Raw genomic sequence first — 111,139 nt, forward strand, 5'->3', positions numbered from 1 at the left:
ATAATGGTCAAGGAAAGATGACACTGACCAACCACAATTCCAAAGGGCACGTCATGAAATGTGCTATCCATTTTCAGAGAGAGAAGTGATATGCAGATTGAGACATATTTTCTTCTCTTAATTTTTTTCTTTGTTTTCTTCCTTCTTCCTTCCTTCCTTCCTTCCTTCCTTTCTTTCTTTCTTTCTTTCTTTCTTTCTTTCTTTCTTTCTTTCTTTCTTTCTTTCTTTCTTTCTCCTTCCTTCCTTCCTTTCTTTTTTTCTTTCTTCCCTCCTTCCCTCTTTTTTCTTTTTTCTTTCTTTTTCTTTTTTTCTTCTTCCCTCCTTCCCTTTCTTTCTTTTCTTCCCTCCTTCTTTTTTGTCCTTCCTTCCTTCCTCCCTTCCTTCCTTCCTTCCTTCCTTTCCTTCTTTCTTTCTAAACGTAGCTAATGAGGAATTTGTTTTGCATTGCTATACATATTTGTAACAGGTTCTATTTTTAACTTCTCAATGGGTGGTGAGGAGGAAAGAGAAAGGGAGAGAACTTAGTACCAAAAACAAAAGATAATTGATTTTTTTAAAAGAAAGAAAAAAAAAGGTGATGAGGACCTGGACTATAGGGGTGGCTTTGTGAATGCTTAGCACACAGTAGGCACTTGATAAATGTTTATTGGATTGAATTGAATGGAGAAAAGGATAGAGATGTTGCTGCCACTCTTTCTGTGATTCTGGACTCTCAGATTTCCCTTTCTGATTCTAAGCTGCACTCCTTCCATCTCTGTCGCTTCCTCCTCTCCCGGTCCATTAAACCCTGTTCTGGCCTAGTTTTCCTCCCATCACAGCCTCGCCCTGTTTCTCTTCCTATAATGCCAAACCCCATCCCTGGGTTACCTCTGCAATCTTCCTTCTTTTGCTCGTATTTGAATTCTGCTGAGCTCCAATGGAAGAAGTCATACATCTGTGCCAATCAGGACCACTAAAGTTTTGTGTTCTACATCCAAAGAGCTATGTGACTGGGCATACCCTTTGACCTAGCCATACCACTAATAGGCCTGTATCCCAAAGAGATCAAAGAAAAGGGGAAAGGACCTGTTTGTACTAAAATGTTTATAGCAGCTCTTTTTGTGGTGGCAAAGAATTGGAAATCCAGGGGATGCCCATCAACTGGGGAATGGCTGATCTAGCTGGGAGGTTCTCCAAGACCACTTCTTGTTTCCCTCTGGCCTCTCCCTAGCCAAGCCAAGGTGGGAAGGGGTTTCCTCCCCAGGTCCCAGCCCTTTCATCAGGGAGTCTCTTTCCCCAGGGGATCCTTTTTCTCTCCTAGACCTAGTCATCAGAACTTAAAACAGGGGCTGTTCTGCAGGGAAGGAGGTGGAATCTTCACATTTGTCTGTGAAGATTTGTAATTCTCCTTACAATGAGGTGGGGTTTTTTTCTGTGTTCAGTTTGGAGCACTACAATTTATTTTATATTACTTAACATTCTTTCTTTATTTTGGAGGCAATTTGGGTTAAGTGACTTGCCCAGGGTCACACAGCTAGTAAGTATCTGAGGCTGGATTTGAACTCAAGTCCTCCTGCCTATTCACTGTGCCAACTAGCTGCCCCCTTAACATTCACTTTTAAATTTTGAGCTCCAAGTTGTCTCCCCCCCTCCAGCTCCTGCCCCATCCATTGAGAAGGCAAGCAGTATGATACTCATTATATAGCTTTCCGTAAGTTTTCAATCAATCGATAAGCAAATGTTTATTAAGTACTTGTCACTTGCCAAGAGCAGGTTGGTAGGGAGGTGGATAGAGCACTGGGCCTGGAGTCAGGAAGACTCATCTTCCTGGATTCAAATCCAGCCTCAGATACTTACTTGCTGTTTGACCCTGGGTAAGTCACTTAACCCAGATTGCCTTAAAAAAAAAAAAGAATGTTAAGTAATATGAAATAAACTGGAGTGTAAAAATGAGCTGAAGAAGGAAAAGGCAAACCATTCTAGTGTCTTTGCCAAGAAAATCCTAAAAGGGGTCACAAAAAGTCAGCCATGACTAAAAATGACTGTATAACAACAAAAGCTTGAACCAAAAAACCCCCAAACCCCAACATATGCCAAGCCCTGTGCTAAGTCCTAGGTACACAAAATCAAAAATGAATCTGTCCCTGCCCTCAAGAAACTCGTATTTGAACTGGGGGGACAGCAACCTAGTGAAGCAGGTATTATCATTACCCCCATTTTATAGATGGGAAAACTGAGTCTCAGAGAGACTAAATAAGTCACAAAGCTAAGAAGTATCTGAGGCAGAATCTGAACCCAGATCTTCCTGACTCTGAAGTCTAATTCTCTCTCAACTATGATAAGTTGCTTTCGATCTGGGAGTCATGCTGGAGCTGGACTCAACTGATGTAACTCAGAGTTGGCTCACATAACTCAGGGCTCTTTATGGTTCCAAATATCTGATTGCCAGCCCACTGGAACCTCGCAACTGCAGGCATTGCTAATTCCCACTTTAACATGTGGGGAGCGTGAGACCCAGGCAAGGAATCAGAGGATCATCAAAATCCTATGATTTTTGAACTGGAGGGAGTCTTAGGGATGAGAAGGCCAGGTGATTCAGAGCTGGAGAGGACTCTGGACATCTAGACCAGCTCCCTTTATCTGACAGAGGCCCAGATTAGGTAAGTGACCTGCCTAAGGTCACACAGCTGGTGGTCAGTAGGCGTGGCTGGCCAGAACAGGTCAGAAGGCAGCTGGCCTTTGATTTCTGACTGTCACACCCTGCATCCAGCATGCATTCTAAGGCCTTCCCTCCTTTGTGTCAAGACTCAGCTCAAATGCTACCACCTCCATGAAGCCTTCCCTGATTCCCCCAAGCTGAAAGTGATCTCTTCCCTCCTTCCTCAAAATTCCCCAGCCAGTTTGGCCGGCCTCTCTCTTTTGGTGCCATCACAATAACTTCGGATCCTTGTTATTTGGCGGACCGTTCAGTGCCTCTAAAGGCTGCATGAGGGCAGGGATGATCTCGATGTTATGAGCTGATAAATTCAGTTCAGGTCGCTGAATTGAACTGTTGGATCCTCTGTCTGAACCATCTCTCTGAGCCCAGTTTTTACTGGACGGAGCCAGTACTTCGTTCTCCGGCTTGAATCAGAGATGGACAGGTCAGGGATGCACCCACATAGGTTTCCAAACTGTCTCTCCTGCCTCTGAGCCCTGGCTTCTTCCCCAGCACCAGGTGGTGGATCATTTAGCCCCAACCTTGTTTGTTTTTGTCTCTACTCTCTCCTCTGGGGCCCTGGTGCTGCTGGTTCTACACATGGTGTGTGGCCCAGGGGCCTGGGAGACCATAAGGCACCGAGCTGGGAGGGTGCATGGCAGGGTGGGAGCCCAGCTTTACTAAATTACGCATTGTTGTGATATTTAAGGCCCTTTAAATCTCCCTCCTCCCCATCCCCCATCATTTACTGCTCTGCTGAGTAATTAGATGTAGCGATTGGAATATCTCAGTGATTAGCCTGCCCTTCTCCTGGGAGAGCTGGGGAAGCAGCTGCTTCCCCTGCTCAGATCCCCCCCCATCCTTTTGCCTGCAGCTGCCAGGGCTCCCCTGCTCCCTCCTTCCTGGAGAGAACTGCCAACCTTCTCTGGCCAAATCTCTCAGATGGAAGGCCTAATCCCCTCTGGCAGAAGCTGAGACGAGGAGAGAGCGCCCTGGGCTGGGAGTCAGGAGGGCTCTTGGCTCACTGTGGGATCCTGAAATCTCTCTGGGCCTCAACTGGTCCTTCTTTAAAACCAGGAGCCTGGGAGAAAAGCTGGGAAACATTTACCTCCCTGTCTTTTCTCATAGGTGGGGGGTGATGGGTACAAAATATTGAATTTGCTATCAGGTATGCATAATATTAGTTTTCCTGAACTCCTTCGCTGCCCCCCTTTCAAAAAAATTCTTTGTTAGAAAGGATGCTGGGGTGGGGGGGAGATGTGTTCAGAAGTGATGATTATGGGAAAACAACAGTTAATAAAAATGATTTTAAAAACATGGGAACAAAAAAACAGGCAAGACCATTGCTGTTGTTTAGTTGATAAGACATATTCCACTCTTCATGACCCCATTTGGGGTTTTCTTGACAAAGATCCTGGAATGGTTTGCCATTTCCTTCTCCAGGACATTTTACAGATAAGGAAACTGAGGCAAACAGGGTTAAGTGACTTGCCCAGGGTCACCAAGCTAGTAAGTATCTAAGGTCAGATTTGAGCTGGGTTCCTCCTGACTTCAGGGCCAGCAATCTATCCACTTCTACACCTAGATGACCGCCAAAGGACCTCCCAGCTTTGATGGGCCATGGTAATATGAAAGCTTTTCTGGTTTATTAGCCTCAGTAGTACATAAGCTGGGAGCTTGGTCTAGGACTGAATCGTACTTTAGCACCAAATTTCATAGATACTTAGGATTCTAGTTGGAAGCTATTTTTGTTGTTTCAAATTAGATTTTTTTCAGTTAACAAAAAATTATTTTCCCTCCTACCTTCCCTCCACCCCACCATTGGGTAGATGGGGAAACCCTTATAACTAAAATACACGGTTAAACAAAACAAATTCCTTCATTGGCAATGTCCAAAAATAGGTGTTTCATTCTGGAAGAAGAAAGACCCTAGATATGGGCATTATCCATAATAGACCCACAAAGGGCTGGAATGATGACTGAATGAGAGGCCGATTGGCTCCACCAAGAGACACTCTCAAGATTGGAAGAAATCTGGAGCTTCCCAGGTGACCGGGGTGCCCAGGCTCTAGATTCTGTGGCCTGTGAAGGAGCCAGTCTGAATGGGTCACATCGAAGGTATGACCTTGAAGGGGGTGAGGTCTAGAGAGGACAGGGATTAAGAATTAGGGTCAGGGTTTCCAGGGCTACAACAAAAGTGATGGAGATTGTGAGAAGGTAGGGAAGGGACAGGAGGAAGACTAGGGAAGAGAAGAGACAGTAATGACTTTGGGTAATCCTTTCTGTCCCCATCTGTAAAGTCATTTTGTAGTCTTTATTTTGATTCTGACATTATTCCCTGCTCTGCTGTTGCAGTGCTCTCTCTGTCTTCCAGCTGGACTGGACAGCTAGCTTAACAGTTCCCCAGACACAGTATCCTATTTCCTTCCTTGGATCTTTGCACAGGTGTTCTCCATGTAAGGAGTGCATGTGTGTCTCCTCTCTGCCCTTTAGAATCAGGGGGCTGCTTCTTACAGGAGTCCTTTCCTGATCTTCTACCTTGTTAAAGTTCTCTCTGTCTCCCCACTAAAATTGCTTTGTGTAAAGTGGTTCATCCTTCTCTGTGATTCCCCTCAACAGAAAGGGAGCTCCTTGAAGGCTATTTCCTTTTGGTCTATTTCCTTCCCCTTCCCTTTCCCCTTCCCCTTCCTGCACCCAGAGGTGATGACATGGCTTGATCAGGGCTGTGTAGCCAGAAAACATCCAAGGAAGGTCTTGGGGCTTAAAACTCTGTCTCCCTGACTCCCAGGCCACAGACTGGATAGGAAGTATACAGTAAATCCTTGATGAATGGAATTGAACTAAAGAGGTCGGATTAGGTGACTTCTCAAGTCCCTCCTAGATCTCATCTCCCGTGTTCTAAGATTCTTGCCAGCTTGGAAATTCTGCCTTCTTGGTTAAGAAGCAGAGCATCATGGCGCAAAGCCGGCTGGAGAAAGAGCTGGGGAGAATCAAGTTTGAATCTTCCCTTAGCATTTACTGGCGTTACCAAGGGTAAGTCACTGAACCAAGGCAAATCCATCAATCCATCAACATTTATTAAGTACCTACTATGTGTCAGGCACTGTGCTAAGAACAAGAAGGCAACCTATAAATCATTCCAGACCCTGCCCTCTTGGAACTTAAACTCTAGCTGGAGGAGACTGACATAGCCCATAGGATAGAGTTAGGAAGACCTGAGTTCAAATCCAGCCTCAGCCATTTGCTAGCTGTGTGACCCTGGACAAGTCACTTACCTAATATTTGCCTCAGTTTTTTCTTGTGTAAAATGGAGATAAAAGCACCTGTCTCCCAGGATTGTTGTGAGGATCAGATGAGACAATATTTGTAAAACACTTTGCAAATCATAAAGTGCTATATAAATGCAAGTTGTTACCATTATTGTTATGTATGCATATAAATATATACAGAATTTACACAGAAGGGATGTGAGATGATTTGCATGAGGGAGGGGAAGGTGCTAGCTCCTGGGGATCGGGAAAGGCTGCATGTAGAGGCTGGCATCTTAACTGATCCTTTTAGGAAATTAGGGATTCTTCTAAATGGAGGTGAGGAGGCAGGGTGGCATTCCAAGAGTCTAGATAGAGTACAGGGAGAGGAATAGTTCATAAAGCCAGTGTGGCTGTACTGGTATGTCCAGGAAGGTGTCCTGCTGCATGAGGGCCAGGTGGTAAAGAGCTTTAAAGGCTTAACAAAGGAGTTAACGGGAAATCAGGAAAGTTGGATCCTCACTTGGTCAGTCAGTAAGTTGGTCAAAAACCATGTAAGGGCTCAACTTCTGACCTCCCTGGCTTCCTTTAAGCCCCAATGAAAATCCCACCTTCTTCACTACAGGAAGCCTTCCTCAACCCCTCTTTATTCCAGTTCTTTCTTTCTCTTAATTATTTTCTATTCATCTTGTCTATGGCTTGGTTCGAACATATTTGTTTGCATGTTCTGTCCCCCATTAGATTGTAGGCTCCTCGAGGGCAGAGACTGTGCTTCTTGTGCAAGGCTTAGCACAGTGCCTGGCACATAGTAGATACTTAATAAATGTCTACCGATGGATATCAATTGATTCATTACTGTGTTCGGGGCGCTGATAAGGGGTAGGGTTCCGAAGAAAAGCAAGAGACAGTCCCTGCTTTCAAGGAGCTCATAGTCTAATGGTCAGACTTGCCAAAGGACGGTGGATGGGAGAGGGGAGAGACCAGAAGTGGGAGGACCATTTGCAACAATCCAGCCAAGAGGTGGTTCTGAATTAGGGTGGAGAGAAGGGGAAGCGCTGGAGAGGTGTCACTGAGGCAGGAACAACGAGATTTGACCATGGATTCCCATAAGGGGATCAGTCCATCAATAAGCAATTGTTAAGTGCTGACTATGCCAGGCATTTTGCTCAGTGCTGGAAATACAAATATGGCCAAAAACATGGGCAGTCACTCCCTGCCCTCAAGAACCTTACATTCTAATGAGGAAGACAGCACATAAAAGAAATCTGAAAAAATGAGGGATGGCCAATTCAAGGGCATGTAGTGCAGCCCGATGAGAAATGAAGAGTTGGTAGGAATGGAGCTTCTGGGAGGAGCCAATCAGAGGGAAGAGCTGAAGGAGACTTGGAGAATGACACCGAGGTTGCTCATTTGGGTGACGGTGGTGTCCTTGACAAGATGAGGACGTTGGAAGAAGGATGAATTGGGGTTGGGGAAGATGAGTTCATTCTAGTCATTAAAACTGGTAGGAAGGGCACCTACCAAGGCCTTCAGGGCACCAGCCCTGGAGGATCTGAGTTCAAATGTGTGCTCAGACACTAGCTATGTGACCCTGGGCAGGTCACTTATCCCTGATTGCCTCCCAAATAAATAAATTTGACGGGAAGAATGGGTACAGGAGGAGTGACACATATGGGAGATATATTTAGCTAAGTCATCTCAGCCCTCTGGCATTGCTGGGCCCCACTGTCCTTTCCTCCCTGTGGAGACCTCAGGATACTTCCCTCTGGGCCGGCATCTCTGCTGGGCAGGTTGCTCATCTGGGGTTACTGGGTCTGCACATCCTCAAACGTCAGCTCTCATCTTCTAGGAGTTATTTTCCCTCCAGTCCACGGTCTGCTGTCTTCTCTGGTGTCAGGGGTCACACTTCACACTCGTGTAATCAGCTTCCTTCCTTGATCGACTGACTGCCTGCCTCTCCGCATCCCCGTCTGACTGGGGAGTTCGTCTTTACTCCCTGCTGGATGCTCCTCAGCTGTGCCTGGAACTCTCCTGAGCTAACTCTCCAACTTGGGCGAGAGGAGAGGGAAACCCCCTCCTCCCCAGCTGCTGCCCTCTGCTAGAGGCAGAGAGCTGCTCTGAGTTGGGACTCTCTGACTCTGGAACTGAAACAACCTGATGGCAGGCTTATATTCATCCCCTCATGCATGCATGCATGCATTCCCTCATAAATACATTCCTTCCTTCCCTCTTACATTCATTCATTCCCTCCCTCCTACATTCATGTATTTCTTTCTTTATCTTTTTATTATTTCCTTATTTTTTACATTTTAAACAAGTTTTATTGTTTATTGCCCTTTTGGGGGTTTTATTACAGCATTTTTCACAGTGAAGACATTTTCAGATATATTGCCCTCTCCAGTTGGACCTACCCTTTTATAAAAGGAAATATAATTAAACAAACCTTACCAACAATATAATCACGCATTGTATGCAGTATTCTGTACCTATGTTTGCCTAATTTTTAAAAGTGTAAATTAATTTTTTTAATGAACAAAAATGATTTTCCAGATCTCTGTTGGAAATGAAAGGAAAAAACAAGACCCTTATAACAAACATGCATAGAAAAACTAAATAAATTCCCATACTGGCCATGCCCGAAAGTAGATGTCTCAATTTGAACCCTGAATCCATCAAGTCTCTGTTAGGAGGTGGCTACCGACTTAACCATTTGAAGACCTCTGGGGCTTTGGATAACTTTCAACCAGTCAATTCCAATCTTTCTTTTCAATTCAATCAGAGAAACATTTTCACTCTTCCAAGGGAACACAGGAAGTCAGGAAGACCTGAGTTCAAATTCACCCTCAGACACTTCTTAACTGTGTGACCCTGGGCAAGTCTTTAACCTTGGATTGCCTGACAAAATGGATCCACTGGAGAAGGAAATGGTGAACCACTCTAGTACCTTTGCCATGAAAACCCCACATGAGGTCAGGAAAAGTCAGACGCGACTAAAATGACTGAACAATGACAACAAGGAGACACAAGATGCTATTCGACTGTTAGCTCCTTGAGGGCAGGGAATTTTTTTTTGCCTTTGTAACCCTAGTGCTTAGTGCAGTGCCTGGCACAGAACAGATGCTTAATAAATACTTGCTAATTTGACTTCCTTAATCTATTAGTACCTAATTATCTCTTCCATCTGTCCTTCACTTTCTGGTTTTTGCCTTTTTTTTTTTAACTGGGGATCAGGGGTACAGTAAAGAAATCAATTAGTCAAAAGCCAGCTATACCCTATTACAAGTAAAGTAGAAGGCAAGGGCCTTGAGCTGGGAAGACAGTAAGAGGGGGTGACATAGGATATTTAAGGAGAAAAGGTTGGGAGTTCGGGAGTGGGATAGAGTGGTAGTGTGATCTGAAAGCAAGACGTGTGATCAACCAATTTGGTAGGGCAGGAAGACAAGTCATAGGATTGAGGGGCCAGCTTCCATCACAATCACACCCATCTCCCTCTCCCACCCCCATCAGTCTAACCCCTCTACTTCTGAGTTGGGGGTTGGCCCCTTAGGGCAGTTATAACCTAAAAGCTAGCTACTACCCAAAGCAGTAGCCGGGATGGTGCCATTAGGAACATTCTTCTTGCAACCCTTGACCCCAGATCACTTTGTGGCTGGGACAAGAGACCCTTAGAAGTTGGCTCTGTGCTTGAGGGCAGTGACTAGTGAAAAATGGCCCTACCTCTGCCCACCCCCACCCCCCTTTAAATTTGGGTGGGACAGAATGTTCACACAGGATGGGTCACAGATATTGTTAAACGATCTTCTCCCTGCCCACCTTCAAACTTCCCTGTTATGGTCAGGGGCAACACCGTGCTTCTACTCACCTCGGTTTTCATGACCCCAGGGTCACCTTTCCCTCCTCACTCTCTCTCACCCCATACCCACATTAGTCACCAAATATTGTTGATTCTACCTCCAAATCTCCCACATCCCATCCCCTTCTGTCTACCTGTACATCCACTGCCCTAGGTCAGGCCCATCTTACTTAGACTCTGGACCAGGGATGGCAAACCTACCTGGACTATTCCAATAGCCACTTAATGATTTAGTCTCCCTGCCTCAAGTCTTTCCTCTTTCTAATCCACCCTCTATTCAGAGGCCAAAGTGATTTTTTCTTCAGCATGGATCTGACCACATCACTCTCCTACTCAGTAAATACAATGGCTCCCTATTCACTCTAGGATCAAAAACAGGGTGTCCCCAAAATCTTAGTTCAGTCTTAAGCTTTAATAACTTGAGAAGTATAAATGTTACAAATTTATAAAAAACATAATTTGAGAGTTTAACTATTTACATTTCTTTTTTATTTATTTAGTTTTGTGGACTTTGAATAATACATTTTTATTTTTTAATTTTAACAAGATGGAGCACCCAGCAAATATGTATTGCATGTGAGACAGTTTCTGGATGACGCCTTCTTGGACCATGGATCAGTAGAGGAGGTCCTCTTGCTTGGCCACCTTGGTCACCTGATCTGTCACCATTAGATTTTTTTCTTGTGGGGTCACATCAAATTTGTCATGTATGTACCAAACCTCATTCTTTGGATAATGCTAATGCTAAGATTACAAATGGAATGCTTTTGGTCACTGAGAAATAGATGATGAAAGTCTTTACAAAATTCGAAATCGACTGGAGCACAAGACAGTGGTTATGTTGAATCTTAATAAGAAACACCAATATTTTAAAAATTATAATAATTAACCTTTCAAATGGTATTTTTATAAGTGTAGCATTTATATTTCTCAAGTTATTAAAGCTTAAAACTACCCTAGGAGTTTTTGAAACCCCCTATATAATTGTATCATGATCCCTATCTTTTTAAATGCTTTTTTTTAGTGTAAGTTTCATAAGGCACACAATTATATAGTTGTTCATCCACATGGTATTTAAATAAGTAAATATCCAAATATTGAAGGTTCATGCTCCAGAATGTTTTGCTGGTAGAGGTGCTTCATCAAAAGGGCATATGAGGTAAGAATAATTTTGGGAGTAAAACAAAGGGAAAGATATAAAGATAGGAGGTTATGATCCTGTAAGGATGGCACTTCTAACCCCATCTCAATTAATGCAGATCACAGAAGGTCTGGACATTTCCCTTGAATAAATCAGTCAAAGGTGTAAATTAGGTATGAATGACCAGTTAATCAACTGGAAGGACCAAAGGCCTTTTGGGTCATTGGATGAAGGGCAAATGACAACACAAGGGAGGTGTCCTGTGACTGGTTGAGAGGATCAAGTCTTGAATCTTGGACTATATATAAAAAACAGCAAACATGTTTGGAGTCAAGTCAGTCAACAGGCACAGGCCTCCCATTTGAGAGCTGAGGATGCCAGGCCCTGAGAGGGAATCACTCTTGAAAAGCAGGAGAGAGTGGCTCTCTTCCTCTTTTCCTTCCTCCCTACTAACCATGTTCCCAGAGAGTTGAAACTAGTAGGAGACAAGGAATTTAGCTGGGAACAAAGAGAGGCATGCTGAAAGCAACAGAAGATCTGAGAAAAGGCAATATAGTACCAGAGATAGAACTGATCTTAAAAATTTAGAAAGGTCGAAAGACCCAGAGGTCCCATTGGCATCAATAGCAACATTTTCAGAGCGGCAAGTGCTGGTTGACATCTGTGTGGGGCATTGAGAGACCTGCTAGAAAACTAGAATTAGGAAAGACGGTTTTGGGACTCTACAAGAGCACCCACCCTTGGAGCCTAGCAGAGATATATACCTAAGGGAAACTTTATTAGGACTCCACAAAGGGAGAAAAGGATTTCCAGGCTATGAGTTACTCCTTTGCTACGGAGATTTTCTAAAATTTCCTACAAAAATGCCATTCTTTTGTATTTTAAGTTTGAGCTCACTCTCCCCAGGGATCCTGTACATTCAAGGAGAGAATGTGCCCCTATTTTTGTTTCTGTAATAACTCTCCGTGTTAAACAAGTACCCTTTCTAAAAGCTAATACAATCTGGCTGATAATCAATGGGAATCATACCAATGGGGGCTCGTAAGCAACAATATTAGAAAAACCCTAGGACTCTGAGTATAGCTGCCCTTTGGGGACTCAGCCTGCTAGTATTATTGTGAGTTGAAGAAGTAGCCTCAGAAAGGGTAGAGAAGCTACAATTAGATAAAAGAATTTCAGGGTTCTTGGTTTTACAAGTGGAATACTTATGGGTGACAGTGTCAAGGGTATGACCATCCCTGTGTGTAACTGAGGTGAAGAAGAAAAAGTAGGTCATAGGAGCTGTGTATATTGTTTAAGGGAACATCAATACATATGCTGAGGTCTCCTAGCATAAGGGGATCTTCAGCCTCATCTGTAAAATGGGAATAAATAACAAGACCCAACTGTTTCACAGAGTCATGGTGAGGCTACTGTACAATCAGGTATATAAAGTACTTTGCAAACCTTAAAGCGCCATGTGCTTTGTCATTATTTTGAAGGCATCTTCCTGCTCCGACTGCTTTTTCTGTGTTCTGAGATCTCTTTATGCTATGGTTTGCTATAAGCCTCTGTCCAGTTTTAATAATAAAGGGACCTGCTTATCACCATTGCTCAGTCCCTACTTTAGGTGGTGCTTTCTTACATACAGGGATAAAGATGAACAGGAATATACTTGAAGTACACCTGTCGTGACCATACAAACACAACATATGGACTGATGGACTTGAATGTTTGCATAATGCTCAGATACAAGTTTACATGCAGACATACGTGTGTAGACACAACAAACAAATGCAGACATATATGTACCCAGAAACACATATGGACAGATAGTCATGTGCATGACCATATAACTACATGTAAGCAGGCACAACACACAAACAAAAACATGCCTATATACCCTCCCACATGTGAACAAACACATACACACACGCTCCTCTGTTCTGCACAAAAATCCAACCTCCTATCCCAACAACCAAAGGGTTTCCAGGACCCCCAGTTCTGGGACAGGGACTTGTATCCAGAGGCAGTGGTATAGAGTGTGTCCACTGGGAGGCAGAGTCTTCCCAAGAACAAGCAGCCAGGGCTGGAGTCTCCAAGTCCTCCTTCCTTCCTTCCTCCCTCCCTCCACCCCTCCCTCCCTCCTTCCTTCCTTCTTTCCTTCCTTCCTTCCTTCCTTCCTTCCTTCCTTCCTTCCTTCCTTCCTTCCTTCCTTCCTTCCTTCCTTCCTTCCTTCCTTTCTTCCTTCCCTTCTTTCCATTCTGGACAGATGCCTCTCACTCCTCCCCTCCATGTTCTCTCTCCAAGGCCCAAATGGGGATGGGATTAACAACAGAAGTCCAGCCTCTTTAGGGCTGGGGACTGGGCCAATTGCACTCTCAAAGTTTTGGACCTCCATCCCACCTTTTTCTTTTTCACTGTTCAGATATAGCTGGCAATCCTGCCTTCTCTTGGAAGACTTCATGGATTGACCAGAAAGGATGGGGAGGCACCCCCTCCCTACTAACTGCCTATCATACCCAAACACTAAATTCTAGTAGTCCCTGCCTTTATCCTAACCCTCTCTCCACCCGAAACACACCTTTTAGTGTTCACTTCCCCTCACAGGAAGGCAGATTTCTGCTTAATATAAGAAAGAGCAGTTGTTTCTGACTTTGTGACCCCATCTGGCGTTTTCTGGGTAAAGAGACTGGAGTGGTTTGATATTTACTTCTCCAGTTCATTTTACAGATGAGGAAACTGAGGCAAACAGGGTTAAGTGACTTGCCCAGGGTCACACAGCTAGTAAGTGTCTGAGGTTGGATTTGAACTCAGGTCATCCTGACTCCAGGCCCAATGCTCTATCCAATGCACCACCTAGTGGCCTGAAAAAGAGCTTACTAACAATCATACATTGCATAATAGATCTGGAGCTGGAAGAAACCTTAGAAGCCCATCTAGTCCAATACTTGACAAATCAAAGGTGTTCATTAATGAAACCGGGTTTCATTGAAACTTGGATTGTCTGGAGAAATAGGCATGCTAATGAGTTTCATGGCACTGGATGTCCAAATAAAGAATATTCTAGGCTCTAAACCGCCTTTGAGACCTTAAGCATTCTACGTTTTATGTTCTCAGGTCTCTCCCAGCTCCAACATGTAAAGTTCTCTGCTCTGAGGTCTTTCCTAGCCCTGATATTCCATGTTCTAAGGGCCCTCCCAGCTCTGACATTCTATGTTCTAAGGGCCCTCCCACCTCTGACATTTGGTGTTCTAAGGGCCCTCCCAGTTTTCACATCCCATGTTCTAGGGACCCTCCTAGCTCTGGCGTTCTGTGTTCTAAGCTCTCCACCAGTTCTAATTTTCTGTGTTCTGATGGCCCTTTCAATGCCAGGGCTCTTGGGGTCCTCCCTAAGCCCACTGCCTTCCTGACACCAGAGTGAAGTAGTTGGCAATAGCTTAGGACATTTGGGACATGGGATGTTTTTCCCCTCTAAGAAGGGACCATCACTGGGACTAAGCCTAGGTCTCTGGGCTCTAGTACTTCCTCCTGAGTAACTAGGTCCTGTTGGGATAGAGTTGTTCAGACAAGAAACCAAATAAGGTACAGGCTCCTGTAAAGTGTGTATGTATGTGTGGTATGTTGGTGGTTTGGGGGCAGGTAATTAGTGGGAAGCATTAAGAAACTTAGAACAGGGTTCCCAAGCCTCTTTCCTCTCCTTCCTCCTTTCTCTCAAGAAGAGATCTGTCCTAAAGTCATTTCCAGGTCTACCACACTTGTGATCACAATGTGATCTCTTATGATCCTGACAGCTGCTTGAGGAGGTCACTAGTATGAGTGTTACTAACTGCCTTTAAAAAAAATTCAATTAATTAATTTTTAGTTTTCAACATTTGCTTTTGTAAGATTTTGAGTTCTAAATTCCCACCCCCCCACTCCCTCCTTCCCAAGATGGCATGCAATCTGATATAGGTTATACATGTACACATGTATATTAAACGTATTTCCACATTAGTCATCCAACTGCCTTTTTCAAAGGAAGAAAATAAGCCTCAGAGAAGAGAGAGATGTTCCAGGAGCTCTCACAGCTAGGAATTGGTGGCTGGTTCCCCAAAGTCGCTTCCTGTCTGTTGTCTTCACAGGGGCTCAGGCATGAAGTCTCTGCTTCAGGGGAGGGAGGGATGGGAAGGTAGGAGTGTTGGTGAAAGAAGGCCCATAAGGGATGACACATCTGAGTGCTCTACCCTGGCTCCCTGACCCCCACTCCTTTCTTAAGCCCTTTTCTTCAGTCCTCTATTTGGCCTGAGGGCCACTGGCCTGATTTGGGGAGCCTTGGGGAAGCCTGGCAATTTCTATTCCAAAATCTACTCTGCTGCCCAGGAGCTGTGCCAGGCCAGCTCTGGGGTAGGGGGCACAATCTGAGCTGAGGCTGGCTACGTGGTTGAGTAAGGGGATTTGGAGGAGCAGGGGGATGCACAGGCCCTGGGGCATGGGAAGAGCTAACAGGCCAACACCTAAAGAGTGCCAGGCAGGGGGCTTGAGTTCATTCCAGAGGGGGCAGGAATCGGGGCTTGCCCAATACTCTGCTTTTGGCAAAGGGGTCTGAGGGGTGGCTAATTAGCCACATTTTGTTTCTGGCCGAGGAAGCCCAGCTGGGAGAGTTTGGAGAGAAATGCTAGGGATGACGGTAGAGATTGACACTTGGCACTTCAATGGATCGTGGAAAGCCAGAGCCAGGAGCACATAAGATCATCTAGCTCAGGGTTTCTTAACCTTTCTTGTGTCATGAACCCTTTTGGCAGTCTGAGGGAACCTCTGGACTCCTCAGGCAGGCAGTCTGGGGGAGCCTCTAGCCCCTCATGAGTAGTCAATCTGGGGGAGCCTTTGGACTCCTCTGGTGGTCAGTCTGGGGGAGCTTCTGGACCCCTCAGGTAGGCAGTCTTGGGGAGCCTCTAGGGCCTCATGAGTAGTCAGTCTGAGGGAGCCTCTGGACCCCTTCAGTGGTTGGTCTGGGGGAGCCTTTGGCCCCCTCTGGTGGTCAGTCTGGGAGATCTTCTGGACCCCTCTGGTAGTCAGTCTTGGGGAGCTTCTGGACCCCTCAGGTAGGCAGTCCGAGGGGACCTCTGGACCCCTTGGGTGGGCAGTCTGGGTGGCCTCTAGCCTCCCATGAGCAGTCAGTCTGAGGGAGCTTCTGGATCTCTCCGGTGATCAGTCTGGGGGAGCCTTTGGACTCCTCTGGCAGGCAGTCTAGGTAAGCCTATGGTCCCCTTTGTCAGGCTGGTAAAAGCCTACAGACGTCTTCTCAGAATATTGTTAAATCCACAAAATAAAATACATAGAACTATAAAAGAAACTCATTCTATTGAAGTAAAAGTGTCATTTTTTCCCCCATTCAATATCACAGGTTCCTTAAAATCTATCCATGGACCTCCAAGGGGTCCATGGATCAATCCCAGGTTAATAATACCCGATCTTGTCACTTAAACTCCTCACTGGCACAGGAAGCTCTATAAAAGGCTATTTCCTTATTTTACACATAGCACCCCCTTTGGGAGGTACTCCCAGTTAGCCCTTGGGGGGTGAGTCTCCCAGTCACGCAGGCAATGTGTGTCAGCGGCAGGACTGGCACAGCTGTCTCATTCATTCTCTGTTTGCCCCTTGTGAACACACCCAAGTCACATTTCTAGAGCCAGTGCTCATGGGCATGAAAGCCAGATGTCAGGGTTCTTTGCCCTTCCTTGGGACTGACTGAGGCTATCAGCTGTTGCAGAAATCCTCAAGTTGCTCATCTTCTCTCTCTCCCTCCCCCTCACTAATAAACCTAGACTTTGCTCTTCCATAACCCCCACTTTACCTAAAGATAGCAGGGCGGGCTGCATATGGCCTAGTCCAAAGGTGACTTGACTACTCAGGGAAAGTGGAACCTCAGCAGGGAGAGGCAGGTGCCCCAACACTGGAGGACAAGATTGAGCACTGTGGGATGGGAGGGGACAGGGTGTGGGGAACACATCGGTGCAAGCAGAGGAAAGAGTCCTCCCCTAGCATCATGAGAGCAGCTAGTTCTGCCATGACTTTGTAACCAGATTTTGAGCTGGGGTCTTTTTATTCTAAAACCCAGTTTCCTCATCAGTAAAATGAAGGGAAAATAAAATAAAGTGAGGGAGGGGATTGGATTAGGCCAGAGGTTTTTAACATTTTTTTTGTGTGTGTGCTGTATCCCCTTGGCAGTATGGTGAAGAGTAGGGACCCCTTCCCAGAATAAGGTTTTAAATGCACAAAACAAAATACATAGGATTACAAAGGAAACCAATTGTATTGAAGTATAGTTATCCAATTATTTCTTTAAAGTTCCCAGAGCCCAGGGTTAGGAATCTCTGGATTAGATTTTCTCAAAGGCCAGTTCCAACTCTGCTTTATGAAGGCTGGTTACAAGAACTGAAGCTGTTGAGCCTGGAGACAAGATTTAGGAGAGATGTAATCACTGCATTCACTTATTGGAAGGGCAAAGCCGAAGAAGAATGTGACTTGTTTTGCTTGGCCTGCAAGGGCAGACATGCTGCAGGGGCAAGGATTTCAGAAAGGCAGATGGAGGTGTTTGGCAGGAAACGCTTTTTCAACAGCTGTCTGGGTGTGGAATGGGCTGCCTCGGGAGGTGCCGGGTGTCCCCTCGCTTGAGGTCTTCAGACAAAGATTGGACCACAACATCTAAACTGATTCCAGGCAGAAGGAGGTGGAGTCAAGATGGCTGAGTAGCAGGGGGAGGTAGAGCCAACTCTTGCCTGAAGTTCTTCCAAACAGGTCTAGAAAACACACCAGATTGAACCCTGATGGCGAAATCCAAGAAAAAGTCCCAGGGAGTCCTTTTCCCACCCAGCTCAGCATAGGGAGTGTGAGAGGTCTGTGGATCCTGGAGATGGGGTCAGGCCAGGAGCCCAGGGCTGGGAATAGCACTCCAGTGTCTGGGGAGCTGTGAACCAGAGCAAGAGGAGGTCCAGAACTGTACCGGGGCATTTCATGCAGGGTGCAGAACAGGTGCCAACTGGAGGCTTTGCCTCCTACTACCCAGTTCAGGCTCACAAATCCAGGCCAGACTGAGCAGGGGACTTATGACCCACTTGTGCCTGGGGGTAGAATTCGGGGATAGGGAGTATCCTTGGGTTCTGGGCTGTTTTTCAAACCAGAAGTCAATTCAGAACCTGAGCAGGGTCTCGGTTCTAGTTTGTAATCCAATCTGAAGCCTGCAGAATAATAACCAGGGCAGAAATCCTAGACCAAAAGAGAACCTGCAGTTCTGTCACTGTGAACCAGCAGAACTTCCCAGTTAGCTGATACAGGTTGAACTCAGACCCAAACAAAAGTCAGGAACATGCAGAGCTCAGATCAGGGGGAACAGCAGTTAGACTTTTCCCTGAATCAGACCACTTTGAAAGCAATAAACCTTTAAGGTCCCCCGACAAAGGTGTTGCTCAGAATAACTCGAGAATCCTAGAATAACCCAACACTCAATATCCCAAGAAAGCAGCAACAGAACCAGCCCATACCTTCCTTCCAGAAGTGCACAGAGCCCAGCCCTAATATCAAGTCCAAAGTCAAGAAGTGGGCTGAAAGAATGAGCAAACAAACAAACAAAAGGAATCTCACCATAAAGAACTATTAGGGTGACAGGGATGCTCAAGACACATACCCAGAATAAGAGAATGACTTCAAAATATTTACAAACAAAACCTCAAAGAAAAACAAGCTTAAGCACAAATTCAAACAGAATTTCTAGAAGAGATCAACCAAGAATTAAAAAATGTTTTTATAAATGTGATGAGAAAATATTGGACATGCTTGAGGAAAAATTAGAAAAGAAATAAGAGCTACAGAAGAAAGAACTGGAAAGTGAATTAACAGGTTGGCACAAGAGATACAAACCCTTGGCCAAGCAACAAACTACCTGAAAATAAGAATGGACCGAATAGAAGTTAATGATTCTGAGACAACAAGAAATATTAAAACAAAGTGAAGAGAATGAAAAAGTAGAGGAAATCTTATAGCAAAAAATGACTCATGTGGGAAATAGATTTAGGAGCAAGAATTTAAGAATCAATGGACTACCTGAATGCCATGACTAAAAAAAAGCCTTAACCTCATATTTCAAAAATCTTAAAAGAAAGCTGCCTTGATCTCTTAAGAAACCAGAGGGCAAAATAGAAACAGAAAGAATCCACCAGGCACCTCCTCAAAGAAACCCCAAAATGAAAACTCCTAGGAACATGATAGACAAAAATCAGATTTTCTAGGTCAAAGAAGAAATACTGCAAGCAACCAGAAAGCAGAGTCAAGCTCTAAGGAGCTACTAATCATGTGTCATGATCACACATGTTTCAGCAGCCAGTATTATAAAGGGGTGGAGAGCTTAGAAGATAATATCCCAGAAAGCAAAGGACACTGGCTTATATGAGAGAATAATTTAAGCAGCTAAGCCAAATACAATGCTACAGGGGCAACCAGGGTTAAGTGACTTGCCCAAGGTCACACAGCTAATAAGTATATCAAGTGTTTGAGGCTGCATTTGAACTCAGGTCCTCCTGACTCCAGGGCTGGTGCTCTACTCACTGCACCACCTAGCTGCCCCCAAAATGGATCTTTAATGAAACAGAGGACCTCCAAGCATTCCTGATAAGAAGACCAGAGCTATAAAGAAAATCTGAAGTTCAAACACAGGAGTCAAGAGAAACATAAAGAAAGGAAACATGAATAAACAATGATAAAGGACCAAATAAAGATAAACTGTTTACATTCTAAGGGGAGATGATACATGTATGCCCTCTGATCCCTATCATCCAAGTTCATATATGGAGTCTGCTTAGACAAGGCCTGAGAGTTGTTCTTGAAGATCTTGAGGGAAGAATGGAAAGAGAGGAAAAGAGGATTACATTATGGGGGAAGAGAAAGGAAGGTTAGGGAAAATTATCCCACATAATGAGGGTGTACAACTAGACATCTATACAATCAAGGAGAAGGGGGTGGGAGGGAGTAGTGACATTTGAACCTCACTCTCATCTGAATGAACTAGTCAAGGACTGAATACACATACACACACAAAGTTAGGTACAGAAATACATTTTATTCAACAGGGAAATAGGAGGTAAAGGAAAGAAGGGAGAGGGGCAGTTAGGTGGCATGGTGAGTAGAGCACCGGCCCTGGAGTCAGGAGGACCTGAGTTCAAATCTGACCTCAGACACTTGACACTTACTGTGTGACCTTGGGCAAGTCACTTAACACACTTACTAGCTGTGTGACCTTGGGCAAGTCACTTAACACACTTACTAGCTGTGTGACGTTGGGCAAGTCACTTAACACACTTACTAGCTGTGTGCGGCCTTGGGAAAATCACTTAACCCCAATTGCCCTGCCTTCCGCCCTCAAAAAAAAAGATAAGGAAAGAAGGGAGAATTAGAAGTAGGGTTAATTAACATGACAAAATTATGATAAAGACAGAAAAAGAAAGTATTAGGATGCTGATCAGTGTAATGATCAACCATGATTCCAGAGGACTAATTATGAAGTATACCACCACTTCCTGACAGAAAGGTGAAGCACTCAGAGTATAGAATGAGATGTATAATTATTTTTATAAAGCTAATGGAAAATTTTGTTTTGCTGGGCTATACATGTTTGTTATACACAGGGCTTGTTCTTCTTTTGTTCTCAACTGGGGACTGGGGTTGGGTTGCAAAGTATAGAAGGTAGATTTTTGCTGATTGAAAAAAATAAAATATAATTACATTTTTTTTTCAGGTAAACAGGGAGGGAAGTCACCACCCCCATCATCAAAGAGCCTTGGTGCTCAGAGGGTGTGGGTTCTCCAGGAAAGTTATTTTTGAAGTGCTCAAAGTGAGCAAAACCTGCATTTGCTGCTGCTCTACTCTGAAATTACTTCATATTTATTTTGTACAGTGTTCCGAGTTAAATCAAAGCTAAAAACCATTCTTGGATTTTGGGACACCTGTTTTTAAATTTAGAGATGGGTATATTCTCCAATAGAACATTACCTCCCTGAGGGCAGGGGCTGGCTTGCTGGCTTCCTTCCTTTCTTTTGTCTTTGTATTCCCAAGGACTAGTACAATGCCTGGCAGAGAACAGTGGTTTAATAAATGCTTGTTGATTGATTGATCTTAAGTCTGCCCTGGTTGTACATGTAAGGAAAGATAGGAGGGGAGAAGTATATCTGGGGAGGTATTTTGTTTTTTTAAACGGGGGATCTGACAGCCTATCTTCGATAACTTGGAATCATTGAATTTTTTTTAAATTATAATTTATTTATTTAATATTTTTAGTTTTTAGCATTGATTTCCACAAGAGTTTGAATTACTAATTTTCTCCCCATTTCTACCCCCCCCCCACTCCAAGATGGCATATATTCTGATTGCCCTGTTCCCCAGTCAGCCCTCCCTTCTGTCACCCCACTGATCCCCATCCTCTTTTCCCTTACTTTCTTGTAGGGCAAGATAAATTTCTATGCCCCATTGCCTGTATATCTTATTTCCTAATTGCATGTAAAAAATTTTTAATATCTGCTTTTAAAATTTTGAGTTCCAAATTCTCTCCCCTCTGCCCTCCCCACCCACCCTCCCTAAGAAGGCAAGCAATTCAACATAGGCCACATGTGCATCATTATGCAAAACCCTTCTACAATACTCATGTTGTGAAAGACTAACTATATTTTGTTCCTTCCCAGTCTATCCCCCTTTATTCAATTTTCTCCCTTGACCCTGTCCCTTTTTGAAAGTGTTTGCTTTTGATTACCTCCTCCCCCTATCTGCCCTCCCTTCTATCATCCCCCCTTTTTATCGCCTTCCTCCTTCTTTCCTGTGGGGTAAGATACCCAACTGAGTGTGTATGTTATTCCCTCCTCTGGTCAAATCTGATGAGAGCAAGATTCACTAATTCCCCCTCACCTGCCCCCTTTTCCCTTCCTACAGAACTGCTTTTTCTTGCCACTTTTATGTAAGATAATTTACCCCATTCTATCTCTCCCTTTCTCCCTCTCTCAATATATTCCTCTCATCCCTTAATTTGATCTGATTTTTTTTAGCTGTCATGCCTTCATATTCAACTCACCCTTTGCCCTCTGTCTATATATATATATATATATATGTATATATATATATAGATATAGATATATATATATAGATATATATTCCCTTCAGCTACCCTAATACTGAGGTCTCATGAATTATACACATCATCTTTCCATGCAGGACTGTAAACAAAACAGTTCAACTTTAGTAAGTCCCTTATGATTTCTCTTTCTTGTTTACCTTTTCATGCTTCTCTTGATTCTTGTGTTTGAAAGTCAAATTTTCTATTCAGCTCTGGTCTTTTCACTAAGAAAGCTTGAAAGTCCTCTATTTTATTGAAAATCCATATTTTGCCTTGGAGCATTATATTCAGTTTTGCTGGGTTTTAATCTTGGTTTTAATCCTAGCTCCTTTGACCTCCAGAATATTATATTCCAAGCCCTTTGATCCCTTAATGTAGAAGCTGCTAGATCTTGTATTATCCTGATTGTGTTTCCACAATACTCAAATTGTTTCTTTCTGGCTTCTGGCAGTATTTTCTCCTTGATCTGGGAGCTCTGGAATTTGGTGACAATAATCCTAGGAGTTTTCTTTTTCAGATTTTTTTCAGGAGGCCATCGGTGGATTCTTTCAATTTCTATTTTACCCTCTGGCTCTAGAATATCAGGGCAGTTTTCCTTGATAATTTCTTGAAAGATGATATCTAGGCTCTTTTTTTGATCATGGCTTTCAGGTAGTCCAATAATTTTTAAATTATCTCTCCTGGATCTATTCTCCAGGTCAGTGGTTTTTCCGATGAAATATTTCACAGTCTTCTATTTTTTCATTCCTTTGGTTCTGTTTTATAATACCTTGATTTCTCATGAAGTCACTAGCTTCTACTTGCTCCAACCTAATTTTTAAGGTAGTATTTTCTTCAGTGGTCTTTTGGACCTCCTTTTCCATTTGGGTAATTCTGCCTTTCAAGGTATTCTTCTCCTCATTGGCTTTTTGGAGCTCTTTTGCCATTTGAGTGAGTCTATTTTTTAAGGTGTTATTTTCTTTGGCATTTTTTTGGGTCTCCTTTAACAAGTCATTGACTTGTTTTTCATGGTTTTCCTGCATCTCTCTCATTTCTCTTCCTAATTTTTCCTCTACTTCTCCAAGTTTCTTTTCCAAATCCTTTTTGAGCTCTTCCATGGCCTAAGACCAGTTCATGTTTTTCTTGGAGGCTTTTGATGTAGGCTCTTTGACTTTGTTGACTTCTTCTGGCTGTATATTTTGGTCTTCTTTGTCACCAAAGAAAGATTCCAAAGTCTGAGTCCAAATCTGAGTCCGTTTTCACTGTCTGTTCATGTTCTTAGCCAACTTACTCGACCCTTGAGCTTTTCATCAGGGTATGACTGCTTGTAGAGAATACTTTGTCCCAAGCCTGAGGGGCTGCACTGTCGTTTTCAGAGCTATTTCTACACAGCAAGCTCTGCCTCACCAGCACTCTTCCTCCCCCAAGAACCGCCAACCTGGACCGAGACTCAGATCCAAGCAGGCTCTGCACTCCTGCTCTGATCCACCACTTAATTCCTCCCACCTGGTGGGCCTGGGGCTGGAAGCAACTGCAGCTGTAGTTCTGGAAGCAGCCTCGGAGCTGTACAACCTCCACTGCCCCCGGGGCGGTAGCCTCCTGTAAAATCCTTTCACTCCATCCCTGGAGTTTTTCCCACTAACTTTCTCTGTTGTCTTTGGTGTTTGTGGATTGAGAAGTCTGGTAACTGCCACAGCTCACTGATTCAGGGTGCTACGGCCTGTTCCGCCTGGCTCCCGGTCTGGTTGGTCCGAGTGCAGCCTGTGCTGGGCTCTGCTCTGCTCCCAACACAGTGTGATAGACCTTACCCAGCGACCATCCAGTCTGTCCTGGGATGGAGCCCTGCTTCCCTCTGCTATTTGGTGGGTTCTGCAGTTCTAGAATTTGTTTAGAGCCATTTTTTATAGGTGTTTGGAGGGTCCTGTGGGAGAGCTTTAGGCAAGTCCCTGCTTTCCAGTCACCATCTTTGCTCCGCCCCCCCCATGAATTTTTTTAAACAAAGTATTTTTATCTTTTGTTTTCATTTCACTTTCATTTTAAAATATGAATGAATGTTAATGCACATATTAAATGCTTGTTGTAGTTCAGTCCTGAGTCTTTGTGACCCCATTGGGGGTTTTCTTGGTGAAGATACTGGAGTGATTTTCCATTTCCTTCTTCAACTTATTTTACAGATGAGGAAACTGAGGCAAACAGGGTTAAGTGACTTGCCCACAGTGATACAGCTAGTTCACGTCTGGGGTTGAATTTGAACTCAGGCCTTTATAACAAATTTCCTTTCATTTTAGACCTCTTCCTCTTTAGTTCTATGACACTGCATCACCTGGCCAGCTCTTCCATTACTGGCTGTACCTTCTCCCATACCCCCAACTAAGTGAAGGCAGTGGAGGAGTTATCTCTTCTTTGAGATTCACTATATCCAAATTTGGGCAGCTAGGTGGTACAGGTGGATAAAGCACTGGACTTGGAGCCAGGAAGATCCGAGTTCAAATATGACATTCAGACATTTACTAGCCGTGTGATCCTGAGGATGTCACTTAATATCTATTTGCCTTAATCCCTTATCTGTAAAATGGGGACACACTGGAGAAGGAAATGGCAAACTGCTTCAGTGTCCTTGGCAAAAAAACTTCATGGAATTTTTGGCCATGGTGTAACTTAGAATTGAACACATCTGAACAATGACGACATTCAAATTTATTACTCAATTCAGATTCCAGTAGCCATTATCTACCAACTCCCAGGATATCCTCCTTTCTTTCTCCTTTGTATAAACATGCAAAACAAATTCCTGCACTAGCCATGTCTAAAGAAAGAAAGAATTAAAGAAAATTACATATGCTTTAATCTGCATTCTGAGTGTATCACCTCTCTCAGGAGGAAGGCAGAATGTTTCATTATGGGACCTGGTTGGTCATTGTGTTGATCAAAGTTTCTGAGTCTTTCACAGTTGGTTATCCTTACAATATTGCTGTTACTGGGTAGAATGTTCTCCTGGTTCTGCTCACTTCACTTTGCATCAAGACATACCTTCCAAGACAAACCTTCCTAGGTTTCTCTGACACCTTTCTCTTCATTTTTTATATCACAGTTCCATGTGTTCCATGACATTCATATGTCACAACTTGTTCCTCAATTGATGGGTATCACTTCAATTTCCAGTTCTTTGCCACCACAAAAGGAATATGTTTGTAAATTGGGTCCTCCTTTCTTTGATCTGTCTTGTTCCTTTCTTGATGAGTTCAGTGCCTCTCCACCCCAACTTCCGCCTTTTTATTCGATTTCAACATACTTGAAGTCTCTTCAGATACGGTAACTTCCTAGTTCTTCAATCTGCTCAAGTCTCAGGCCTACCTCTTGCTACACACTGGGATGGATTGTCCCACTCTTGATCTTACTTCTAAGTATTCCATCTTCATGTTTAAGGACTCTTAAAAGTCCTTTATCTGATCTGATTATAATATATTTTTCTTATCATTCCATCTCTCCTCTGCCTGTTCTTCCTCTAGCAGCTTGTTGATGAGCTGATCTTGTGAACTTTGGAAGGCCTGAAGAGTTGGTGTCCCCATTGGTTTCTGTAGCGGGGTCCACTGAAGACTGAGGCAATGCTCCTAGAACTGCAGCAGTTGACAGCATCTGCATGGGGGGTGCTGAGAGATATCTGAGGAAAGGTGCCCCCCCCCCCCCAGGACTGTAAGAACAGTGATCCTTGGAGCTCTGCAGAGAACTACATTTAAGGGAAGCTTCCTGAGGACTCCCACAATGTCTGGTAACCGTGGGCTGAGAGATCACCCTTTGGCTACAGGCACACTCTAAATTTGAGCTCATTTTCCCCCAGAGGCTTGGAGTGCAAGGGAGGATTATAGACCCATGTGGGAGGAATCTTTCTGTAACAACCATCCTTGCCATGACAGCTGAATAAATAACCTTTCTGAAAGCTAATTAAGTCTGGTTTATAATCAGTGGGGAGTCTGCTGGAGAGATCTCCTACAAGTCTCAGCCCCTCAGGGTTACCTTTACAACCCTGAGGGGAGAAGTAGTCAGCTGTCCCCCTAGGGAACCTGTCTGCCAAGGAAAGTAGCAGTGGGGAAGTAGCCCTGGAGGGTGTGCTGCATCACCCCCGGAAGCTTTTGTTTTAATCACTACCGACACAGCTACCTCAGGCACCCCTCACCTCTCACCTGGACTATTGCAATAACTTTCTTCTTCTTCCTTCCTCGATTCCCCGCCTACTTTAATCCATCCGCCAAAATGATTTTCCTAGAGTGCAGGTCTGACGGTGGGCAGAAAACGGCTGGAGTGAAAGAAATATTGTCCTAGAGCCTAGGATTGAGAGGCTTACTTAGCTCTTCACGGGGATAGTTTCTTCCTCAGTCATCCCTTGTAACAAGGGACGAGAGAGAAAAACAGTTCAGCAAAACTCATCATCACATCGGCCGAGTCTGAGTGCATCTCATGCTGCATACCCATAGTCTCTCACTTCTGCAAAGAAAGCAGGGCCTGTATCCTGTTCTCCTCTTTCCTAGGAGATTAGCATTTCAAAAGTAGTCAAGAATCAGAACTCTGAATTCAAAGGTGGGAAGGCTCTTGCCTCTTGGACTCTGAGTTCACAAGCCCACCAGAGATAATCTAGGTCCCCTTCTCTCTCTTTAGATTCAATAAGCATTTAGAAAAAAAGACAAAAGAAAGTCTCTGTTTTTAGGGCTCTAACATTCCAGTGAAGGAGCTAATAATACCCGACATCCATGGTGCTTTAAGGTTTGCAAAGGTCTATTATGTCCTTATCTCTCATCTCATCTGATCTCAACAACCCTGGGAGGTATATACTCTCATGACCCCTGTTTTTCACCTGAGGATAGAGAACTCCAGGGACTTTCCTAGGGTCACACAGAGCCAGTAAATGCCTAAGGATTCAAGGCTCCTTAAACACTAGGTAAAAGTCAAGCATCATCAGCGTCTCCAGTAGAGATCGGGGGCTGTCTTGGCACCCCCAGGGCCTAGAAGAGAGCGGTGGCCTAAGGCACGTTTGTGGACTCGAAGGACTCTCTTCCTGACTCCAGTTTACTGTAACTTTGTCGGACGTTTGCCCGGTATTATTCTTCCATTTTACAGACTGGGGAAACCGAGGCACAAGTGTGCGAATCAATTTTTCTAAAAACCCGACAAAATTAAAAACACCCATATTCTAATACAGGTCGAAGAAAAAGAGGCCCGGGGAAGGGAAGTAACTTTTCCAAGGTGTCACAGCAGGGACTCAAATCCAGGGCCTCCGATTGGATTACCCTCCCCTCCCCCACGTCTCCCGCGCGCCTTGTCCGAGGTCACACGGCCAGCCAGGGGCAGGCACGCGCCCGCTACAGTCCCTTCGTGGCCGGACCTCAGTCTCCCCATCTGTAAAATGGGGAGAGCGCGGGTCGCTCCAGGAGGCGCCCCACTACTCTCACCCCGCCTCCCACCCTCCTCATGCGTAGCGGGCGGAAGTCGCCGTAGTGCGTTCATCCTTGCGGGGCTCGGGTGGGCACGCACTTCCCGAAGCCCTCCCCACAGGTTCCCCCCTCTCTCCCCGCTCCCCCCCCTCCACCCCCGTGCGCGGCGGCTGCTCGAGAGTCCTCCAAATTCCCACAATCCCGAGAGGCCACGCCCCGGGAGCTCTGGCCTGCGCGCTACCCCTTCCCCTCCTCGCTGAGGCGCAACCAAACGCGCCCACCCGCCTGCCTCCCTCCGCGGCCGGCCCCTCCCTTCTCCTCTCCTGCCCTCCCCTCGCCGATCCCCTCCCTCCTCCTCCCGCGCGCCGCCGCCGCCGCCGCTGCCGCTACCGCGGCCGCCGGCGCCCCGCCCCACTGGTCACCTCCCGCCGAAGTCCCGCCCCCCGCCCGGCTGCTGGGGGGGCGCCGCCGGCTTCCCATTGGCCGCAGCGCCTGCCCGTTCGCGACGAGGTTGTTTTCAGCGCCGCGGGGTTAGGTTGTCCGGCCCTGGTCGCTCGGTCTCGGCGGCGGCGGCGGTTGGCCTGAGGGAGGGGGGAGGAGGACGGTGGCCGGTGAGGGAACGGCGCCCGGGGTGGGGGGGGAGGGAGGGGACCTCGGCTGGCCTGAGGCGGCGGCTGCGGCGGCAGCAGCGGCGGCGGCGGCGCTCGGCCTGAGGCGACGGCGGCGGAGGCCGTGGGGTTCCCGGCTGAGGCGGGCGCAGGGTCCCTCCTCCCGGGCTCGGGCTGAGGCAGCCGCGGCGGCGGCGGCGGCGGCGGCGGGGGGGGCCCGGCCAGGCCAGGCCCCGGCTCAGGCCCAGGCCCCGGGCTCGGTGAGGCGGGGGGCGCCGCCGGCGGCGGGGGCGGCCCCGCGGGCCTCGGGACGATGACTCTGGAGTCCATGATGGCGTGTTGCCTCAGCGACGAGGTGAAGGAATCCAAGCGGATCAACGCCGAGATCGAGAAGCAGCTGCGGCGGGACAAGCGGGACGCCCGGCGGGAGCTCAAGCTGCTCCTCCTCGGTGAGCCCCACCCGGCCCCTCCCTGCCTCAGTTTCCCCACCCGAGCGGCAAGGCCTTAGCCCGCCCCCTTCAGCCATCGATCTCCCGCTATTGGGAGAGGAAGCCTGGCCGGGGCCTTGGCTCCGTTTTGGCCCTGGCGGTCCAGCCCCGGCCGCTCCGAGGTCCCCCAGCCCCCGTCCCTTAGCTCCGTCGGTCCCGCGAACGCCCCGAGGGTCCTGGTGGGAGTCCCCGGTCTGGGAGCCCCCGGGCCGGAGCGGCCTGGGCCCCCCGGCCCAGAGCTCCCCTCTCGTGCCCCGCGTCATCCTGGGGCTCTCCCCCTCCCTTGTCACACCTGTTGCAGGTACCTAGGTTTTGCCACCTGCCCATGACTTGTTGTCAGTGAAAATAAGGGCCAGTTGAAGGACTTAACCCCCTCCCCCAAGATGCGTGGAGGTCATTTGCAAAGCAGCACCCCGCACCCCCCACCCCTTCCCCAAATTCTGAGAGTATTTTGTGGCGGGTCAACCGGGCGGGCGGGGGCCGAATCGGGAGATTCCATCTTTGAAGGCAGAGTCCCACCCCTCCAAAAAATCTGGCCCCTGTGGCTAAGGGGAGGACAGCAAAGTGGATGTGGCCGGAGCTTTGGGGTTAAATGTACCCAGGCTGGATTGGCTTTGATTTTCAGCAAGCTGATTTTGTGAGCTGAGCACCGGTGATACGCTTCAAGAGGTTATCAGGGGCACATTTGCCTCTATGGGTGGTGGAGATAGGGACACTTCGGTCCTAGCAGTAGGCCTTGAAATCAAAGAGTATCTGTGTTGAAAGAGACCTTTAGAGCAAGGAATGTCCGAGCTGGAGGGGACTTTAGAAGTCATCCAATCCAACCCCCTCATTTTACCAAGGAGGAAAATGAGAGCCTCCCCTGTCCCTGGTGCTAGATGGGAGCCTTGGGCAAATACCTTCCCTAGGTTTCCAGCCCTCCCTCTCCCCCCCCCCCCCATCCCCCATCGGTAGACTTGGTAAATTCTTGTTCTCCAGTGTGAAGGGGAACAGGCTATGTTTAGGAGGAGAGGAACAAACTTGAATGTTTGAGGATACTTCTGAGACGTACAGATTTCTTTGGGGTTTCTGACCTGGAAGGAAACTCATAATAGCTTGCAGTGTTTGCAAGGGCTGACAAAAGGTTTTATGTTGTTAGTCACAGAGAGGTGGTAGTTTCTGATCCTTGGGAAAGTGAGATGCTTTGAATTGCTGCTATCAGAATACTGCTGTGTATTGGCACCAAAGTAAGGTTCCTATGAGACTGAGGAAGTGTGGGATGTGTGGTTTTGTGTGAATTTACTGGTGTCTCTTGCATGTGCTTTTGGCTTAAAATGGAAGTCAGGTTCAAGGATGCAGGTCAGCCACTCATTCCTGCAGCCTTGGTGGTTAGCTAATGATTGGTCTGTATTTGAACTGAAGAAGAGCCTCATAGAAAAGCTGGAGGGCTTCAGGAAGTGGAGACGGCCATGGTATCTTGAGGGATCTTTTGGAGTTGAGTGTAGCCAACAGTGCCACTTCCTGGGAGTAGGGGCCAGCGTTTCAATTTTCTTGGGACTTCTACCCCTCCTAGGCAAACAGTGAGGCATTTAGAGCCCATTAAAAAAGCTAATGGCAGCATCTTAGGAATTGGGGTTTCAGACCTGGTGCCTTAATATTATTGCTACCTTAATCGCTCCCTCGTTTCCAGTAGTACGGTTTCCTCATTTCCTCTCCTGAGCCGAGTGGTGGATCTGCGTGGCAGAGCTGCTACTCTTTGTCCTCCAGGTGGTTGCATTAGTGGTTAATGGAAGTTGTTTTGCTGTGCATTTTCAGGTGTCTATCCTTGAGAGGAAAAGGATTATGGAAATGCATTAGGTTAGTTGTAGAATTTATGGTAACCTGTTTTGAGAACAAAGTTGAATAGATTAATGCAACTTAAAGCCATAGACTCCCTTCCCTTAGAGGCAGCCGGGCTGGGGAAAGGGAGTGAACAGCAGAACATTGGATTTAGAATCAGAAGAAGATCCTTAGTGCCATCACTAATTGTGTGATTTAGGGTTAGTGCTTAGCTTCTTTGGGCCTCACTTTCCTCTTCAGTGGAATAAGAGGACTTATACTAACATGTGTGGGCGCTGCGATAAGTACTTTACAGATATCATCTCATTTGACCCTCACAACAACCTGGGAGATAAGTGCTATTATTATCCTGATTTTACAGATGAGGAAACTGAGGCAGAGAGAGGTTTAAGGGACTTGCCTAAGGTCATACAACTAGTTAGTGTCTGAGGCTGGATTTGATCTCAGATCTTTCTGAACCTTGGCCACGACTCTTATCTACTATGTCACCATCTGCCTAAGACACAGTGTGGTCTAGATGTTCAAATGAGATAATATATGTAAAGTGCCATAGGGCAGATAAAGACTGTGTCTGTGATTTTGTTGGTATAGGCAATTCCCAGGTGAGGAAACTTCCTCTATCAGTGGAAATTGGACCCTTCTCTAACTTAAAGAGTTGTCTAGAGCTCTGAGAAATTCAGTGATGTCCAGGGACATACAGCCAATCTGGGTCAGAAGCAAGACTTGAACCTAGCTCTTCCTGGATTCAAGGCTGCCTCCCTCCGCTGTGCCATGATACCTGTGTATAAATGAGCTTTAATTCTTTACTGTGAAGCTATTTATGGTTTGAGGGTCCGCATGTACATAGTGTTTGCTTTATAGCTTACAAAGTATTTTTTTCATCAACTCTCTGAGACAGGTAATACAAACTCAGTTCTGTCATTTTTCAGTTGTCTCCAAGTTGTTATGATCCCATTTGGAGTTTTCTTGGCAAAGATACTGGAATGGTTTTGCTATTTCCTTTTCCAGCTCATATTATACATGAGCAACTGAGGCAAACAGGGGTAAGTGAGGAGTCTACTTGAACCCAGTGCCAGTGCTCTGTTCACTGCACTGTTTATCTGCTCTGGTGATATAAATGCTATTTCTATTTTTTTTTTAATGAGAAATCTGAAGCTCATAGGTAGGGACTCATAGGGTAGTCGTCAGAACTGGGACTTTAATTCGGTATTCTGAATCTGTCCAGTCCTTTTACCATACCCTGCTGCCTGAAATGGCCAATGAAAGATTAAAACCCCTCAATGTCATCATTACTGATTCACTATTTTATAACTTATTATCTTTTTATGTACCGGATCATTATGAACTCACCGCTGGTATTCAGTAGGTAAGGAATGCTGTTTCTAGGTTTCCACTAGTGTCTAGGAATTCTGGGTTCAAGTGACCCTTTGATCATTAAATGAAGTATTGTAGTTAGTCTTCTTCCAGGTTTCCTGTCCGGCTTTCCGGGTTCCTCCTGAATACTTAAAAAAAGCATGAAATTCAGTATGGGGTGCGATTGGCCTAATAGGAAGGGTGTGGATCATAGTGATTTTTGGGAGCATAGTGGGGCTACAGCCTTCTGCAAAACAAGCCATACTCTTCTTTTTCCTCCTCCTTCTGAGTGATTTACTGAAGTGGTCTTCTGTCAGTGTAGTCACAGTAAGTGCTACAGAAGTATACGGAAGTTATTTTCTGACTGGCCGGCTTTGGCTTTAGGCAGATCATTCTTTCCTTGATCATTTTCCCCATTGGTAGTTGGAGTAGTTGGAAAACAGACCCTCCATAAATAGTGTTTTTTCTTGGATGCATTCTAGGGCTCATAGGCTAATTAGTTGAAATGACTCCTTTTTTTCTCTACATGGTCATTTAAAATATACTTGTGACCCTTAGAGTTTGAAGTTCCTAGCCAGAGCAATCAGTATTTACCAGAGTCAGTGTGTGTATTATAGCAGGGCATTTAAAATGTTGCTTTGGGTTTTTAATTGGAAACTCAGAGTCCAGTGGCCCAGCCCCAAAATTAATTTCCGTGAATCATCCAAGCACTTTGGAGCTCTGGGCCTGTTCTTTGCGTTTGCTTTTCTTGCTTTGGGGCGGTTTTTGTGGTGAACACGTGAGGAAGTGTGTGCCGCTAGATATTTAGCCGCAGGAGGTTTCATTTTCTGATTTTTGTGGTGTAGCCCTTCCCTGTAAGAGACCAGAATCATTAGCAGCACTGAAAAGACTTTTAATTACTGTTTCTAGTGCTGAGAATTTGGAGTAGTGAAATAAATAAGTTCTCTTGGTGGTGGGGCCTTTTGGTATCTTTTATACTTTATACAGTAAGGTTTGTTTTGAACTGAATTTCACATGCATTAGATGTGCATAAAAATCAGAGAGTTTTGGCTCTGTCGGGGTGACAAATTCAGTTCAATTTGGACAGAAAGTTCAGTTCAGTCAAGTATTCATTAGGCCCCTACTGTATTCCAGGCAACATGTTAGCTGCTGAGGATACAAAGCTTGGGGAGGGAATGGGATATAGAGGAAACTTTCTGTTATCAAACAGCTTGCATTTTCTTTGGGGCCAGGAAAAACGCTTAGAGAGAAAATGAAATACAAAATATATTTAAAGTAATTTTCCTGGGAGAGAGCACTAGCCACCGGGTTGAATCAGGATAGGGTTCCAGTAGAAGAGGACACCTAACTTGAGCTTTAAAGGAAGCTGGGGATTCTAAGAGTTGATGATGAATAGGGAATAGATTTCAGGAATGGGAGCTCCTCATGTGCAAAGGTACGCAGGTAGGAATATGGGGAAGAACAAGAAAGCCAATTTGATTGGAATATGGAGGATGAGGATATATATTAAGCCTCCAAAGCTAAACTGGAACTAGGTGGTGAAAGACCTTACAAAGGCCAGATAGAAAAATTTCTGTTTGATCTTAAAGGCAAAAAGAGGAGCCATTGGAGTTTCTTGAGCGGAGGCTGAAGGAGCACTTGTGTGGGAGTATGTTATAGTGAGGACTGCTTTCTGTATCCTCTCCCATCTGGTCCAACCCATGTGTCTGGATTGGACAAGATGGCCACTGAGCTTCCCTCCCAGTTCTCAAATTTTGTGACATAGTTGGACCTGGGCTTTAGGAATATTGTTGAGAATGGATTGGAGAAGGAAAATATTGGAGTCAGAGAAATCAGTGGCTGTTATAATACTCTAGGTGGGAAGTGATGAGGGTTTGAACTAGACAGGTAGCTATGTGAATGGAGAGATGGATGCATGAAGTTGTAGGTATTATGAAAGCAGACTTGACGACTGACATGCGCAAGGTTTGAGGGGGTTTGGCACCTGGCTGCAGTACCTTCAATAGACATCCTAAAACTGCTAGCCTTAATGTTAGTGCCGCTCTTGAAGACGTTGGTAAACATTCACGTTTTGTTTGTGAGCCTTCACCTAAGTGTTCCTTTTCCGGATTTGGGGGTCTTCTTCCTTCTTTATGAATTATCTCTAGAGTTGGATGGTCTTTCAGTACTTATTCTATTAAGCTGTCCATAATGACCAACCTCCATTGCAAAGTTGTTAGCTTGCCATCACACATCCTCTCTCCTAGATCCAGCAGTTCCTAAATATTTATTAAATTTGAACCCCATCCAAGTTTCTTTAATTCCCAAACATTTATGGCCCTTAAAAATATTTATTTATTTATTTTTGAGGCAGTTGGGGTTAAGTGAGTTGCCCAGAATCACACAGCTAGTAAGTGTCAAGCCTTGTCTGAGGTTGAATTTGAACTCAGGTCCTCCTGACTCCAGGTCCAGTGCTCTATCCACTGAACCACCTGGCTGCCCCTCCCCAAACATTTATGGAGCACCTTTGGTGTACTGGAAAGTGCTTTGCACTAGGAGTTAAGACCTGGGTTTTAGTTAAGTCATCAAATATTTCTTAAGTGACTACTATGTGCCACTAAATTCAGGGTATACAAAAGAAGGCAAAAACTTCACAGTTGCCCTCAAAGGGCTCACAATTGAACAGGAAAATACAACATGCAAACAACTACTTACAAATGGGATTTATGCAAGATAAATTGAAGGTGATCTCAAAGGAAAGGCACTGGCATTAATGGGCACTGGGAAAGGCATCTTGCATAAAATGGGATTTTGATTGAGACTTGAAAGCTGCCCCAGAAGCCAAGAGGCAGAGATGAGGAGGGAGAGCATTCCAGGTGTGGTGAACAGCCAGGGAAAATGCCTGCAGTCTAGAGATGTAGGGTCCTGTGTGAGGAAAAGCCAGGAGGCCGGAGTCACTGGATCATTGGACACAGAGAAGGGGAAGGAGGAAGAATCCTGGCAAGGTGGGAGTGGGCAGGTTACAAAGGGCTGTAAGAACTGAACAGAGGGTTTTATGTTTGATCTTGGAGGTAATGGAAGTCACTGGCATTTATTTGAGCAGGGGATCTTTTGGTCAGACAGTGCTTCAGGAAGCTCACTTGAGCAGTGACTGAAGTGGAGGAAGACAGGAGGCTTTAGTCTTTCTCTGCTGTTTATTAGCCATGTGTCCCTAGACAAATCATCCAGTCTCTTTGAACCTCAGTTTCCTCACCTGTAAAATGGGGATCATAACCCTTCTCCACAAGTGTGATTATTAAATGAGATAATCTGTATGAGGCATTTTATAAATGTGAAGGGTTATTATTGCTAAATACAATGCACACAATAGACTAAAACAAACCCCATTCACCAGTTCTCACACTGTGTGCCAACATAGTGACTGTTCATTATAATAGTAGTTTGGGGAGCTGTTTACAGTGCTTTTGACTGAATCAGACTTAGAGCTGAAAGGAACCTCAGAACATAGAATTGACTGTCATGGTTAGAAGCTAATCTTCCAAGGCCAGTAGAGTTCCTTCACTTTTTTTTGGCGATTATTGGTAATAATAGTTAAGATTTCTGTAGTCAGTAAGCATTTATTAAGCACCTACTATGTGCCAAACAGTGTGCCTTAGTGCTTTGGATACAAAGGTGAAAGGCAGTCCCTGCTCTCAAAGAGCTCACAGTCTCCTGAGAGAGACAGTGCAGCCAAGCTATATACAGAATACATTGGAAATGATCAACTAGAATTAAAGGAGATTGGGAAAGGCTTCTTGTAGAAGGTGGGATTTTACTTGAGATTTCAAAGAAACCAGGGAAGTGGAGATGAGGAGGGGTATTTCATGTATGGGAACCGCTGGAGTTTGAGGTTTTTGACTAGCAAGGGTCATGTCTTGAGCTTTTGGGAGATCCCTTTGGCAGCAGAGTGAGAAAGGGAAAGAAGGAGAAAGGAAACAAGTCTTATTAAGCTGCCACTATGTGCTAAACTCTTTACAAATATTACCTCATTTGATCTTCACAACAACCCTGGGAGATAGGTGCTCTTATTATCCCCATTATATAGTTGGGGAACCTGAGGCAGAGGTTAAATGACTTACCCAGGGTTGTGCAGTAGCTGCTTAGTGTCTGAGGCGGGATTCCAGTTCAGGCCTTCCTGACCCTAGGCCTAGCACTCCATCTACTATGCTACCTAGCTGCCTCTGAGTGCAGGATAGATTGTAATTGGAATGTGTCAGGCAGACCCAACTGGCAGCTAGTGCACTAGTGTATGAGGTGCCAGGGTAGTGGCAGTATCTGAGGAGAGAGGGGGTGGGTGAGTCTGTATGTATGTGTGTTTTCAAGGAATTTAAAAATATTATATAGATAAATAAATGCAGAGTAGTTTGAGGAAGAGAACTTACCCTGGGAGTTTCAGGAATGGCTTAGTGTAGAAGGCCTCAGCTGAGTGTTGAAGAAAGCTAAATATTCTAGAGCAAGGTAGGGAGGCGGTGGGCCAAGTTTGGAGAATGGTTGGTGGGCCAGAGTTTATCTGGGGTTATAAGTATGAAAGCTAGTAATGTGAAAGTGTCTGATACATGTCAGACAATATGCTAAGTGATTTACAAATATTATCTCGGGTAGATATCAGCAGGTAGATGCTATTATGATCCCTATTATGCAGATGAGGAAACTGAGGCAAACAGCTTAAGTGACTTGCCTAGGGTCACACAGCTAATAGGTATCTGAACTCACATTTGAACTCAGGTCTTTCTGACTCCCACCCCAGCCCTTTACCCACTGCACACCTAGAAATGTAGATAGAGGAATGTAGATTGGATATGGTAAGACATTATGAATATGAAGGATTCAGAAAAGCATAGGAAGGCTAATATGAACTGGGTAGCCATGCACCATGGCTATACTATAAAGGGGAAAACAGTGGAGCAAAACTGAAAACTGTGTCATTTATTGTCATTTGTGAAAATGTACTTCCTCATTGCAGAGGTGTATGGAATATTGCACATGGCATCAGCCATGGTCTGTTAGGTAGTCTCGCTGGTCTGCTTTTCATCTCTTTGGGCATTGATGGAGAAGGAGTGTACTAGCCATATGTGAACCCTTTAGAGATGAATGTGTCAGAACACAGACAACACGACATTTTCTTAAAAGGTAGATTAGAACTAGACTCTGCTGTATTTTATCACAGACACAATGAAGAGTGACGGGATCACGGATTCATAGACCTGATGTTGAAAGGGACCTTATATGTCATCTAATTCTCTCTCCCTCCCTCCCCCCCCCTTCCCACCATCCTCTCCCCCCCCCCCCCTTCTCTCTCTCTCCCTTCCTTCTCCCTCTCACTCTCTCTCTCTATTTGCTCAAGGCCATACAGGTAGTGAATATCAGAGGCATAATTTGAATTCAGTACCAGTGCTCTTTCCACTATATACATGATACCTCCCCCAGTTAGACCTGTGTTTTAAGAAGATTTCTTTGGCAGCCGTGTAGAAGATGAATTCAAAAGGAGCAAAGACTCAAGGCAGGAAGACCAATTAAAAGGCTAATACAACAGCTGTAAAGCCAGTTTGGGAACCCAGGTTTTTTAATACTCAGGCCAAGGCTTTTTCTGCTCTACGCCACTGCCACATTGAGTGCTGTAGTGAATATCACGATGCTTTGGTCGGCTTGTTCAGAGTTTTCGGCTTCCCTCTTTTGACGTGGGATCTGATAGTATTATTGATTGATGTATTGGGCAGGCAGGTGACACAGTAGATGGAGTTCCAGGCCTGGAGTCAGGGAGATGTGAATTCAGATTCCATCTTGTTGATAAAATGAGCTGGAGAAGGAAGAGGCAAACTGCTGCAGCATCTTTGCCAAGAGAGCCCCAAATGGGGTCACAGAGAGTCGGACTGACCGACAACAGCAAAACATCCCAACTGTCATAGACCCTTAAGATTGTTAAACTAGGACAAGTCCCAAGAACAGGCTATCTGGAGACCGTAGCAGAAACTGTAACAAGTGTTGAAAAGGAGACTATAGGGCAGTGTAGAACTTACTGAACTTCTGAATTTATTAGAAATACAGGGAGGAGAGACCTGAAACTCCATGCCTTGGCAGACTCTGACACTGCCCTAGGTGTTAAGATTTATAGAGGTCAGAGGTACATTCCTTATCATTGGTCCTTTACCCTTGACTTTCACTTGGCCTGTAGGGCAGGGAGTTCCTAACTTGGTTCTTTCTTATAACTTATCAGTATTATCACTGGGACTCTTGTTAGACAGGATTTATCTTCCCTGAACCTGCTTAGAGGGTGGTTGGAAATTGCTTAGTGACTGGCAGATTTGTGTTCTTGGAAATGCTCAGGAGGATAGTCCCAAATGAGAGTATGCAGAAGGTTCCCAAAAGGCAACAGTCTTGTAGAAGAGTGTACCTGTAATGCCTGAATATTATTATGTTCTGTTAGCCTGGAAAGCAGGCCTAGCTTTTGGCCCTTCTTTGATGGTTGTGGTGTTGAAACATTCCATTTCTTAGAAGTGTTAGATTCTGGGCTTTGCTTGTAAGGGCTGATATCTTTGAGAACATTCTACCAACTAGGTTAGTCCGTATTAATTCTTGCCGGAATTGTCTTATTAAAGCTTAGTCCTCATCACATCCTTCCCTGCTTAGCCATCTTTGAAGGACTTCCATTTGCTTACAGGAGAAAGTCCAAACTCTTGAACCTAATGCTCAAGGTCTTCCAGTCTGGTTTCAGCCTGTTTTTCAAGCCTTATCTTCTGTTACATCCTCTCAAATATTCAGTGTTTCCGCCTAACTGCCTTTCTATAGCTAGCCCCCTTATGCAAATCCCATAGAGTTCCACCTCTGCCTTTGGTTGTCCTTCCTTCCTCCCACCTCCAATTTAGTAGGCTCCCAATTTGGGGGAGGGAGAGTTATAAGAAAGAACTTCCAAACAAACAGTTGGAGCTGAACAACAGTGCAGTGGGCCACGTTGTGTGGTAGTGAGCTCCCCATCACTGGAGAAGTTCAAGTAGGGAAGTTTTAGGGCTCTGAAGAAGGGATTCCTGCTTCAGGTTGGAATTAGACCAGATGACCTTTGAAGTCCCTGCCAGTTTTGAGATTGTTAGTCATATTTCTTACCTTTGTATCTTTAAGGATTCAATGAATGGTGGTCTGAGAAGGGGAATATGTAACAAATGGGAATCATAAAACGTAGTAATTCATTTTTATTTAATTCACCAATTATTTGTTGTTCACTAATTGTACGACCCAGTATTAGTTTTAGTAAGGGACACAGAAATGAAGGCCCCTGCCCCATGAAGTTGTACAAGGCTAGTAAAACACGCCTTACAGTTCAGTGTCCTTTAGACTTTCCTCTGCCTCCACCCTTCCTGCTCCTCCCATTTTCTCTTGTAACAGGCTAGGAAGGTGTTTACCAGGAGCTCCAGGCTTTGACTTAATTCCTCCTTGTTAACTCTCCTTGATTTTCACTCAGTGGTGGAGATTCAGAGAATTTCTCACTTTGTTCAGAAGTTCTGTGTGTTTTCACTGGTAGAAATAAGTTAATTTCTTAAAAGTTAGTAAGAGGAAGAATATGGGAAACAGATTAGACTTTTGCCTGTCCCAGCTGTTGGATTTCATTAGTAGTATAATCTACTCCTCTTCCTTAAATATTTAATGAGCGAGTGCACAGAGAATATATGACACTGTACTGAGCTGGTTTAGGTGATATGGATCCCAGCTCTCAGTGCAGTTATTCTTGTAAGGGGGGGCAGTGCACCGATGAAGGCAGTTTGTGTAGCGGGCAGAGTCATGTTTTTATAGTCACAATAGCTTGGTTCAAATCCTCGCTTGGCCACTTTTTGCATGTTTAACCTTGTTTAACCATGTTTAACAAAAGGCAAGTTCCTTTTGTCTTCTCTGAAATGAAGAGAATCATAATTGTACTACCTGCATAACAGGATTGTTGTGAGGATCATTTTTGAATGAGAATATTTAGAAAAGAAGGAGTCTTAGACCTTTTTAATGTCATACTAGAGATCACCTAGTACAACCTACTCATTAAAAAATTACTATCTTCTGTTTTTATATCCCCATTTCTAAGTCTATCTCCCTCCTTGTAATAGTAATTAAGGTGGGACTTTTGCTGTTGGCCTTTGTTTGAATTGGGCAGATAAAGTGGGATGTTTTTGTATTTCTCAGCACTGAGACCATGGGGAGCCATTGATTTGTATCTGATGTGATATTGGGGGTGGGGAACTTCTCCACGCCCAGCCTGGGTGAGGTCAGGGCCCTCAGGGCCCTGAACAGGATATATAAGCACAGAGGTTCTTTCTCAGAGCTCTGAGCCACAGCAGGAGTGTCGCATGACTCTGGGCCAGCAGTTATAATGAGCTCCCCGGCTGAATACTCAGGTGTTGATAACTACGAATTGTATTTGGTCTGTAATTCAGGGTGCTGGTTTTTTCCCCTGAACTAAGTAAATGATATTTGTATGCTGGAATAAAGTAAGATTGTTAACCCCTTAACGTTGCTTTCCTTAGTAAAGCAGATGAAAAGGATCTGGGCTTGCAACGTTCTGTGAGCTGGTTGTTGTTGGCTTTACACCCTCACAGCAGCTGCTAGCTGGATTGTTGAAACACTCCTCTACCCAGTGAGAGTTCCCTTATAAAAAAAGTCAAAAAGAATGTATATGGAGGGGGGGAGAAGAGTTCAGTGAAACCAACCAACTTGTCACCTGAGTCTGATGGTTTATGCAGTATTCCATACTACAGGCCACCACCTCTGCAAAGAAGTTATACCTTATCAACTCTTCTTGGGGCTGACCTTGGTCACTGTAATTACACAGCATTTAGTATCAGGGTTTTGTTGTTGTTTTTATTTACATTGTTATAGTTTTGTATATTGTGTTTTTGGTTTTGCTTATTTCATTTTGCAACACTCCAAATCTTCGTGTACTTCTCTGAGTTCTTCATATTTCACTGTAATAGTGCAGTGATGTACCACAGTTTTCTCAACCATTCCTGAAGTGACTTTGTTTCCTATTCTGCACTAACGTGAAAAAGTGCTTGAGTGATTATTTAGGAGTACATAGGACCTTTCTTGTCATTGATGATCCCTTTGGGAGCATATGCCTAGTAATGAAGGCTCTGTTTCAAAGAGAAGGGTCATTTTAGCTTCATTCCAAATTACTCTCTACAATAGTTGGACCACTTCACAGTCAGTTTTCTTATTTTTAAAGAAATGACTCATTCCAGCCACAGTCGGTGGTTCAGCCAGCCCTAGAGCACAGGTGTCTTGATTTGCAATCTAGTTTCCTTCCCTCTTCATTACGCTACCTCACATCAAATGAGATAATATGAAAGGCCTTTGTAAATAGAAAGTACTATATAAAAGTTATTCATTGCAAAAAGATAAAACATATTTAATAGAGTAACATACAGGCCTCATAGAATTTATAGATAGTACAAATTACACACCAACATATATAATGAAGTGAAGGTTAGATGCTAACTATGTAATGCCGATGCATCTGGTGAGGGAACTCAGGACCATGGCACGTGAAGACTGAAAGAACTGGGGATTATCCTGGAAAAGAGGACTTGGGGAAATATGATTTCAGTCTTAACATGTTAGAAGGGTTTACATGTGAGAGAAGGAGTATACTTGTTTTGCTTGGTTTCAGAGGGTAGAAGTAAGACCTGTATATGTATAAACTGCAGGGAGATATCTCAGTTGATATTAGAACACATTTTTTTTATTAACATTTTTTATTTTTAGTTTATAACACTCAGTTCAATATGATTTTGAGTTCCAGATTTTCTTCCCCGCCCCCCTCCCCAAGATGGCATGGAATCCAATATATCTTCTACATATAATTTCGCATTGAACTTATTTACACAATAGTCAAGTTGTAAAGAAGAATTATGATCAATGGAATGAATCATGAGAAAGAAGAAACAAAACCAAAAAAAAAAAAGAGAGAGAAAAAAAAACAAAGGGAAAAAAGAAAAAAGAGAGCATACAGTATGCCTCAATCTGCATTCAGACTCCACAGTTCTTTATCTGCGTGTAGATAGCTCTTCTCATCATGAGTCCTTTGGAGCTGTCTTTGCACCTTGTATTGCTGAGAAGAGCCAAGCCTATCAAGGTTAGTCATCACAGAATCCATGTATCTGTGGTTGTTCTCCTGGTTCTGCTCCCCTCGCTCAGCATTTTATTGTGTAGGTTTTTTCCAGGTTGTTAAGTCCTTATCTTCCCCATTTCTTATAGCACAGTAGTATTCCATTACCTTCATATGCCACAACTTGTTCAGCCATTCCCCAGTTGATGGGCATCCCCTTGATTTCCAATTCTTTGCCACCACAAAAAGAACTGCTATAAATATTTTTGTACATACACGTCTCTTTCCCACTTATGTGATCTCTTTGGGATACAGCCCTAGAAGTGGTATTGCTGGGTCAAAGGGTATGCACATTTTTATAGCCCTTTGGGCATAGTTCCAAATTGCTCAACAGAATGGCTGGATCAGTTCACAACTCCACCAGCAGTGTAACAGTGTAGAACACATTTTCTAATAATCAGAGCCAGCCAAAGAGATGATTTCCTTGGGAGGAAGCAAGTTCCTGTCACTGCAAGTCCTCAAGTGGAGGCTCGATGATCTTTGGTCAAAGAGGATAGAGGATGTTCGTATTAGGTTTGGTTTGGACTAGATTCTGTAAAAAGGAAAAGCTTCCTGGAGAGTAGGGATTTAAGGGAAGTTACAGTCTTAGATGAGGAGAGGAATGCGGAGGATCCACTTTAGCACCATCCACTTGGGAGCCTTCCTGCGAATGGGCTGTGGAGGTCAGAAGAATCCCCACACAATGTTCTCAAGTCCAAACAATTGCTCACCTTATTGGTGCACACGTGTGAGCACACGAACATACATGTGTGAGTGTGTCTGAAAGCCGTACGATCACTGTCACTCTCTGAGGGCTTGACTTTTATAGGGTCTCAAGAACTGGTAAAGGGTTGGATTGAAGAAAAGCAAGGGATCAGATGCCTGAGCTGACAACCGGTGCTCTGCTATTGACCTTGAGACACTTGGCCTCAATTTGGGGCCTCAGTTTTCCTGTTGTAAAACGAGGAGAGTGGAACTGATGAGGCTATGAGATACGTTGGAAAAAAAGCAGTGCATTCGGAGTCAAGGAACTGGGGCTGAAATCTGAGCTTGGCCACTTCTGCCTCTGTGACCTTGGTCAGTCACTTCCTTGCTCTGGACTTCAGTCCCCTCCTCTGTAAAATGACAGGGTTGGTCCGCAGGGGTGGGGAACCTGTGGCCTCCAGGCTGTATGTGGCCCTCTTGATCCTCAAGTTTTGCCCTTTGACTGAATCCAAACTTCACAGAACAAATCCCCTTAATAAAAGGATTTGTTCTATAAAACTGGAACTCCGTCAAAAGGCCACACCCAAGGACCTAGAAGACTATGTGTGACCTGGAGGCTGAAGGTTCCCTACTCCTGTTTTAGAGTTTTGGACTTGGAATCCCATAGACTTGAGTTCAGATCCTGCCCTAAGCACTTAACTAGCCATGTGACCTTGGGGAAGACACTTAATCTTAATCAGCCTCAGTTTCCTCATCTATAAAATGGGGATGATTATAGCAGCTACCTCAAAGGATTGTTGTGACGATCAATTGAGATAACATGTAAAGTGCTTTGCAAACTTTAAAGAGCTATATAAATGTTAGCTATTATTGCTACTTTTATTACCTTCCTAGGAAAGCCCTGTGGAAACCATAAAGCACTATATAGACGTGAGTTATTGTAATTATTTGCTATTAACAAAATGGTCCTTAAATATTTCAAGGAGTATTATATGATTTTTTAAAATAAATTACTATTTTCAGAATTAACTAGCATTCTCTCTTCCACCCCATTGAACAACAAAAAAGAAAATTCTTAACAGTAATTCATAGTTAAGAAAGCAAATTTCTGCATTGACTTTGTCCTAAATTGTATGTCTCATTCTAGATATTGAGTCTATCTCCTCTCTGTCAGGAGGTTGGAGTTAAGCTTTATTATAGGCCCCTGGAATTGTGGCTGGTCATTGCATTGACTAGAGTTGTCAAGTCTTAAAGTTGTTTTTCTTTATAGTGTTATTAGTTTATAACAGAACTGTACAACTTGCAAACTTTTTCTGCTGCAGATCAGTTAGACTAGAGAAAAACTGACAATGGTTGGTTGCTTTGGGTCATGTGACAAACAGAAGAGCGTGCTCAGTGGCAACCCTACATTTTTTGCAGGCTGCCTGAAATCCTTTGGTGGGAGGCCTGCAGGCCTGGTATATAAAATGTTTTTTTGATTCTGCCCCCCTTTCACTCAACATACAAGTCTCAGTTTTTTCTGAAACTAATTCCTTATAGCTAAATAATTTATTAATATACCATATTTATTCATATATTACATTTATTATAATTTGTTTTGACAATCCCCAGGAGATGGACACGCCCTTAGTTTCCAGTATTTTTGCTACCAAAAAAAGCCTCTATAAATATTTTAATCCTTTTAGGTTATGAGTCTAATAGGCTATCAGTGAGTTCAAAGAATATTTACATTTTAGTGGCTTTGGGGATATAGTTCCAAATAGCTTTGCAGAATGGCTGTACCAATTTACCATTGGTACATGAGTGTGCATATTTCCCTGTAGCCCCACCAACAATTGCAATTTTCTTTTAAATAAAAATTATTTTGCCAATCTGATGACTGAGGTGGGACCTCAAACTCGCTTTAATTTGCATTCCTGTAATTTGTGGTGAACATTTTTTCATATTGTTGATAGTTTAGGTATCTTCCTTTGAAAACTGCCTGTTCATATCATTTGACCATTCCTAATGACTCATTCTTACAAATTTGAATCAGTTCCTGAACAATCTTGGATGTAAGAGCTTTATCAGAGAACCTTGCTGTAAAGTTTATTTTCCTCAGTTACTTGTGTCACTTAAAATTTTTTTTAAATAAAATTTTTTTTTCATTCAGTCAGCAAACATTTAAACCAGGCTGTTTGCTAACCATTAGAGATACAAAGGAAGAAAAGGTGAGATTTTAGCTTTAGAATTAAAGGAAGGAATTTAGATTTGAAGGAAGTCAGGGAAGCTAAGAATTGAGATGAGACATGAAAGCGTTCTAGGCATGGAAGACAGTGAAAATACCTTGAGTTAGAGAGTGTCTTATTTGAGGAACAGCAAGGAGGCATGTGTCACTGGATCAGAGAGCAAGTGGGAGAAGAGTTAACAAGCCTTTATATTATCTTTTTCCATTTTATTGACAAAAATTAAATAAAACAAAAAGCAACCTTGCATGAAATCTGTATAGTCAAGTAAAGCAAATTCCTGCATTGGCTACGTAAAAATAATATGTCATGCCATATCTTGAGTCTGTTACTTTTCTGTCCAGAGGTAGATAGCATTCTTCATCACTGAGCTTCTGGGATCCATGGTGATCATTGCATTTGATCAGAGTTCTGAAGTCTTTCAAAATTGTCTTTATAGTGTTGTATAAATTGTTTTCCTAGTTCTGCCCACTTCATGTTGCATCTGTTCATATAAGTCTTCCCAGGTTTCTCTGAGACCTTCTCTTTTGTCATTTCTTATGGCACAGTGATATTCCTGACGTTCATATACCATTATTTGTTCAGTCCTTCCCTACTTGGTGAGTACGCCCTCCATTTCCTATTCTTTGCCAATACAAAAAGAGCTCCTATCAATATTTTTGTACATATGGGTCCTTTTCCTCATTTTTTGAATTCTTTGTAGGGTATAGAGGCCTCGTAGTAGTATCTCTTGCCAAGTTAATGCACAGTTTAGTAATTTTGGGGGCATAGTTCCAAACTGCTTTCCAGAATAGCTGGACCAGTTCACAACTGCACTAGCTGTGCGTTAATCTGCTTGTTTTCCTAAAGCCCCTCCAGTATTTGTTATTTTCTGTCAGTTTTGCCAATTTGATAGGTATCCGCATAGTTAACTTCAGTCTGCATGTCTACAGCTATTATTGATTTGGAGTATTTTTATATTGCTTTAGTAGTTAGATATTTTTCCTTTGAAAACTGCCTGTACATATCATTTGACCTTTTACCAATTGGGGAGTAACTCTTATTCTTATATTTTTGAATCAGTTCCTTCTATCTTGAGACTTTTATCAGAGAAACTTGGCAAAGATTTTTCCCCCTAGTTGCGCATTTCTCTTCTAATCTTAGCTGTATTAAGCCTATTCCCTCTTTTAAAAAAAATCTTGGTTTTCATTTAGTGAAAATATATCTCCTCTCCCTCCACTATTCCCTTTCCCTCTTTGAAAAAAGAAAGAAAAACAAAACCCTTGTAACAAATATGCATGGTCAAGCAAAATAAATTCCTATATTGGCCATGTCATTCAAACACATCCACACCCACACACTCCCCCCACATGTATTTATAGATACTTATATGTATCCTTACATAAACATAGATGTATATGCATATATGTCTTAATGTGTACCCTGATTATCACCTCTCTGTCAGCAGGTAGGTAGCATGCTTCATCATGAGTCTTCTGGAATCTGGTTGGTCATTGAACATGGGTAAGAGTTTCCCACCCACTCTTTATAAAGAATAATATGGTGATGAGAGAGGAATGAGTTAGTACCAGTGTGTTGGGTTTGCCATAATTTGCTTCTGTTCCCCCTCTTCTCTCTTCTTTCCCTCACCCAAAGCCTAATCACAGGTTCTTATCTTTTCTTTCCTTTTAAACCCTTCTTCAATGTTAGAATTTATTTTTCTCAGGACAGATCTCTTCCTTAATGTACCATCTCTCTAATTCCCCTCTCCCTTCTCTTCTTTACCTCCTGTTTCCTTGCTGAGTGAAATGTATTTCTGCACCTAGTTGTGTGTGTGCGCGCGCCACGCCGTGTGTGCGTGCATGCGCACACGTGTATACATACGCAGTTGTGTATATTCTTTCTTTTTTTTTTTACTATTTCACATTAAAGTGAGTCTCAAGCGTCTTCCCTCTTCCAGACCTTACCTCCTTCTGCTTTCCTTCCTCCAGTTCTCCTTATTTGTAAAAGGTTTTCCAAAAGTCTTAGCGCAGTTTTTTTTTTCTTTTTGGAGGAGGGAAAGGGCAGTTGGGGTTGTGACTTGCCCGAGGTCACACAGCTAGGAAGTGTGTCAAGTGAGGTCTCATTTGAACTCAGGTTCTCTTGACTCCAGGGCCAGTGTTCTACTCACTGCACCACTTAGCTGCCCCAAGTTTTGAAAATATTAAAGCTTAAAACTGCCCTAAAACTTTTGGAACACTGTATATAGTCTTCTACTTGTACACCCAAATTATGTGTGGTAGTGTTCCTTTCCGCCTCCCTTTGACATCATTAAAACAAAAAGAAACATTCCTAGATTCTCTTATTAGAATTCCTCTGTGAAGTCTGATGATGACATAAAATTCTGAGGGGAGATGTATTATTTCCCTCTATTAGATTATAAACAGTTCATTTTTGTTTAGTCCCATATGATTGCTTATTCATATTTACCTTTTTTGCGTTTTACTACTTACTGTGTTTGTATTTCAGAGTTTCTATGCAGTTCTGATCGTTTATCAGGAATGTTTGGAGGCCTCTTTCATTTTTTTCTTCATTTTTTATTTGACCTGAAAACACTGGACTTTTGCCATAATGTTTTGGGGATTTCTTTTAGGAGAATCACTAGTGGATTCTTTCTATTTTCACTTTTCTCTCTGACTTTAAAGGATTTGGATGGTTTTATGATTTTTTTTTTTGAAATATGATGTCTGTCTCCCCCCCCCCCCCCCCTTTTTTTTTGGTTCTAGTTCAAGTAGTCTAGTGATTCTTAAGTTATCTTTCCTTGATCTGTTTTTCCAGGTCACTTGTTTTCATATGTGATAACTTATATTTCTATTTTTTATTTGCTTCTATTTGGTCTATTCTATTTTTCATGGAAGCTTTGCTTGGGTAAGGTTTTCTACTAATTGTCCTGAGATATTATGCCCTGTCCAATTCTTCTAAAACTCTCATTTCTAGTTTTTTCCTCCTTTTGCTCTTATTTCTTTTCCAGTTGATTTTTGTAGTGCTTTCATTTCAATCATGAAACCATTTTTAGCTGTCTTTTTAAACTGTCTCTTCCAGGAATTCTGGTTGAACTTGTGTCCGTGCTGTGGTTTTTTTCTTTGAATCTTTGCTGGCAGATGTTTTGGAGTCCTTCTTTTTTCCTGAGTTTTTCTTGAGGCATCCCTGTCATCATAATAGCTCTTTATTGGGGAAATTCTTTTTTGTGTTTTCTTATTTTTCCAGCCTTACTTCCTGATTTTGGACTTCATATTAGGGCCAGACTCTACTCAGTTCTGGAGTGAATGTCTGGATTTTACTTGGTCCCATTTTGTGTTCTCTTAGCTATTGCTGCTGCTTTTTTGGGTTATGGAGTATAGTATTTGTTATTCCAGGATCTCTGAGATAGGTCCCAGTGGAGTGCTACAAGTTTTCTGTGTACATAGATAAATCAATCTGAATGCTGACCTCCTGGTCTGAGCCCTGCAAGTTCCTAACCTAGGTTTGGACATGAACAACATAACTGTGGGCTTGTCCTTGTGTGGAACTCCAGTAGACTGTTGCTGGACTCACATATGGTCAGCCAGCTGGAAAGCTCTTCGGACTCTTAGTGACAGAACTGCCAGTTCCACTTTGGGCTCAGCTTGTGACCCTGGTATTCAACTGCAGTTTCCTGACCAGCCAACCTAATGACTCTTTAAGTGAGACTACATTCCCCTCGCAGGATCATAGGCCCAGAATTGTTTCTTGTTCTTTGCTTCGTATGAGGCCTAGGGCCCATTTAATAAATGTTTGTTAAATGGATTTTTGTCAAGACTTAGCTCTTTTTTATATATTCACACTTTGAAATAGCTTTTAGTTCCTTTTAGGTTAGCTGAATTGTTTCTGCTCATGTATAGGCACAGTCACCTTCTTGGGCAGCACTGGATCTATGACCTAGTGCTGGGGATTGATCAACAGAGCTCCTGTTTGACATTTGTTTCTGCTACTTACACAAAGTTTGTCTCTTCTCTGGGAGTCTGGGACCTGTTCATGCCCTGGTATAGTCTCGGGCAGGTTCTCTTTCAGTCTAGAAGGGCTGAGAGCTTGGCCTCTCCTGACTAGATCCTTTCCCCAGTGTCTGCAGACCTCTCTGTCTCCCTATGCTAACCTGGACCGGAAAAAAAGAGTCGCTGATTTTTTTTTTTCTTGCATTTCCCAGTTGGTACTTGATCTGGTGCATTTTCTAGATCTCTGAGGTATAGTTGTGGGAGAGATCTTGGCTCTACTACTTCCTTCTACTTTGCCATTTTGGCTGGTAATTTGTTCTCTTCCAATTTTAACTGCATTGGTTTTGTTTGTGCAAAAACTTTTAAATATTATATAATCAAAATTGTGTATTTTAGCATCTGTGATCTTTTCTGTCCTTCGTGTGGATATCAGTTCTTCCCCTGTCCATATATCTGAAAGGTAATTTTTTTCCTTGTGCCTCTAAATTTGCTTATGATATCACTTAAAAAATAAACTAACCCATATATCTATTTAGAGCTTATCTTGATATATGTTATAAGATGTTTTTCTATACCTACTTTTGCTTTCCATTTTTCCCAGCAGTTTTTATTGAATATTAAATCTTTATCCCAGTAGAATGGGGTGTTTGCTAGTATGCTACTGTGTTTGTTAGCTTTTGTATGTTGTGTGCCTTATTTGTTCCTCTGCTCAGCCTTCTTATTTTTTAACTGGTACTAAGTTGTTTTCATGATGATTGCTTTGTAGTATAGTTTGAGATCTGGTACTGCTAAGACCCCCTTTTTTCACCACTTTTTCCTAATGTTTCCTTGAGATTCTTGACCTTTTGTTCCTCCCAATAAATTTGCTGGGTTTTTTTTCCTAGCCCCTTAATACCCTTGGTAGCTTAATTGGCATGACAAGAAATAAACAAATTCATTTCGTTAGTATTATCATTTTTATTAGTGGCATGACCCCCACGCAGGCAATGAATATTTCTCAAATTATTTTAGTTTGCCTTTATTCTTATAAAGTGTGTTTTGTGGTTGGATTCACATAATTCCTGGGTGTTTCTTGGTAGATGGATTGTCAAGTATTTTATATATTCCATAATTGTCATAAATTGAATTTCTCATTCTGTCTCTTCTGTGTTTTGTTGGTAATATATAGGAATGCTGATGATTTATGTGTTTTTATTTTTTATCCTGCAATATTACTGATTTGTTTCAGATAACTTTATAGATGATTCTAGAGGGTTCTATAGACAGACCATCATATAATCTGCAAAAAAGTGTGTTTTCCTCTTTGCTTGTATTTGTTCTTTCGATTTTTTTCCTTGTCTTATTGCTATAGGTAGGTATTTTTAGTGTTGTCTTGAATAGTAGTGATGATGGCAGGCATCTTTGAGTTATCCCTGATCTTATTAGAAAGGCCTCCAACTTTTCTCCATTACATAAAAAGTTTGCTCTTGGTTTTAGATATGTACTGTTATATGTGTGTTTAAAAAAGAAAACAATTTGGTAGAGACACCAGTAAGGTGACACATTGCTCCATGGAATCAAATGCCTTTTTATAGTTAACAAATAAGTACAGTGAGCTCTTTTATTCTTAGCACCCTTTGATCATTCGTATCTGTAAAGATATATTTTGTTGTTGAACATCATTTGTGAAAACCTACCTGTTCTCTTCTCACAAGGTACACTCTCAATGTGGATAAAAATTGTTCTCCTAAAGATATTATAGAAATTAGAAAACACGCATATGGGTCAATTTTTGATTTTTCTTCACGACATTCCTTTGGCAATAATAAGGTATTTTTTCCCCTTCTTTTTTAGCCCCGTATGTTTTGGCTGTCTTCAGAATTGATCCTTCTGTAGTCCTGAAAATTGTATTTCCTCCAGCATTTACTTATTTATATTAATACATGAGGGGTTGAACAGCAAGTCTCTTTCAGCTCTCACATTCTGTCCCTTTTTATTTATTTAAAAATTTTTTTGTTTAGTATTTTATTTTTCCCTAATTACATGTGCCATTCTGTTTCTTCTGATTATTTTTTCATTTACTATCTAATTGTATTCTTTTTCTCGACTATCTTAGGAATTCGTTGGAAGATTTATGTTGATCTGGAAAGATTAATTCTCAGTGTTTCATTGCTTATACCTGTTTTTCTGTGCTATTCTGAATGATGATTTGGTGTGCCTACTGAACTGTGAGTTTCATGAAGATTAGAATCTATCATATTCTTTTATATCTTCCTTACCACTGAGCACAGGGTGCTTAATTCAATATTCGTTTCCATTTCAATATTTTATAGTACTTTCATAATAGCATATGAATGTATAATTTAATTGTTGTATCGTGTAAAGCATTTTGAATAGTCTCAAAACTTATGTTTGAGTACTCATTGAATTGACTATTTCTGGCCACTTAACCTCTCTGATCTTGGTTTACTTATCTGCAAAATAGGGATAATAATATACCCACATTACAGGGTTGAAAACTAAACTTTTATACGTTTGGAAACTAAAGGGCTGTAAGAATGTGAGTTATTTATGTTAATACAACATAGTAATACCATCAGCTATGTCCATTAATTTTTTTGTTTTTAAAAATTTTTAAAATTCATTTCAAACTTAAATATAAAAATTCAAAAAAAGAGAACATTTTTATGTACACAGCATAGCAAAAAAAGAGGATTCATTACAGAACCTTGAATTTCCATTTCATGCTTTAAAAAAACAAACTACGTATTAATACTACACATTGTTTTCAAAGCTGCCCTGTTTTTCTGAGCTTCTTTCTAAGTTTTCTTTTTGTTTTCTGCTGTGTACTTTTTTTCTCCCTACTTGAAATGACTTAGTTCAAAGTTGCTTTTGAACAGTGTTCCTGTTAGTGTCCAATGTTCTCTTGGTTCTGCTCACTTCACTCTTCATTATTGCATACGAGTCTTTCAGTGTTTTTCTGAAGTCAACTGACTCATCATTTCTTATAGCACAATCACTATCATATACCACAATTTATTTACACATTCCCCAGTAGATGTCCCCAGTTCTCTGTCACCACAAAGAGAGCTGTAATAAATATATTTTAGAACATGAAAGTTCTTTTCCTTTTTCCATAATTGCCTTAGGAAACAGATGTAATAGTGGTATTGCTGGGTCAAAGGGTATACACAGTTTTATAACTCTTTGGGTGTAATTCCAGATTGCTTTTCAAAGTGGTTGGATCAGTTCACAATTCTACCAGTAGCGATTTAGTGTCTCAGTTTTTCTTCATCTCCAACATTTGTTGTTTACTCCTTCTATCATTTTAGCTAGTCTGAGAGGTGTAAGATGATATCATAAAGTTGTAATTTGTATTTCTCTAATCAGTAGTGATTTAGAGGATTTTTTCATAAGACTATATATATATATATATATATAGTTTTGATTTCTTCTTCAAAAAACTGCCTGTTAATATCATTTGACCATTTATCAATTGGGGAATATGCACATTAATTTCTTGAAGGTGAGTATCTTGTCTTTTGGATATCTACTCCATCCAAGGTCTAGTGCTGGTGATCTTCTTTATTGTGAGAAAGATGTGTTTGGGGCTTTGGGGTGGGGATTTGACTTGTGGTGACTAGGAATGTGCTTCAGAGGACAGTTTTGCTGCTATGTATGCTGAAATGACTTTGATATTTATCAGAAGCATTTCCCAACCTTTCTTTCACAATACTTTAATCATAACAATGCCACATTGACATAGCATTTTATAGATAATAAAGTGTTTTGTATACATATATAATTGGATTCTCATAGCACCTTTGTGAGATATTGCATATTTATTCTCATTTGACAGATAGGGACATGAGGCTCAAAGAGATGAAAAAAGACTTGCCTAGGAGCGTTGGACCAAGAATTGATGGGTTTTGATTTCCAGTTCCAAGTGTTTGATTCCAAGTACATTGTCCCCAACTGCCAATTGTTCCTCTTTGTCGTAGTTTATATATTTTATTTTGTGTCATGATTAATTATGTAGGCATCTTTTTTGGCTAGTTAGTGAGCTCTTTGAGAACTTAGGGAGACTGTTTTCTTTTGGAAAGGAAGTTCCTCTCAATTTAGGACACAGTAGGCCTCAGGTGGATATTCATTTATTCTACAAACATTGACTAAATTAATTTTTGCCAAGGCTACTTATTTAATTGTATGTAATAGTTTACATTTTCAAATAGCTTTGAGCTCTTTATGGTTTAACCGTATCTTTGCTGTTCATGTACATTTGTTTCATTCAACACTAGAACTTCTCTGTAAGAGTGTGCTAAGGGATGTAAAGATGAATAAAACAGGATTCATACCTTTACTAAGATCAAGTTAATGGAATGGTAGAACATTTGTGTAAATAGCTATGGTACAAAATAAGACAGAATTATAAAAGAGGTATGAATTAAGAGGAACAGGGGCTCCCTATCTGGATTTGGGGCCAACAGTCATCAGAAGGCTTTCTGACTGGTGTTTTAGCTAGTCCTTGAAGAATTAGGATGTCAACAGGCAAAGAGATGGAGGCATTGGGGCAGTTATTCCAGGCATAGGGTACTGGGCAAGCAAGGTGGGAAAATGCACAAGTTTTAGGGGAAAGTATTTTCCAATTTTCCAATTTTTTTCCTGAAAGTAGCGTGTAAGAAGGAAAACAGCGTGAGTCAAGGTTGGATCCAGATGGTTTGAGGCCTGAGTTTTGAACTTCTACAGTTTTCAGGCATTTATTCATTGTTTCAGTTACTTTTGTTCCCCTCCTCTGATTCATTACTAAGTTTCCAAACCTTTCCTGTTGCTTGGCTTTTTGTTGTTGTTGCTGTGGTTCACGCTTTGGTTCCATGTTTTCCCACACGCTTTAGTTGAGGCATCATATTTTTCTTTGGTTCCCTTTCCATTTTTAGTACAGTTACTGCTTTATCCCCATGATCTTTAGAGCATCCTTTTGTGAAGTCACATGTTTTTAGGTGGTTTTAGTCTTCACCATTCTTCTGAAGAAAAATGGTTTGTTCTACTTTAATTATGTCTCTTGGGATATTCCAGTGGTCCTATGGACTGTATCCTTTATGTATCAAACTTAGTAGGTTCTCCTCACCAAACACCTTAATTTCTCTGTGGAGAAGCATTGTGTTTTACTAGTCAAGAATATGGACACATAAAACTAGATATAGCATGGTATAATTGGCAGAGCCCTGGATTGTGAGTAATGAGAGCTGGGTTCTAGTTCCACTAATTAGCTGTGGAACTTTGGTCAAGTCACTTCCTATTTCTGAGCATTTGTTTCTTTTCAAAAATGAAGAGTTAGAGTACATAGTCTCTGAAGTCCCTCAGCTCATTCATCCTGTGATTATGATATATGTTTCTTTTTTGTTTAAAAATTTTAAAAAACTGAAATTTAGCATTAATTTTTTTCTTTCTTACCCACTACCCCCTCACCCTTCGGGGAAGAGGGGAGCAAAACTCAAGCAAAACAAATTCCCACATTGTCTGTGTCCAGAAGATGTATACCTCATTCTGTGTAGCGGTCCATAACCTCTCTGTCAGGAGATGGAAGGTGGGAGGTATGATGTATCTAAGTCTCGTTTAGCTTATGTGACCACTGAAGATGATCATAAGTCCCAGCTCTTTCAGTAAAATGAAGAAGATAGTCATACGAATTAACTATCTTCATTATGTTTCACGATAGTAAAGTTCTCAAAACATATTACATGCTCTCATTTGATCGTCACAACAACTTTGTGAGGCGGGTGCTGTTATTCTATCCATTTTAGAGACGAGGAAATGGAGGCTGAGAGAGGTTAAGTGAGTTGCCGAAGGTCACACAGCTAAGAGACTGTCTGAGGTGGGATTCAAAGTCAGTCTTCCTGTCTCAAGGCCAACCGTCTATCTCACTGTGCTACCTAGCTACCTATGATTACTAAAATGCTTTGTAAAAGTAAGGTCATCTGTCTCATATAGCATGATGGCCGGTGAAGCTTTGTGATTTTGTGAAATTAGTTTAAAAAGTGGTTGAGTGAAAGGCGAACAGAAGCCCCAGGTTCTACTATCAGCTCTTTGTGATAAAGGGCAAAGATCTCTGGCCTCTTTCCCCTCATCTATCAACTGGGAATAATACTATCTGTCCTTTTTATGGAGCTGTTATAGGAATCACATGAGGTCATAGATGTGAAAACGCCACAAAATGCAAAGCACTTGTATTGTTGTATATATTTAATATATTTCTGGATTGTGGTATCTTGTTTAGCCTCACAGCATCAGCCAGTTTTTTACGTAGCAGTTTTTCCTGATTTCCCACTTGAATCTCAAAACTATTGAGATAGATTCTTGAAGCCATGGCTTTGTAAACTTTTAAACGTTTCATAAATATGAGTAGTTATTTGCTAACTAGTGATAGTTTGGTTGCATGCTCTTTCTAAGCTATTAGTTCTATTCATTATTTTTTTTTTTTAAAGAAGATTTGGCCTCGCTTATTGGGAACAATCTTGCTGTACAAAGCTGTACAAAAATCTTGCAGTACAAAGCTGATGTTTTTATAGTACTTGATTGTCTTAAGCCCTCCTTTCCATTCTATTTAATCTTCACCAAGGGCTTATTATTTCTCCGTTACAGATAAGGAAACTGAGGTGCAGGGGAGGGAAACGATTTATCCAAAGTAATTTACAGCTTGCTTTTAATTAGTAAGTGTCTAGAAGCTAGGCTTTCTGGGTAATTCACTCTGCAGTGCTTGTTCTGCATGACCATATTGCCTCTCTTCCATGCTGTCATTTGTCACTTTCTTTAGATTTAGCACAATTTGAGTAGTCTTGCCTTTTGTGTTTATATATATGAATATGAAGGCACAGATTTCTTTATCCTATCTTAGAAGAGTAGGTTCAAGTGTTTGTTAAATTTAGTGCCTGGTGCATTGTGGATGCTTAATATGAGCTAATATTTGTCCTCTAAGAGGCATCTGGATAATTGGAAGTGTAACAGCCTTGATTTTTGTGACTTAGGGTACAGTGAATTTATAGCCAAAATGAAATATTCAGTTCCTTTTTTCATCCAGATTGAGTCTTCCATGTAGATCAGATTGCTTTCCATCTCTCTCCTCTCCCCCCACCCCCATGTCTGTTTGTTGTTTGATACTGTCCACAGTCAGCCCTGTCTGGGGTCCATGTTTAGGATGCCACTACTTTCACTCTTTTTTTGATACTGGAGGCCTCATTTTAGTTTTTACCATTGGACACAGATTCCATCTAATTACAGTTGAATTGAGAATCTTGCCATCTCTCATTCTGTTCCTACTTTTTTCTTTGGAAATATTTTATCTATAGGACTGATCCTTTCACATTTGGCTGCACCATATGTCAGTCTTTCCTCAATGGACATGTTTCTTTGTTGCCCCCTGTTCATTTGAATAGGAAAAAAGATGAGGTTTCACGAAAGCTAGCTAGTCCCACAATCATAGAGTTGGAAAGGACATTTGAAGTCCTCTTATCCAACTCGTTTGTTTTGCAAATGAGGAACCTGAATATTCACAAAGATGAAGTGACTTGCCCAAGGTCACATAGCTGGTAGTTTTGGGATTTGAACCTAGGTCCTCTGACTTCAGATTCAATATTTTTTCCTTCGTACCATGCGGCCCCCGTAGCAGTAACATATTCAGCGCAATTGAGCCATACCCTAGCACCTAAAACTCTTGTGACCAACATAAATCCTTGTCATTCATTTATTAAACATCTGTATCTATAGTGTACAGCCTGCTATACTCAGCAGGGTACAAAGGTAAGACCAAGTTCCTATCCTCACGGAGTTCACAGTCAACTGGGGGAGAAAAAACATGTTTTCATGTAACTAATCAAATCTAGAATGTGTTCCATATGTAAGAGGAGTACATAATAATGTGAGATCAGATGAAAAAAAGAATTTCTAGATTTGAAGATACAGAATGATTTCATGGAGACTAAAATGGTAGGATATTAGCATAGGTGCATGTCAGGTCTACTGGTGGTTAAAGGATCTGTCACTGCATCTTTCCAGATTTTCTTCCAAATCATAGCATTGTGATCTTGACTTTGATCCTTGACAAACTTCTAGATGATATTTATATCCTCAGCAATTAGCACAGTATTATTTGGCATATAATACACACTTAATAAATACTTTTGATTAGTTTCTTGAGAGGAGGGCGATACATTTCATTGGTAAATCTTTTGCTACCAGTGTTGGATACTGCTTTGGTTAGAATTCTTGTATACTTCAGATACAAGTGTTATTTTTCCTTGATACTCTTATTGTCATTGTGTTAACTGTAGAATATATTATTAAAGGGGTAATTAGTGAATATCTGGAAGAGAAATTGGTAACCATCAATAGCTAACATAGCTTCATCAAGAGCAGACCAATTTTATTTCCTTTTTGACCAAGTTGCTAAACTGGTAGACCAGGGAAATGTCTGTGTGTATATATTTTACCTTTATTTTAGCAAGACATTTCCCAGAGGCTTTCATGTTGTTTTTGTGAAAAAGACTGAGAGATATGGGCTAAGGCAGCAATATAATTAGTTGGGCTCAGAAATAAGTTGAGTGGTAGGCTCCAGAGAAAGTCAGTGATTTGATATATTTGATATCCTCTTGCAAGAATTCTTCTAGTTGAGTGCTCCAAGTACCTATTTAACATTTTTACCAGTGACTTGAATAAAAGCAGAAATGATATGCACATCAGATTTGCAAATGACCCAAAGTTGGGAGGGATAGCTAAAATACTCTGTGACACTCAGGATCCAAAAAGATCTTGACAGATTAGGAAATTGGGCTGAATCTAATAAGATGAAATTCAGAAGGAATAAATGTGAGATCTTATACTTGGGTTTGAGAAATAGTACACATGCAGAATGGAAGACACATGGTTAGACAGACACCAGTTTGCAAAAGATCCAAGGATTTTTATTGGACTATAAGCTCAGTATTTATAGAAGCAATGCGGATTGGATACTAGATTTGGAATCAGGAATCAATCAATGAGCGTTTATTAAGTGCTGACTATGTGTAAATTTTTTTTTAATTTAAATTTTATTTTCTTCAGTGAAAAAAAGTTCTCTCTCCTTTTTCATTGGGGGAAAAAAAACCACCTGCATTCAACCTGATACCCCTGGCATTTTTTTAAAAGCAAAAACTTTGTCAAACAAAACAGATTCTTAAACTAGCCATGTCCAGAAATATAATATTTATTTTTATTTAGTCTTATTTTGTATCCCCAAGTCCTTTGCCTCTCTTTTAAGAGGTGGATAACATGCTTTATCATCCATTCTCAGGAATTGTTGGTCATTCATTGATCAGAGTTACTGTGTTTCCAAGTTGTTTGTTTTTATAGTGTTCTTGTCCTATAAATTCTTCTCATTGTTCTTTTCCACTTTGTTTTGCATAGTTCATATATGTCTTTCCAGATTTCTCTGAAAACCATCCCCTTCTCTCATTTCTTTTGGCACAGTAGTATTCTCCTGCATTCATGTACCATAAATTATTCAGCTTTTCCCTAAGTTGGTCAACTCCTTAGTTTCCAATTTGTCACCACAAATAAAGCTTTTATAAACATTTTTGTACATAGGTCTTTTCCCTCATCTTTTTGGCGTATAGGCTTAGTAATTGTATCACTGGGTCAAAGGGTGCACACAAGTTTAGTAAATTTTGGTGCATTTTTCGCAGTTTGGGTTAAGTGGCTGGCCCAGGGTCACTCAGCTAGTAAGCGTCTGAGGTGGGATTTGAATTCAAGTCCTCCTGACTTCAGAACTGGTGCTCTATTCACTGTTACCTAGCTGCCCCATAGTTCCATATTGTTAAGTGCTAACTATGTATCAGGCGCTGTGCCAGGTGCTATGGATAAAGAAACAGAAATGAAGCCATTTTTGCCATTAGGAAACTCATATTCTTTTGCGGGGTGCAGGAGGAGGAGACAAAATGTGCTTATACAAAATGTATACACAAAGTATATACAAAGTGTATACAAAATATTTGTTGGAAGGAAAATGGGAAGATTTGTATTCAAATCCTACTTCTGACACTTCTATTTGTGTGACTATGAGTGTAATTTAAACTTTCTGAGCCTCGGTTTCCATGTCTGTAAAAGGATCCAAAAATCACCTGGAGTACCCACCTCACAGGGTTTGTAGTGAAGTTGAGATGCAATAGTGTATATAAATTGCTTTGCAGACGTTAATGTATGAGTCTGATATGATGATAATGACATTTGAGTCAACTCTGGTATGGCTGTCAGGAATGCTAATTTTATTTTTAGGCTACATTTAGAGAAGCATAATATCCAAGGACAAAGAAATGATAGTTCTACTGCCCTTATCAGTGTACATCTGGAATTCATTTAAGTGTGCTGCATTTTAGGAAAGATATTGACAAGCTGGATATTGTCCAGAGCAGGATAGCCAATATGACGAAGTGCCTCAAAATCAAGCCATAGGAAGATTAGTTGGAGGAAATAGGGATATTTATCTGAAGAGGAGAAGACTAAGGGGGAAGAACTCGATGGCTATCTTCAAGTGAAAGGTCTTCATGTGGAAGAGGAATCAGACTTGATATGCTTGACTTCAGACTGCAGAACAGGGAGCAGCAGTGGGTGGAAGTTGTAGACCGGAAATTTAGGCTTGATGTTAGGATAAACTTCCTTCCATTTAGAGTTATTAAAAAAGTGGGATGGGTTCTCCAACTCCTTCAAGCCAGGAGATCTCCAAGCACAGGCTGGATGACTACTTATGGAGGATGTTACAGGGGCGATTCTTGCCCAGGCACAGGTTGGACTAGAAGTCTCTTCAGATCCTCTACAACTCTGAAATCCCATTATGCTGAATGCAGTGAAGTGGAGAGAACATCTGACAAGGAATTGGAAAACATGAGACCTGGGCCTGACCCACCTTGGGCAAAGCCTTTCTTCTCTGGTCTCTTTTTTTTTTTTTTTACTCTTTAAAATAAGTGTTGGACTAAGTGGCTACTAAGACCCCTTCCTACGCTAATATTTTATCATTCTAAAGGGAGAATGATACAGTAGGGCAGTTGGTATTTGAGAAGGCATATATAGGGCCACGTCTGCAGTTGCCGTTAGTAGCATGTACATGCTTCATCTAAACAGATGTCACCAGGGCTTGTGACTTCAGAATGTATTTATATGGGATTTGCTGTTAGAATCTGTTGTCCATCTATCTGCTGATTTCTATGAATAGTTTGGTGGTGAAGAAACTTTTTGATATCTCTGGTTCTAGGCATCAGGGAGTGTAGGTAAGGTACATCTACAGATAATCCCTACACTTGATTCTTGTGAATTCACTTTCTTCTCTCCCCACCCCCCCTTACCTCCATATCCCCTGGCTTTTCCCCAGAAGTACTAAAAAAGATCAGATGGCTTACTTTGTACTTCGACTTCTTAACTGTATCACTTGGTTTCTTCTCTGGTTTCTATTGAACAGAGAAATCAGCAAAAGTCCAGACAGAATTGAGGCTGGCAAAGGGCACAGACAAGTTAGAAACCATATTGTTTATCCTTAGACAAGCAAGAATAAACTGGAGTTTCAAGCCCAATTAATTGCCAGTCATTGGCTTTTTCAGGGTCTTTGTCCTCTCATAAGGAGTAGTCCTTTAGGTAATCCTTCGCATGCCGGGGATTGAGATTTTGATATTGCCTTCACTGGGAATTCAACATACAGTACTTCACTGGGTTGTGTTAACAGGGTCATGTCTCGTTGGTTGTGGGGGGAGAGGAAGAAAGAGATTTTTTTTTGAGATTCATAAGAGTAACATGATGTTGGGCTTGAATACCAGAGTTGCCTTGGCCATTGGTGTAAACAGCACATTCTTTCTTTCTTTCTTTTTTTTTTTTTTTTTGGAGGAGGGAAGGCAGGGCAATTGGGGTTAAGTGACTTGCCCAAGGTCACAGAGCTAGTAAGTGTTTCAAGTGTCTGAGGTCAGATTTGAACTCAGGTCCTCCTGACTCCAGGGCCGGTGCTCTACTCACTGCGCCACCTAGCTGCCCCAAGCATGTACTTTCTTGAAAGGACTTCTTGCTGTTTCTTAGATTAGAAAGAAAAGCCCACAGGTCAGCTGGGAACCTTACCCAAATTATTTAAATAAGAGGGGAGGCAGGTGGCATATTTTTTCTCAATACAGCATCTTCATAAACTGTTTATATGCTCTTATCTAATTCCCTGTCCCCCTTCCCCTTTTTGTAGGCACTGGAGAAAGTGGAAAGAGTACATTTATTAAACAAATGAGGATAATCCATGGTTCGGGCTACTCTGAAGAAGACAAGAGGGGCTTCACCAAGTTGGTCTACCAGAACATCTTCACTGCCATGCAGTCCATGATCAGGGCTATGGAGACCCTGAAGATTCTTTACAAGTACGAGCAGAACAAGGTGAGCAGAGACCAGGCAGTCCTCTCCTTCAGTGACTCCATTGTGGAGTTCTCTCTTTATGCTTATGCTTTGGGGAGTGGAATTTTGAAGGGAATGTTTTGAGATTCTTCAGTGTCCTGGCTTCCTGGTAGTTAGCTCTTCTGGGTGATTTGATTTCCTCCCTGTGAGAATGAATAACTACTCGTAAGTATGGGTTACAGAGTTGGGCAACCTTGTCAGTGCTGGTAGTGACACATGCCACATGCAAGTTGAAAATCTCAGTGTGAACTCAGGCGCATAGAGCAGACATAATGGCATAAGCAGGACTGGAAGAATGTCATTTCCATTGTTAGGCATACCTCTAGGCCTGGAAATGTGGACAAAAGGCTGAGGGTTGGAGGCCAAGTGCTTGTGGGATGCTGGAAGACCTCCTGAAAATCACAGCTGGCCCATGACCTACCTCCCTTGGCTGTTGCTTATTGGATTAATTTATGGGAAATGGGGAATGGTAGGAAGCTCCAAAGCTGCCTAAGTCTTAGGAAGTGAACTGTTTAGCTGGCTCTGAATGAAGCCAGCTTACAGTGCTGGTATCTGGCTCTCTTGTAACTTTCTCTTCCAACGTGATGAGCCATTGGATATGCAGAGTTCTCTGAGTTAGAAGCAGAATTTCTTTGGTATCTAACTGGAACCCACAGTTCTTCTCGGACAGATGCGAGAAGCTGCCTGTAAGCTCATAGCAACACCCACTTGTACAGCTATATCTGAGGGTATGCTCTTGCTGCTTTTATTGATCTGTTTTCAAGGGCTTATAACTCAACCACAGAAATTTGCTCTGGGCTGAAGCTTGGCATAGGAGGAATGAATTTTTTGTACAAATGTGGTTTAAATTAATCTAATTCACTTTAAGATTTGAGAATGCCAATAAGTTAGATTTCAGATATGCTATAACTTTTGGTCCTTCCCGAACCTCCAGTGCAGACCAAAATTGTAATCCTAAACAAAAACATTGATCCGCCCTTCCCTCTCTGCAGCTGTGTTCAGGCATTGGACTAGGGATTTGAAGCAGAACATAGAACTTTTCTTAAATTCAGTTTAGCTTTGTACTAGGGGAACAGGCATTGTTTGTTCTTGTTCTCGTTACCTCACCAGCATTCAGCTTGGTCTTGGTGAAGTGAGTTTACTGTCTCAAGCTTCTGTTCGTTTTGCCAGATTTACCTAGGAATACTCCATACCTTTTGGAGATTTGTTTATCCAGTCTGGACTATTGAGGAAGGAGAATGGTGTGTTATAGATTGACATTTGTGCAGGGACAGATGGGTCATGAAGAAAAAGAGCCTCTCACAGCACAGTAAAGGGCACAAGTTTAGGCTGGTCTTTGAGCAAGTTCCAAAGAGGTCATGTTAGATTCCTGAACTCATTTGAGACTCATCACTATTAGCACTGTCCTGAGGCTTTTTGGTATCCTGTCTCACAGCACACATGCTTTGTGCTCTCAGCCCTGCTGTAGCCTGGCATTGTCAATTTGATTAAAACCCTCAATGAACCAACAGTGTCAAAAAACTAATTCCATCTTAGGCTGCATTGAAAGTAATCTAAAGTCCAGAAGGAAGGCAAGTGACAATTCTGGGCACCGCATGTTAGGGAGGGATTTGACCAAGTTGGAGTACACCTGAAGGACGGGTGTGTGTGTGTGTGTGTGTGTGTGTGTGTGTGTGTGGTCCAAAAACCGCATTAGCCATAAGAAATGGTCAAAGGAACTGGGGATCATTAACATGAAAAAGATAAGATTGTTAATGTGGAATTACAACATATTAAGTTGGAAGGGACTTCAGCAACCCTCTAGTCTGATATTTTGTGTATTTGATCTATTTATAAGTTAGATACATGTCCTGCTATATCAATAATTATACACAGTCTAAAACTTAAAAATAGAAATTCAAAAAAGGATGAGATAAAGATGAAACAATATTTGATGCTAGAGGCAATAAAGAGTCACAGGGTTTTTGGGAAAAGCAGCTAGGTGGGGCAGCTGAGCTTGCAGTTAGGAAGACCTGAGCTAAAATGTGGCTTCAGGTACTTACTAGCTGCATGACCCTGGGCACGTCAATTAACCTCTGCCTGCCTCGGTTTCCTCATTTGTAAAATAGAGATGATGATAATAATAGCACCTTCCTCCTGGAATTGTTGTGAGGATCCAGTGAGATAATAATTGTGAAGCTCTTGGCACAGTGCCTGGCATATAGTCAGGACTCTATAAATGTAATTTGTTGTTATTGTTGTTATGTTGGATTTGGAATCAGGAAGACCTGACTTTGAATCCAGCCTTAGACATGTATTAGCTGTTTGACTCCGGGCAAGTCACTTAACTTCTCTCAGCCTCAGTTTCCTCATCTATATATTGAGGATAATAATATAGCGTGTCCTTCGTAAGGTTGTTATGAGGAGCGATTGAGATTACATGTGAAGTGCTTTGCAAACCTTAAAGTGCTCCTATAAATGCTAGCCGTCATCCTCCTGTGAATAGGGGCTGACTTAGTCAGACTTAGACTTTAGGAAAATCACTTTGGCACCCATATACAGCGTGGATTGGAAAGGGAAGAGACTTGAGTTATGGAAACCAGTTCAGAGGCTATAATAAGAGGCTAGGTGGCAGGTGATGAGGTCCTGAATTGAGGTTATGGCTGTGACAAAAGGAGATAGTTATGGGAGACATGGAGATGGAACTGACATTGATGACTGATTAGATGTGGATTTGGGATGAAGGCAGTTTGTTGGAGCCAACTCTGGCCAGCTCTAGATCCGAGCATTTATGCACCAGAATGAGCAAACAGTACATATCAAGGTTTGATTTATTATTTTGTTGATTGTCTAGACTTCAAAAATATAGAGAAAATATTAATAATTCTTATTAAAATTTAAAAATGAGAGCTGATTGTTAAACATTTATCAGCACACTCCTGAGGGAGAGTGAAGAGTGAAAAATAACACTGAAGTTGTGAAGGACCTGGGTAATTAGAAATATGGTGGTACTCTCCGCGGTAATAGGGAAGTCTGTAAGGTGGATTGGTCTGGAAGGAAAGATAATGTATATCTGTGATCCAAACCACAATCCATCCATGCCTGATCATACACTCTCCCTCACCTAAAATGAAGTGGAGGGAGACGAAACCATTTATCTAGCTTTCATTTTCTTCCTCTGTCTAGGAGCCTTCCCACAAAGTTGACCTGGGGTCATAAAGTCTAGGTAGAATTTTCTCAGTGGCACCTGTATAGTTGTAGGGAGTGGTTAGTTTAGGTTCTACCTGTCCCGAAGGGACTGACACCTGGCTCAGAAAAAGGGAGATTGGGAGCCTGTGCTGCAAAAGAGTAGGAGAGGGAGTGGGGGAATATTGAGGGATGTTTAGATGTGGTTTGTGTGGGAGATGAAGTAATTAAAGCTGTCTATATTCCTATGAAAATATGATCTAAATCAGTATTTATTAGAGAAATAAAAATTAAAAGAACTCTGAAGTACCACCTCACATCAAATTGGCTAATATATTGTCTATTGTGTTCAGAGTGGCCTCCAATATGTCTTCTATTTTCTGATTGGTTCATCGTATACTTCCTTGGGGTGATGCCATGGCCCTCCAGGGAATCCCACCCTTCACTTTGGAAATGTTGGTCTAGTCTATATCTTTCTGTATTGTCTATAAGAATATCATGAGATACTTTATCAAATGCTTTGCTAAAAATCTAATTAAATTATACATATAGCATTTCCTTTATCTACTAAGTATCCCTGTTAAACATGGAAATTTGGTTTGGTATCATCTGTTCTTTTTTTTTCCCCCTAACATTCCAATTTATTATTTATTTTTAGCATTTTTTTCTTTTTAAATTTTGAGTTCCAAATTTCCTCCCTCCCTCTGACACCCTCCCACACCCACTGAGAGAAGGCAAGCAATATGATATCTGTTATACATAAATCACGCAAAACATTTCCATATTAGCTATATATTTTTAAAAGCAAGAAAAATAAAGAACGTGAGAAAATTATACTTCACTTTATACTCAGTTTATCAGTTCTCTCTGGAAGTGGATGGCATTTTTTCATTTCGAGTCTTTTGGAATTGTCTTAGATGATGGTATTGGTCAGAGTGGCCAAGTCTTTTCTTTAAAAAATATGTTTATTTAATATTCTGTTTTTTCCAATTACATGTAAAAGCAATTTTTAACATTCATTTTTTAGAATTTTATTTCCAAATTCTCTTTCCCTCCCCTGCCCCACCATTGAGAAGGCAAGCAATTTGATTTAGGTTATTCATATACAGTCATGCAAAACATATTTCCATATTAGTCATGTTGTAAAAGAAAACACAAACCAAAAAAACAAAACCCTCAAGAAAAATAAAGTAAAAACAAACTGTGCTTCAATCTGCATTCAGACTCCATCGGTTCTTCCTTTGGAGATGAATAGCATTTTTTCATCATAAGACCCGAATTGCCTTGGATCATTGTGTTGCTGAGAATAGCAAAATCATTCACAGCTGACCATTATATAGTAATGCTGTTACAGTGTACGTTCTCCTGGTTCTGCTCATTTCACTTTGCATCAGTTCATGTAAGTCTTTTCAGTTTTTTCTGAGAGTATCCTACTCATCATTTCTTATAGTACAATACGATTTGATCAGATATACTGCAACTCTTTCAGCCATTCCCTAATTTATGGGCTTCAGTTTCCTTCACTTTTCAATTCTTTGCTACCACAAAAAGTTTGCTTTAAATATTTTTGTACATATAGGTCCTTTTCACTTTTGTTTTTTTTTAATCTCTTTGGAATATAGGTCTAATAGTGGTATTGTTGGGTGAAAGTGAATGTACGGTTTTATAGCTCTTTGGGCATAGTTACAAATTGCTCTCCAGAATGATTGAATCAGTTCACAACTCCAGTAACTCAATTTTCCCTCATCCCTTCCAACATTTGTTATTTTCTTTTTCTCTCGTATTAGCCAATTTGATAAGTGTGAGGTGGTACTTCAGAGATCTTTTAATTTTTATTTCTCTAATAAATAGTGATTTAGATCATATTTTCATATGAATATAGACAGCTTTAATTACTTCATCTGAAAACTGCCTGTTCATATCCTTTCACCATTTATCAATTAGGAAAATTTTTTTATAAATTTGACTCAGTTCTCTATGTTTGAGAAATGAGGCCTTTATCAGAGGAACTTGCTGTAAAATTTTTTTCACAATTATGATTACTATGTATTTCTCTTTATCCTATTCTCTCCCCCTCCCCCCTCCCTTTCTTTATCCTACTATCTCTTTCCTTTCATCCTGTCTATCCTCAAAAGTGTTTTGCTTCTTACTGCTCCCTCCCCTAGTCTGCCCTCCCTTTCTGTAAGCTGAGCCCTCCCTTCCCTCCCCCCATCCCCTTCCTCTCCTACTTTCCCATAGGGTAAGATAGATTTCTATATCCCCTCTTTGAGCCAATTCTGATGAGAGTAAGGTTTAAGTGCTCCCCGCCATCTCTTATCTTCCCCTCCCCTGCAAAAGCTCTTTTGTTCCTCTTTTACGTAGTATAATTTACCCCACTCTACCTCTCCTCTTCCCCTTCTCTCAGTGCATCCCTCTTTCTCACCCCTTAATTTTATTTTTTTACTATATCATCCCACCATAGCTGACTCACATTCATGCCTTCTGTCTATGTATATTCCTTCTAATAATGAGAAAGTTCTTGAGAGTTAAAAGTATCATCTTCCCTTGTAGGAATGTAAACGATTTAACCTTATTGAATCCTTTATGATTTTTCTTTCCTGTTTACATTTTTATGCTTCTCTTGGGTCTTCTGTTTGAATGTCAGATTTTCAATTCAGTTCTTGTCTTTTCATCAGGAATGCTTATAAGTCCTTTATTTCACTGAATATCCATCTTCCCCCCTGAAAGATTATACTTAGTTTTTCTGGTTTTCTTGATTATAATCCTAGCTCTTTTGCCCCCTCGTGTATCATATTCCAATCCCTCCTGTCCTTTAATCTAGAAGCTTCTAAATCTTGTGTAATCCTGACTATGTTGTTGATGTTCAGTTGTGTTGTTGTGTCCGATTTTACACGATCCTATTTGGGGTTTTCTTGGCAAAGATACTGAAGTTATTTGCCATTTCCCTTTCCAGCTCATTTTATAGATGAACAGCTTAGGCAAACAGGGTTAAATGACTTGCCCAGGGTCACACAGCTCATAGGTATTTGAGGCTAGATTTGAATTCAGGAAGATAAGTCCCAGTCCTCTATCCACTGTGCCACCTAGCTACCCATGTTTCGGGCTCCATGATATATGAATTATTTTCTCCTTCACCTGAAAGTATTGGAATTTGACTGTAATATTCCTGGGAGCTTTCATTTTGGTATCTCTTTTAGGTGATTGGTATATTCTTTCAATATCTTTTTCCCTGTGGTTCTAGGATATTAGGGCAGTTTTCCTTGATAATTACTTGAAATGTGATGTCTAGGCTCTTTTTTTTTTTTATCACGGCTTTCAGGTAGTCTGATAATTCTTAAATTATCTCTCCTTGATTTCCAGGTGATTTGTTTTTTTCCAGTGAGATAGTTCATATTTTCTTCTTTTTTTTTTTCATTCTTTTGATTTTGTTTGATTGTTTCTTGATGTCTCATGGAGTCTTTCACTTCTAGTTCAATTCTGATTTTTAAGGTATCATTTTCTTCAGTGAGCTTTTGTATTTCCTTTAACATTTAGCCAATTCTACTTTTAAGGAGTTCTTCAGTGAATTTTTGTACATCTTTTTCCATGTGGCCAATTGTACTTTTTAAGGAGTTCTTCTCTTCAGTGAATTTTTGTGCCGCTTTTACCATATGGCTTACTTTGTTTTTTAAAATGTCATTTTCGTGGTATTTTTTTTGTGCCTCCTTTACCAAGCTGTTGACTCCTTTTTCATTATTTTTTTGCATCATTCTCATTTCTTTTCCCAATTTTTCCTTTACCTCTCTTATTTGATTTTTAAAATCCTTTTTGAGCTCTTCCAGGGGCCTGAGACCAAATTCACATTTTTCTTTGAGACTTTGGATGTAGCAGTTTTGACTTCGTTGTTTTCTGCTTTTGTGTTTTGATCTTCCCTGTCACCATAGTAAATTTCTGTGATCTGGTTCTTTTGTTGTTTGCTCATTTTTCCATCTTATTTCTTGTCTTTCAACTTGAAGTTAAAGTTGGGCTCTGCTCTTGGCCCAAGCTTTAGGTTTTTTGTGTAGCTGCTTTCAGAGCTAGTTCTGGGGAGTTTGTAAGTTTTGAGAGCAATGATTATTAATAACTAATGATTCTGAGAGATTGAGTTCCCCCATTCTTTTCTATTTTAAAGACCTCAGTCTCTGAAGGTATAGTTAAACTTCTCCTCTATCTGACCCAACCCTACAAGGAATCTCTAGTCTCTAGTGAATTCTATTCAGTCAAGCTTGGGTGGAGACATATCCTTTTGTAGCCCAAGGCTAGGGGTGGTCTGAGTAAAGAGATGGTTTCTCTGTCCTAGGGTGACATGATGTCACTTTGAGCCCCCCCATTTTAATATAGCTCATCTCCTGTTGTGTTAACCAATCAGAGTTGATTGCCACTCCTCTTCCAAAAACACATATAAGCTCTGAGCCTGCTGTCATGATTGTTTTTGGTCTAAGAGAGAGATGGCCAAATGACCAACCTTTTATTAATAATTGCTGGCCTTATTAATGAAATGATTAAATTATCTAGAAACTATGTCTCTTGAACCTTTTTAATTGTCATAGTTTTTAGTTCTTCCAAGGTAGTATGATCTAAGGAGAGGTATGTTTACTACTTTTTCTACCTGTGCTCTGGTCTGTGAGTGACCACAAGCACTCTTTTCCACCCTGGAACAGTGACCAGGGTCCTTATTCCCTTGTGGCCGCAAGCTCTGCTGTACTAGTACTCCTTGCCCTGGTACTGTGACCCAGGACTTCAACCTAGATCTGCGTTTGGGCAATGCAACAGAGTCCTGCACTTTGCTGTACCAGCAAAGGGACCACTGTAATCTCCTTCTGATCTTTTATCTGACCCCTTTACTATCTGTGGGCTGAGGGTTCTGGAAGCTACTGCTGCCCATTCAGTTGAGGTGTTATTTATTTATAGTTGTTTAGAAGGGAATTTGAGAGAACTCAGGAGAGTCCCTATCATTTTTTATTATTACCAATTTTATTAATAACAATTATCACTAGTCACCATTTTATGAATGAAGAAACAAGATTAGAGAAGTTTATAAGATTATAGTTTTATATCTGGAAGGGACTGGGACAAGTTCCATCATTTTATTCATCACTCACTAATCAGATTGTTCTAATAGAATGGCATATTACTGTTACCGGTTATTAGAGAAGCAGAGTGGAGCCCATGCTTTACTCTCAGCCAGGACATACTGTGCAGCAGACATGCCACAAGCTCTGTGTTCAGAGGACATGGGGAGAGTCCCTGTCTTTTCTCTGCCATCATGGCTCCACTTATCCCCTAAGTCTTTCACAGCTGATCATTATTACAGTATTGCTGTTACTGTGCACAATGATCTCTTGGTTCTTTTCACCTCACTTTGCATCACATAGTTCATATAGTTCTTGTCATATTTTTCTGAAATCACCTCCCCTTGTCATTTCTTACAGTACAGTATTAATCCATCACAATCATAGGCTTATTCCCCAATTGATGAAAAAAGTGAGAATGGTGGCCTTGCACAACCCTTCCTCACTCAAATCAAAGTCAGCTGCAAGTCATGTCATCATTTTCCTGATGTTATGCTCCTCTTTGAAAAGAAAGGACAAACACAACCAATTGATGAGTGTTCCCTCAATTTCTGATTCTTTGCCACCACAAAAGAGCTGCTATAAATATTTTTGTACCTATAGGTCCTTTTCCTTTTTCTTTAACCTCTTTGCGATACAGACCTAGTGGTATTGTTGGGTTAAAGGGTATGCCCAGTTTTCTAGTTCTTTGGACATAGTTCCAAATTGTTCTCCAGAATGACTGGACCAGTTCACTCTTCCACCAGCAGTTCATTAGCATACCTATTTTTCCCTCATTCCCTCCAGCATTTGTCATTTCTGATAGGTATGAGGTACTTCAGAGTTGTTTTAATTTGCATTTCTCTAACCGAAATGTAATTTAGAGCATTTTTTACGACTACAGATAGCTTTGATTTCTTCTTCTGAAAACTGCCTCTTTATAGCCTTTGACCATTTATCAATTGAGGAATGGGTCTTATTTTTATAAATTTGACTCAGTTCTATATTCTGTATATATACATAGAAGAAATAAGGCCTTTCTTAGAGAAACTTGTAAAAATTTTTGATATTACTTCATTGTCTGTGGTACCTTTTAGCATAATGTTTTCCTGATTATCTCTTTTAATTAGGTCTGTTTTTGCTTTTGCTTTGTCCAAGACTATGATTGCTATCCCTGCTTTATTTTAGTTTAGCTGAAGTACATTAGCTTCTGCTCTTGCCCTTGTATGTATGTCTTCCTGTTTCAGGTGTGTCTATTATAAACAACACATTTTTGGTTTCTTGTTTCTCATTCATTCTGCTTCTGTTTCTGTTTTACGAGTGAGCTTATTCCATTCACATTCGTAATTATGATTACTAACTGTGTATTTCCCTCTATCCCATTTTCTTCTGTTTCTTCCTCCCCCCTCCTCAAAAGTCTATTTTGCTTCTACTGCCTCCCTTAATCTGTGTTGCCTTTTATGATTCACCCCCAGCCCTTCCCCTCCTGTTTCCCTATTAGGTAAGTTATATTTCTATGCATGACTGAATGTGTGTGTGTGTGTGTATGTGTGTATTCTTCCCTCTTTGAACCAATTCCAGTGGCAATGGGGTTCAAGCATTGCCTGCTTCCCCCACCCTCAAAGCTCTTTCTTAAGTGCCTCTTTCATGTGAGGAAATTTTTCCCGTTCTGCCTCTCTCTTCCCTCTTCTCCCAGTGCATCCCTCTTTTTCACACCTTAATTTTTTTTGGAGATCATAATTGGTTCACACCCATGCTCTCTGTCTATGTAAACTCCTTTTTTTACTGTCCTAATACTGATAAAGTTCTTAAGAGTTACATGTATTATCTTCCCATATAGGAATGTTAACGGTTTAATTTTATCGAGTTCCATGATTACTTTTTCCTGTTTACGCTTTCTTTGAGTCTTCTGTTTGAATGTCATATTTTCTATTCAACTCTGCTCTTTTTATCAGCAATACTTGAAAGTCCTCTATTTCATTAACTATCCATTTTTTTCCCCTTGAAGTATTACACTCAGCTTTACTGGGTATGTTATTCTTGGTTGTAATCTTAGCTCTTTTGCCCTCTGGAATATCATATTCCAAGCCCTCTTCTCCTTTAACATGGAAGCTGCTAAATTTTGTGTGATCCTAATTGTGGCTCCATAATATTTGAATTGCTTCTTTCTGGCTGTTTGAAGTATTTTTTCTTTGACCTGGGAGCTCTGGATTTTGACTCTAACATTCCTAGGAGTTTTTATTTTGGGATCTCTTTCAGGAGTTGATCAGTGGATTCTTTGCATTTCTGTTTCCCTCTGGAAATAGATCAAGATTTCCTCTGAATCTAAGACATCAGAGCGATTTTCCTTAATAATTTCTTGAAATATTATTTCTAGGCCTTTCTCAGCAGAGGAGGGAAAAACAAGATAAGTGAGCAGCTCTTCCTCCTTTTGATGATCACTTATCCTTGTTGTAGCCATGCCAAACAGCAGCCTTAGTTTTTCTCTGTATTTGCCTTTTTCTCCAGTAGGGCTATAGAACAATTCCTTCCTGTTCTTAGCTTTAGTTAAACTTATTTTGAGCTTTAGCGTTCCTGGCACTGTTAGAGCTTCATGCTTTTATTTTCATCTTCATTTTACTTGTTTTTGTTTCCATATCTTTTTGAAATTTAAGATAATTCTTTTTTAATCTTAGTGAATTCCTGGTGCATCCACAACAGTCTCTTACAAACAGTCTCTTTAGAGAAATTCCACTTTCCTTCTTCAGAATCATTTCCCTTTGGGTTTTTAGAATTTTATTCTTGAGACCTTCCTATCCCTTCTGGGCTGACATCCTCTGTACCATTTTAATCCTGAGATCCTATCCTTTCTCTGCACCCCTAGAATTTGCTTTCCTCAAATCTAGGGAGCGTACCAGACTATGTCCAGCTTTCGTCTTCTCTGTCACAAACTCTATAAGGGAAATGGTCATTTCCCATAATTTCCAACCTAGCAACCAGTTCCTTCCTGTTAGTGAGAATCAGATCCAGAATAGGATTTCCCCTTGAGAGTTCCTCTCCCTTTTAAGGATGAATTTTCATTAGGGTAATTCAAGAAATTACTAGCCACTTTATTTAAAATACATATATTTATATGTACATGTATTATTAAATATTTCCCAATTACATGTAAAAAAATTTTAACATTCATTTAAAACATTTTGAGTTCCAAATTCTCTCCTTTCTCTCCTATGCCCCCTCACACCCACTGAGAAGGCAAGCAGTATGTGGATTATACATGTGAAGTTATGCAAAACATATTTCCATATTAGCCTGTTGCAAAGGAAAACACAAAAAACAAGAAAAATAAAGAAAGTTCTAAAAAAAGTTTGCTTCAATCTCCATTTAAAATTCATCATTTCTCTCTGGAGGTAGATAACATTTTTCTTCATGGGTCCTTTGGAATTGTCTTGGATCATTATCTTGATCAGAGTTGTTGAGCCTTTCATAGTTGATCATTCTTGCAATATTGCTGTATATAATGCCCTCCTGGTTCTTTTCACTTTACTTTGCATCAATTCATATAAGCCTTCCTAGGTTTTTCTGAAACCATCCTGCTCATCATTTCTTATAGCATCCTAGTAATCCATTACAATTACATACCACACCTTGTTCAGTCATTCCCCAATTGATGGGTATCCCCTCAATTTCTATATCTTTGTCACCACAAAAAGAGCTAGCTGCTTTACTTTTGAGAGAGAAGAAAGCTCTAGCAGTTGTCCGGATAATTGAAGTCCCCTCCAGTATCATATTATCTCTGTGCCTGGCTTGTGATCTATTTCTCACATTCCTTGTTTATTTCCTCTTTCTATCTAGGTGGTCTATAGGCATAATTTTTTCTGTTTCTATGTCCTTTGATCTTCAACAAAGTGCTTTCCACTCTGTATTCTTCTGTCTCACTCCTGAATTTTCTTTCATTAGCATACCTTCTTAGTGGACAGTACTTCTCCACCTTTCCACTTTCCCCACTTAAAAAAAAAAGTGATTCTATTGTTTTAAATGAGATATACCCATTCTGAAGCATATTTCATTCATGGGTTTCTTTCCACCAAATAAATCTCAGTGATACCTATAGATTGAATTTACCTCTTTGCATTAAGCTTGTTAAATAAGCTTTGAAGTCTGTGTCTAGGCATTTGAGGTCATGGGTTTAATTCCTGGCCTCTTTCTTGGATTTATATTTCTTGTGAATTCCTAGTTATATCAACTCTTATTCTTCCATTGTAAGAACTCTATGATATATAGCTTGGTGTATAAAACTTAGGACATTTTCTCCCTCTCTCATCCTTTATTTAAAAACCTTTTTGATTAGATTTTTAAGATACCATTCAAATAACAATAAAATGTTTTTATTATAAATTTAATTAACAGCAAATAAGAGCATAAAAAGAATGAAAAAGTGGATCACATATGAAATTAAACTTCTGTTATGTGTAGTTTTTTAAAAATTTATATTAAATCTGTAATAGCAAAACTATCCTGTTCATATTTGTTCCCCTCTCAAAGTCCTTCTGTTGTCTTGTCTGTATTTGAAAAAGTTTTCATTGACCACCTCCCCCCTCTTCTTTCTTATTTGCTGGTATTTCTTTCATTACCCCCAACTCTCTACACACTTCCCCAAAAAGTCCTCACCTGTATCATAAGTATAGTCAAGTGAAACAAATCAATATATTGGTTATGGCCGAAGATGTGTGTCTCATTTTATACACTTATCCAGCAGTTTTCTGTCAGGTACTGGGAGGCATGCTTCTTCATCTGCTATCTGGAGCCAATAAATTCTTACCAACCCTTGTTGGCTGCCAAGAGTCTGTCATTTCTGTATTTTAAGCTATGATCTAGAGATCTAATTACCTACCATTCTCAGACACCTTTTTTCTCCCCTGCTATTTATTTCCCAAATCAGTTTTTCTCTTCTGCATTCTTCTCCTTCAGTGGACAGTGATGAGAAAGATAAACTGGAGTTAGAAAAACCTGTGTTCATATCTTACCTCTGTCACTTACTAGCTGTATGACCCTGGGAACGTAACCTCTCTGTTTCTTGGTTTCCTTCTAAGTAAAATGAGGGGGTTGACTCAATAACTTCTAAAGCTCCTTCAAGCTTTTATTCTATGGTCCTTTGACTTGTGCCCTTGTGATCTGTTTCCCAAACTCTATTTCTGTTGACTGTTTCTGTCTAGGTGGTCTGTAGTAAACTTGAATGACAAAATTGACTCTTTCTCTGCTTAGATCTTCACACAAGTGCTTCTCATCTTACATGGCATTTATTAACCTAATATTACGAGACACTAGCTAAAAGTGTTGGGGATATAAAGAAAGGTAAAAGGTAGCTCTGCCTTCAAGAAGCTTTTGGTTTAATGTTGGATACAATATGCAAACAACTATTTACACACCATATAGACAGGATAAAGTGGAGATAATTTCAGAGGCAAGGCAGGAAGTTAAAGGCTTTTTGTACAAGGGGGTATTTTAGCTGGGATCTGAAAGAAGCCAGGGAGTGGAAAAGAGGAAAGAATTCTAGGCATGGAGAACAACTAGGGAAAAGGCTTAGAGTCAGGAGGTAGATTGTTGTGTTCAAAGAACAACAAAGATGCCAGCATTACCAGATTGAGGAGTTCGTGGAGGGGAGTTCAAAGCCAGTGAAGGTAGGAAAGGGACCAAGTCATGAAGGACTTTATAAAAATCAAATAGAGGAGTTTATATTTAATCCTAGAGATAATAGGAGTCATTGGAGTTGGGGTGTGATATCAGCTGACCTATACTTTAGGAGGATCAGTTTGACAGCTCAGGGGAGGATGGACTAGAGTGGGGAGAAACTTGAGTCATCGAGACCAATTGGGAGACACTTACTATAGTCAAGGCATAGGTGATGAGAGTCCTCACCGGAGTGGTGGTAATGTCAGAGGAGAAATGGAGGCATATGTAAGAGATGTAGAGGCAAAATCAGTGGAACTTGGCAACTGATTAGATGTGGGGGTAAGAGAGATTCAAGAATTGGGAATGACACCTAAGGCTGTGAGCCAAGGTGGTTGGGAAGATAGTTGTATCCTTGACATTAGGGAAGTTAGGAAAGAGAGGAGGGTTTGGGGGAAAGATAATGAATTCAGCTTTGGATGTGTTGAGTTTAAAGTGCCTGCAGGAAATCCAGTTGGAGATATCTAATAGGCAGCTGGAAATGCAAGACCAGAAGTATGGGGGAGGGGGAGATAAGGTTATGGCTGGACAAATAGATTTGGAAATCTTTTAGCATAAAGAATGATAGTTGAATCCAAGGGAGCTGATGATATCACCAAGTCAATTAATATAGAGGGAGAAAAGGGCTCAGGACATAACCTTGGGGGACACCTGCAGTTAGCCTGCTGGATGAAGATCCAGCAAAGGATTCTGAGAGGAAGTGGTGAGACAGAACCAGGAAAGAGCAATGTCATAAAAATGTAGAGAGAAGAGAGAATCAAGGAGAAGAGAGTGCTTGGCAGTGGTGAAGGCTGCAGAGGATTCTAGAAGATAGAGGATTGATAAAAGGCCATTGGATTTGACAATGAAGAGACCATTGGTAGCTTTGAAGAATGCAGTTTCAGTGGAATGATGAAGTCAGAAGCCAGGTTGTAGTGTGTTAAGAGAGGGGGAGCGGAAAGGAAATGGTGGCACAGACTACAGGCAGTTTTTTCAAGGAGTTTTGCTAGAAGAGGGAGGGGAGATATAGGATGATAGCTAGTGGGGATGGATGGATCAAGTGTAGGTTTTTTGAGGATGGAGACCTATCGGCGTGTTTGTAGGCCATAAGAATAAAGCCAGTAGGCAGGGAGACATTGAAGATTAGTGAGATACAGAGGGGATTTTTTGCTGGAGAAGATGGTATGGGGTCATTTATACATGTCCAAGATTTGCCTTGGCAAAAAGGGCCACCTCTTTGTGTGAGACAGGGATAAAGAAAGAGATCCTGGAGGAAGATATTCAAGTGATGAGGAGGAGGAGAGAAGAAGGAGCTCTGGGTAGGTGACCTTAATTTGTTCACTTTAATAGGAGGCAAGGTTTTCAGCTGAGTAGGCTGGGAGAGAGGACACCACGGGCGCTTGAGGAGGGATGAAAAGGTTTGGAAAACTGGTGGATGGGATAGTGAATTGACTAGGGAGGTGTGAAGGGATTTCCTTGCTGCAGTGAGGGCCCACTTGAGATTATATAACATAAATTTGTAATGGACCCCATCAGCATTGTTTTTAAAATTTTTCTCCAGCTTCTTTCAGCAGCATACGAGTGGAAACAGAAACCATGGATGGAAGGAGTAATCCAAGGCTAAAAACCTTGGCAGGGCATGATAGGATGAGAGAGCAAGGAACTTGAAAGAACAAGACATTACAGAGTCGAATTTGTTCCCCAAGGGGTCAGGATGGGGAAGGGTGGAGAGCGTACGGGTGTGGACTAGGAAAGAACTAAGGGGTAGAAGGATTGGAGGTCATGATGAGGACAAAGAACAGGATTAGAGTTTGCAAAGCTGAGGGAGAGAGGTGGAATATCAACAGTTTGTGATCAGATAAGGAAATTTTAAGTGTTTATGAACATGTTTGAAGTGGGATGGAGGAGAGGGTCACAGGAAATGAGTAAGTTAAGGAACTGGTTGGTTATAGTGTTTGAGGGATTGTTAGTATGTATGTTGAAGTCCCCTTGTGTGAGGGCAGGAGTTGAAGAAAAGACAAAGACTGTGAGCCAGGCACTGAACTCATTGAAGAAGGAAGGAAAGTGTCCTGTATTGTGTGTTTGTCCTTTGTTTTTGAAGAAGACCGTGACATCAGGGAAATGACATGACTTACAGTTGACTTTGATTTGAGTGAGGGAGGGCTGTGCAGGGTCACCAGCCTCACTTTCTTCTCCAGAGCTATCTTGGTCCAGTGGCCAGATACTTATCAGAATGACTGGAGATGGCCTAGGATGCAATGGGAGACCCTGGCCCTTTTAGGCTCAGGTCTTTTCAGGCTCTCACTTTAAGTGAGGTAATGCCCATTCAGTGAATAGACCTCTTAAAGAAGTGAGCCAAGGGATGGCCCCTTTAATTAAAAAAAAAAAAATCAAACTGGGGGAGGAAGACCCTCAGAGTTGCTGGCCAAAAGAGGAACAATTACTATTGACATTCACTCAGATCCAGGAAGGCCCAAAATATAGCCATTAAGTGGTGTTTGGGCAGGGACCTATTGTGTTCCAGTCTGTGAGCTCAGAATGAAATGAGTTTAAGGTTTGGTTTTTGAGAAGAAAGAAGGAAAGAAAGAAATTGCATGTTGGTAGATAAGAACTGATAAGTCTTGATTAGGTGATTAGGTATGGATTGAATGAGCCTCAAAGAAAGAGGGGTTGATGGGAAATAGTGGTAGGAAAGCCTTGAAGTGCTCTGGTAGTAGGGAGAAAAGAATATTTAAACTTCTCCATTTTGACCAATGAATAGGGCAGTATGAGTGAAAATGCACCTGCTGTTGGAAAGAGTGGCCAGTGAAACTGTCATCAGGAGGGAGCCAGATCTCAGTGACTGAAAAAAGATGGAAAGAGTGAGAATGAAAGAAGTTTAAGACGAAAGCAAATGAATTTCCTTTGGTGCAAGCATTCCAGAGAGCACAGTGGGAGGGGTGGGTAGATCCAGAGTGAGAATGGGGGAAGAGATTAGATTCTAGGGAGAGTGGAGTTAGTGGAGGATAGAGGGCTTGAAGGTTAATAGTTGGGAGGTCAGAATCCCTGGGGTAGGAGAAGGTTGAACAGGATGGAACTATGTTAATCATTCAGCCTCCCTCAGGGTGGAGCCCTTCTGGGGTGTCAGAATGTGGTGTGTAGCTGGACAGGGGAAGGAGGGATGAAACACTAAGGTGAAGTTGTAGGATGCCCTGGAGAGGATCATTACAATTAGCTCATTGAATTCAAAGCCTGAATCATTTTTGTCTTAGTATCTGCATTACTTGTTACATAGCTGCTTAATAAATGCTTTGTGAATTCGTACTCCCCTTATCCTACAGCTTACAAACCATCACCTCCTTATCCTCAGTCTTAATGATTCAGTCTCTTTCTGCTGAATTGAGAACCCTCTTGGCCTACCATCAGCCCTACTCTCCTGTGCCCTTCCCTTCCATTGTACCTCCTGGAAAATCTGATATTGTTAACACATTTTCTCTACCCCAGACTTTTTCCTCTTCTACTTTTCACATGTTCTTGCATTCAAGGAAACTTGGCTCCTTCCTGAAGACAGTGCTTCCCACTCTAGAATTGGGTTCTCCTCTTATAATCCTGACACACATGGTAGGCATACTTCTTGCTTCTTACTGCCTCTTCTAGATACTTCTTCTGCCACCATTACTCTTAGAATGTTGGTGCAGAAGTTTCTATCTCATTTCCCAAATCCTTGTTGCAGTTATCTACTAAGCTTCCAGGTCACTCTCCTCTCTTAAGGAGTTTAGAACCTGGCTCACAGTCTTCCTCTTTATCCTAACACCTGTCCTCATATTTGTATCCTTCAGCATACATGGTATCTCCTCAAACATTCTAGTCTGCCAGTTCATCAGATTCCTCCACTTTACCTTATGATCATACCTTCAAAATGTCCATCACCTATAGCTGACTATACTATCTTCATGACCTTTAACTCTGAAATTTCCCTCTTAGACCCTAACGTCTCCTATTTTTTCCTCTTTTTTATTGCTCGTAAACATGTCCTTCACCATGTCCTCTAATTTCTCTGTTCCACCCCTTTTCCTAGTATATTACTCCTACATCGGTCTCACATCCCAATTCAGCTATAATCTGTCTTCTGTCCATGAATCTCATGCCCCTTAGAAATCGCCACTTCAATTATGCCAGACTCCTGGGTTATCTCTACCATATATCTCTTTGACTCATACTTGGAACTATGGTGAACTGCTATTGAATGTGGGTCCACTAAAATTTTGTTATCTAATCTCACCTGGGCCCTCGTTGCTATACCCTTTTATTCTTCCCTGATTAACTTTGTTTTAAAAGATTACTTTTGCTTTTAAAATTTTTACCAATAGGTTTTATTTTTACATTACCTTAATTTCCCAATATATCCCTCCCCTCTGTCTCTTTCAAAGAATCATCCTTATCTCAACAAGTTCTTTACTCAACTCTCCCCTCCCTTTTAACTTCATTTTTTACTAATAGAAGCCATCTGCTGTGAGTTCCAGTGGAATATAAACTCCTTGAGAGCAAGAGATTATTTTTATTTTTGTCCAGTTCTGGCATTAAGTACTTAATAGATACTTGTTGTTTGAATTATGTTCCACAATCCCCAAACCCCCATCTACATCTATGATCCCATTTCTGATGGCACATCTAGGGCCTGAAGGAGCTCAAAGGTCATGGAAAGATAACTCACTCTTCTTTCCTTTCCACCTTTCTTTACCTAAAGAAATTTTCTGACCTAAAGGATCCTTCTGTCCTTTTTTTTTTTTTTTTTAAAGCTACCTAACTACATCAGCCATAGTCTTTTCTTCCTTTTCTTGACTCTCTAAGGTATGGGTGACCCTTTTCCTTTCTAAGGCCAAGTTCTCTACGTATGCCCTTAATCTCATGGCCCTCCTTCCTCTTTTGGGAGTTGCTTCTTTAGTCACTGCATCTGTATCTCTTATCTGTCTTTTCCTATTTTCTGTCCCTTTTCCTGCTGCCTGCAAATATGTCCTTCAGAATATCAAGTTATCCTTGACTTCTGCCAGTTCATCTCTCAGATCCATTACCTTATTTCACCCTCACATGACTTCTACCCTAGTTTGGGGCCATCATCACTTCTCTCTTGCTATTGCAGTAGCCCCCAATGGATTGTCCCTTTTCTAGTTGCTCTTCTCTCCAGTTCATCTATCACATCCTTGGCCAAAATACTCTTCCAAAGACATAGGTCTGCTCATGTTACTCCCCAGTTCAGAAATCTTCAGAGGCTCTCTGTTGCTTCTAGGATAAAATACAAACTCTTCAGCCTCACATTTAAAGCACTGCTTAGTCATACTATGTTCCTTTATGTGTTCTGTATTGCAACCAGACTGGTAGACATTGCATGTTTCATCATGGTACCTATTCTTTTTTTCTTTTTCTTTGTTTTTATTTAACGTTCATTTTTAAAATCTCGAGTTCCAAATTCTCTGCCTCCCTCCAGCTTTTCCCCTACCTATTGTGAAGGCAAGCAATATGATCCCCATTATACATGTGAAGTCATGCAAAACACATTTCTTTATTAGTCATGTTGTTTTTAAAAAAAAGCAAGAAAAATAAAGAAAGTAAAAAAATAGGCTTCAGTCTGCAGAGTTAATCAGTTTTCTCTGTGGGGGTAGTGTTTGTCATCATGGGTCCTTTGGAATTGTCTTGGATCATTACTTTGAACAGAGTAGCTAAGTTTTTCACAGTTGATCATTGTTACAGTATTGCTGTTAACTGTATACTAGGTTCTGCTTACTTCACTTTGCATCAGTTCACGTAAGTCTTCCCAGGTTTTCTCTGAAACCATTCTATTCATCATTTCTTATAGCACAGTAGTATTCTGTCACAATCATATACCACAACTTGTTCAGCCATTCTCCAATTTTTGGGCATCCTCTTAATTTCCAGTTCTTTGCCACCACAAAAAGAACTGCTATAAATATTTTTGTATGTATTTTGTGCATCCTTTCCTTTTTGTTTTGATCTGTGAGATATAGACCTAGTAGTGCTATTGCTGGGTCAAAGAGTATGCACAGTTTTATAGCTCTTTGGGCATAGTTCCAAATTGCAGTCCCAGAATGGTTGGATCAGTTCACAACTCTACCAGCAGTATACTAAGTTTCCCTATTTTTCCACATCCCTTCCTGTATTTGTCATTTTCCTTTTCTGTCATGTCAGCCAATCTGATAGGTTTGAGGTGATGCCCCAGAGTTGTTTTAATTTGTACTTCTCTAATTATTAGTGATTTAGAGCATATTTTCATATGAATATAGATAGCTTTGATTATTTTGTCTGAAAACTGCTTGTTCATATCCTTTCACTATTTATCAAATTGAAGAATGGCTCTTATTTTTATAAATTTGTCTCAGTTCCCTTTATATTTGACAAATGAGACCTTTATCAGAAAAACTTGCCGTAAAAATTCCCACCTCCCCATTTCTTGCTTTCCTTATAATTTCGGCTGCATTGGTTTTGTTTTGTGCAAAACCTTTTTTCATTTTACCTCCTGTCATCCTCTTCTTTAGTCATAAAATTGTCCCTTATCCATAGATCTAACAGATAACTGTTTCCATGTTCCCCTAATTTGCTTATGATATCACCCTTTATGTCTAAAACAGGGCTGTCCAACTTTTTATTGAAACAATAGATGATATATTTTGATTTGCCATTTTAGTGAGAGCTCTGCGGGGCCTCGTTTACTAAAGCATTTATGTAAATTTCTATGCTTGTAGGTGGGCCGTGTAAATCGCAGGCCACATTTTGGACAGCTCTGGTTTAAATAATGTACCCAATTTGACCTTATCTTGGTATGTGGTGTGAGATGTTGGATTATGCCTAGTATCTCCCTGACTGCTTTCCAGTTTTCCTACCAGTTTTTAAGTAGTGAATTCTTGTCCCCAAAACTTGGATCTTTGGGTTTATCAAACACTAGATTGTAATAATCATTTACTCTGTATATTATGTACCTAATCTCTTCTACTGCTCAGCCACTGTATTTCTTAGCCAGTACCAGATTGTTTTGATGATCACTGCTTTGTAATATAGCTTGAAATCTGGTACTGCTAGGTTGCTTTCCTTTACATTTTTTCCATTGTTCCCTTGATATTCTTGACCTTTGTTCTTCCAGACAAAGATAATGAATTTTGTTATTTTTTTCTAGCTCTATAAAGTATTTCTTTGGTAGTTTAATTGGTATGGCACTGAATAAATAAATTTTAGGTAGAATTGTCATTTTTATTATGTTGACTTGACCTACCCATGAGCAATTAATATTTCTTCAGTTGTTTAGCTCCGTCTTTATTTGTGTGAAAAGTGTTTTGTAATTGTGTTAATAAAGTTCTCGGGTGTGTCTTCGCAGATAAAATCCTAAGTATTTTATATTCTCTGCAGTTATTTCAAATGGATTTTCTCTATCTCTTCTTGCTCGATTTTATTGGTAATACATAGAAATGCTAATGATTTAAATGGATTTGTTTTATATCTTGCAACTTTGCTAAAGTTGATTGTATCTGATAGTTTTTGACTGATTCTTTAGGGTTCTTTAAGTATGTCATCATAGAGTCTACAAAGAGCATTAGTTTTGTTTCTCATTGCCTATTCTTATTCTTTCAGTTTTCTTTTTCTTTTCTTACTGATGTAGTTAGCATTTCTAATACAATATTGAATGATGATGGTGATATGGACATTCTTGCTTCACCCCTGATCACATTGTGAAGGCTTCTAGTTTATCCACTTTATAAATAATGCTCATTCTTTGTGTTAAGAAAAGCTTCATTTATTCCTGTGCTTTCTAGTATTTTTCATAGGAGTGAGTATTGTATTTTGTCAAAAGCGTTTTCTGTATTGATGTAATCATATGATTTTTATTGTTTTTGTTGTTGATATGACCAATTATGCTTATAGTTTTCCTAATATTGAGCCATTCTTGGAATGAATCCACCTCATGATACCTTTTCACAGGATGTCCCAGATGCCTAGAATGTACTGCTTTTCTGCTCCTTCTTCTTAATAGCCTTAACTTCCTTTAAGACTTAATTCAGGAGTCACATTCTCTGTAAAGCCTTCCTTTATTTATCTGTACTCTCCTCCAATTGTCAGTGTTCCTTCCTTGCTTAGATACTTTTTTCTTTTATCTCTGTAGCTGTTCTGCCTCCTCAGTAGAGTATAAGCTCTTTGATGACAGGAGTGTTTTATTTTTCTCTTTGCATTGGGGGTCCCTAGCACAGTGTCTTTCATATACTAGGTGTTTAGTAAATATTTATGCTAAGTATTGGTGCCTTTCATTTTAATTTCCATGTAGAAAGAGGGCCCAGGTTTATTTTATGTGGCACCCAGAAGGCAAAGCTAGAATTGATGAGGAGAAGTTAAAGTGAAAAAGATTTTGGCTCAATATCAGAAAGAATTTTCTAACTTTTTTCTACCTGTTCATGTTTGTAAGGAGAGGGTTGAGTGCTGGGAGCTCACACAGAACTTACATTCCATTGCTAGCTTACAGTGGAACAGGCTTCCTCGTGAGATACTGCATTCCTGTCACTGAAAGTTTCCAAACAGAAGCTCCGTTAGGATCCTTATAATGGAGATTCTGAAATGGGGTGGCAGCTTGGTGTTGGTGATGACCTTCTGTGGATCCTGCTACTAGATGACCCTTAAATCCCTTAACTCAGATTTCTTTTTGAGAAATCACATTGATCAGATTACAACTGAACAGGGCTGAGAAAAGGAATTGAATGTTCTCCCTAGTAAAAATACCAGCTGGTTCCACCTTGTTGAATTAGGGTAGAAATTTCATTCAGGACTCCCTTTGAGTTTTTTGGAAAGTGTGCATGTGTGTGAGAACAAAACCTCCTCATGTGCAGCAAAAACAAAACAAAAAACTTGGGTAAAAATGCCCTTTCCTTTATGCGAATTCCTGGATATACTCATCTCACTGGAGGCGTTGTGGTATGTTTTTGGGAAAACCTTATTGATGTAATTGTACCTAAGACGATATAGTAATAAACCTTTTCTTCTAGCTGATGAATATTCAAGTCAAAATTAAGTGATTTTGGAAATCCCCAGTTTTTAAATTGCTTCTTTGTGTCAACAAAGCTAATCATGTTCACAGTTTGCCTGATGAACTAACTGTGAGATTTAATAACCTGGGTGAGAAAAGGGCACAGGTTGACCAGACCTAGAACCAGTTAACCCTCTCTTCTTTTTCCTGTTGCTTTAGGCCAATGCACTGCTGATTCGAGAGGTGGATGTTGAAAAGGTCACAACATTTGAGCATCAATATGTAAGTGCAATTAAGACTTTGTGGAATGACCCTGGAATCCAGGAGTGTTATGATAGGAGGCGAGAATATCAGCTCTCCGACTCAGCCAAATAGTAAGTATGGGATCTGTCTGACACTTAGTAGAACAACAGGAACTGTGACAAATGAGACTGTGTCTGAGTTGCCCATAGATTCTCTGTGCTTGGCTGGATTTTTCTGAAAATTCAAGCAATTGTCCTACTTAAATTCTGTTAGAACAGGCTTTTGCCATTTAGGACAGCCCCTAATCAGGTCTTGGCTCTTTTTTGTTTGTGGAGTGACCAGAACAGGTCAATTCTGGTAAGACTCCCAAAGGGATAGAAAGGTTGCAGTTTGGGGTTTTATTGTTATTCTATCACTTTCTGAAATAAAATACCCAAAACTAAGGGTAACTTGGTGGTTACCAATGTGGCAGTATGTGTCAATGCTTATATGTTCTTAAATACAGACAGACTGACTTCTTCTTGGAACTGGTCAGCTAGGTATCTCAAGATTCCTAGCATTCCCCTCAGTCTCTTCTCCCAGCTGCCTGCTGAGTGTACAGCTGCCTTCATTTAGGAGACAGCAGGTAGCTTTGACTGTAGGATAGATACATGGCACCATTTCCTTTGGAAGTGATTCCACGTGGCTCTTGTCCACTGGTAGCCAAGTGAGAACATCAGAGAAGTTAGGTTGGAGAGCAAAAAAAGCAGTTTGGTCTCTTTGATCGTCCCACAAATTATTGCATGTTTCTGTATTAGTGTAGTTGGTAAATTGTGTCATCTTGGGTGCTAAGGGTTTTTCTTGATATGGGAAAATAAAATGACTGACTTATTTGAAGCCAAGTTTCTAAGGCAGTGATGCAGAAGACTGCCTTCTGTTCATGTGCTGGAAAGGCCCGAGTCCTACCAGTGATCGAGTTGTTTTTTTTCTCTGAGGTTTTCTCACCCTCTGTGGCCCCAAAGCCCAGTACTTCATAGAGCCACTGATACCTTCCTCTTGCCAGTTCTCAAATAACTATTCGTAGTATCTGTCCTCAGAGAAGTCTCTCATAGGGCAGGAGAAGGTATGAAGTGTGTATATTCATTCTCCCTCTTTTCCTCATTTAGTTAAAAATTTTTAGAAAGCACAGAACTTATAGCCTAGCAGAGAAATGAAACAAAGCATTGTGTAAGCTTATAAGAGAGAAGGATCGTTGCTAGCAGGGAAGAAAAGACTGGTCTTTGTTGAGGAGGCAGCATCTGAACCAGATCCTAAAGGACAGGTTTTCATCAGGTGGAGATAGACAAGGGGAATGCAGGATCCTTGGAAGGTAGAATTGGTGTGAGTAGAAGAAAGGATGAAATCACATCACAGATACTTCAGGGTCCAGTTTGGGTGGGATGTAGAGTACTTGGTGGCATGGAGGGGAAGAGAAAAACAGGTAGGGAGTGGCCAGATTGTGGATGGCCCAGAATACTAGACTTGAGAATTTGGACTTTCTCCTTTAAGCGCTAGGGAGCTAGCGAAGGCTTTGAGCAGAGGAATGTCAGAACCAGAATAGTTCTTTAAGGAGGAGTGATTTGTCTATATGAACAATTGATTTGGAGGAAGGGGAGATGGTAGGCAGAAGGTGGGTCAAGAAGCTGCTGCAGTAGTCTAGGTTGGGTGGTCATGAGAGTCTGTATGGGGTAATAGCTGTGGGAATAGAAAGAAGAGAGTGAGCAGAAAATATTAGAGATAGAATGATGGATCTTACTGACTGGGTGTGAGAAATGAGATACAGGGAAAAGTGTTTAAGGTAATAACTGAGATTTTGAGCCTTGATGCTCTTAACAAAACATGCTCCCATTTTGATGGCACATCTTGGGCTTGAAGAAACATCGAAAGTTGTAGAAGGATAACTCCATACTCTCTCCCTTTCCTGTTTCTTTATGTTGCTAACCTAAAGGATCCTCCTTCCTGTGCTTTTGTTTTTTTTTAGCTACCTAACTGATGTTGACCGTATTGCCACCACTGGGTACTTACCCACCCAACAGGATGTGCTGCGGGTTCGAGTCCCCACAACTGGGATCATAGAATACCCTTTTGACCTGGAGAATATCATCTTCAGGTACCTAGAGCCTACCTGCTGGGTGGGTTGACAGTGCTTGGGTTGAACCATGTACAGGATGCTTCCAGAGCCTGGTGGAGGGATCACCCCTAGACTTAGAACTGCAGGGCTGTGAGCATCCCAGCCTAAGCAAGATCAAGACTTTAAAGTGCAAATCTGGGCTGGACCTTAGTCATTAGCATCATGCCCAGCAGATACCCCTTCTTCCCCCACCCCCGCCATAGTATAACTTATTGCCCACAGAGATGTCAGCTGGGAGTTCTGATTCAGTTTACTTGTCACCTAGAGGCACTTCTCTAATCTGATCTGCAGTGCCACCAGCTTTAGGAAATGGAGCAAGAGACCTGTTGTGGAGCAGGCTCTTCTTTAACCTAAATTTCAGTTGACCCACAGATCAGCTCCTTTAAAATGGCTTCTCCTTGCTCCCTCACTGTAGGCATTCCTTTGCACTACCTGTTCTATGAGTGATGCCTCTTCATGTCTGGTTATCTCAACTTGGCCACACGTCCCTCCAGAGGGCTCAGCCGCTGGCACAGTAGACATCCATCACCATGTAGCTCACGATATATTTCTACTCATGGGTTTGGAGCATAGGGCCCAGTAGGGAACTTTAATGTAGGGAAGCTTAATGAAATTTGTCGAGACTACTTTCTTTTTTTTTTTTTTTTTTTTTTTTTTGAGACTACTTTCAAAAACGTTTTCTCTTTGGGTACAGGGCTCCAATACATCACTATGACATAAGCTAACTAACTAGGGGAAAATTTTAAGCTGTTATAGAGGCTGTGACATGAACTTGATGCTTCCTTTATTAACCATGTTACAGACTGTGAGTAAGTAATGGTAGGCTCACCTGGGATTCTAGAAAGGTGGGTGGTATAGAGGACCAGGTCTACTGTTGCTATAGCCCAGTACCTGGGTGCCATTACAAGGATTTTCACTGGGTCTGTGTAGAGGGACAGTGTCATGAAACTTGTCCCCTTCATTTAAGTTAGCAGAGCAGTGTTGAGTGCCATACTTTGGAGAAGGATCCCATTCAGCCTTTAAATGGATTAGCTTGGGTGGTTGATTTAATTGACTGGGCACTTATTCTGAGTTCCCTGAATCAGAATTCTAAAATTCAAAGTGCTTTTGCATCCAACCCACCTCCACCTGAAGCATGAATTCCCTTTCCAGGGTCCTGGGCAAGTGGTTGTCTAGCCTGTGTTTGAATAGTTCTGAGCTCTGCAGGGCTAACATTCAAGGAGCATGTACCTCCTTCTTTGGGAGATAGCATGCCAATTGTTGATCTGAGCTGTTGGTAAGAGGACACCCCATTGTTCATGGATTCACAACAGGAAGATCTGGGGACAAACCTTCCCTGAAGTTACTGACTACTTTCTGGTGTGTGTTTTCCCTTCTCAGAATGGTGGATGTTGGTGGACAGAGATCAGAGCGAAGGAAGTGGATACATTGCTTTGAAAATGTGACATCCATCATGTTTTTAGTTGCTCTTAGTGAATATGACCAAGTTCTAGTGGAGTCTGACAATGAGGTAAGTGAGCCTTTGGAACAAGGGAATAGGGGTGAGGAGAGGGCAAGACAGAAGTCTAGCCGCCTCATAATAACTTATCTTTACAAAGGATAATGGAATTGGAAGAGTCCTTAAATGACATTATGTCCAGCCTCTGCCTTTATACATTACAGACTGTCTTCCTTACAGCAGCCTTGTGGGTGGGGAACAAATAGTGAAAGTAGTATTTTCCAGATTTGTAGACACATGGAGAACTTGAGATTGAGAGGTAAAACTACTTATTCCAAAACACATAGCTAATAAGCAGCAGATTAAAACCCATTTCTCCTGAAACCAAATTTGTACTCTTTCCACAAAACTAGGGGTTCTTAACATAGGGTCTGTAAAATTATTTTTTAATATTTTGGTAACTAGGTTTCAATATAATTGTTTTCCTATGTAATCCTGTAAATTTTATTTATGCATTTAAAAATGTTATTCTGAGAGGGAGTTCATAGGTTTCAGGGAGTCTATGACAAAAAAGGTTAAGAAATCCATCTCTTTCCAGATCCTGGAGGTGGTGAATTTTGAGAAATAAGCCGTCCTCTGTTAATTAATTTTTCCATTTGGGTTCAAACACCTAGAAAAAGATGCTGTAGGACTAAGTAATTTGTCTGTGTGAGAATTCAGGGTTTGTAGAGTATTATGAAATCTTTCTGAGAGCAGTGTTACTGTGTTCACGTGGGTGGGTTGGTATTTTTTTTTGCCCTTGGGGGAAGGGAGCTATCAATCTGCTAAACTTGCTCTGATTGACCCTAGCCCTGCCTCACCCACTTACCCTTTAGCTGATCCCTGGTTCTGAGGTGGCTTTCTCTCGGTGACCAATGGCTATGGCAGTTCTGCTATTAAATTAGGAAAATCAGGAAATAGGTTTTAATTCCTATAGGCACGTTTTAGAGCTCTGGTTCCTCTGAGTTGTGGTACTAGTTGGGGACATGGACTGGAAAGAACGTGCTGATGGGAAGGTCGGCTATTTGGTTGAATGCTTGCTGTTCTGTGGGCTTGTCCTTAGGAATGCCTAAGGAACAGAGAGAGAGAGAACTTTGTAGTTGAATGTATGTATATATAAGATGTTTCCAAACTCAGTCAATCACCAGGCATTTAATAAGTGCCTGCTTCGTGGCAGGCACTATGCTAAATGCTAGGAACACAAATAAAAGCCAAAAGAAAAATGGTCCTTTAACAGACTGTGTTCTTCCTTTTCCTCTTTTCTCGTTCCCTGGTTAGAACCGAATGGAGGAGAGTAAAGCCCTTTTCCGGACCATCATCACTTATCCCTGGTTCCAGAATTCCTCAGTAATCCTCTTCCTCAACAAGAAGGATCTGCTGGAAGATAAGATCGTGTACTCCCACCTGGTGGACTATTTCCCAGAGTTTGATGGTAATAAAACTCTCTAGTAGGGAGGGGATTTTAAAAGGGGGAAGTGTTCATTGGGCTTACCATGTAATTAGAAAAATCTTTCACTGACACTGACCTTCCCTTTGACCCTGAGTAAAAGTTGTGCTTTCTAGAGCAGCAGTGCTCCAGCTGAGCGTCTTCCTGAAGCCTCTTGGGAAACAGTGGTGCCATCTGGCATCAGTTGATTGTTAAATGGAAGGATGTGATAGAGACACCTTGATCTGACCTGAGACAACTTGAAACAGAAATGTACATTAGGTAGGGGATGGCAGGCTGACCAGAAGGACACGATGAATTGCATGGGTTGAGTCAGTTCTGCCCATATTGGGGGTAGGCAGGTGGGGGTAGGGCCAGTGGGCAGGAGGGACAGTGTTGCAGTGAGGGCTCCCTCTGCTGGCTGCTGCCAGTCGGCTACAAGGCCATTGGGCATTATGCCAGTCAGGGAGTGCCAGGCCTGGTGTGCGAGTGAATTCCTATCACTCAGTAGTCTGCCTGCTTCCATGAGGGAGAAAGTAGCTTTGATTCATTGCGGCTGACCATCAACGTGCAGCCCGCCAGGAGCATCTAAGAGAGGAAGAATGAATATCTGATGTCAGAGAGAGATCACCTTCAGTCCTCTCATCTGGAACATGATTATGCTGATACTAGAAGAACATGATTATGCTGATACTAGAACACAAAGAGGATTCAAAGGCCATTGCTTTTGAATTTCTCCATCAACCAACCTTTTTTTTTTTTTTTAACCAACCCTAAGAATTAGTAAAAAGGAGAGGCCTGTGTGTTCTTAACCTTTCTCTTATCAGAAAATCTGGTAACTGAATAGGGAGCTAGCCCAGGAACATTTGGAAAAGGGAGAGAAAAGAATCAAAGATGGAGTGCTAATTACAATGTCGGGAGCTGGCTTTGGATCACTGTTGCCTCATCCTGTGTACATCTGCTCAGGAATATGAAATCCAGTTCGGCTGAGAAGAATTGACTTGGTTCTAGACAGATGTCTTGGTTCCCTTCTCTCCTAGGCAAACTGCCTTGATGTAGTGTTAAAGCAGCGTGAAGGGTTTATAGGCTTAATGTAGCATGGGGTGAGATAATTAGAATAACGACAATACCTAATGTTTCCCTTTCGAAACACTTTTTAAAAAAAATCATAAATTGCTTAATCACTTAACTTCCCTCTGAGGTAGGGAATGCTGGCTGTCTGGTCTTTTTTGGAGATACAGGGAAGGAGAGAGGTAGCTGGCCATTTCTCACCCTTGTTCTCTGAGTAGGACCATTTTCCTTCATGATAGCTTGGTGACATGAAGTTCTCTGGAGATGGTGCTTCATTTTTTATTGCCCTTTAAAGATAGATTTTCTTTTATATCACCTTCATTTCTGTGTTCATTCTTCACCTCATCCTGCCTTCTCCTGGAAGTGGAGGAGAAAAAAGCTGTCCTGCTGAACAAGGGAGCCCTTCCAAAGAGCTCTGGAGTGTGTGCACTCCTGGGCCTCGGGGAGCCCCCTACAAAGCAGGGAGAGAGGGGCGGGTTTTCAGTTTACCTCCAGGGCCCATTTTGGCCACTGTAATTACACACAGGCTTGATATTGTTGGGTTTGGGTTTTTTTTGACCAAGAAAACAGGTTTTATAACCTTGTGACCAACCTTTCTGTCTGTGATGGCCAGTCACCTCTCAAATTGAACGATTGCTTGTTAAGTGCTTGCTTTCTCCCAAGCACTGGGCCTGGTACTGAGCATAGGAAGACAAAAAGCTTTATAAAGAGTCCCTGGCTTCAGAGTGTACATACCCTTTTTTGAAGTTGGGACTGTGTCCCACAAGCTAGTATAGTAGTAAACTAGCACTCTGGGGAGGGATGCACATTTTACCTTGGCTTTTCACTATCTCCCCTTTGTCCTTTTTTTTTTTTTAAGCAGAAAGGTTTTCTTAGCTTATAGCAGGCCCTTTGTCCTTTCTTAACCCACCTTCTCCATTCCTACTCCTGGGCCAAACTCCTGTCACAGTGTTGCTTCTAGAGGATTTGACCTGCCAGTGAGTTTCTTGTTCCCTTGGAGTCTCTTGCCCCCTGGTGGCAGGAGTGAAAAGAGCTTTCTAATCTGTCCGACAAATGTGGCCAGACTTGTCGCAGGATAGTGGTGGCTTCAGCTTCTAGCTGAAGTGAGGCCTTCTACATTTTGTTCAGTGGAGTTTGATCTTGAATCATAGAAAACGAGAGTTGCAGGGGATCTCAGAGACCATCTAGTTTAACTGTTGCCTGAACAATAACCCCCTACCATGTACTCAACAAGGGGCCAGCCAGCCTTTGCTGAAGACCTCTGAGAAGGGAGATTCCCTCAGAAGGGAGCCTCATCCTCTTGAGAATTACTCCAGTTGTTGGGAGGCTTGATCCTGACTTCAAGTATAAATTTACAGCTTCTATCTTTTGCTCTTCCTCCTGCTTTCTGGGACCAAGAAGAGCAAGTTTAGTTTATCATGCAAGTGACAACCCTTCACATGCATGAAAATAGTTGGTCATGAGTCCCCCTAAGCTTTCTCTTCTCCAAGCTAACCATCTGCAGTTCCTCCAACTGATCCTTAAATGATACGGTCTTTGCCACCCTCCGTGTCCTCCTCTGGACCCTCTTGGACTTAGCAGTGTTGTAAAAACAGTAATTAAGATGTTGTTTGGTCAGAGCAGAGGACAGTGGCACTTCACTGTAGTAGTAGTCAGAGATACTGTGTTGTTTCTCCGTGTGGGCTAAAATCTCATTGGCTTTCTTGGCTTCTGTATTATGTTACTGACTTAACAATTTCATACAAACTGCCTTAGCCACGCTTTCCCCATCTTTTACTCGTTAAGTGGATCTTTTGAATCTGAGGGTAAGACTTCACATTTATCCCTATGAAACTTCTTCCTGATGATTTTTGTCCCGGTATTCTAGCCCATCAAGAGCTTTTGGGATCCTGATTCTGTCACCCAGTGTGTTAGCCGTCTTTTCTCATTTCTGCCAGTGCATGCCATCTAGGCCTTTACCTAAGTCATTGATAAAAATATTCAATAGCCCAGGCCTGGCCCAGATCCCTAGGTCCTCCACTGGAGACCTTCCAAGTTGGCATCAAACATAAACTATTACTACTCTTTGGGTCTAGACATTCTACCAGTTTGTCTGGTTTGACCTGTTCTTGATGAAGACATGCTGAATCTTACTGATCCTTGCTTCCTTTTATTAAGATGTTCACTAGCCATCTTTTTTAATAATTTGTTTCAGAATCTTTCCAGGAGTCAAAAGTAAGTTCATTGACTTAGTTTGCTGACTCTGTCTTGTTTCCTCTTTTGAAAACTGGGACATTTGCCCTTCTCCAGTATTGGGATATCTCTGGCTTACCAGAGCTTTTCAGGAGCCACTGGCAATGATGGTGAAGTCTCAGGTCAGTTATGTCAGACCCCAGGATGTAGTTCCTCTGCCTCCGAGGACTTGGAGGGAACCTTTCCCTGGTCCCCTTCATGCCTTTGTACGCTCTCTGTCGTGGACCTGCTTTTTACTTTCACCTGTTAGATTCCTCTTTTTTCCAAGCTCAGGGTAAGTGCAGCTCTCATGAATGAGGTCCATCCTCATTCCTCTCTACTGGTGCCCTGCAACTTTTTGGAATTTATTTTGTAATTAATTATCTGAGTACATGTTGTCCATGTCTTTTACTGGGAGTGTTCTGTGCCGCTAACACCACCCCCCCAATATGGTATGAACTCCTTGAGGACAGGGACTGGTGTTTGGTTTGTTGGGGTTTTTTTTGTCTTTGTATCCCAATGCCTGGCCAAGGCCCTGTCCTATAGTAAATATTTATTAAATGCTTAATGGGTGAATTAAAGACAATTAGATGTTCTCTTAATATTCCTTCTGTATTTTGGGTGTCAAATCTTTATTGCCGGTTTGTTTTGTCCTTTCCTGTGCAAAGAATTCTGCTTGGAAGACAAACACAGTAAGGGTTATGCAGCCTAGCCTTTTCTCTGTCATGAATTATCACTGTCCTATCCATATTGAGCCATGGTTCTATTCCTTCTCTGGCCTTTTCTCCAGGATGCCTAAAAATACTCCCTTTCTACCCCCCATCTAACAACACTCTTATTTTTTCTTCCTCCTACCTACTTCTCCCACTGGAAAAAGAAAAAAAACCAACAAAACTCCTTTAGCCAATACATATGGCCAAGCAAAACCAATTCCTGCATTGGCCAAGTCTCCTTTTGCCCCTTGAGTCCATTATTCCTCTGTCACGAGGGGTGAGACGTGTTGTCAGTGCTCCTCCTCCCAGCCTCTGCTCAGTCTCAGCTTTTAGTTCTCCTAACACTGCTCTGTTGGGACCACATCACACTTTTGGTGTACATCCTTGTTCATCCTTGTTACCTGCCTTTGCTTCCAACTTATGTCAAGATTTTAAAAAAAAAATCTAGGTTTTTGGTGAATTCCTCGTATATCTATATCATTCTTTAGACAACTCTCCTTTTTCTTCCTCATTGCAGTTGTTTCTGTTGAGCCTCAAAATCTGATTCTTGAGAGCTTCCTATTCCTTCTGACCTGCATTTCCTCGTAAAATCTGAATCCATGGGATCCCACTTACTGTCTCTCTGAGCCCATTGATCTTTTATCTCCTCAAATCTGGAATCACATAAGGCTTTCCCACTCCTGCTTTTCTCCTTCTCTGCCACAAATTCTGAGATGGAATGGTCACTTCCCCTAAGGTTCTTATCATTTCTACCCAGTAACTAATTTTTCCTTTCATGAAAATCAGATCCAGAATGAAATTTTCTTTTGTTGGTTCTTTTACTTTTTTAAGGATGAAATTATCATCAACGCAAATCAATAATTTTGTTAACTGCTCTATTTTTTTGCGGGGGGATTACTCTTCAGCAGCTGCCATCTCCCATCACTTCTAAGTCTTATAGTTTGTTTTCCAAATCCTTCATATACCTCCTAGTTCTGGCTAGGTAGTCTCTGACATGCTATAGTGATGAAAGCGCTTCTGCTTTTGCATCCATTGAGCTTTGCCCAATGTCCTTGGATTTCCTTATAAAGAACATCTTCCTGTTATACAGTCCTAATCTTCTTCCTTCTTCCCCTCTGCCCCACTTTTTAACTTTTCCTGTTTTATTTGAATAAGGGATATCCTTCCAGTTCCATAATCTAGTCATGGGTCTCATTTGACCAAGTCTCAGTGAAACCTATTTGTGAAGTCATCTGCTTCGCTTCCCTGCATTCAGATTTCTGGGTCACCTTGCTTGTTTCCCATACTTTAGAACCTTATTTTCAGTGCTGTCACTGAAGAGGCCCAAAGAAGGGAAGAGATGGATCAGAGAATCGAGTCCCAGAGAGGTGGCCGGAGAACAGGACCTAGCTGAACAACACATCTCACAATAGTAGGGTCACAATGAGGTGGTTTGGGAGAGGAGAAGTAAGTGGAGTGGGCTGGTTAGAGACAGAGATAGAATATTGGTGCTTAGAATAAGCCAGAGGAGACTCAGAAAGTTCAGCTTTTATGGTCTGAGTGTGGGAGTTTTGGGACTATTGTTTAGGAATTAGTACTGACTACTTCGGAGCTAGATTTTTGAGAGAGATAGTTTGATGAAAGACTCGAAAAATGTCAGTTTCACTAGAATTTCATAGAATCATAGACCAAGATAGGTCCAAGGAGATGCTAGAACATGGAATGTTGGTGCTCGAAGATGTTTCAAAACATGAGTTCTTAATGTGGGATTCATGTAAGAGATCTGTGGATAGAGTTCAGGGGATCTGTGAACTCAAATGGGGAAAAAAAAATACATCTTTACTTTCATTAACCTCTAGCATTTCCTTCAGTAATTTGAAAACTTTATTCTGAAAGGAGTTCACCAGACTGCCAAAGGGGTCCAAGAGACAGACAGACACGCACGTGCATGCGCGCGCACACACACGCACACACACGCACACGCACCCCCCAAGAGTTAAAAAGCCCTGCCTTAGAACAAAGAATTTAGAATGTAAGAGGCAGAAGGAACCTTAGAGATACTGAATCCCACTCCCTCATTTTCCAGATGGGGAAATTGAATCCCAGGGTGATTAAATGACTTAATCCCATTTTAGTGACACAACCAGGACTAGCCCCCCACATGTTCTGTGCCTAGAATAGTGTTCATATGTGTATATATATATATATATATATATATATATATATATATATATATATATATATAAATATAAATATATATACACACACACACACATATATATATATACACATATATATACATATATATATCTTAATAACTTTTGAATTAAATGAAATTGAATTATTAATACATTGGTAATGCAGTAGGGCTTGATACTTTAATCTCCTGGGTCCTTATGGAGGGCCTACAATCTCACCTAGAGAGACGCAATTGTATATAGTCCCTAAAGACTCTTGGGTTGTGAATATAACTGACTCCTTTACCCTCTCTGCTTTATCTTTGCTTCAGGACCACAGAGGGATGCCCAGGCAGCCAGGGAGTTTATCCTCAAGATGTTTGTGGATTTAAATCCAGACAGCGACAAAATCATCTACTCTCACTTTACATGTGCCACAGACACGGAGAACATCCGCTTCGTCTTTGCTGCTGTCAAAGACACCATCCTACAGCTCAATCTGAAAGAATATAACTTGGTCTGACCCTGCTTTCTCCCCTAAAGAGGCCTCAACATGAAGAAAAGACCAAAAAAAAAGTTTGTTTTTTTTTTTTGAAAAAAATTACAGGAAAAATATCTTTACTTTTTAATGATGTAATGATTGCCAATTGTCTGATCTGTGGAGTGGCAAATTTTGCTCAGTGTTACCTTGGATCTCATGTGTCTGTCCACAGGAGTAGTTGATTTTTTTTCATATTTTTAACAAATGGCTTTTATTTCACAGTTATCAGGGGATACACTTCACTCTTCTCCACACCTTGTGCACCTCTTCACCTTTTGCCAACAGCAAAGGCGGCCTTCTCGTGGGCTCGATTTTTTGTCGCTCGCTTTTTTTAAAAAAACAACAACAAAACAAAAACTAAGCAAAAAACTCTACCCTATTTTCGGTTACAAGTTCCCACCTCTTGGCCAAGTTTTATTGACTCACTGAACTTATTGGGGGGTGGAGGGAGCCAATACCCCCCCCCCCCAAGCTCCAGGGGGCCTCTGTCAAGATCGCCAGACCTGCTTGCTTCCCTCTTCCCTGCTTGGTCCAGGCTCCACAGTTCACGGTGATGATGTTGGGGTTGGGGAGTGGTGTTCCTCCCAAGAACGGAAGCAAAAGCCCCCACTCATCCAATGACCAGCAGACCCCACAAGCCATCCCCCCGCCTCCTTCAGTGCATCATATAATTAGTCTGGGTTTTTAAAAGTTTTTTTTCTTTCTTCTTGATTATAAAAGATACAGAGACTGTGATTTTTCTTCTTTTTTAAGTTATTGATGTTCTCTATATATAGTTTGCTACAGGCTGTATTTTCGTTCAGTGGGCTCCGAGAGGTGGGAGCTTGGCCAAGCAGCAGCTGCCAATCCTTGGGAAGTGCCTGACTGGATCTTTTTTGGGTGGGTGGGGGCGGGTGGGGGGAATATTCATACATGCTCTGATGGAAAAGGCTCTCCCGAGCTGTGCCCTCCTCATTTGTAAGCAGGTAGCAGCCCCTTTCCCCAAGCCTCCCCTTTCTTGGTGTGGTGAAGATGTTCCAGTGTACCGAGTGATTCAGCACACGCATCTAACACCAAAGTCTTGTGCTTGATTTGGAGGTTTTCCTCGGGGTTTCTGAGCTCCCACCTCTGCTTCTGGCTTTTCAGCATGCTGCTGTCCATGGCGGGGGAATCAGATTGTTCACATGCAGCTCTGCAGACAGCTCCTGATCTGTCCAGGCCCGAGGTCCCTCAGAAGGGCCTGTGTCAGATCATGCAGCCGTACAGATCTCAGGGGCTTGATCTGGCCCATCGTGGGGGACGAGCAGGAGGAGCATTCCTTTTAAGTGATCTCAAGGGAAAGAGGAAGGAATTGTCTCATTTTTTTGTTGGAAGGAAAGAGGACCTCTTCAGAAGCTTCTCAGGCCTGTACTTGAGAATCCAACGTGGCTGCTCAGTAGCTGTTGGTGACTCCTTGTCAAAGCACTTGCACAGAATGCTGTCCAGAGCTGCCTGTGCCTGGGGGTCAGGGGGACTGGGGAGGGGGGCAGCACAGGCACTTTTTTTTTTCGGGGGAGGTGGGTCTACAGGCATTGCCAAAGTCAGAATTAGGCTGTTTAGGCAAGAAGGCCGGGTGCCTTAGAACCATAATGGACATCCAGGGCTTGCAAATCAGCCTGAATCCCAGGTGCCAAAGGAAGCGAGTGTTTCACTTGGGTCCTTTTGAAGCTGAGGTCAATAGAGGTGCCAAATGCCAATGCCTCCCTAGGTTCCACTGAGGAAGACAGAAGCACCCAATAGCTGAGGGACATCTCCACTGGAAACAACGGGAAGTCTGGTCCCTTGCTCCGGCAGGGTTGTGCCCTGCACTTCCTCAGCCCTGCTTCAGTAGCACTTAGGATGGACCCTGGTGGATGGAGCATGAAGAACCCCTTCCCCCAAAGCAGACTGTTTGAAAGAAGGCATCCCAGTTTGGGTTTCTTTCTCTCTTCTCTTTTTTTCCCGTAGGGGGAGGGAAGGGGAGATTGGCTTTATCGTTTTATTGTAGACTGAACACTACTTCAGTGTTTTTTTGCACAAAACGTAACGGGAAATGAACCGCCGGAGATGCCTTTGATCCATAACACTAAGTCTGGAGCTTACACTTCAAGTAGTCTGTTGCGTGGTTTGTTTCATTTCTTTTGGCTGTTGTGATTTTTCCCCCTCTTTCTTCCTCCCGCCTCCATCCCTCTTCATCCCTTCAGTCCTCCTTCCTGCCTTTTGGTATATATGAGGCAAGGGACATCAATGTTGTATCTCAGAAAGCACTGTGGAAGGCAGCACACCGGCTGAGCCTGCCCAGAAGCACTCGGCCCTCTGCTCAGGTGGGCTCGTGCCTGAGCATCTGAGACAACAGCTACATTCCGCATTGTCTAGTTGGAATCCTCTTTAGGGGTGACTAGCTGCTTGGAACCAGTTTCCCTCTTGTGTCTATGCCAAAAAAGGTCTTTTTGTAGCATGAAATCATATAAGAGGATTTTTACCAGAAACCTAAACCATACACCAAACAAACCCAACTTCTTGGGGTGAGTCCAAATAGCTTCCTTAGGGAGCAGATGGTGCTAAGCCCCATTCCTTTTTGCACCCTTTTGTACCAGTGGCTGGCATGGGGTCCATTGCTGGCGGTGGACCTACACCAGGAAACTCAGGACCCCAAAAGTAGAAGGATAGCAAATAGGACAGGTTGCCCTAACCCCTCAGGTTCCTGAGTGGCTCCAGAGAGGGGCCCTTTGATGTAGTAGAGATTTCATGATTCTTGTTGGAATTGGATGAATTTTTATCTGGTAGGGAATACTGTGTGTTATTTCCACACTTTAACATCTAGAGAAATGAAAGAAAATTTTATGGGGGCCCTGCTACCCAAGAGAAGAAAGGGGTAAGTGTTTAGTTCTGGTCTAGATCATATGTCTCAGGTGATTCTCCAAGCATACCCTAGAGACCCAAGTCTGACTGGTTGGTAAACATTCTTACCCCACTGGTGCAGCCCCTTGTTTGAGTTGTTGAATTTTCCAATATGCCCACTCATCAGAAAGTGCCAAACTGAAAACCAGACACCTGTTCCTTTCCAGATGAAGAGGTAGAGGATGTGCATGAGGGGAGGAGTAGGAATGTGAAAGACAGTCCTAGAGTGGGAACAGATGACCACCTCCCAAACCCCACCTTCTGTTGTTTGCTGGATTCCTTCCCAGTATCCCTCTTGCCCTGCTGAGGACATACAGTTTAGCTGGCCACCAATGCTAGCATGCCAACCTGATCAGGGAGAGAGGCAGGAAAGAAGGTGACCCACTGTGAGGCCAATCTCTTTTTCCACATCATTCCATAAAAATCCAGTGCCCAAGGCTCCAGATTGTCCATCTCTGCCAGCTTCTCTTTGTTTTTCCTCTTGCCCAAGCCAAACCTTTTGACTTTGCCTCTCAACAATGTTGGCTTTGCTTTTAGCTGGGTGGGGCACCACTCTGCCATACTGCCCCTCCCAGGTACCCCTCATGTGTGTGTGTGTGTGTGTGTGTGTGTGTACATGTGTGTGTACATGTGCTTGTATGTATGGTTTTTTTTTTAATCATCACTTGATAAACTGCATTTTTCTCCAATGCTTCTGGAGTGTGCTGACCATTTTATTCTGTCATTGCTGAATCCAGGTGTTCCAAGTTCCCAACAAAGAAAATCTGCAGCACCCCCTCTTTTTTCTAAAGAAGTATAGTTGTGCCAATGCCCCCTCATAGTAGTGCACGAGATTCTTTAAAAGTGCCAATGTGGTGGAAATTATTTGGTAATACTTGTATATTCTACAATCCTGATTTAAGACAATTTAAACATTAACCTATTTAAAAAGATACTATATAAGATGCTGTTTTTTAAACCTTGTCATTTGAAATGCATGTATTGTTGTGAGTGTTGGGGTGGGGGGAGGGTAGAGGGGCGGGGCAGAAGGGATGGCCCCAGTGCCAGCCAACTAGCCACGTGGGTGCTTGTGGCTTCCAGCTAGGTGAGATAGCAGGAGTTTGCTCTGATGTCAGGCCCTGACTCCTTATTCCAGAAATACCTGATGGAAATTGATTTTCATATCTTTCTCCTGAAATAAATTCTCTGTTTCAAATTGGAATAAATTTTGTTCCTAAATGCTCTGGCCCCTTTGGACTTATTTCTCAACGCTGGCAAAGCAGGAATGGGGAAGAGGCTGCCAGGGGCCAGTTGTCATATGTCAAGAGTCAAGTTAGTGAAGAAGGACTGGCTTGAGGAACTGTCCTGGCATGACAGTACAGTTACTGGCCTTGATGATGGGGGGAGGGGCCCAAATGACTTAAGGCCCCAACATACAATAAATAGCCTAGCCTTTTCAGAGGCATTTGATTAAGTAAAAAATAGGCTAAGAATTAGCACCCCCTATCAATTATTCTTGATCAGTGACCGTGTTGGGACTTGTTGACTGGTAATCCTACATCAATCGCAGGCATTTACTGGAATATCATAAGCACATACTGTCTGCTAGGTGCTGTCCTAAACACGGGATACAAAGAAAAGTCAAAAACTGTTCGCAAGGAACTCTCATGTTAATGGGGGAGACAACATATATGTGAATCAGTACATAGAAGTTAAATACCCAAGTCAGTGGAAAGTGGCCTTAAGAGAAGACTCCCTGTAAGAGGTAGTGTTTGGATGGAGTCTCAAAAGAAAGCAGAGTCTAGGAGGAGGTAAAGGTGAGAAGGGAAATGGGGAAATCTCAATCATGCCACCAATTTGCAGGAAATCAATTTGGAGTTGTAATCTTGAAACTGTTCTGTGGGAATTGAAGGAAGTGGGGATATGGAGCTGGGAGAAGAAAATTTAAGTGTGTGAGGATCACAATCTTCAAATAAACTGAAGATCTGCGACGCGGGAGAGTGAGTAAATTTGTTCTTTGATAGCTTAGTTAAATAGCAAAAGTGTTTTTTCCTGGATTATTTCATTTTATCTTATAGGGTAACCGAGTTGTAAGGGGTATCTTCAGGCTCTAGGTGAGCGAGTGACAGGGCTGGGATTCAAAGCCCAGTCCAGGGTTGTTCTTACTTCAATATTATACCTAGGTATCATCAGGCAGAAAAACTAATACTCGTCAATAGATGGAAGGTACAGGGAGGCAATTCAGCGCGGTAGAAAAACTTACCGCCTTGGGAGGTAATGAATTTCTTGTCACTGGAGATCAAGACTAGGTGACTGCTTGGATACTGTGAATTTTCTTGCATTGTTCCAGGGAGTTGAAGTTCTTTGGAGTTCCTCCAAAGTCTTCTGAAGCTCAAGTGGTCTGATTATTTCGGATTGCCATGAGAGGGGAGGCTGGATCTGGTCAGCATTTTGGTTATGGTACAGCGAGGACTGAAGAACTTACAGCTTCACTTGGCAGCCTGGCAACTGTCTCCTCACGTATGTGTGTGTAGGTATATGTGCGTACATATGTGTATGTGTATATAGACGTGGATGGATGTAGAGTGTTGTTCATGGGGTCAAGGTGAGGGGAATTTGAGAAACTGGTTACTTCTGTGTATCTATCTGGGTGTTGGCTCCAGGTCAATCAACAAGGTTGGATTGCTAGGGGGGAATTTCCCCTAGTGGCCATTAGGTGTCACCCCCGGCCATCTTTGACAGGGTCTCTCCCACGGACATCGGGGGTTTTGACAAGAATTCACGTAAAACCACAGAACTGGAGGAATCTTAGGATATAGAATGTCAGAATTGATTAAAAAAAAACCCTTTTCAAAAAATGTAAATAGATTCAGAAAGAGGAAGTGGCTTGTCTGGGGTTACTCAGCAAGTCTGATCTTGCTGATTCCCAAGGGGCTTGGTGGAAAAGGCAGCACTGGAATGGGAGGAACGGAAAGGATGCCGGATTTGGAATCAGGAAAGATCTGTGACTCCTTCTAGTACTAGCTGTGTGCCGGTGCTGCAGTGAAATTTCCCGAGTCTCGGTCTCCTCGTCTGTAAAGTTGAGCTAGCACTCTTTCACCGGTGCTGCTGGGTGGACCACATAATACGAACAGAGCTTTGTAACCACTTATTTGTCATGTGGGGAAACAGACCCGGTGTGGTGGTAATATTCTGGCCAAACCCTAGTAAAAATCAGAGATAACTCTTTTCTATGAGTTTGTTACAGTTTAGGCCTTGTTCAGTTTTGAGGTCATGGTGGTATAGAACCATACCTAGGGAGTTGGCTTAATTCCTGTTCCCAGCCAGTGCCGTAGGCCCTGGCTAGCCATGGTTACTTCCTTCTCTCAGCACTTTATGGTTTTGTTGGGGGTGGATTTTCCCTCTTGAAGGCAAATCACAATCCATGTTTTGCTTAGTAAAGAGTCTTCATGAGGTGCTAAGATAGATTCCTCCTACTGCGGCCACCTGAATGATGAAACCCTCTCTGAACTTAGGTGGGCTGCTTCAGATGAATGGCAGAACCCAGCATCAGGCCTGCGTGTGGAACTGTTTCCATTTTGATAGATGGGACCCACTGGAGCTGGTTCTTCTCGGCCATGGAACCCAAAGTCACCTACACACCACATGAAGCATTGGTGTGGGGCTTTGGTGGACACCTTCCCTCTACGTCAAACCCCTCTATAATAATAATTGACAATTTTAATCTTATGGTTTTAGGCTTTAATCCTATTGGGGGAATAGAAGGAGAGACAATTAACTATTGGGGCAATTCGGAGAGGTCTTGTGTAGAACATGGTACCTCAACTAGGCCTTGAAGGAAGCTAGGGACTCTAATGGGCAGAGAAGGGAGGAAGAGAGTCTGTTCTAGGAATAGGAAGACCTCTTTTGTCAAGGCATGACAGCAAAACCTCCTTTGACAGAAGAAAACCGATTTGGAGAGGATGAAGGTCCTCAGGCTTGCCAGTGTCCAGTGTGCTCTCCACTCTCCCCTTCTGACTTCTCGGTCACAAAGGTTGGATGCATTACGGACTTTCTGTCCCTGCTGATTGAAAGCAGCATAACATAGTCTGCGAAGTATAGAGGAAGAGCTCTGTGCCAGGGTTGAGGGCTGCTGGGCTCTCCTAGCTCTGTGGCTGACGTAATGCCTGATCTTGTTTCTCTAGGCCTTTGTTTCCTTTAAAATGGGGACCCTGGAGTGGGGGTGAGGGGTGGCGTATGCCAGCTCTGGACGTCTGAGGCTAATCCTGTGCCTCCCTTTAAAGTGTTGTTGTGAGATCAGGTATATAAGAATACTTTGGGAGCTAGGAGGTAAATAAATGTAAGAGATTAAATCCCATCAGGCCTTCTTCATTATTAATTGTAGGATTGTTCAGTTAGGTGGCACTGGATAGAATGCCAGACCTGGAGTCAGGAGGACCTGAGTTTTCAAGTCTGGCTTTAGATACTTCCTAGCTGTGTGACCCTGGGCAAGTCACGTCAGCCTGTTTGCCTCAGTTTCCTCATCTGTAAAATGAGCTGGAGAAGGAAATGACAAACCACTCCAATATCTTTGCCAACAAAACCCCAATGGGGTCATAAAGGGTTGGGCACAACTAAACAACAACTTCCCTCACCAGTTATTCTCCCTTCAACAATTGTATTAGCTCCTTAATGATACTTTTCCTTATAGTATCTTTCCCTCCATCCCTCCTGTAAAGGCTGCCCCAGTCCCCCCTAAGTCTGGCTCTTCTCACATCCCTGTCCTGCTCAGATATCCCTCATGGCTCCTCATGGTTCATTGGAAGCAGTCCAGACTCCTTTGACTGACATTCAAGGTCTTCCAACTTTGGCCCTAACCTAACTTACCAATATATTCCCAGGGAACATAGGGATATTGTGACTGACTGAATAGGTTAGTGAGTTTTATCTCTGTAAGAAAGACTGTCTTTTCCTCATATTTTCCACATGGGGACACATACTCAGCATGTGCTTTAAAAAGAAATGTAATAGAAAGCTCACTGAACATGGAATCAAGAGGCCTGAATTAGAATTTTACCCAGATGAATATAAGTAACCCCAATCTGAATAACCATGTACTATACAAACCTTCACATGTTAGAGAAGCTCATTTATTGTGAATATAATCTTTATCTGAAAAACTAGTCTGTTTCAGCCTGGACCTGTTTTTCTCCCCTGCATTTTTATGGATCTTTAGGCACCAAAGAGAGAAATGTAGAATAAAGTCATTTGTTGTTGTTCATTGTCCAACTCTTTGTGACCCCATTTTTGGAGTATTTTCTTGGCAAAGATGCTGGAGAAGTTTGGCATTTCCTTCTCCATCTTGTTTTACAGGTGAGGAAACTGAGGCAAGCAGGGTGAAGTGACTCGTCCAGGGTCACACAGCTAAGTAAGTGTCTGAGGCCAGGTTTGAATCTTTTTGATTCTAAACCCAGCGCTCTACTCACTTTGTCCCCTAGCTGCCCAGAATAAAGTCAGGTCCACCCAAAAAGACAGCTGCTAGGTTTGGTTCCTTGGAAAGACCTTTAAGTAGAAATTAAAGAAATAAGGTGATGGTTTTTTCCTTCTCAATGCCTGACTTCTACTCTTGGAGTACCTGGAACACTGAGGGAAGACTCAGGTATTTGCCCCTAGGGTTGATGGAGGAATTTTCTGGATCACCGGTTTCTCCTGGTTATCAGCCAGGAGGTGGGATGAGCTAGAATGTGGTATAGAATCTCCTCCCCCTGTAATTGTAAGGTCCAAGATGCTTCTTAGAACTTTTCTACAAAGCCTTTCGGTGCATCTGTCTCTGCCCATACAGAGCAGAGGGAGGACATGGAAGAGAAACGTAGAGCGTGGGAACTAGGTCTCGGAGTCTCTCATTTTACAGATGAGGAAACTGAGTCCCAGAGAGGTTAAAAGTGACTTGCCCCAGCTCACACAGCCAGTCCATGGCAGAACCAGGATTCAAACTCAGGTCTGGTGATAGCAAATTTAGCATACTGCCTCTCTATGGAACATGGAAACCCCAGACTTTGCCAGCAGCAGGAAGCTTATGCTCAGCCTCCTGAAAGAGCCAAACCACGTGTTATATTTTAATTTTCACCCACTTTAATCAATGTTTGATTAAGTTCTTTGGTTTTTTTTTTTCTGTTCACATCAAGGAAGGAAGAGAGATAGAGATAGAAGATGAGGGAGAGACTTTGGGATGGCCAGTTACCTTCTGCACATGCACAGTTGGGAGTGATCCGGCTCCAATTGCCATCTGGTGGCTTTTAAAGACGTGGGGGTGGGGGAGAGGAATAAGCAATTATACAGCACCTATTATGTGCCAGGCATCATCTTAGGCACTTTTTTTTTTGAAGCTAACAGGATTAAGTGACTTGCCCAGGGTCACACAGTAAGTGTCTGAGGCTGGATTTGAACTCAGGTCCTCCTGACTCCAGGGCTGGTGCTCTTATCTATTCTCACCCCCTTCTCAGAACACTCCTACAAGGTAAGTGCTGTTATCATCTCCATTTTACGGTGAAGGAAATAAGACAAACAGAGCTGAAGTGACTTACCCACTGTCATACAGCCCATGTCTGAGGCTATTGGACCCCAAGTTTTCTTGACTTTTGGTCCAGCGCTCTATCTGCTTTGACATCTTGAGCAGTGACTGCAGGCCACTCTCTTTTGTTGGAAACCATGTGTCTCCTGAAGACCCAAATTTGCCTGTGTAGAAGCAGAAGTAGGACGGCTAGGTGGCATCATAGTGCAGAGTGCCCTACCTGGAATCGGGAAGACTCATCTTCCTGAGTTCAAATTTGGCCCCAGACACTTATTAGCCATGAGACCCTGGGCAAGTCACTTCACCCTGTTTGCCTCAGTTTCCTCATCTGTAAAATGAGCCGGAGAAGGAAAAGGCAAACTGCTCCAGTATCTTTGCCAAAAAAAAACCCCAAGTGGGGTCACAAAGAGTTGGACACCACTGAAAAATGACAGAACAATGACTAATTTTGACAACAGATTTTGTGATAGTGGCAGGGGCTGGCTGTATTGTAGATGGGGAAACTGAGGCTGAAGAAAGGGAAGAGTAAGGGCATTGGAGTAGGAATTGGGAGGCCTGGGTTCTAGTCTTTGCTCTGCTACTGGCTTGATATATGTGATCTTGGGTAAATGCCCTCCCTTCTTTAAACCTCAGTCTCATTTGTAAAGTAGGTACAACTCTTGTCCAGCCTTTATCCTAAGGTTGTTATGAGGACTGAATGAGAGAATGGATAAAAGGGCATTTTGTAACCATAAAGCACTTACCTTTTTTTCAACTAAGTATTTTCTTTATTCTACCCTATCCCTCCCAAATTGATAGGGAATGGGGGGAAGGAGAAGAAAGAAAAACAAAACTCCTGTAACAACTATGAGTAGTTAAAACAAATTCCCAAACTGGCCACATCCAAAAAATATGTCTCATTCTATACCAAGTCTGTCGCCACTCTGTTAGGAGGTGGGCAATATGCTTCCTCATCCATTCTCTGGAATCAACGTTGGTCATTGTGTTGGTCAGAATTCTTAAGTGTTTCCAAGTCGTTCATCTTCACGGTGCAGTCAAGAGTGTGAAATAGGCAGAAAGATTTAAGAATCAGGATTGAGAAGAGGCCATTCAATCTGGCAATTAGCTAGGTGGCACAGTGTTAGAGTTGGGAAGACCTGGGTTCTGATTCTGACATTAGCTGCATGACCCTGGGCAAGTCTCTTTAAACCTCTCTCAACCTCAGTTTTCTCATCTGTGAAATGGGGTTTATAATAGTATCTACACCACAGGATCAAACAAGATAATATATGTAAAGTACTTTGCAAAACTTAAAACCGCTACATAAATGCTATTATTAGCTATTCTTAAGAGACCATTGGTAATTCTCGAGAAAGCAATTTTGGTTGAATGTTGAGGGCAGAAGCCAACCTGCAGAAGGTTTAGAAGACAGAGGAAGTGAAAGCAGGGGCTGCAGACAGCTTTTTCAAGGTGTTTAGCTGAGAGTGGGAAAACAACAGCAGGGAAGCAGGGTGATAGCTGGCAGGCAGGGCAGCCTCTAGTAAGGATTTTTTAAGGATGGAGGAGACTTAGGCATGTTTGGATGCAGCAAGGGACGAGCCAGTAGATAGGAAGAGGTGGAAAATCAAAGAGATGATGGTAAAAACAATCCATTGGAGAAGATGGGGGATGGGATCGAGGGAACAGAGAAGGGGAACAGGTGGGTGATGGCAAGATCAAGGGTATATGTATCCTTGGGTATAGCTGAAGTGGAATGGCCATTCAAGCTGAATATATTGAGGAAGTGGGAAGTTAGGGTATTCGAAGGAAACATCAATGTGCATGTTGAAGTTCCCTAGGAGGAGGGAAGGATTTAGGGCAGAGAAGAAGACCCTGAGTAAGGCACCAAAGTCATTATGAAAAAGAAAGAAGGTTTTAGGGGGCAGCAGATAATAGTAGCAGAATCTGGATTGGGTGACATGTTTGGATTGAATGGACATCTAGGAAGCGGGAGGTTATGAGAGATGATAGAAGAAGGGTGTGAGAGTGGTAATGATGTATAAGACCAATGAATATTTTAGGAGGATGAATGAAATGCACCATTACTGGAGAGGGAGTGTAGGGATGCAGTATCATTAGGAGGGAGCCATTGATCAGTGGCTTTCAGAATATAAGTGTAAGAGAAGAAGTGGTATAAAATGAGAGGAAATTTGTTAATTACGAACCAGGTATTCCAGAAGGCACAATGGAAAGGATGGATAAATCTGGAGTGGGACACTGGGGAGACTGGAGATTTTGAGGGGGGCATGGGAATGAGGGAGTGGACAACTGAGGCTGGGAAGGGGAGTTCACTCTTTGGCAGGTAGAGGTTCAGAATCAGATAAAGGTAGAATAGGAGGGGTGCTAACCACTGGAGGATGAGCCCAGACCAAGTAACAGTGAAGTCAACAGTTAAAAGCAGGTAATTAGAAGATTCAAGGTCAGTGTTTTGTGTTGATACAGTCCTCACCTGCCAGACATGCTAATGCTGCTGTGAATTGAGACATGCCTGGTAGTGGTGCAGTCAGGAAGTGGTTTGTCTGGGTCTTGCTTTACCAGCTGGTGAACAGGTTCTGACTGTATTGTGCCATCAGGTGAGTTGGGAATGTTAGCCAAGAAGTGGTTTGTTCTATACAGAAAGGAGCACCAAAGGCTGCCTCCCACCTTCTGAGCTGGAGTATGACCCTTTCTGGCGGTTACAACCTAATTATTTGCCAAGTACCCTCAGCAACAGTTGTGTAGGGCCATTGGGAAAACTCCATCCCTCCTCCCCCATCATCTTATGATTAGAGTAGGCTTCCCTAGGAGGACGGGCTCTGTGCTAGGGGGCACTGACCTATGAGTAAGAGCCCCACCTCCTTTCTCTTCATCTTGGGCAGGACAGGGTGAATCATGAAGGATGAACAAGCATGGATGGATCTCTACATCACAGATATCATTATGTCATCTTTTCCTCTTGGAACCGAAACTTACCCTGCCTTCCAAACTTCCATATCACTGTCGAGAGCACCACCATCCTTACGGTTTCCCAGCTTTTCAAAACCTTGGTCATCCTTGATTCCCTGCTCCCCTTCACCCCACATACAATGTTGCCAAATCTTGGCCTTTTTATCTCCATAACACCTCTTATCATCTGTTCCCTTTTCATGATTAGCAGAGACCCTCCCGCTGAGTTCAAGTTCTCAATACCTTTGGCCTGGACTGTAGCAATAGCCTCCAGTCATTCTGTCCTCCAAAACCACTGCCAAAGTGATTTTCCTAAAGCATGTAGATCTGTCCGTGTAATCCCCCTACTCAATAAATTTCCATGCTTTCTATTGATGGTAGGTCCACAAATTATTTCATCTTTATCTCATCCTTTCTCATTTCAACTTTTATATCAGTTTTATAATGTACATAATTATTAGTATAAGTACATGCAGCTAGGTGGCACAATGGATAGAGTGCCAGGCCTAGAGTCAGGAGGACCTAAGTTTAAATCCAGCTTCAGACACTTACTAGCTGTGTGGCCCTGGGCAAGACACTTAACCCTGTTTGCCTCAGTTTCCTCATCTGTAAAATGAGCTGGAGAAGGTAATGGCAAGCTCTTCCAGTATCTTTGCCAAGAAAACCCCAAATAGGGTCATGAAGAGTTGGATACAACTGAGCAACAACAAAAAAAATGGTGCATATGATTTATAAAGAATATAAATATTGCTGCAAATTGCATGCTCAAAAATGTTTTTCCAATAGGGGGTGCAGTCAAATAAAGTCTGGAGACTATTTCCTTAGAGGTGTGGGAGAGGGGAGTCTTAACCCAGACTGGCATTGGCTTATTGCCTGGCCATACCTACTTTGGCTCCTCCCATCTTCCCAGCCCTGAATGATAGGTACCCAATGGGAGAATACTGGGCACTTAGTACATAGGAACAGGAGACCTGATCTGTCAGGTCACTGTCAGCCTTCATGACTAGTTTGAGGCAGGGCGGGGCAAGTTTCCCTCTCCACCTCACCCCAGGGGCCCTCAGTCTCCACTTGGCCCCATTCCTGCCCTGATTTCCCTCCCCCAAACCCAACCTTCCTCTGCTCTGTTCCTCCACATCCCTAAGTTATTGTATCCTCTGGTAGGGGAGAGGCTTAGAGCCATCCGAGTCTTAGAATCCTAGGAAATCTCTTGGTCTTGTGGCACAGTATCAGGCAGAACTGCCAAAGGTTAGAAGCAGAGACCTCTCTGGAGTCTGTGGCAGGCACCTCCAGGAGGAGGGCGCTTCTCTTAAAAGTGATAACAAAATAGCATGTGAAGAGATACAGAGAACTGAATCAGGGAGTGAAGGAAGAGATAACAGTTATTTTAAGCGTTCTCTCTCCTCCCCCTCCTCCTCAGCCCTATCTCTTGTGAGGGATGAAATGTGGATTTCAGGGGAAGTCATGGATTTCATGGCTTCATGGAGGGGGTAGTTCAGATGAAATCCCCTGCTTCCCAGGGCACTGCCACACTGCCAGCAGGCTACCACTCTCCTTAGGGAAGTTTTCCTTAAGAAGAGTCCCCATGGTCTCTCTTGGTGGCTTGAGCCTGGAGGTTCACCATTAGGAGTCCTGCAAGATGATGACATGAATAAAAAAAAGATGATGGTATGATCGAAATCAACGTAAGCTGAGGCACAAAGTTCCAAGCCCGATCTATTTATTGAACAAAGTGTGAATTTGTAAATAAACAGCTCCCACCTCCTGAAAAGCTAAGACCCTGAAGGAGGGGAACAGCTCTCTTTTATGGACAAAAGGAGAAGAATCCAGAATAGATGAGAAAAACAGTACAATCTGTTACAAAGCTTGCAGCATCATACGTATGAGGGATAATGTGATTGGTTGGAAATTGGAAATGAGGGGCTAGCAACAACCCCTCCTTCCATCTTGTCACTAAGAAATGTTCATTGTTTGAGTCCACTTAGCAATAGTGGACCAGACTACCTTGGATAATAGAACAGACTCCTTGGTGTCCACCTGCATCCCTCGAGGACAACAGATTTCCTTGAGGCAAGAAAAGAACAGTGAGTGATTAGTGGGAGAAACAGACTTTTAAACTTAACTCAGAGACAGTGAGCGATTTATAGGAAAGATGAGTTTCTAAACTTTGAGACAAATGACACATGAGTGAGGTGGTTACAAAAATGTCAGCGGTGATACAGAATGAATCAATTAACAAAGCAGAATCAATTTGATTTCCCCAAGTTTCAGTGGTTATCTCCAAACTCTCACTTTTTGTATTTTCAACATCTTGAGTTTTTTTTTTTCAGGAACATAGATTTAGAAATGAGACACAATATTGCAGTATTTGAGAGTTGGAAGGGACCTCACCTCACCAAACATCTCATCCAACCCATAATGGTGAGGAATCTTCACCAATCCTCATCAATATCTGACAAGGGGTAATTGAGATTCTGTTTGAAGACATCTTAGGTGAAAGAAACCTACCACCTCTCGAGGAACGCCATTCCACCATGGGACAATACTAATTGTTAGGAAGATTTTCCTGACATTAAGCCTAAACTCTCTTCTTTGTAGATTCCTCACATTGTTCCGGGTTCTTGTCTCTGAGGCCAAACAAAACTAGTCTAACGATCCTTTCGCACAATCTGTGGTAAGGCAGCATAGACACTTATAGCACAATG

At 42.0% G+C, this 111,139-nt stretch overlaps 1 protein-coding gene across 1 annotated transcript; it reads left to right on the forward strand.

Annotated features, from left to right (window-relative positions):
- The first annotated feature begins 28,255 nt into the window (after window positions 1–28,255).
- GNA11 (G protein subunit alpha 11) lies at window positions 28,256–100,183 on the forward strand. Its single transcript, XM_036757758.1, has 7 exons — window positions 28,256–28,494; window positions 60,958–61,142; window positions 84,300–84,454; window positions 86,323–86,451; window positions 87,853–87,982; window positions 89,228–89,381; window positions 95,859–100,183. The coding sequence occupies exons 1-7, from the start codon at window positions 28,359–28,361 to the stop codon at window positions 96,047–96,049; spliced, it is 1,080 nt and encodes a 359-aa protein (XP_036613653.1). The 5' UTR covers window positions 28,256–28,358; the 3' UTR covers window positions 96,050–100,183.
- The last annotated feature ends 10,956 nt before the right edge of the window (window positions 100,184–111,139 follow it).

This window comes from Trichosurus vulpecula, chromosome 1, assembly GCF_011100635.1.
Source record: "Trichosurus vulpecula isolate mTriVul1 chromosome 1, mTriVul1.pri, whole genome shotgun sequence".
Taxonomy (NCBI): Eukaryota; Metazoa; Chordata; class Mammalia; order Diprotodontia; family Phalangeridae; genus Trichosurus; species Trichosurus vulpecula.

Excerpts from the sequence above, each read along its gene's own strand:
- GNA11 (XM_036757758.1), top strand. The coding sequence starts at position 28,359 with ATGACTCTGGAGTCCATGATGGCGTGTTGCCTCAGCGACGAGGTGAAG. Across the intron at positions 28,495-60,957 it reads GCTCAAGCTGCTCCTCCTCG|GCACTGGAGAAAGTGGAAAG; the intron begins GTGAGCCCCACC and ends CCCTTTTTGTAG. Across the intron at positions 87,983-89,227 it reads TAGTGGAGTCTGACAATGAG|AACCGAATGGAGGAGAGTAA; the intron begins GTAAGTGAGCCT and ends TTCCCTGGTTAG.